Source organism: Mesocricetus auratus, unplaced genomic scaffold, assembly GCF_017639785.1.
Source record: "Mesocricetus auratus isolate SY011 unplaced genomic scaffold, BCM_Maur_2.0 Super-Scaffold_100004, whole genome shotgun sequence".
NCBI classification, from domain to species: domain Eukaryota; kingdom Metazoa; phylum Chordata; class Mammalia; order Rodentia; family Cricetidae; genus Mesocricetus; species Mesocricetus auratus.
Window position 1 is genome coordinate 17,781,235 of NW_024429189.1, and position 144,179 is coordinate 17,925,413.

Below are 144,179 nucleotides of genomic sequence, written 5' to 3' on the forward strand. Positions count from 1 at the left end.
TCCTCTTTCCCTTACCATTATAATAGAATACCCACAATGTATGAGAAAGCCTTGGTCATAAAGGAATAGGACTTCCAAGTTGCCCTGGTTTAGTCATATGAATAAATCCTAGCCAATGGAATAAATTAATTTACTAATTAGATAAGTGGATGATAAAGTAATTGTGGCAACTTTTAAAGAATGTATAATGGATATAGGCAAATCTTTGTAACACAGTCATAGCCTTCTAGAAGTCTAAAACTGTATAAAGTAAAAAAGTTTTAAAATAAATGAATTATATAAGTAAACATGTTGACTATAAGCCAATCTCTTATGAGTTAGGTGCAAGATGGTTTTGTTGGTTGCTTAATTGCTTTCCTATTGCTGTGATAAAATACCATGAACAAGACAACTTATAAAAGAAAGTACTTAATTTTGCTTATGATTTCAGGGGGTTACAGCCCATGATGGTGGAGCAAAGGAATACCTGAGAGCTTACATCTTGATCCACAACCAGAAGGCAGATAGTGACTTCATAGCCCAAACCCTGTGATATATCTCCTTCAACAAGGCCACACCTTGTAATCTTTCCCAAACATTTCTAACAATTTGGAATCAAGTATTCAAATATGTTACACATATTCAAATATGTCACCATTCTCATTCAGACTATATTCAACTTCCCAGCCTTCATTGGCTCTTTGTCATATCATAATGAAAAATGCATTTAGTGCAATTTCAAAAGTCCCTATAGTCCCTCACAGTCTCACCACAGTTTAAAAATCCAAAGTGTCTTCTGAGACTAATGGTAATTTCTTTACAGTAAATCTGAGTAAAACTAAACTAAAATAAAAAATAAATAAATCACATACTTCCAACATACAATGGCACAGAAAACGCTACCATTCTAAAAGGGAAGAATGTGAGCATAAATTCCCTCCCTCCCTCTCTCCCTCCCTCCATCCATCCCTCCCTCCCTCTTTCTCTGCCTCTAGGTTGGCAAATAAAGATATGAGCTCTCAGTTGTTCCTTAGTTCTGCTATGAAGGACTCTAACTCTCTGAAACTGTAGTCAAATTAAACTTTCTTTTATAAGTTGTCTTGGTCATGGTGTTTGATGATAACAATAGAAAAATAACTAAGACAGAAGTTAGGACCTCATATTGTGTTATGTTGTACTATTGCAGGCTGTTTTGTTTTGTGTTTTAAATATAGAAGATGTTGGGACTTTGGATAGGAAGAGCAGTTGAATGTTGTAAGCCCAGTTTAATGGGCCATTCAATTAAGACCTTATAAGACAGTAATGGCAAGAATAGCAGTGCCTGTGGTTCATCTCAAGATGTCACAGAGGGCAATACCACTGCAACTGAGCTAGAGACAATTCATGTGATATTTTGGCAAAGAATGTGATGGTTTTTTGCCCTTATTCTAAGAATTTTCCTGAGGACAAGTTGAAAAGTAATGAACTAATTACTTTGTCAGAGGAGATTTCAAGACAGTCTGTCTTACTTAGAGTTCATATTACTATGATAAAATGCCATGGATACAAGACACTTGAGAAGGATAGAGTTTATTTTGCTTGTACTGTTATATCATAGTCCATCATCAAAAGAAATAAGATCAGTAACTCAAGCAGGTCAGGAATATGGAAGCAGAAACTGCTACAGAGGCTATGGAGGTGTTCTACTTGGCTTGTTCATCCTGGCTTACTCAGTTTGCTCTCTTATAACACCAAGGACCACCAGCCTATGGCAATACTGCTGACAATGAGCTAGGCCCTCCAATATCAATTGTCAGTCAAGAAAATACATCAAAAGATTATGCATGGGCATATTTGGAGGGGGCATTTTCTTAACTGAGGTTTTCTCTTCCCTAGTGACTCTAACTTGTGACAAGGTGACATAAAACTAGCCACCACAGAGCATATTATTAACTCTATCATGCTGTTATTAGTAATCTCTTTAATGTACTTCTACAGTGAAAAAGAGCATGTAGGGAAAAAAAGAATACAAAGTATGCATTTTAAAAAGAAAAAGACCACCAAGACATTTAATTTTGGAGCCAAGGCTTGTGCTGAAAGAGATTAAAGAGAAGTTAGGTCTAAAACAAAATCAAGGGAGGGATGTCCTCAGGGCAAGACCCTACCCACCTAATATTCCAACTTGTAAAATGGGAAAGTACGAGTAAATTTTTGCTTCTAAAAAGCAAAATCAAAGAAAAGCTTCTGCAAATATGATTCCAGGGGACCATACTCCATCCCAAGTAGACAGTTGGACTACCAGTGCCATCTACATTGTTCTGGCTTTACACTTATCAGGGATGCATAAATAAAAGATATTTGGTAGGGGAATTACTCTATGGAGGCCCTGAGATGACCATCACATGGCACTGTGAAGGTCGTTTGGATTTTGGTGGTTACTCCAATATGTAGGAGATGACAGATCTATGAGACATTTTCCAAAGAGGGCTGCAGATAGGGAGCGGAACAAGCCCAAGAGAGAATAGTCAGTAATGCAGGACATGTGGCTATAGGAATTGGAGTTTTCTTTGTTGAGTTTTATTCTTGTGAGGGAGGGAGGGGGGAAAGAACACTGGGATGGAAAAGCCCACCCTCCAGTAACACACCTCCTCCAACAAAGTCACACATCCTAATCCTTCCCAAACAGTTCCACCAACTAGGGATCAAGTATTCAAATACATGAATTTCTGGGTCAATTCTCATTCAAAACACAAGATCTGGAATCATTAATTGTGGACTTGTTCACATGAGTTATGTAGACTAGCTGCTCTTGTAGCTTATATATTAGGAAACAGAATAAAACAAAATTACAAACTATTAAAAGTATACTGCTTAAAAAGCATTTATAATCTTTGATTCTAGAACCAGAATTCCCAGACTAGAATCTCAGCACTGTCTTCCTTGATCTACATAAATCAGGTCAATTACTTATTTTTTGTAGCTCAATTGCCTCCTCAAAAAAATCTATCACTTGATTTTATGGATATAAAACAAGTTGATGTCATCCTAGTAAATGGTAAGCATTAAATGAATATTATCTATTATTCTTAAAAATGTTTAAGAAGAAAAGACTATATATACATGGAGGCTGAGATACTTTTCACAATCCACTAAAGTGAAATGGGGGAAGGGAGTTTCCAACCAGGATTTACAGTGGAACAAAGTCTGTTGGAAAGTAGATGCAAATTTGGCAGCAGATGCTCACCAGAATAACTCAATCAGAAGTACTTGGGGCATGTTGAATGTAGTTACTGAAAGAATCTTGCTAAGCAATTTGCATTATCAACCAAGACAGTGGTTTGGGTCTCTTCTTACAGGAAAATGGTTTCCTTTGAGAAATACTATTTAGTCTTGCTTTTGGTCTGTTTGTTTCTGTTTTACCATTTGTTCTTAGGACTTCATATGTACGCTGTAATGTAAAGATTATTCAGATATGATTTATAGTAGCAGGCTGAGATCAGATCATCAAGATAACCTCATGAACTATGGTCTGCTTTATTAATATTTTATGAAAGGTGTAATTTGGGCCTCAATCATCAACAAATGGAATTCCTCACATATTTTTTCCTTTGCCTCCTTTCTGTAATATCACCCTACTCTTTAAAAGCCCACTGTAGTAAAATGAACTAAGTCAGTCTGGACCCCGATTTATCAGTTCCTTTCTAGTTAGCTGGTGACATCATCCATATCATCCATCTCTGAGCAAGTGACACTGGAAGAGATACCTAGATATATTGCTATGTATGTATAAGCCCCAGTCTTTTAAGTCATGCAATATGTATTATCATTTACAGATTAATGGATTAAAAACTAGTACACCACCTAATTTGAGGTGTTGCACTTGAATCTCAATAATCAGGATAAAGATTACTAGGAGCATGTAGTTTAATCTAGCTACATTGTGGGTTTAAGGTCTGTCTGGGCTACATATCAAGACCCCAGCTTCAAAAGTGAAAAAGGAAAGACAGAGACAGAGACAGACAGAGAGAGACAGAGAGAGATCAGAAAGATGAGAAAGCAAGAGGGGGAGAAAGAGAGAGAGGGGAGAGAGAGAAATCTTGGGTCATTCTGATCTCCATACTTAAATTTTAATATTTAGAAATTATGAAGCAATAAATAAGAAAATCTTTCAATGTCAAAACTTATATGTAGAGATAATATTAAAATGTATAATAAATAAGCCTCTGAGCTTCAGAAACTCCTCTTGGCTTATGGGTAGAATTCAATAACTATTGGGCCAGGAGCTATAGTGTTAGAGTGCTTGGAGCCATGATAGGAACTGGAGGTTGGTTTCTATGGTAAAGAAGTTCATAACTTGCATGGATTGTACATGTGAAGCCATAAAAATCATTGACTCCCTTTGTAACAATGCAGTCTCTTAATCAATCAGTTTTTGTCTAATAATCAATTTTACTCCTATAATCAATTAGTTACTGGTGAGTAATTAGTGCTTTTCATGCCAAAGACAAATTACCCCAATATGCCTAAGAGTAGAAACATCAATAAAATACAAGGAACTATATTCTACCTAAAATGGAACACCTATTTTGAAAGCCATAAACATTTTACTAAATCAAAGGCAAGCAATGTTTAACTATAAGGCATGGAAAGACCTTATATTAATGGACGTATTTTAATCTCAATCAGTATTGTATGCTATCTACACAAACATGGTAGAAGTCATAATATTCCAAAATGCTTAACTTCATCCTTTATCTTTTAGTAAATTTGTAATATGGGTTGACTAAGTGATATTCTAGAGATGCCAAAGCTGGCTTTTGTTTTTTCTGAGACAAGTATTAATATGTCAAGAGAACACAGAATGTATTATGTATTTCCCCTAAGTTACTTCTGGTAATTTAACAGTTGGGATATCATAGATGCACTATGTAGTCCTGGGGATCAGAAACAGAGGAAATCAAACATCACAATCCCGTGGGTTCAAACCATGCCTAATTTTCAACAACTGACCAACAGAGAACAGCAACACAAAAAGACAGACTTTCACTTTCAAATTGATAGCTGTCTGTATGTAATCACACAGCTTCTCAAACCTCACAAAAGGTGGTCCCTGGCTCTGACTTAATTAGAAATTCACATGGAATAATTTTCTCTGACAAAACCTATGCACACTAAGGTAGACAGGACCATCTCTATGCCAGAAAGAGTCAAGTTATTTTCATTGAAATAATAATCCAACCTTAGCTGATACAATGAAGACTTAGTCGTTGGTAATTAGGGCTTGAAAGATAGTAAGGGCCAGGTCAATATGTTCTGTAGAATTCCTAGAGAAATCCATCTGTAGAAACTAAGCAAAATTGTGGAACTAGGGAGGAAAGAACTTGCTTTACTATGTACAGTAATGATCATGAGTGTCTTAACAGTATGAGGCAACATCATAGATTAGCATGCCTGGCTAAGGTCAACTGAGAGAAATGGTAGAGTTCAATCTTCAGGGAAATGACTCCATAGTCAATCTCTAAGCAGAACAGGACACGGGACAGCAAGAAACTACAATTCTGAATGAAATCAATTAAGAATTTCCTTCAGTGAATGACAATGCCTCGAGCATCTTCGGGATTTGAGGCAAAAATCTATTGTTATCATAAGCAAAAGCTGAGTTTCATAACCTGGAAATTGAAAAGAGACTGTGGGTTTCTACACTAGGTTTTGCAGAAGAGTCTCATATCAAAATGTGTCATCCCATTATTAAAGATGAGTTGACATATGGAGAGGCTATTCCTGGCTGAATGAAAAACACCTCCTTTGGCTAAATGCCCAATAATATTTCTATTTCCTCACTTAAATGCATTAAGAAAAAAATCCTAGTTTAAGTTGATCCTGGTTAGCGTTACTCCAAGGTATTTTTTGTTGTTTGTGGCAACTGTAAACGGTGGTCCCAGTGTGGTGAACTCACTGAATCTCCCCTCGCTTGCTCTTGCTCCCTCTGCGAACACCACAACAAAGCTTCAACAAGTTGGTGGCTCTGATGTTCTAAAGCTATAATACCCCCTAAGCTGATCTGAATTCACTCTAAAAAACAGTTAGCTTCCATGAAGTGTTTGCCATATTTTCTTTTCTAGCAAGTCATTTATTTCATATCAAAAAGTATTCTGAACTCAATCCTTGTAACATTAATTAGGTAAGCGTTGTGAGTAGCCTCAGACATAGGATTTAAAGAACCTGCACAAAAATGCTTTACTGAAAGATGTGGTTCTACCCACAACTACTGCACAGTTGCCTAAATTACATATGTGGTTCATTCTGCCTGTTTAGCCTATGGTAAGATCTGTTGTGTGGTTGTATGGATGGCAATGTTTTGCTCAGCATCTTCCTGTCCATTCGGGGTACACAACATCCAAATGTCTCGCATTGGCAAATTATAGGAACCTGGGGGTAGGGGAGTGGAGGGAACAAATAAAAAGAGTAACATAATGTACATTATGGGTGAAGAAAAATACCAAAATAGCAATAGCCACAGTTCCATATCATTTAAAACTATTCCCTTCCTTCCCAACTCACAAAGTTAAACACATTTGCAAAGGTGCTTTCCCAGGACTGTCTTACTAGTTTTAAATAAATATGGTTAATAAATGATGAAATTGATATCTATGTATCATCAACTCAGTCTGAATCTTCACCTGATATTTGTCTCTTTCTAGAATTTAAAATTTTATCCCACATATATGTGTGCATGTGTGTATATATGCACTTATGCATTTACATGTTTTTAAATTTATTATTACATTTTCTCTGCATGGCAGTTTTGCACTGTATATAGATTCATCTATATTTATACTAGTTAATTTCCTCTTTAGTGAGATTCTATTTTAGGAAGTTAGGACAAATCATAACTACTTAGCATGAGTTGGATATTATTGATTATACACAAACCTCTCTGTACTAAATGTGAGCCTCTTGAAGATAGAGAGAATATGATCGGTTAAGTACTCTTTGGTTAGTCAGCGGAAATATAGCCATTGCCATTTTTATAAATAAATGTAAATTTTCTCCAGGGTGTCATGCCAATTTTTACACCCCATGGTGATATCTAGGTTCTCTCATTCTGGGACATTCTTGTGAGTACTTGGCAGGCAATGGTTTTATGGTCTCAAATTCACTCTGAAGGCCAGCATGTTATTGTGTAAGGACAGTCTTATGTCCCAAGATGAGCCTCCTGCCATTTGCAATCATACCAGAAGGAATGAGCAAGTGCCATCTTTTAGAGTAAGGGACAGCATACAAAGTGATGTTAAGAACACTTTATAAACATAATTAACATTATACAACTATTTAAAGTTGGTATGTAAAAAATAAGTGCAATATCATTCCTGAAAATATGTACCAATTCGTTTTACCCATTTACCAATTGACATCTTTGCATTTCCTTTGTTAATAATTGAGTTATCTGTGGCAAAGACCCTCCAGGATTGGATTCTTGGCTTAGCTTAGATTTGAGTATTCAAAGAACAATGCAAACCACTTCCCTATTCTTATATTCTTAGCCTAAAACTCCCATTAAAGAAGTCCCTGTTAGTGTGAGCAAGTCTGGCTCAAGCATCTTTCTAGCCAAGACCATTTTCAAAAATAAGTGTCTGCACCATGTTTAGAGAAACATATTGCCTTCTTAGAAGAATATCTGTATTCAAATATGATTGCTGTAAAAAGACTAAGTGCAAACCTAGTGTTACTCTCAGAGGCAACTGTTTGGAACTGACAAATAATTTCTGTTTAATAATGTCTCATTTCAATATGGCATGATTTGAACACACAAAACCAAATATTTTCTTTGTACCAGCCCTGTTTTAAAACATGAGTCAAGGATGGGAGCTTCTTTGTCTCTCAACCTTCCTCCGCAGTGTTCTGACTTTTAGATGTTGCTTAACCTTAAGATGCTTGGTGTTGGTTGCTAAAATAACACTAAAATTACTGACTTTCCTGGAAGAAAACTGCTGTAAATATGGCATTAAACCGCTTTAAAGCAAATTTTTGAAATTCTAAAGTCTCAGTTTACATAAGCCATTATAAGTTGATACTTTTTTAGCATAACATTTTTCATTTAAAGATGGCATTTCCATGAAAATAAGTATCTACTATCTTGAGGTCAAAATATATTAGAGTTCACAATTCTGGAACATGAACTTGTCAAAGCATCTTCCTTACTGGCTGAGACTAGAAGATTTTAGAGCCTGATTTTGCATTTTCTTGTCTTCCTATTACTTGCTTACATTATGTTCTTTGCACATGTCATATTCTTTAACTTTACTGTGATGGGATTAGATAAGCATTCAGTTACTCTTCACAGGTATTACTGGTGTTTTCTTAAACTGATAGCCTCATGTCTTTCACCTCAAAAGTCCTTTATGTCACTTCAGTCTTTGAGTGTTCTAAGAGGCTATCTTAAATGCCCTTCCCTGATAATGACATTGATGACTACCTTATATGCCATCCTAGAGCCTTCATCCAGTGGCTGATGGAAGCAGAGGCAGACACCCACAGCTAAGCATTGAACTGAACCCCTAGAACCCAGTTGCAGAGAGGGAGGAGTGATGAGCAAAGGGGTCAAGACCAGGCTGGTGAAACCCACACAAACAGCTGACCTGAACAAGGGGGAACTTCTGGATCCCAGATTGATGACTGAGAGGCCAGCATGGGACTGATCCAGACCCCCTGAATGTGGGTGTCATTGAAGAGGCCTGGATAATCTATGGGGCCTCAGGTAGTAGATCAGTATTTATCCCTGGTGTAGGAATGATTTTGGAAGCCCATTCCACATGGAGAGATGCTCTCTCAGGCTGGACACATCCGGGAGGGCCTAGGCCCTGCCCGGGATGATATGACAAACTTTGGAGATCCCCAATGGAGGCTCTCATGCTCCCTGGGGAGCAGATCGGGGATGGGGGGGGCTGGAGGGTTCTTGTGGGTGGGTAGGAGAGGAGGGGAGAGAGAGGGAGCTGGGATTGGCATGTGAAGCAAGCTTGTTTCTAAGTTAAATAAAAGAAGAAAAAGAAAAGAACTATATCCTGAAGATCCTGGAGGAAATCAGTTCCCAAGAAATGGAGGAGAGGAAGCACTTGCACAGTAAACACGGAAGCTGAGTAGAGTGAGTCAAGACAGAAAACCTGGGCCAGAAGTGGGAGGTAAGGACGCAGCTGCCAGACCCAAACCTACCACATTATGGCTGAAGAGAGAAAGAAGCAGACAGATTCTTATACTGGCACTAGACTCCTTTCTGCTCTATGGGTCACCTTTTTTTCTGGTGGATCCCCCTGTGTTTCCCTGTCCTTCCCATCTCTTCTATCACCTTTGTAAGATTCTCTTCTCCAAACATGAAATTAATTTCCCTTGTATTTTTGGTCAGTTGGAATTGAGAGAGTGCCATACTTCCGTCTTCTCCCATTTGGTTCCATTTTTCAATCTCCCTTTCCTCTTTGGGTCTTAAATGGATGTATTTATTTGAATATGGTAAGAAAAATAAATTGATTCCCCATTCTCTCACTCCCCCCATTTTGTCTCTCCAAACCCCACAGAGTCAAAGCTTAGGACTCTCCACAATCCCAGAACATTTGTATAGATCCTTTACATTTTGTGACACAGTGAGAGACACAGTAGTCAACTGCATATACAAATGTACTGTAAATTTTTTATCAATCTTTTTTTTTTTTTTGCTTAGGTGGAGGTTGGTTTTATTTTTAAATATAAAAGTCAATTCACTGGGGAAAATGACTTTTTCAAATTCTTTCAAAGGAAATTTATCTACTGCTACTGAAATCATTAGTGTCATATCATGGAAAGAAAAAGTATAAGTTCTTAAACTAATTGAAGGAGGACAAAGCTAAACTTTAGCCAACTTTGAAATAAAACTTAACAAATTTCTCACGGACATTCAACATGAGTTGTGGTAGAACCAGCATACATTGTAGTAGGTTTTCAATCTTCTTCCCCTAGCCTGGTCCATCTTTTACCATGTGGCTAGCACCCAGCAGACACAGCACACTGAGCACAAAAGCAATCTGTGTGATTTTGACTCATATTGTGTCACAAAATGTGACAGCATCTAAAAGAGTTACCTCAATAACTTAGTGGATTTTGGGTATAGGCTAGTCAAGGAGTGAAGATTAGAACATTCGCAGATATGTTTGCTTTTAAATCATTATATGCCCAATTATAGTCAAGATAGGTTTTTCAGAATTAAGATTACTTAAAAGAAATTTTGAATTTCATGTTTGTGCTTGGCAATGATGTAGAAATTGGCACAAACCTGTTCTGAATTATGTGGAAAATTGGGAGCATTGCTTCATAAATGCTGTTTGCTCATGATTTGAAAATCAGGTCTTGTATGCCAGATGATCAAGTGAGGCCAACCTGTACCTCATTAATTATCATGAACCAAAAGAGCAAAATGCCAAACAGATGGACTGTATGATATGGTAACACCAATCAACACAAAACAACACCATAATAATGAAAAGACTTTGTATCACATCAGCACCAGCAGAGCACACATTGTTTAGTTGTACATGTGGATGTTTGCTAAGTATATACACAATAAATTTTATTTAATATGTTTGGATTGTGTTTGGTTTGTTGGTTGGTTTGGGTAGTTGCTTTGAGAGATGCTTTTTTAATAAAAAATTCATATCACTGAAGATTATTTTTAAAAATTCTTTCCAAGGAAATTTTTTTATCTACCACTACTGAAATGCATATTACACTCTACAAAACTAGCATGTAGTGACTATAGATCAAGTGGTCCATTGAGTTTTGTCAGCCAACATTTTCTTTCACACTAAATTAATGCTGTCAATTTACATTTTATCCCATGTTTACTTATTCAAGGTTTTATAACAGTATGAAAATTTTAATGGATAAGAAAAATATCCAAGGTTTAATAAACTTAAGAAAATAGTTGATGAGCCCAGAATTATCCATTCAAAACAGTCTATTATAGCTTGTATTCATTTCTCTCCAGACTTAATCTTCAGCCCACTGCAACCTTCCTGCAAAAGCCTCTCCTCCTACTCTATCTCTATTCCCTGGGGGACTCTGTACGTTGTTGCAGACTAAGGATCCCCCTAGGATCCTTTTTATCATGCTGCTCAGTCTTCCTTCCTATGGCCTCTCCAATTCGTTGTGTCACACACTGACCCACTGATGGGGGATATTATTGTGAAATTGGTCTCTTATTGGTTGTTTAATAAAGCACTGTTGCCCAATAGGGAAGCAAGATAGGTGGGACTAGGAGTCGAGGAGGACTCTAGGAAAAAGAAACACAGGGAGTCACGATGTAGCTGCCATAGGGGTAAGAAGTCCGGACCCTTTCTCCGGTAAGAGAAATATTTAGATTAATAATTATGGAGTAAATACTTAAGTCAAAGATAGCCAGTAAGAAACCAAGCAAACTGCCAACAGCTTCATAAGTAATATAGTCTCCTGATGTGGCTCTGGAACCAGGATGGCGGGAAGGTTTTACCCAACAAACCACAAAAACACTCTCTACCAGAAACATCACAGCCACCACATTTGCCTATGATCCAAAGAGGACAACAGCAACCAAAGAAAGAAAAACACACCCAATGAAGAAAAGACCATATATCTATATAAGTAAATACATCATATACCATTACTCCAGATGCCTAGACCCCAGCACAAAACATGAACAGCCAAGAAAATATGCCTCCTTCGGAATCAAGTAACTGGACTATAAGTTCCAGGTCAGCCAGGGCTACACAGAGAAGTCCAGTGTCAAAAAAGAATAGTAAGAATAAGAGGAAGAGGAAGAAAAGGGAAAACCAGTCTGAAGAGGTTAACCACTTCCAAAAAGACACAAGGAATAATCACATAACAGGGAATAAATCAAATGGACAAGGCAGGCGTCTATAGATCATCCCAACAAAACACTAAAGAAAATGCTTTCTTCTCAGCAGCTCCTGGAACCTTCTTCAAAGTTTATCACATATTAAAACAAAAATCAAGTCTCAATAAATGTAATTAAATTAACACAATTTCCTGCATCCAAGAACACATCCAAAATATTATCCACCACAATCAAGTTGCCTTCATGTCAGAGATTCAGAGATGATTGAACATCTATAAATAAATAAATGTAAATCCACCATATGACATAGACTGAAAGACAAAAACTGCATGATAATTCCATTATGTACAGAAAATGCCTTTGACAAAATCCAATATACCTTCATCCTAAAAGTACTGGAGAGGTTTGCTATACAAGTCTCACATCACAACATGATAAATGCAATTTATAGCAAGTCCACAGCCAACATCAACCTAAATGGAGGGAGGTAAACTCAAAGCATTTCTACTAAAATCAGCAACAAGACAAGGGTATTCACACATACCCATTCGATACAGTATTTGAACTCTTAGCTAAAGCAAAAAGATAAATGAAGAAATCAAGAGGACACAGATGGAGAAGGAAGAAATTAAAGTATCTTTATTTGCAGATGATATGATTTTAAACATAGACCCCAAGAAACTGGATACAAACAACAGCAAAAAAAATCAGTAGCCTTCCTATATACAAGTAACAAACAAAATGAGAAAGAGTCAGGGGAAAAAACAATATCATTCACCATAGCCTCAAAAAAATCTTGTGATAACAATTAAAACAAGTGAAAGATTTGTATAATAAGAACATTAAAGAAAATAGCAAAAGATGATAAAAATCCCTCATGTTTATGGATCAGTAGAATTAATATTATGAAAATAGACATTCCACCAAAAGAAATCTAAAGATTTAACACAATTTCCATCAAAATCCCATCATAATTTGTCATGCAAATTGAAAAAAATTTCCTATAACACACACACACACACACACACACACACACACTCACCAAGGAGAAGGGGAAGTATGGCTAAAACTATCTTGACTATAAAAATAACTTGTGGAGGCATTAACCTCCAGATTTCAAGCAACATTACAGAGCCATAGAAATAAAATCAGCATGGCATTGGCATAAAAACAGGCATGTTGATTGATCAATAAAGTTGAATTAAAGACATAGACACAAGTCCCCACATGTATAGACAGCTAATTTTTGACAAAATAATAAACAATATACACTGGAGAAAAGACAGCATCTTCAACAACTGGTGCTAGGGAAACCAGATGGCTATATGTAGATGAATCCAAGTAGATTCATACCTTCACCCTACACAAAACTTAACCCCAAAAGGACCAAGGAGATCAATATAAGAAGAGGAACGGAAAATAACCTTGAACTCACTGGAATAGGAAAAGACTTTTTGAGCAGAATACCGGTAATAGCACAGGCCCTAAGATCAACAATAAGTGGGACTTCATGAAGCTGTTTATCTTAGCTTTAGTTTCTGTTAAACTGCAGAGTTTTGCAAAGTCCTCCTGCGACTGCTGAGCAAGGTGTCAGGACATAGTTTTCCCTTCATAACCCTCATGTTCGGAACACTCAGGGCTCTGTTTCTGTCTTGAATACCTGAATGTAGTCCTAGCCAGCTGCAATAAAGACTTTCTATTAACTATAAACAGTGTGAGTGCTTATCTCTGGTGGCTCCCTGTAACATCTGTTAATACATGTTCATTGCTGCTCTATTCATAATTGCCAAAAATTGGAAATAACATATACGCTCATCAACTTATGAATGAATAATGAAAATGTGGTACATTTATACAATGGTCTATTATTCAGCTATTAAGAAAAATGAGGGCCGGGTGTTGGTGGCACACGCCTTTAATCCCAGCACTCAGGAGGCAGAGGCAGGCGGATCTCTGTGAATTCGAGCCCGGGCTGGACCGACAGCCTCCAAAACAATACAGAGAAACCCTGTCTTGTAAAACCAAAAAAAAAAAAAAGGAAAATAAGAATGCAAAATCTCCAGGTGAGTGAAGCCAGAAAAAATAGTTCCAAGTGAGATACCCAGATCCTAAAAGACAAATATATGTTTTCTCTTGTGTGCATGTCAGCTTTTAAGTTTTTGATATGTGTGCTACAATCAGTATCAGCATGGATGTCAAGTACTTAGTAAGGGACCACAGGGAGACAAGATCTTCCAAAGAGATGTAAATAGAATATCATGTTATGGAGAGACAAAGAAAAAAACTAGAATCGGAAAATTAAATAGGAAGAGTGTTGGGAGAGAGGGTAAAGGGAGAATACAGAGAGGAGAGGGCCAACTAACACTAATAGCCATTTGAAAAACTATATGGAAACCTACTACTATAGAAGTTCCACATATGCATCTATATATATATATATATGAAAGGAATCTAAATGGTATCACCAAATAATAGGGGATGCAAGGCCCCAACTATATGTCGTATGCCACTAAGTAAAGTCTCCAGTGCCAGAAATGGGATACATCTTGTTGAGTTCTTGGCCAAAGGGGCCCCATGGGAACCCCCAAATATCACAAGTTATTGCCAAATTATTGGTTAGTCACTAAAGGTTGTTGATATGGCCCTAGTGCTAAAGATAACATTTACTTACACTATTAAACACAGAGAAGTCCAGTAGAGGCCTAACTAGAAGATTTACCCCTTATTGATTAGTGTTCACATTATTGGAAGGTATTATGCCAGCTATCAGTAGAGAAAGGTAATAATCAACACCATTCACCCACAAAACCTGTGCCCTACAACAGTGACCTAACTGTAAAATACACAGGGTAATCATGGCACAAATGTTATACAAGTAACCAATCATTTCCTGATTGGATTTAAGGCCACTCCATGAGATGTAACTGGTACCTGGTGCTGCTAATGTGGACAAGAACCAAAGACTAGATAGGTCATAGGCCTAGGGTTAAACCTACTACTGTGCTAAAAGAACATGACAATTAAATGATTCCTAATGACATACTGCTATAGCCATAAGCCAGAGCATCACTTAACATTCATCAAAGAAACTTCTTGGGGTAATTGAGAACTAACACAAAGACCCACAACTGGACAATGCACGGATAATGAGAAGCTTGGACACATTCAGTACTAATGGGATGTCTTCACTAAACATCTCCCCTCAAAGCTCAGGGTCCTATCTGAAAGAACAGGCAGAAACCTCATCATAACCAGTGGTGATGGATCACTCTGAGGAAACAGTGTCTCCTAGACACAAAGGGCCTGGTGCACAGATGAACTCTTAGAGCTTGTGGCAGCATGTACAAGAGCTGTGCATGGTCACGTCAGAGGGAGCACCAGTGCTGGGTCAAGTCAGAGGGAGCACCAGCGCTGAGTCAAGTCAGAGGGAGCACCAGCGCTGGGTCAAATCAGAGGGAGCCCAGCACTGGGTCAAGTCAGAGGGAGTACCAGCGCTGGGTCAAGGCAGAGGGAGCACCAGCGCTGGGTCAAGTCAGAGGGAGCCCAGTACTGTGTCAAGTCAGAGGGAGCACCAGCGCTGGGTCAAGTCAGAGGGAGCACCAGCGCTGGGTCAAGTCAGAGGGAGCCCAGCACTGGGTCAAGTCAGAGGGAGTACCAGCGCTGGGTCAAGGCAGAGGGAGTACCAGCGCTGGGTCAAGTCAGAGGGAGCCCAGTACTGTGTCAAGTCAGAGGGAGCACCAGCGCTGGGTCAAGTCAGAGGGAGCCCAGCACTGGGTCAAGTCAGAGGGAGCCCAGCACTGGGTCAAGTCAGAGGGAGCATCAGCACTGGGTCAAGTCAGAGGGAGCCCAGCACTGGGTCAAGTCAGAGGGAGCCCAGCACTGGGTCAAGTCAGAGGGAGCACCAGCGCTGGGTCAAGGCAGAGGGAGCACCAGCGCTGGGTCAAGTCAGAGGGAGCCTAGCACTGAGTCAAGTCAGAGGGAGCACCAGCGCTGGGTCAAGTCAGTTTTCTTCAGTAGAATGCCCATGGATATGTCAACCTCACTCCAAGGCAGGCCACATATCCAGGATAATTAGCTATCAAAAATGAACTCGGTGGTATTTCTGTGGGCTTTTGTTTCAGTTGCTTTATTTTACTTTTTTTTTCTTACTGGTCTTCTGCTTGATTGTTGTTGTTTGGTTGGTTATTTTGCTTGTGGTTTTGTGGACTTGTTTTTCTTTTTATTGTAGTTTTGTTTTTTTTTAAGAAAAAGACATATTTGGGGTGAGTAGGGAAACAGAGAGGATCTTGGAGGCTTGGAGAAGGAGGAAAACAAGATCAAAATACATTGTATAAAATATATTTTTCACCAACAACAAAAAAAGAAAAACTGCAGTCTACTGTAAATACTTATACTCATTACCACAAATTTAGATGTCATATAAATAAAATCAGCATACACAGGGAACAAATGTCGATTCTTTCTCTTCCCTAAGCATTTCTCATATTACTGAAGCTAAAGGAGAGTTCAAAAATATTCCTTCCTTATGAGGTCAGTGAATTCTAATCAGCCAGTTGTCTCTGCGAAGGCTTTCTCTTACACAAGTAGTAAATTCGGTAAGACAACTAAAAACAGCTTTCAGCCCATCATTTAGAGCTTAGGCAAAAGTCTGCCTTGGTAAAGAGTGCTTGAGAGACACAGAAGTCAACTTTTTTTAAGGGAAGAATCCTTTTAGATGTAAAATGAACATGGGTATTTTGGTCATCTCAGCTTTAAGATAGAGCGAACAACTGAAGATCCTGCTGCTAATAGTGGAGACAGCATCAGGCAGCTCAGGCATCCAGAAGGATCACTCTTTAGAGCAAATGACACTCACTATGACCACAGACTGAGACCTCATGCATCATTTACATGGAGCCCCCTCCACTCCTTTGACTTAGGCATGAAAGAAAAATGCTCCCACTGCCTGGCTGAACTTCAGATTAATAGGTCGCTCAGGTACAGAGCCAAGATTTGCAAACAGGCTGCTGTTGATGCTTCGTCCAGAACCATGGCTCCTGCAGGATGAATGGGGCCCCCCAGTGATAGAGCCAGGAGCATAGCTCAGGCAGCAACTTGTAATTCCAGCTCGGGGTTTGTATCCCCTCCATTTGTACCACAGCCAGCAAGCACTCTGGCTGGGCAACAGAGCCTCAGCCAGCCCTCCTCACCTGAACTGCCAAGTTGGGCAGTGGCTTGTTGTTCGCCATCCAAGCTCCCATGTGAAGGGGAGGGAGAAGACATGCCCATACTTCTTAATGGTGAGGAAGCGGGAAGAGGTAGGGGTTTTGTTGTTTCAAGCACAATCTTACTTAAGAAGGTCAGTTTAAAAGGAAAAGAGGAAAACACTCTGCAAGTGATGATCAAGTCAGCACGGAGGATGTCCTGACTGGGTTTTCACCATTTCTTCCTTCTGGGAAAGCAGTGAGGCTTTTGCAATAGAAGGCAACCGTAACAGTGGAAAGCAGGGCCACTCTGGGCTTCTACTCGGAGACCCAGCTGCCGCCCCTGACACTGCAGCACAAAGAACCTGGTTGAAAGGCAAAACGGTTTCAGGTTTTCCTGCTGTGGTCATTAGACATGTGAGCTGCTCGCAGAGGGTGTGTTGGGCCTGGGAAGCCAGGCACCTGTTGTCGGCAGAAACACAATACACTTATTGATTTGAAGAGGGCTGCACAGAGTAACCAGAGAGGACACAAAAAAAAAAAATCCCAAGTAATAAATGGACCCATTACCCAGTGACGTTGCAAGGGGCCCTCAAAAGGAAAGCCGTAGATCCAGCTTTACTTTATCTAGGGCAGCACAAAGCAGAAAGGGCTGTTTATGGACTTGGAGGAAAGCAGAGAGAGAAGGCAAGGAGGGAAGTGCTGGCTAATAGGAGCCGTGCCGTACTTGAGACCCTCCGAAAGAAACCTTCTGATTTATCGTCTCCTGAAGCTGCAGCAGCAGGGATTGAAGTGACTATAATAGCCCAGGAGAAATGTTGGTGCTATTAGATGGGTGATTGATGGAAACGCTGCCAAAACAGCTAGGAAATTTGTCAATGTGTTTTGAAGTTTGTAAATGATGACACTGGCAAAGTGTAAACAAACTCAGCTCAGCAGACACGTTGTGCAGGCCCCCAAACTGACACTCATTTGCCGAATTGTTCCAATTAAGACCATCAGCTGGAGTGAGGTGATCCCTTGTCTCAAGCCGGGGCAGATGGGGCTTGTGAAACATACAAGTTTCGTAACAGAAAGGCATCAATGTAACTTTTTTTTAAAACTACCCAATGGACTGAGTTACCCAGTTGTTGCAGGGCACTTAGCAGAAGAAAAGCATAAGGTCTAGAGACAGTTAAAAACTAAAGTCTCAGTCCATAGCACTGTGACCATTGTATGAGTCACAAGCCTTTTTTAAGGTCAAGGTTATGATTGCTGCCACTCTCATTAGCTTGATAACTGAGAATCTGATTTTTCTGTCAGACTCTCTTCCCAAAATATTTCTTTGAGAAAGTTTTGAGGTTCACAGATCATTTCTGGCTGTCACTGGGTGACGACCGGCTATTCATCGCACTGTAGTTATTTGCTGTGTTTCTTCTGCCTGCAGAGAATGTCTGGCGAAGTCATGTTCCAGGCAGTCTGCTCACATGAAGGTACAGAGATGACACCCAAAGAAGCCCTGCACTCTTCAGATTTACATTTACCAAACAGACACTGACATTACTTAAATGGAAGTGAACTATTAGCTATCTGGCTTAGTCAGGGCTATAATCATCACAATGAAACACCATGACCAAAAAGCAAGTTGGGAAGCAAAGGGTTTATTGAGCTTATACTCCCACATTGTAGTCCATCACCAAAGCAAGCCAGAATGGAAAGTCAAATAAGGAGCAAAAAGCTGATGCAGAGGCTGGGGTTGCAGGTGGGTGTCTGCTTACTAGCTTGGTCATGATGGCTTGCTCATCCTGCTTTCTTATAGAAGTCAGGACCATGAGGCCAACGGTGGCCTCACCCACAATGGGCTGGGCCATCCCTCGTCAATCACTACTTAAAGAAAATGCTGCACAGGCTGGCTCATAGGCCAATCTAATGGAAGCATCTTGTCAATGTAGGGTTCCTCCTGCTTTCAGATGACTACAATTTTTTGACAAGATGACACAGATCTAGCAAGCACACTACCTAATCACAGTTGTGATCAGAGCTGTGAGAAAAGGGAAGTGAATGGTGGTATGAGCTCCTACAATGGAGATATGGACACAGTTATGTGGGTAAAGGAAGAATTTCTTAAGGAAGGGATATTTCCGTAGTGCTCTAAAGCATAGGTGGGAGTCAGGATAGCAGTACAGGAGAAGGAAAGGAAGGTCTTCACAAATGAAATACCAAACTAGAAGTCCCAGAGGCATGGAAGAGCAGTGTCACCACTAAAATCCATAAAAAGGATAAGGTCATGAAGGACTGTGGGATTATGTTAGGGACTTAAGCCTATAATATAGATTTATAGAAAAAAGCCATTGGCAGGTTTCAGGAAGGGTAATTATATTCAGGTAACATTGTAGAAATGATGTTGTCTATACAAAACATGCCCAAAGGGATTAAAGCATGTGTATCTATCAGTAATAAGGACATTATTGCAATGTTTTCCTTTAGGGATCATGGTGGCTTAGAGCAAGAACATGACCACATTTAATGAAAATAAATCAACAGTTTGGAAGGCATTTGAGAAGCAAAAAAATCTGTCAGTCTCGCTAATTTGAGAGTATTTTAGACAATGAGAGGGTGATAGGTGTCCCTCCCTACTGTTAGCTGTTACCAGAGATATAGATGGAGGTAATTGTTGTAATATTTTGTTTGGACTTCAACAAATAGAACTTTCCTGAAATCAAAGAGGTAAAGGACCTAGCCACAAGAGAGAGACCTCTTACCTCTATTGAATCCTCAGACCAAAAGGCAGATCTTGTCCCTAAGAATCATCAGATGGAATGCTCTGAGCTCCTGTATCCTCCTGCCTTATAAACCTCTCTCTGCCCAGCCATACTGATCCTATCTTTAACTCCCAAGTACTGGGATTAAAGGTGTGAGACACCACTGCCTAGTTCTTTTTCTCTTTTAGACTGGATCTATATCGTATTGCCCAGGGTGGCTTTGAACTTACAGAGATGCCTCTACCTCTGTCTCTGCCTCTGCCTCTGCCTCTGCTTCTGCCTCTGCCTCTGCCTCTTCCTCGAGTGCTGAAATTAAAGGTGTATGCCACCACTGCCTGGCCTCTAGGGCTAACTTGTGCCTAGCTCTACACTCTGATCTCCAGGCAAGCTTTGTTAGATCACAAACAAAATAGCACCATGGGTAACATTATTTAAAATACAGGTATATGCATAAGTATGCTGCAAAAACAGGTCAAATAATAGGTTTATAATATCAGGTTGCTATTCACTAATAAACAACACAGTAAGTAAGTAAGCTTACCACACAAGTGGGAGGATCTGAGTTCATACCCAGGACTCACACAAAGCTATATTGTAGTAACTCATGTCTGTAACTCCAGCCCTGCTACAGCAAAATGGGAGGCAGAGACAAGAGAATCTTAGAAGTTTAGGGGCCAATACCCTGGTGTATATAGCACTGAACAACAAGAAACCTTGTCTCAAACCAGCTGCAAGGTGAAAACTGATATCTAAGGCTGTATTCTGACTTCCACACATGAACTGTGCATGCACACATGCACACACACACACACACTAAAATATAAAAAATAAACCAAAATAGGTAAATGTAGATTTTTTAGCCAAAACCTAGACAATGGGAAACACATATCACCAATGATTTTTATTTTATTTTATTCAAAATATCAGAATCATAAGGTAAAACAGAAAGGAAATATGATATCTATCTTGCAGAAACACAAAACAAGAATCCCATGGTGACTCTCATCACAATTTTGAAAAGGAATAAGATGGCATTGAGTTCTGGATATGAAGGAACCCTAGGGAGTGGAGCAGAGGTGAGGAGGTCCTTTGAGGAAGTGAAACCTGACTTCAGGGTGTTCCCAGGAGCAATTGTGCAGCCGGGACTGTGAACGCAGAAGAAACAAGCATGCCAAGGGAGGCCATCGCCCAGACCATCAGTCCCACTCCGCTGTTCAGCAAATGTTGAACCCTGCCTTAGCTTCGTTCTTGTTATGTTTTTATAAATATGAGTCTGCAAGAAGAAATAACCTGAAATAAGTTGTATGTTTTCTGACAAGTTAAGTCAAAATGTTTTCCTGTTTTCTTACAAGGAATTTCACAATGAGAATTTTTAATTTAGGAAAAATAATTTTTTTCACACAAATCTGAGAACAGTTTGCCTAAGTCTCCTTGGCCACTGCATCTAGCTCAAATTCTCTCCCCCAAGGCTACCTAATACCCCAGAGCACATTCCACAGCTAAGGTCCTGGTGGTCCCAGCCTACTCCTGGGCCTGAATCACACCATTCCCATTATGTAAGGGACACAACCAGGGAGACAAAGCTGCCAAGATATTTTTATTCTCACTTTGATGCCTGGGAGACAGAGCTGCTTTGCAAAGGGACAGCCAGACAGATTTCCTACAAGGCACTGACTGGTGCTGAAAGTAACTTCACTTCCTCTGTCAAAGACTCTTCCTGCAGAAACGAAAAAAGAAAATGTGTACCATTGAAACAAACTGAAAGCATGTCAGTGTGATTGGCAAGCTGACTCCTCCGAAGAAGAAATAATTATTGCCTGATAATGGCAGCTTATACCAGACATGCGAATTTGGGGGCCACCATTTGTGTTATTGCAGGCTGCCTGGCATCACAGGAAGTCTTTTGTGGCCTATGAGGCAGAACAGTGAAGCAGCTTCGGCCTCATCCTTTGATGGTGGCAGCCTCAGTGACAGTAGTGTAAAACACATCGTTGTCTGTTCTAACCACCAGACAAAGCAAGTTAGAAAGAATGCACCTGGTGGGCCTGTAGTCATGGTATTTACCAATTTTAACTCAATAATTTTCCTAAGCAGATTAATAATCATTACTAACACAATCTGTTTCAGCCAAAAAAAAATTACTTAGGATTTTATTTTCAACAAAACACAAAAAGAAAAGAAACTTCAAAATGAAAGAAAAAGACCTATCCCTTGCCTTCTAAATTCTGGAGGCCTTTACTTTATGATCTTCTTTATGATCTTCTTCTGAGTTTTGTCTTAGTCACTGATCTATCGCTATGAAGAGATACCATGACCACAGCAAGGCTTATAAAAAGAAAGCAAGCATTTAATGACTTGTGTCCTGGTTAGGTGTAGTGAGTATTCACCCTGTCCATAACCTCACTGCTGGATCCATTCACCTAGAGGAGACCAGAAGACCAGGGTGGCTATCTACCTTGTTATATATTCATGAGTGTCTTCTAACAAATTCTAAATATCCCTTTAGGATCTCTCATGGATTCGTCCACAGTTAGAGTTATCATTGCTGTGACGAAACACCATGACCAAAGCAACTTGGGAAGGGTTTTCTTTCACTCATAGTTCCAAATCACAGTTCATCATCAAAAGCAGTGAGGGTAGGAACTCACGCAAGCAGGAACCTGGAGGCAGAAGCTGATGCAGACAGCATGGAGGGGTTGCTGCTCACTGACTTGCCCAGCATGGCTTTCTCAGCCTGTTCTGTTATAGAACCCAGGACCACCAGTCCAGAAGTGACTCCACCCACAACAGGCTGGGCCCTCACCATGAATCACTAAGAAAATGACCCACACGCTTGCCTGCAGCCTGACCTGATGAAGACATTTTCTCAGCTGAGGCTCCCTCCTCTCTGGTGGCTCTACGTGTGTCAAGATCACATAAAACTAGTCATTACAACTGACCCCTAGTCCACTTGACACACTAACACATCACTTCTTAATCGAACCCTTCCTTTCTCATTTATCCCCAAGATGGCACGTTAACATTAATATCACAAGGTAAAATAGAAATGCCTTTAAAAGTCCCACAGTGTTTACAAATTCAATCGCTTTAAAAGCCCAGCCTCTTTAAAATATCCAATCTCTTTGAAACTCTAACATCTCTTTTAAAAGTTCAAAGTCTTCCAGCTGTTTGCTTCTGTAAATACCAAAATCAAAGTGAATATTTTCTTCTTAAGAGGGAAGAACCAGATCACTGTCACAGTCTGAACAAGGCAAAAACAACCTCTAGTGGTGTAAATAACTCAGTGTCCAATCTTCTGGGCTCCTCCAAGAGACTTGCCTTGCTTCTCCATCTCCACCTTCTGCAGCACAAAGTTTCTAAGCCAGCTCCACTCCACTGCTGTTCTCAGTGGTCATCCCATGGTACTGGCATCTCCAAAATTCTGGGGTCCTTACTGCAACGGGGCTGCACTTCTCTGTTATGGGCCTCCAGCTCTGCCCCACAGTGCCAAACCTCAGTTGCTCTCCAGGATGCCTTCATGCCTTCAAAACCAGTACCACCTGGGTGACTCTTACACTCCCAAGTTTGGCTGCCAGCATGAGGTACAACCTTTGCCACTTCTGTAACTAACACAGCTTCCGTGTGCTGACCCTGAGGAAATACTTCTCAGAAGCTTTCACCTCAATGATGCTGGCCTCTTCTTAATCACAGCTGATTCTTCAGCCCCAGCTGACCTGCATCCATTGTGCCTGTAAAGCAAAGGTTTTACTTTAGTGGTCCTGGTAAGCTTGTTAAATCACAGCCAGTTCACAGCTCCTGCTGAACAGATACCACAGATTCTTCACAGAAAGTTTCCAATGGAGTATTTGTTTCCCATTGAAACCTCCTAAGGAATGCTAAAGGAAGGTAATGTGTACCTCAGACAACAGATATCCTGATATGTTAGTATTGTGAGGGCATCTTCTTTGGACTCTTCTATTCATATACCGTTACTAGAGCCGTGTTCATTCATTTAGCTACTTATGTAAAAATACATTAATTGTTTACTGTGTTCTAGGCAAGGAGCAGATTGTTAACTTACTTCAAATAAGTATCTCTTAGTGTTTCCCAAAGGAGTGTTTTATGTGCTGCTTTCTGAGAGAAAAAAAGAGATCTATTCCAGGTAAGGATTGTCTTCCTGGAATATATAATCACATTAGCCTTGTACACAGACACTAATAATTTATCTCTTCACGTCCATTCTCTTTCATGTGTTTTAATTGAACTGATGTTAAACACAATGACAATAAGCCTATTTAAAACATTCAATTTCTCTGTTTTCCTAGCTGGTAATATTGTCATTTAACTTAAGTTTTGGAAATCTCATGAGAGGACACAGTTTCCTAAGTCAGTGCCTGGATAGAGGAGAAAAAAATAGAGCCTCTTTATTGTTATCACAGAGAAGGTCCATCAACTTGGGCAACCTACCTTGGGGTGAGTTATCACATGAAAGAAGTAAACTCCTCTACATGTTTGGGATACTGCGTCAGAAATCACTAATGCTTTTTATCAGAATCTATTTGTGATCTTCCTGACTTTACAACCAGATTATTTTTCCAGCCCTTTTTTTTTTTTGCAGTGAGATGTGGTCACAAAAACAACATGTAGAAAAGCAGTCAGCCCTGCTGGGGCTACCTAATTTTTCTTTGTGGATATCTCTATGCTCTTTCACTTCCACTAGCTGGAGATTGATATACAAAGCAAACATAGAAACCACACACTGAAGACAAAACTTCAATCAATTTAGGTATCTGATTGGCTTGCCTTGCATTTTTAGATAAAAACCCTTAATTTTCAATGGAAAATTAAGATAGATCTGAATGTTATTCTCAGTCCTACCAATAACCAACTCAAAGCAGGATATTCACCTAAAAAACCAAGTAAGCACTTGGCACTGAGTTGCTACTCGGGTGGCAGAGAACTAGAAGGACGAAGAGCACTGTTTTGTTGTAACAAAATGATTCATAAAACAGACTGGCTTCGGCAGTCTGGAAGGGAGACCAGGTGTCTAGTGCAACTAGCTCTAGGGGAAATAGTTGAAAAGAGAAAAGTTGATGTCTGTTGGCTGCTCAGCACTGCTGAGAGGGAGTAATTGTGAGGAAGATTGTAGAGCAGGCAGGAATGAACAAGTCTTAAAGAGAACTCCAGGATTAAAGGAAGCTCAAAATTTGAGGTTTCACAGCCTGAAAAAGCCAATACTTCCAAAACCACCCCATAAAACCTGAAATAAATAAAATGACAAGGAAATTTGAGTGGAAACAATCCACAAAAGGTCCATTAATTCTTTGCAATCAAGTGAATCAAGACATTGACCTTAAAACAGCCTTCACTGAGTTGGTAGACTTCAATGAGATGAGGAAACTTCAGACTATAGCAGATGTCAAACTGAGACTCGTACCTGAGAATGAAGATCACGGCTAATTCTTCAACAAGAGGCTACATGGCCTACAACAAAGGGCTTAGTGAATTTTCTAAGAAACTATACTCTCAGGAGGGAAAAAGTCTACAAACTTGTTTTAAAAAAAAAAACAAACAACCTATCCCCTACCAAAGGAGAAAAAAAATCAAAGATGACTATAAAGACGCCCTAGCACTCAAACTTAAACAGGCAGCAAACAAGTTGTTGGTGCTGTGTCATATCCAAGGAGGTCCCATTTCACATGAATGGAAAAATAAAGATGTCCAAGCCAAGGCTGAACACCTCAGGGGCTGATCAGGTGCTACAGGAAACAGTAAGAAAGAGCTCCTCCCACCCCAGAGTGAATTTAAAATATGGTCTTCAAAATGGATCACTAAGTACCTAGCCTTCTATATTTCACTTTTCTGAAGAAGTTTGTCTTGCTATTGGACTGTTTGTAAACCAGTAAGTAGTATCTAAAAGTGGGGGAGGGAATTTTTGTTGTTTCCTTTTCTTTCATTAGTTTAAACTATGAGGCCCTACAGGTACCCAGTGGAGGGAATTACTATTACTCAATGGAGTTATTGGAGGCAACTGATGTTGCTACTAATTTCTCACCAGAGGAAAGCTATGGTATCTGGATAGAGAAACAAAAACAAAAACAAAGAAAAATCACTCAAAATATTAGCTGATCATTAAACTCTTTTTCCCCAATTTTCTCCTTATATTAGATTGACAAATAAGAACTAAGACCAATGTTCAAGAAAGGGTGATCAGAGTTAGTTATAGGAACCTGGAACCAACTTGGAGTAAGTAGAAATTTGTTTCTTTCCTTTTTTTTTTTCCTGAGTGTTTCAGGTTCCTCTGTGTTGGCAGATATTCTACCTTACGTGAATTTTACCCCAGAGAAAGTGAACAAAAGTGACTGATGGCCACCATTTAAACTTGAACCACAGTAACCTCCAACACATCTTCCTCCCAACTCATAGTTAATCCCCGGAAACTACTTGTGGGAAGCATGCCTGTCAGCCTGGCTTGGTGATTGACATTTTCTACAGAAACTCAGCTCTCAAGCCTCGTAAGTATCTATAGTTTGGCACTGTATTCTTAGGATTGAAAGCAGCCAGTGCTAGTAGTTTCATGATGCTAACATGGAATCCAGCATTATTCTAACGTCAAGTAAGTGGGCAAATACTAGTTAGCATGCCTTTGATGGATGGGAGCTTCCACTCTGTGTAAATGCCTATGGGGAATATCTGCACAGCCTGCATGGAAATGCAGAAGAGAACTTGAAAGAGAACTCGACCTTTCACATGTTCTCTGTTCATACATACACCACGGACCTTTTCTGCTACCCTTGCTTTGTCTTTTTATCAGCTATGGGGATTTTTTTCTCTGTGCTTTTCCTATTCTATTGCAGAACTTGGAAAATGATTTCCAACGTCAGTCTGAAGCATATGTGGATGTCACTGCTACCCCTCAAGTCTGAAGGCAGGAGCAGGAGCAAAAGCAAGGAAAGATACCCCGGAAAAGGAGCTGCAGAAACACAGGGGATGGGAGGAGACACTGGAGAATCCTCAGAGAAATTAGAAAGAAACAGAGCTATTCAAAACCTGAAAAGAGGTGCAAGCTCAACCAGATGTGATGACCAGAAGAAGAAAGGATACAAAAGGAATTGTCCCTGAGGTAGTAGAGAAGGGTGCAGTGGTAATGGACTCTGCAGCTTAAAGCAGATCTCATAGGTGTGGAAGTTGTTTTGCTCCCAAGTTTTCCACATTTAACCCTCCAGGTACAGGTAGGGTTGGTGAGGGTGAAGGGCCACAAGTAGGTGGCTGCTGGCTTTAGGAGCTAACTCCAGATGGATTCAAACAGAACCTGGATTCACCATTGTCACTCTGATCACCAGTGACACCAAGAGGGTGGGTAAATAAATGAATAAATAAATAAATAATCTACAAGTAGACAGAACTTGAAACAATGGTGAGACTGAATCTTTCTATTGTCTTCCATTCTGTAGTTCAAAAAGTATGATGTATTTATGAAGAATTGCAGATTGTTATTATCCTAACACCATTTGTAGCTTTTTTTCTAAAAAATAAATATGACCAATTATGTTTTATGGACATTTATTTTCTTTTAATTTTGAGCAAAAAAAAAACCATTCTGGTTTAGAGGCTCTGTAGATTTTGAAATCTTGTAAAACAAAAGCTAACATTTAATACTTTTTGGTTTTTAAAAATATTTTTGAGGGCCAATTAAAATAGTACAGCTTTCTTTCAATTTTATTTGTTTTCATCCACTAAATATTTGTTGAAAACTCACATATGATCATCTGTACACCCGGTAAGGGAAGCTAAAACCAACTACAAGATGGCACACATTCTGAAAGGAGGGAGACTGACCACATCTTGTTGATAAGGACTAGAAAGGGATATCCTGGTTTCCAAAGAGTTGAAACTCTTCATTTCCACAGGACAAATAACAAAATAGCTATTTTCATACCTCAGCAAGGCAGCAATAATATAAATAATAATAGTTTTCAATACTTGCTGGGCTACAATTATCTGCCAGACAGACTCGTGAATGTATTATACAGATTATTTCATTTTATCTTAACAAAAACCCTCAGAGGGAAGCTGTAGAATGTTTGGCTTAAATGAACAGGAGGGCTGTATAAAGTTATTATGGGCCTCAGAAATATCTGGGAAGAGGGAACTTCCACTGAATAATGATTTCTATAATATTAGCCTATGACCCTTCCTATGAGGAATCGTTTTGGTTGATGATTGATGTGGAACGACCCAGCGCTCAGGCAGTACCATACCTAGGCAGATGGACCTGGGCTACTTAAGAAAGCTAACTGGAAAATGAAGGCGGGTAGGGGAAGAAGAGAGAAAGGGGAAAGTGACATAATTCTTTCTTGTTTAAGCTTGTTGGACAAGCCAGTGTGGGAGCCAATAAGCAGTGTTCCTCCATAGTTTCTTCTTGAGTTTCTGTCCTGACTTCCCTAAATAATGCACTGTGACCTGGAAATAAAACCTAAATACACTCTTTCCTTTCCTAAATGGCTTTTGGTGAGTATTTTATCACATGGAGAGAAAGTAAACTAGAACAAATATCCAGTACCATTAGAACTTAAAACTGGCTTTAAATCACATGAAATGAGACAAACTGGAAAATCTTTTCCAAAGCCATTTTGATAAATGTTTCATGTTTTTTGAACTCTTGGTGAATTGAGTTTAATTATAGCAACGACTTTAGAATTTCTCCTTTTATAAGAACTGAACTATTCCAACAGCATATTCACATTGTTCCCTCCCACCCCCCACCGTAAGCACTACCCCGCAGACACTCAGCTTTTATAATTGCTTGCATTGGGTCTGACGATTTTATTGTAGCCAGAATCAGATCCCAAGTTGCTGGAAAACAGACATAGAACCCCTGTTTCTATAGACTGACACAATATATAGAAAAATAAAGGCCACGAATGAGGTAACAACAGGATTCAAAACTAGGAAAAAAACATTTTTCAAAGAACAGGGATGACCCTTTTGTCTCCATGGAACTCAAAATGAGAGAAGGGACACAGAAAGTTGCAACAAATCACCCTAAGTATATCCAAGGTAGATACTGGTACCAGGGTAACTAAGTCACCAAGAATCAGAATACATGTTGGTGGGTTTATCTGTCTACAAATCCATTGTCCTGAGGTTCTACTTCAGGCCATCATGATTCATGCCAGAGGCAAGGGACTGCTCTAGGAGATGACTAAGATCCCATAAATCAGAAAACCTTCCAGCAAAATATCACCTATCTTTGTCACCTTGTCCTTCTCTAATCAGCTAAGGATGTTGAGCACTGAGTCACATTCAAAGCCAAAGACAGCACAGCAGAAAGCCACTGAACTCATAGTGGACTCACAGAGGCAGATTTACGAAGCAATTAAAAAGAGTTTGCAGAGAGGCTTTGTCTGCTTCCATGGGTCTGGTGTGTAGGTGTTTCTACATGCTTGGCTGTCTGTGGCTTCATCATATTCCTTAACAGGTCAAAATGCAAATCTGGTGGAGACTCTGACCTGCCACACCATCATCCTAGAAGTGGAGCCCAGTGACACCATCAAATGTGAAGGCCAAGACCCAGGATAAAGCAGGCTTCCCCTCGACCACCCACCCTCCCCAAGGCCCCCCCCCACTCCTCGACAGCCAGCTGCAACTCATCTTTGCAGACAAGCAGCTGGAAGATGGCCATACGCTCTCTGACATCCAGAATGAGTCAACCCTGCTCATGGTCCTCTGTATAAGGGATAACTATTAACTCTCCAGGCTGTGTTCCCAGTGAATAGTGATGGTATTACTACTGCATTATAGCTGCTACCCCAATATAAGTTTAGAAATCACGAGTTTTAGTATTAGCTGAACCTCTGTTTAAAAATGTTAATAAGGTTTTGTTACATGGGAAGTATTAAAAATATTACACTAGATCAACACTAAAACATGCCAAATTCGGTGGTTCCATGTATAGTTAATAAAAAGAGAGAAGCAGACATGTCTCAAGTCCCTTTATCTACCATTTTATATGCTTTCTGAGTTAATTCCATGACAGCCTCTCTAAAGACTGAGGAATCTATGGCTTAGGAGAGAGTGACACAATATCACATGGATACACAAAAGAAACACTAGGAATCATACCCACATTAATGCTCCATTTGAGATCCTCCAAACAGCAGATCTCACACTGGGCAGAGATGGGAGCTGTTCTGCCTCCTCCTTCATATTTGCTAGATGTGGCTATCTCCCAGAAAGGGGTAAAAGCTTTAGAGACATATTTTAATGAATAAATAATTGCAAAGTCTGCAGTTTCTCTTTTTCTCTATAAATGTTCTCTTCTAATTAATGAATAGCTACACTTATGCTTTATTATTGGTAATTCCACCAAGACCCCCAGAGTGTCACACAGTTGAGTTGGGTGGTAGGAAACAATATTAGCTCCAGGCATGGAGATGAAAGGATTTCAAGGCACTAAATCAGGAAACCAAATGGGCTCTCACAGCTCTATGTTGAAGAATTAGTTCAAATATTCGACAGACAAATCAAGTACTGGCATTAAAGCCAGGAGTTGAATACCACCTTTTGCTCATTTTCAAATCCACACTGTGAATTGTAAGCTCCTGATACCATGTCTAATAATGTCGTCATTTAAAGTTGTGAGAGACAGTGAAGGGTCAAACTACAATCTTTCTACCATATTCATATGGCATGCAGAGCTACAACCAACTTTAAATACATTCCAAATTATTTTCTTTCCCTGGATCTTTTGTGCTATGGCCGATGTCCACGTTTCCCAAACTCCATTCCCACAACCAAATTTACTGGGACTTCACAGATCCCTTGTCTCAACTCAGTGGTTTCTTAGGTACTTTTCAAGTGACCCCCTCTCTTAAATTTAAATGAAGAACGGGATTTTCTAATTGCAATTGCAAATGACAACTCAGCTCTACACCGAGTCAGAAATTGGATATTGCTATGATAAATGTGTAACTATTAAAAAAAACATAACATAAAACCATTGTATTTTTGAACCATTGGAGGTCGTATAGCACGCTGCCCGCTGGATGCATACAACACCTTAGCCAACACAGATAATAGTGTGTTCGCCTCATTGTTTCCTTGAACAGTTCTCTGCCATCAGGAGCACATAGGTGGATAGGGAAAGTATGTGTCTCTCCCTCATCTCCAGTGAGATCAGCGTGGGGGATCACTTTCCCCTTGAGTGAAAGCCTAGGCATGTCTTTCAGATGCTCACCAAGGTGAAAAAGAAAACAGTGCTTTGATAGCCTGAAGGAATTGTTCCCCTTTCCTTTCCTCTGATACCTGAGCTATCGCCGGTTGGTATCTGAGATGCTTTCTGTGAGACCTGCCTTAGCCACGGGGGAGAGAGAGTGCTAGGAAGAGAATGCAGAACCTCTACGCTGCTTCTCTGCGGCTGCCAATCAGGAAACAGCAGAAAAACTTCGGGCCAACCGTCCCCAGAGAGCGCCCCCCCCCACGACACCCCCCCCCCCCAGGAGCAATAGTTTCTCCTTCTCTAAGCTTCAATTTAGCTGGAGCTTATCCACTTCTAACTCCATCACATCTGTAGCTCGGTAACTGAGTTTCCTAAACAAAATTAAAGGAAGTGTCAAGGTGAAATTGAAAGTGAAACAGGCAGCAAAGGGCAAATCTCCAGGGCTCTTAATGGATTGGAAAACCAAATGGCAATTTCCAGTGAGGTCCCTTGCCTCAGGCTGGCTTAAACCATAGCAATCACATTGCAGCCTGCTATTTCAATAATTTTATCAATACATTAGGCCCTGCAAAAGTGTGTGTGCAAACGATCTTGTGCTTAGTTAGAAGAGGTGGTCATGTGTGTGGTGTTTAGGCTCCCAGCCATTTCTCTGACAACAGCGGTATGACGGTCACTCCTATTACAGATGAAAACACAGCAAGCCTTTTCTAAGCAGCCACCTCAGATAATCATGGAGGACAGACATTTCGCTCCCTTAGATGTACGGTTTCATGTGAATTTGGATGAAAGTGAAATGATAAGGAATGTATCAAAAGCTCCTCAAAGGGCTTTTCGATATGTGTGTACTCAGCGATGTAAGTACTGGATATTGTCTCCATTCATCCAGGAAGACAGGCAAGATGGTGGCACACCCATGTCAGACACACCTTGCTAAAATGTGGGCAGGGCCATAAAGAGAACTGAGGATTTCTGAGGAGAAAACCCCTCACCTTAGGCAAATTTGAGTAAACTGTTAGAAACAAGGCCCAGTTACCAGCTCTTTCATTTCTGAATGAACTCGGAGGTTAGAAAAAAATAGCATGATATTCCTCCTTAACACTAACCTCCTCCCTGCAGAAAGAAGGCAACCCTGGGAATGCTAAGCAGCCACTGGGCACCATGGGAATGCCCCTGCTTTGCAGCCATATTTGCTGCACTTAAGAAAGCTAATCCCTCCTACAAATCTGCCATGCTGCCTCCTGCTTTGCCTTGGTTCTCACAGATATGGAGCTCTAGGAAGATGATCTGAGGAACTCAGGTTTCAGCAAGCTATGCATATTGAGAATGAATCCCCCCTCCCCCACCCCCTCTTTTGAAAAATACTCTGGACTTAAATTGCAAACCTTGGAGCCAATGTGTCTGGCCCTAGCTGCTTCATCATTCATAACCTTGTTATGCAAATAAAACAAGTATAAATTAAAATTCTAATTGAACACTAATCCTGAAAAGTAGTATCCCAAAAGTCTACTTAAATGACACCAAATTCCTGAGCATCCCTGATTTGTCTTTGCTGTCAGTTTTTAAAGAATTTCACAAAAAAATAAGTAGATGAATAGACCTTCAGCTTGGTGCTCTATTGTCCGTGCATTTCATGCTGTGCATTCTTTGTTAAAACTTTCCCCCAAACAAATCTTGGCCCTTCAATGATAAAAGTAGAATCAAAGGGAAAGCAAGTGGAGATTTAAATGGATCTGTTGCATGTTTATTTATATTACCGCTGGAGGCCTGAACAATATCACCTTGGCTATTTTACAGAACATGCTGTCACCCCACCCCCCCCCACCCCACATAAAGTACTGCTATTCAACTGTCTTAATTTGACACAAAGCCTCCATGAAAGGTAAATATTTATGGCACACAAGCAGCACATCCCTAGGCCTGCTCAATATTATTCTCCCACAAAAACATCAGGAACCTTAAGAGACTTGCCAGCTCCTCTCTGAAGAAAACAGGAGTTTTTGAGGCTCTTCTGCTACTGCCTTACTGAGGGCAAATGACCACTCTGAGTTTCCCTGAGGCAAAGATGTGGTTATTGAGGTCTGGGAAATCTATGGGGCCTCTGGTAGTGGATCAGTATTTATCCCTAGTACAGGAATGGATTTTGGGAGCCCATTCCACATAGAGGGGAAACTTTCTCAGCCTAGGCACATTGGAGAGATCCTAAGCCCTGCTCCAAATGATATGACAGACTTTGAAGATTCCCCATGGAAGCCCTCACCCTCTCTGGGGAGCAGAAAGGGGCACGGGAGGAGTGGGAGGGAGAGGAAACTGGGATGTAAAGGAAGCTTGTTTCTAATTTAAATAAAAAAGAAAATGAAAAAAAGAAAAAATTCTGTGAAAGACTTTCTATTGCATTGACTACACAAGCATTCTTTTTTTGGGGGGCGGGGGTTCAAGCAGAGTTTCTCTGTGGCTTTGGAGGCTGTCCTCCAACTAGCTCTTGTAGACCAGGCTGGTCTCAAACTTACAAAGATCAGCCTGCCTCTGCCTCCTATGTGCTGGGATTAAAGGTGTGTGCCTGTGTGTGTGTGTGTGTGTGTGTGTGTGTGAGAGAGAGAGAGAGAGAGAGAGAGAGAGAGAGAGAGAGAGAGAGAGAGAGAGAGAGAGAGAGAGAGAGTGAGGAGAGAGGGAGGGATGGAGGGAGGGAGGGAGAGAGAGAGAGAGAGAGAGAGAGAGAGAGAGAGAGAGAGAGAGAGAGAGAGAGAGAGAGAGAGCAAAGTGAAAATGGGAAAGATAGGAAACTAACAGGTACAATTTGAGGGATATGGGAAAGTTCAAAATCATCTCTCTTGATGGCCTTTCAATGGTGAAACAAGACTCAGCCCCCTTGCTGAATTCTCCAGTCCTTCAGAAGTGTTTGTAGAAAAAACTAGTGAAAGGCCAGAAGATTCAGGGTCATTTCATACAGTAACAATGTCTATGACCTCAAATCTAATATATAGACAAAGATTTGTTCTATTTCCTGGCAGCATGTCTGTGGGGGAGTCAGAGAAATAGCAAGTGTAAAACACTTTGAAAATATTTTATATGTCAACTATAATCAAAGAAATATTCTGCTAAGGACACTACCATTACCTTTCCCAATCTGGCAGTGTGAAATTATTGTTATCCCACCCTGTGGATGTCATGGGTTCCATCATTATGCTAATTAATGGAAGTCCATTTTGAGGAATTCTTCAAGTTGAATAATTCTGCTGCTTCCTGTTTTAATACTCAGGTATAACACTCAATATACACCCCCCCCCCAGAGAGAGTGTTTAAACTCCCTCTGTCTCCTGTTTGCTTGAACCTCTGCTCTTCTTCCCATTGTCCTTTCAGGCATCTTTTAAAATAGCTTCATAGAACATGACTTTAAGATTCCAGAAGCCCAAGTATATAACCGTAACACTAAGTCCTAATACAAAGAAACCTGTGATCTACATTTATTCACAACAGTTGAGAACTGGAACCAGCTTATGAGTCCATCAGAGAGGAAAGAATAGAGAAAGTGGTATACATATACATCATGAAATTTTACTCAGTCATAAACAAAAACAAAATCACAACCTTCTCAGTAAAGGGTGAAACTGGAAATATTATAGCACTTGGCCAAATACTGTATATATTCTCTCATATCTGGATCCTAAATTCTAATTTTTAATGTGTGAATATTGTGTGTTGGGGATACACATCCTAAAACTAGAAAGAAGACCATCAGAGGAGAAATTGGGATTTTAAGGGAGAATGAAAAATGCATAGAGCATTAGAAGTATAGATGTTGGAAAATCTTCTCGCTAATCGGCATCATTATCAATGATGAAGTGAAGCAATAAGGATCAGGGTTTCAGACACTCAGATAATGATTGGCTCAAGCCAAATTTCAAAACATTCATCCAATATTCCTACAGAAAATGCATCAGGAGACTTTATGCATTCTGCCCAAACTAAAATAGAAAATGATGCAAACCACATGCATCTGTGTCAATTTTAAAAGCATAAATGTGTTATAGTATCATATTGTGTTCAGAAATGTCTTTTAGCAGAATATATTAGTAAAGATGGAAAATGCATATTTAAAACAATAGGATCAAATGTATTTTATTTAAAGTCTCGTGAAATCTGGAACTGAAATATGAAACGTTTCAGGCTTTGACCGACAGTAAGAATCTAAATATTGGACCTGAACTCTAGCATCACTGATGTCTCTCATTAGCTTGTGCCATTGATGAGAACAGAGTAAACATACCGGTCAGGCTCTGACCAGTGGTGAGGGTGGGCTCTGCTTCTTGTCCTTGTCAACCATTTACGTTGTGCACAGAAACCAAACCAGTTTTTCCTGGCCAGAAGCTAGGAACACTAAAACGACCTAGGGTCACTAATCTGTGTTCTGGTTTTAATCTTTATTCTCCTTTACACAGCACTGGCATCTCATAGAAGGCTATGCATGAACAAACACATCATTGGCCCTTTACGTGTGCCTGAAACACTGGGCTGGAGAGGCACGTGGACACCATGTGTAGAAGCTAACTGGACGCACCAGCTTACTCTTCGTGTCTCAACCCAGTAAAGACTTATGAGCTCCTACGTACTCTCAGTGACAACCCTTTTGGGGGACCCACTCTTGCTCTGCAGGAGCTCTGCTTGCCTAAAATAAAACTCCTTTCCAAAACTCTTCTGTATGTGAAATACCATTCTTCAAGTTCATAAGGCAACATACCTGGGAGTCATAGACCCATTAGGTGGGCGTTGGTGCCTACTGATTGTGTAGGACCTTACCCCTTTGAGCCATTCGTAGGTCTCTGTTATCCTAGAGGACATCCCAAACCCAGAACCCCCCTTGCTCCATTTCACTACAGCAGGTAGTGTGACTTTCCTCAGACTCATTTTCATGTCAGGCTTACCTTACAAGTTCATTGGAAATACAATACATTTCAAGATGTTTAACACCCTCCAGCCTCATGAAGCCCCTTCTCTCTGAGTATCCTAGAAGGAACAATCATGCCACCTGGATAAAAGGTCTGTCTGATTTAACAGGCAAAGCTGTCAGAACTTCAGGGACCTGGTTTCAAGAGGGAAGCAAAACATACCACAGTCAATGCCACATTTGCCCCTGCATTTTACTTGAGGTATTTGCCAGTCTGGGGAATAACAAACAGGAGGGCACCCATGTAAAGGGTTTTTCCCTGGAGGTTGCTAAAGTTTCAAAGGGCAGAAAAAAGAGAGTTTGGCATTCAAGACTTCCAGTCATCTGAGATTTCAAGGCCAAGATCTAAAACAAGTGAGCCCAGAAGTCAGTGTGCAGTTTATCTTAAAATAATCCCAGGGTCCTAAACTACTGATGCTTTATTAGAACAACAAGAAATCAAACACAAAGATATGCTGAGAGATTTGAGTTATGAGCAGAGGTTTCAGTTGTCTCATGCAGATATCTGGAAGGCGTCAGGTAAATACTACAGGAGTACCACTGTGACTCCAGACAGGTTCTGCCCAAGAAGAAATTCATGCCTTGGAAGCAATGGCAAGCCAAAATCAGGTTAGACCTGTGGAAGACAGAAACCCAGCACTGAGAAGAGCTATGTTTCAAATTTTAAACCCAATAAAAAAAAGTCTTTCAGGAAATAAACACTATTGTTTAGAATTTCTGTATTTTATATACAACATTTACTATTCAATGGAAAAGAGCATCAAAACAATTTTAAAAATGACAAAAATAATCAAGATCCCAACTCATTATGCAGTCCAGTATTGTTACTATGAAATTGAGGCTCTATGGCTCCCTTGATGCTGCTCCAGGTCTAAAGCTCGGATCTTTCTCTGACAAGGCTTCCGGGCTGGGATTCAGGTCAACAAATATTTTAAATGAGTTCAATAGTAAGAGCATAGCTCACAGAGATCATAAGAAGTGAAAAATACTGAAATGAATGCCAATCATAAAAAAATATATTTAGACTCCCAGGAGAGTGAAGGAGGAAAAAGACAAAGCAATAGTAAGAAATAACCCCGAATTCACCAGACTGACGTGATCCAGAAAGTCACAGATTCAAGTAGCTTAGAACCCAAGACACATCAAGCCACATCTATTCTTGTTATCATCCAAATATAGGGTAACCAAAGACAAAGTGAAATTCTTTAAAGCACCCAGAGCTGGGGGAAATGGAAACGATGCTTCAAAGAAGCAACAGTCACATGATAGAGCAAAGCAACCTCATCACAAACATGAACAAAAAATTTAAAAGCTGGAACAAATTTTAAAAATTAATAATAATCCTTGCCAATCTTGACATCTATGCCAAAAGTAAAGACAAGCAAAATGCCAACTGTAAAAGCATTCTCTAAATGGCAAAGCAGAGCAAGAGCATACAAGGGGAGGAAATCAACTGGATGTTGACTTTCAAGATCTTCATTTAAAAAGAAAATGTAGATGACTGGCATGAGCTCAGTGAGTTCCCCGCAATCATTGGTGTTGTAAATAATTACACACGAGAACTTTGCTCTGGACTAGGTTTCACATACTTACCTGGAGAAGAACAAGTGGCTATTTCATAAAGAGTATGTCAATGAATTATAACAAATCTGGCATGATTATTATGTAATTGTTTGAAAGAATCTTGTTTATCTCAACCTGTATTAAAGCTGATTTTCAGTTTGTGTTCCTCCCTCACACATTTATTTCACCCACAAGTAGAAACTATAGCGACTCTGTAAATGAGACAACCTGTAAGCATAACAAAAAATGTTTAAATTATTTCTGAACTCCTCTAAGACTGATAAATGTTTTAAGAATCATTAGAAACATGACCTATGAAGTGAATCTCTCAGTGCCTTTTGTTTAACTTGAGAACTTCCTAAAGACCTATGACATAACTATGTTGAATGACAGCCACTAATTATTCCTATGTATTATGGGAGGAAGAGACAGTAACTTAAACATCCTTGTGACTGAATTATACCATCTTATTTTGGAACCAGCACTGTCAAGTAATATGTCACCCATTTTTAAAGATAGAAGTTGAAAAGTAATAAATTTTCTAAGATTTTAAATCTCAGAACTGTTAGCCTAGAAAGTGACAAAGTAAACAGAATAATACAAAAATATCAGTGTCATTCCTGTTACTAATACACAACCCATACACTTGATACATTTACTAAATTGATATATATTTTAAGTACAGCAGATATTTTGAATGTAAGGATTCTTAGAAGATCATTCATATTTCCAGAGTAGAGTAGTCCATAGAACCTTCTGTAGTAACAGAGATTATCCTGTGCACATGGTTCAATATGATAGCTACTAACCATATGTGGCTGTAAATTACTCAAAATAAGGCTCATTTAAGCAAATGAATTTTTGTTCTTTATGTGCTTTAAAAAGAACATTGCTACATAGCCCTGGCCATGAAACCAAGCAGATCTCAAAATTGTCATGATCTTCCTGCCTCTGCATCTCAAGTGTTGGGATGATAATCATTCACCAACATACTCAGCCAATGTCTCAGAGCATACTTTAACTAATTTATTTTAACTTAAGTAGTAATATGTGGTGATACATTGTTTATGGTCTAATAAAGTCACTGAAGATCAGAATGCAAAGCTAGTCATGTCACTAGAAGCTGGGCAGTGGTGGCACACACCTTAAATCCCAGGACTCAGGAGACAGAAGCAGATGAATTTCTGTGAGTTCAAGGCCACCCAGGGCTACATGAGAGTGAATCAGTCTAAAAGATAAACAGAGCTCACACCTTTAATCTCAGCACTAGAGAAGTATAAAAGATAGGAGCAGGGCATTCAGTAGTCAGTCTTTGGGCAATTAGTCACCAGCCGTGGTGAGGACAGGATCCCTTCCAACCTTGGTAGAGGTAAGAGTTCTCTGGTGGCTAGCTGCTTTGCTTCTCTGATGACTTATCAAGAAGTACTGGAGTTGATTCTATGGTTCAAACTTTACTTGTATCCACAGGCAATTACCAAGGCCATGCACCTAATGGATTTTAGCAGAGAGATACAAAAAGACATTTAGAAATAGATCAAATACTTTCATCCATGAAACACTGTAAATTCTATTCTAAACCAATCCTTTTGAAATAAAATAATATCTCTGAGTTCAAATAGGCTTTATCATAAAGGTATTACTACTAATAATAAAAAGAAGTTTTGAAATGACCTCCTGTAATAAGCACTATAAAGAAACAAAGTGAAACTATTGATGAGGGGAAAATGTATAGACTTCACTGAAAATAATGTTTCCCAAACAACTGAGTTCAAGGCTCAACAGGGAACTAATCAGGAATGACTACAGAGAGGCGACCTTTGCCATGACACTCAGAGGGTGGGAGCACTCTAGAAAGATGTCCTAGGTACAGAAAGATGGATATTTACTTTCATGCTGAAATCAGCCGTGTTGGTTTTTTTTTCTCAATCTAGTAAAACATGAAACATTAGAGAACCTGTGCTCTATCTAGGTACAGCAGAGACTGGACTAAGACATATCATTTCTCTGTGTGTCAATTTATTTACATATGAAAAGATACTTCTAAAGTCACTTTTCACACTTGTCTCCTTAGTCCTTTACACACAGATACTTAAGACAGTCTCCATAAACCAAACTGCCAAGAAAATATAAGAAAGTAACTAATTATACCAGACATGAGCCTAACTTTTCTGAGTTTGGATATAAATGCCGATTCCCATACACTCCGTCTAAAATGTGAAAAACTCTTGAAATGTGTTTTGAAGGCAAACCTTTATGTAGTGTGTAATGTCAAATGTATGTGTGTGTGGAGAAGACTCCTAAGGCCCTTATACATGTACTCACAGCACCACAGCAGACTTGTCCTCAAGTGGCTTTGCTTGGGAATAGAATAAACTATAAATAATTAGGGACAAAGTCAGCTTCCATGGACCTGATCCTTTGGCATTTCCAGGAAACTTAATGCTGTCTAAAATGAAGCCAAAAAATTTTGGCTAGACCCTACAGAGTAAAAAATAAAAAGTCATGCAAATCCCTACTGTCTCAAACCCCACAATGACAACAACTAGCAGTTGTTTTATAATTGGCAAGATTTTCAGCATAGTGTGTTGGAAAGGACCTTTTGTTTGTCAAGATCTTGGTCTCTTCATAAGTAATTGGGAATTCTGCCAGACAACAGACTATAGTCGTTATTGCTAGACTTCAGATAGAAATGTAAAGATATATTTATTCAATAGTCAGTACCAAATAGCAACTACTACACAGAAATGGACAGTGCAATTAAACTTTTCTTTTCACGCTATCAATGATAACTTGTGATCAACTAAAGCCAACTTAGCCCAAATAAAGAAAGTACATGACAATTTCCTTAAGAAATCTATAGCTCAAAGGGTTTTGCAAACAGGACAAGGAATACCACAAAATTAACACCATGCAACAGACCTAATGTAAGAGGTTTATTATGGGATTTGGGAGGAAGGGGTATGAAATGGGTGCCTCTGAGCCAGCATGGAGACAGTGACAGGCTAGACTGCGATTGAGGGCTTTATATTGTGTACAGAGCATGAGCTTAGGGAAAATTTGGTAATGGAAAAATGTCTTATTGGCTGATAGTGATGGTGGGTGTTGGCACTCAGTCATTGAAGGCAGGCAGGAACCTGGTTCCTACACAAAGTAGGTGAAGGACTTTTGATGATTCTCAGTATGACCAACAGTAGCAAATTTGAAAATGTCAATAAAACCCAAGAGAAAGAATCCAAATAATGAAAGGTATTTTTGTATTATCCAGGGCTATAGTCAATTTTTCAATAATTAATTATAACACATTATTATCATTTGCACTCTTCTCTTTTTTTCTTTTCTTCCATTTTTGTTTGTTAGGTTTTTGTTTGTTTGTTTTGTTTTTCCCAGAGTCTTACTCTATAACTCTGGTTGTCCTGGAGGCTGGCCTTGAACCATGTAGAGCAGGCTGGCCTTGAACTCAGAGATCTACCTTGCTTCTTGAGAGATTAAAGGTGAGTGCCACTATGCCTGGTTTATCATTCCCACTCTTGGTTCAACAGTTTGCTTCTGTCAAAACCAAAAGGTGACGAATGCTCTCTTCCCATGGTGTCCTTAACAACTAACAGCTTATCTCTAGCAAGATTTCCTACTGGTTCACAACTCTTTGTTGTGTTTCTTCCACACTTACATTGCCTATTGGTTTATATTACAAATTCCTCCAGACTCCATGACAGACTGTTGGAAAACATTGCTGGCTAGTCAGAGGTCTCAGCCTCCACATGCCCGGGCAGCTTATCTCAATAGCTCAGCAACATGGAGCTCCCTCCCTCAAGCAAAGCTTCCTGCTCTCTACCTGGCCTTATCTGGAGAATATCCCTGGACCTGGAGGACTGACCTCATCTCTAAAACCAGATGCCTGACTCATCCTTAGCTTGACCTTTGGCACAGATCCCTGCTGAGACATCTTGTGCTAGGACTGTGAGATAGGACCCTACTACCACAAACTAAGCTTTGTGATAGGAGCAAGTGACTTAATGCAAATTAGGGTTTGTCCCCAGGCTCCCCAATCCTATATATTTCTCAAAATCTGTCTCCCAGAGGGCTATCTCCTATAGCATGCCAAAGTTTTTTGTCACCCCATCTGCCTCTTTCCCCTCCCAGCCAGGTGGCCAACAGGGCCAGGGGGAAAGAGGATGCAACAACAGTCCATCTATCACACACAGGATGTAATACATCTCTGTCTTGTGAATTCAGTTCCCTACATAATTCTCATAGACTGCAAATAAGTTTTTTACCTTCATCTTAAATATGCAGACTATGGTCATAAATGGAGTTTCCAGATAGACCAGCAAGTACTTCAAGAGGCTGGTGACTGGAGCATTATATATAATTCATATGTTTAATAACGTCCCCTGACAAAAATCTCAAAATGAAGTCTTCATGATAATGAGGTATGTTTGATCCTAAGTTAAATGTAGATATTACTGTGGCTAATAGTTACTAAAGATACCAAGAATGCGCGTTTACCAATTTCAAAAATGGGAAATTACACACATACCAGAGACCAAAAATTATCTGCCAATAATAGAATATCTGATTTTCAAAACAAAACATAGTAACTGCACTCATAATCACTTTTTACTTACTGAAAGCATTTTTATCTCTAACATGATGGCAGATAACTTCAATATATACTGCACACTGCTGTATATCCTCTTAACTTAGTAAATCCCTGGTCTTTCCCCACAGTTCCTTTGTCTACTAAGTTGGGTTTATGAAAAAATCTAAGATATATATTAAATCTTTAAGAACTAGTAAATCACACCACAGAGAAAAATTTTAAAATAAGTAATTTTAATAAGTAGTTTAAGTCACAGGAAGAATTTGACCAAGATAACCCCAGTCTAATGTATAAAACCTGCATTATTTGTCTTTCTCATATACTTAACTCTACTTCTGCCCCATATGAAAAAGCTTCATAGTGTCAAGCAAATTAATCTTGAAAAGCTCAGCCATTGTTGTGATCCATTTATGCATGTGTATGTACTAGAAATCTTGTACCTGGGGAAAGAAAACTAATTTAGATTTGTGTTGAACCCCACGAGAGAATGAGATTGTGTGTATGTGTGTGTGTGTGTGTGTGGTGTGTGTGTATGTATGTGTGTGTGTGCAAGCATGTGCCTGCACATATGTGGTGTATGTGTGTACATTGGCAAAGCTATTTCAAAACTCATTTGCTCAACATTATAAAATACAATATAATATTTCACTTTATTGTGACTCTGTTAATTAAGCAAAGAATGACAGAAGCTCCCCACTGGAGGCTGCAACAACCTAAGGAAGGTTGAGTGAAAATATGTAGTGATGATTGATACCAGTGCTCACTGTTATGGCTTCTCATCCCATGAAACTTCTACTTGAAAATTTCATTCATAACAAATTCAAAGACTAATGCCATTTAAATTTATGAGTCCTCATGAGATTATTATAATTGCCAAAATACAATGAAAGCAGTTCACAAAAGAAGTGGATTAATTCTACACATGCATTTCAATGTGGGAGTCCTAAATAAATGGGAACAGAGAGACTTCAGTGTACATTAAAACAATGTCATTAAACATACTATGGTGTTAATGAATTTATTGTGCTAGTACTATTCAAATAATACACTAAGAATTCAAGGATGGTCTACCTTTAACAAAACTATCAGAATTTACATTAAAAGAAAAACTATAGGTTAATCACAAAATTAATATATTAAAATTCTACAGTCACAACTAGTTTTTTTTTAAGCAACCATGATTCAAATGCATAAGCTTCCTTGAGGTAACAAATAAAGTTAGTGAAAGCATATGTGTTATCTGTTTCATTGAATTTCAGGAAAAAATATCTGTAGCTTTCTACATATAAGATGTATGATTACTTAGTAATGATAAACTATTCTTGAATGGGTTTATGTACTTTTTTGGCTAACAGTTGGTATGTATATACTTAAACAGTTCCATATTCCCCCAAATGTTTACACCAAGCTGTGATACAATAAACCAAATTGAATGCTGAAATAAGAAATAAAAAGCATTATTGATTTAAATAAAAGATAATTAAATTCCTGGGAGTAAGTCATAATTTAAATGTATTTTTGACCAGACAGATGACCAAGAGACCAGGAGCCTGCAGAGAGAGCTGGGCCACTTCTTCCCACACTCAGAGCAGAGGTCAGAGGTGAGCACCAGGTCCCATCTTAGATCCGATTTCCTCCTGCTCGCCCTCTCTCGGATCCCCTGGCTTGGGGATGACAGCCAGGTCGACACCCACCCCACTCCCCAACAAGGACGACCAAGCGACCAGGAGCCTGCACAGAGAGCTGGTCCACTTCCACCCAAACCCAGGGCAGAGGGCAGAGGTGAGCACTCCCACCCTCTCTTGGATCCCCCAGCTTGGGGACTGCAGCCAGGTCGACTTCCCCACTCCCCCCGACGGATGGACTACCAAGTGACCTGGAGCCTGCAGAGAGAGCTGGTACACTTCTGCCCACTCTTGGAGTAGAGGACAGAGGTGAGCACCGGGTCCCCAACTTAGACCTGATTTCCTCCCAGTCGCTGTCTCTCAGATCCCCTGGCTTGGGGACTGCAGCCAGGTCGACACGCCCTCCCCTTCACCCCCCCACACACACAGAGGACCAAGCAACCAGGAGCCTGAGAGAGAGCTGGTCCACTTCTGCCCACACTCAGGGCAGAGGACAGAGAGCAGAGGCCATCGAGTATTGGATTTGCTCGCACCCACCGAAAGGGAACACTGGTCGCCTACACACCAGGAGAGGAAGAAACTCTACACCCACTGGAAGAAGTGATGGGGAAAAGGCAAGATAAGAGCACACTCAGCAACAGAAAAACAAATATGACACCACCAGAGTCTAGAGATTCTACAGCAGTAAGAACTGAACACCACAATGTGGATGAAGCAGAAGAAAATGACCTTATAAACACCTTCATGAAAATGATAGAGGTCCTCAAAGAGGATGTGAGAAAATCCCTTAAAGAAATGGAAGAAAAAAAACGAACCAAAAATTCCAACAAATGGAAGAAAGGGAGGAAAACACAAAGCAAAAATTACAAGAAACAATTCAAACAATGCACAGATTGAAAGCTGACACGGAGATAATGAAAACAACACAGTCTGAAGGAATGCTGGAAATCAAAAAGCTGGGGAAACGGACAGGTACTACAGATGCAAGCATAACCAACAGAATACAAAAGATGGAAGAGAGAATCTCAGGTGTTGAAGACACACTAGGAGAAATAGATTCATCAATCAAAGAAAATCTGAAGTCCAACAAATCCCTAACACAAAATATCCAGGAAATATGGAACACCATGAAAAGACCAAACCTAAGAATAATAGGTATAGAAGAAGGTGAAGAATCCCAACTGAAAGGGACAGAAAACATATTCAACAAAATCATAGAAGAAAACTTTCCCAACCTAAAGAAAGACATACCAATGAAGGTACAAGAAGCTTACAGAACTCCAAATAGAGTGGATCACAAAAAAAGTCCCCTCACCACATAATAATCAAGACCCCAAGCATACAAAATAAAGAAAGAATACTTAGAGCAGCTAAGGAAAAATGTCAAATAACATATAAAGGAAAACCTATTAGAATTACACCTGACTTCTCCATGTAAACTCTGAAAGCCAGAAAGTCCTGGATTGATATTCTATCAAAACTAAGAGACCACAGATGCCAGCCCAGACTACTATACCCAGCAAAGCTTTCAATCACTATAGATGGAGAAAACATGATATTCCATGACAAAACCAGATTTAAACAATACGTATCCACTATCCTAGCCCTACAGAAAGTTCTGGAAGGAAAACTCCAGTCCAAAGAAGTTAACTACAACCAGAATAACATAGGAAATAGATAATCCCACTTTCCCAATACCCAAAAGAGAATAGGGGTGGAAATCCACATATAATTCCACCAAGAACAACCATTCCAAAACAAATGAGAATGAGCAATCAAAAGTCATTAATATCCCTCAAAATTAATGGTCTTTATTCGCCCATAAAAAGGCATAGACTGCCAGAATGGATTTGAAGACAGAACCCATCCTTCTGTAGCGTACAAGAAACACACCTCAGCCTAAGACAGACATTACCCTAGAGTTAAGGGTTGGGAAACGATTTTCCAGTCAAATGGACCCAAGAAACAATCAGGGGTTGCAATCCTAATATCTAAAAAACTAGACTTTAAATGGAAATCAATCGAAAGAGATGAAGGAGGTCATTACATATTCATCACAGGAAAAAAACCACCAAGATGAAGTCTCGATTCTGAACATCTATGCCCCAAATACAAAGGTATCCACATTCGTAAAAGAAACATTGTTCAACTCAAACCACACATACAACCTCACACACGTATAGTGGGAGACTTCAACACCCCACTCTCACCACTAGACAGGATCACTAGACAGAAACTTAACAAAGAAACAAAGGAACTAATAGAGGCTATGATCCAATTGGGTTTGAAGAGATATCTATAGAACATTCCACCCAAACACAAAAGAATATACCTTCTTCTCAGCGCCACATGGGACCTTCTCTAAATTGACCACATATTTGGCAACATAGCAAACCTCAACAGGTACAAAATGTTGGAATAACTCCATGTATCTTATCAGACCATGATGCTTTAAAATTAGGATTCTACAACAACACAAACTGCAGGAACCCTACAAACTCATGGAAATTGAATAATGCACTATTACACCATGACTGGGTCAAAGAAGAAACACAAAAAGAAATTAAAGACTTCCTAGAATTCAGTGAGAATGAAGACACAACATATCCAAAATTATGGGACACTTCATAGCACTAAGTGCCCACATGAAGAAATTGGAGAATAGTTACACTAGAGCACTAACAGCACAACTGAAAGCTCTAGAACACAAAGAAGCAAACTCACCCAGATGGAGTAGATGCCAGGAAATAATCAAATTGAGGGCTGAAATCAATAAAGCAGAAACTAGGAAAACAATACAAAGAATCAATGTAACAAAGAGTTGGTTCTTTGAGAAAATCAACAACATCGACAAACTTTATACAATCTCACCAAACGGCAGAATGTGAACATGCAAATTAACAAAATCAGAGATGAAAAGTGAGACATAACAATGGACATTGAGGAAATCCAGAAAATCATCAGGTCATACTTTGAAAACCTGTACTCCACAAAATTAAAAAATTTAAAGGAAATGGACAACTTCCTGGATGGATATCATCTGCCAAAATTAAATGAAGAACAGATAAGCAATTTAAATAGACCTATAACACATAAGGAAATAGAAGCAGTCATTAAGAGTCTCCAAACCAAAAAAAAAGCCCAGGGCCAGATGGGTTCAGTGCAGAATTTTACCAGATTTTCAAAGAACAGCTTATACCAATTCTCCTCAAAGTATTCCATGCAATAGAAGCAGAAGGGTGTTTGCCAAACTCTTTTTACAAGGCTTCAATAACATTGATACCCAAGCCACACAAAGACACAACTAAGAAAGAGAACTTCAGACCAACTTCCCTCATGAACATTGATGCAAAAATACTCAATAAAATACTGGCAAATCTGATCCAAGAACACATCAGAAAACTCATCCACTATGATCAAGTAGGCTTTATTCCAGGGATGCAGGGATGGTTCAACATACGAAAATGTATCAATATAATCCACCAAATAAACAAACTGCAAAGGAAAAACCACATGATCATTTCACTAGATGCTGAAAAAAGCCTTTGAGAAATCCACACCCCTTCATGGTAAAGGTCTTGGAGAGATCTGGAATAATAGGAATATACGTAAACATGATAAAACCTATATGCAGCAAACCAACAGCCAACATCAAACTAAATGGACAGAAACTCAGGAACAAGACAAGGCTGTTCCCTCTCCCCATACCTCTTCGATATTGTACTCAAAGTTCTAGCTAGAGCAATAAGACAACAAAAGGAGATCAAGGGGATACAAATTGGAAAGGAAGAGGTAAAACTTTCACTATTTGCAGATGATATGATAGTTTACATAAGTGACCAAAGAAATTTACCAGGGAACTCTTACAGATGATTAACACCTTCAGCAAAGTGCCAGGATACAAGATCAACTCAAGAAAATCAGTAGCCGTACTATATACAGAAGATAGGAGGACTTAGACAGAAATCAGAGAAACATCACCCTTTACAGTTGCTACACACAAGATAAAATACCTTGGGGTAATGCTAACCAAACAAGTTGAGGACCTGTATTGCAAGAACTTTGAGTCTTTAAAGAAAGAAATTAAGAAGCCCTCAGAAAATGGAAAGATCTTCCATGCTCTTGGATAGGTAGGATCAATGTAGTAAAAATGGCAATCCTGCCAAAAGCAGTCTACAAACTCAATGCAATCCCCATCAAAATCCCAGCACAAATTCTTCACAGACCTTGAAACAACAATTCTCAAATTTATATGGCAAAACAAAAGACCCAGGATAGCCAAGATAACCTTGCTCAACAAAGTAACATCTGGAGGCATCACCATTCCTGACTTCAAGCTCAATTATAGAGCTGTAGTCCTGAAAACAGCTTGGTATTGGCACAAAAATAGACAGGTAGACCACTGGAATCTGAGATTAATCCACAACCTAGCTGATTTTCGACAAAGAAGCTAAAATTATACAATGGAAAAAAGATAGCATCTTCAACAAATGGTGCTGGCATAACTGGATATTCACATGTAGAAGACTGCAGATAGATCTATGTCTATCACCATGCACAAAACTGAAGTCCAAACGGATCAAAGACCTCAACATAAATCCAGCCATACTAAACATGTTAGAAGAGAAAGTAGAAGGTACCCTTGAACGAATTGGTACAAGAGACAGCTTCCTAAACATAACATCAGTAGCACAAACACTGAAATTGACAATTAATAAATGGGACCTCCTGAAACTGAGATGCTTCTGTAAGGCAAAGGACACAGTCAGCAAGACAGAAAGACAACACACAGAATGGGAAAAGATCTTCACCAACCTCACATCTGACAGAGGGCTGATTTCCAAAATTTACAAATAACCCAAAAAGCTAGCCACCAAAACACCTAATAATCAAATTTAAAAGTGGGGTACAAAACTAAATAGAGAATTCTCAATAGAAGACTCTAAAATGGCTGGTAGACACTTAAGAAAATGCTCAACATCCTTAGCCATCAGGGAAATACAAATCAAAACATCTCTGAGCTACCATCTTATTCCTGTCAGAATGGCTAAAATCAAAATCACAAAAGACAGTTTATACTGGAGAGGATGTGAAGAAAGGAGAACACTCCTGCACAGCTGGTAGGAGTGTAAACTCATACAGCCACTTTGGAAATCAGTATGGTGGTTCCTCAGGAAAATGGGAATCGGTCTACAAGACCCAGCAATTCCACTCTTAGGTATATACCCAAAATATGCACAGTCATACAACAAGGACATCTGTTCAACTATATTCACAGGAGTATTATTTGTAATAGCTAGAAACTGGAAGCAACCTAGATGCCCCTCAACTGAAGAATGAATAAAGAAAATATTGTATGGTACATTTATGCAATGGAGTACTACTCAGTGGAAAAAGCAATGGAATATTGAAATTCACAGGCAAATGGATGGAACTGGAAGAAACCATCCTGAGTGAGTTAACCCAGTCACAAAAAGGCAAACATGCTATGCAATCACTCCTATATGGATTTTAGACATAGAGAAATGGATTAGTAATCTACAATACACATCGCCAGAAAAGTTAGAGAGACATACATAGTACTCCCTCCCAACTCCTCCCTCCCTCTGCCCCCAGAAGGGGAAGGGAAGAGATCTCCTGAGCTAATTGGGAGCATGGTGGAGGGGAGAGGGAGTTAGGAGAAACATAAGGGGAGAAGAGGAGGGGAGAGGAGGAGCAGGAAGATTGAGTCAGGGGAAGAATAGAGGAGAGCAAGAAAAAAGATACCATAACAGCATAACAGAGGAAGCCATTATAGGCTTAACGAGAAATCTGGCACTAGGGAAATGTCCAGTGATCTACAAGGATTACCCCAACTAACTATCTAAGCAATAGTGGAGAAGCTACCTTAAATGCCCATCTCTGATAAAGAGATTGATAACTGTCTTATATGACATCCTAGAGCCTTCCTCCAGTAGTTCATAGAAGCAGAAGCAGATAGCCACAGCTAAACACTGAGCTGAACTTCTGGAATCCAGTTGCAGAGAGGGAGGAGTGATGACCAAAGGGCTCAAGACCAGGCTGAAGAAACCCACAGAAACAGCTGACATGTACAAAGGGGAGCTAATGGACACCAGACTGATAGCTGGGAAACCAGCATAGGTCTGATCCAGACCTCCTGAACATGGTTGTCTGTTTTGAGGTCTGGGAAATCTATGGTGCCTCTGGTAGTGGATCAGTATTTATCCCTACTACATGAATGGATTTTGGGAGCCCACTCCACATATAGTGATACTCTCTCAGCCTAGACACACAGGGGAGGGTCTAGGCCCTGCTCCAAGTTATATGACAGACTTTGAAGATTCCCCTCAGAAGGCTTTACCCTCCCTAGAGAGCAGAAAGGGGATGGGATAGGGAGTAGGTGGAGGACAGGGGAGGAGGGGACAGAGAAGGAACTGGGATTGACATGTAAAATAAGATTTGTGGGAACACCAGACCTTGAGCAAAGACCCACTTCCCCTTCTGCCTGGGAGTAGGCAGCTGTAAGACAATGTTTACTAAAAACATGTTTACTAAAAACAATACAATGCCTGGGGGCATTAAGTTCCTGGAAAAGGCCTGCCCACAGAAACCACCCTGACCTCGACCTTGTCCAAAGACTAACCGCCTCTTCTGCCACGCCCAGATCAGTTTCTGGGGTCAGAGCAGAACCAGCCAGGGGAGAGGAGAGAGCAGAAGCTTCTCTGGTGGGAGCTTTTCTCAGGAAGTTTTCTTGAACCTTTTTGGGGCCTGCTTAAAGTTTTCTTTACACCGTTGAACAAGTCTCTGTGTTGTCAATCCCCGACACCCTCCGCACGTGTTCTTGGACACAGGCCGCGCAGCAGATGCAACAAAGATTGTTTCTAATTTAAATTTTAAAAGAAGAAAGAAAAAATGCTGCTCCAGTCACCCAAGTCTAAATTAGCAGCCTGATCATATCACCTTATTTATTTACCTATTATTTTTATTAGTTTTGTGACATTGCAGAGGATTATCATTCAGTTGTATTTCTACGACTTTTCTTGTTAGCATGTTTCTTGGATGAATACACATCTATTTATTTGGAAATACTTGAAATCATTAAAATTGGTCAACAAAACTTTTTGAAAAATGAACATAATATAATGAAAATCTTGATTCGTGGCATGAAGGAAGAGATGAACATCAAGGTTATAATGTAGAGATGCAGTCATAAGAATTATATTTAATATGTCTATGGAATAGAACATAGTTGGGTCATGAAAGATGAGCCTGGAGACAAATGTCACACCATAAAGCCCTCTGTGAGGTGGGTTGTCTTTGCATTTTTTTTGTAAAATGCAGCACTGTTTTGATACTAATGTACATTGACTGAACACTGAAGAATGCTCAAAAATATTGTAGGAGAAGATTACCTGGAATAATTGATGTAAAAAATTTCATGAGATTATATTATGACTTACTCTACATTCATGGAATATTTTGCTATTAATAATAATTGAAATTGATTTAAATACTCTAATGATTATGGCAGTAACTCAGCTTATTTTTCAGATTCCAAAATATACGGACAGAGCATTTTCTTTAGAATTTTCCCAATTGCGTGAAGTCCTTTAATTGTTTAAATATAGAAAATAATGAGTAATATGAATAATGAAGAAAAAATAATTTCCGACTTGGAAAAAGAGCATCTATACATCACATGTTGCAATGTGACATTAACAGTAAAGAACAGTATACCTGTGCAAGGTTTTGATTATTATCCAGATAAAGTTTTCTGTATCTACAAGTTGTTCAATAAAGACTGTACCCTGAATATCACCAACATGGAAGACTAAGAGTGTTAGTGTCAAGTTTTGCTGAAAGTGTAGTCACTTGTTTTAAATCTCTACTTTCCAGAATCTCACACCTTTATACCAATGCTCATCTCACATTAACTAAACAGTTCAAGGGAAACAAGGGAGAAAGAAAGGAGTTATATTAAAGAGAGGGATTTGTAAAAATAATGTAAATGATGAATATCTCAGTTGCCCCTTTTTGGAATCTATACAAATTTCTGGTTTCCATCATTTATTATTCCTTAAGGAGTCAGAATGTCTTCAGAATGGAGTATGTCATGTTAAGTATTGGTAGGTAGGATGACAGGTAGGTAGATAGGTGGATAGATAGAAGATAGAAAATTAAATATATGATAATGATGGTGAAAGATAAATGTGTGATGGTTAGAAAGAAGACAGTTAAGCACACATACGGACAATAGATAGATAGATAGATAGATAGATAGATAGATAGATAGATAGATAGATAGATAGACAGATAGATAGATAGATGACAGATATAGATATATGACCCAACTACGTAATCCTTTTATTGGAGGATTTCTGCATGAATTAGCAGAAAACATGCTATTTTCTTCTTCCTGACAAACTAATGTTAGGTACCATCTAGCACAATCTCTTGTGAAAAAAAATAACTATATTTTAAATTTTCATTTATATTTTATGTGTATACTGTTTTGATTGCATACATGTCATACCTATTGCTCACAAATATCAGAAGAGGGATCATATCTCCCAGACTTGGAATTATAGATGGTTGTGAGGCATCATGTGGGCGTTGGCAATAGAAAACAAGTTCTCTGAAAGAACAAGTACTCTTAACTGCTGAACCATCTCTCCAGTCCCTGAGATGAACAGGATTTTGTTCACCACACACAAACTTCTGCTGCAAATATTTTCAGTGGTGGTGAGTTTAAAGTTCACCTCATCTGTTTTTTATAATTTGAATGCAAATCTATATTCTATAACCCAAGCTGTTATCCAAAATTTCACTGAATAAGTATAATCTCTAGTAATAGACAGAAAAACTTGAGTCATTCAAATGTTTGAAATAGTAGCCCTCCACCAGCAGTATTCTCTTCCTGATGAAATGACCCCTCTTCTCTCATATTACAGTGTCTCAATGCCTACTTCTGTATCACTCCCTAACTGATGGTTATTCTAGATACTGTCACATATATCTGATACTGAAGGAGACTAAGACCTTTACATGTTCTGGATACGTTAGGAGCTAAAGATTGTGTCAGATTTCTTATTAGCCTTTCGACATTATAAGCCCATATTTAAGTTTGGCATCAAATAAAGTCCCTAAGATTGCTTTCCACATGACTATCATTAATCTCAAACTCATATACTAGAGGATTTCAAATTTTAAAAGGCCAATTAATTATGAGGATTCTTTCCAACTTGCTAGAAACCTTCAAGTCTGTCTTTATTAGCCAAAATGTCATCTACAGAATATAATTCTGTGTGTATATTTCATAATCATTTACACATGAAAATTGATCCTTCTTTAACTTGTTTTGAGTCACTTTTGAGAAACCAACCAAGAACTCAGTCATGGGATTGACTTCTAATAAGGGAATTTCAAGGTAATATTGATTCACCAATTAACACACTGTAGATATAGCTGCCTAACAAAATACAAAATAACTTAATGGCAAGATTATTCAGTCCAGATATTTTCGTGTCTTCCATTAAGAAACAGCAGATGATTATAAGATGTTTTACTGAAATTTAGTTGTCATAAATTTCATACAGTCCACTGAAGCAATATTCCATGATCAGTAGGGTGGGTAATCAGGTTAATTTGTCAGAATTGATTTCAGCACAATATGGTTTATTTACTGTCTTTAATACTAGTCTGGATTCAAGTATTAAATAAGAACTCTCAGAGGTCTCTGAAGCCATAGCTATTCATAAAAATACTCATATTCCTTTACTCATTATTTTAACATGCTCATTAATTCTATAAGTCAATGTTACTGGGCTAAAAGTTGTCCAGATAGCTGGTAAAACCTTATCTTTGAAGGGGTTTCTGGGAAAGAATAATATTAAATCAGTAGGTTATATATTGAAAATCTCATTTAAATTCTCTGCCAACCTGTCAGGCTATGATCTCTCTCTATATGCTTCCAGAAACTTCTCCGTCATTTTCCATAACTCTACCTTTTAAAAATGGATTGTTCCACGATGTTCTAAACATAATACCACATTCTTTGAAGTTTTATATTTCTCATTGCAACGCTGCATCCCCACATGTCTGTTCATTAAATCTCAGTGATACAAGGTAGTTTATGCTTACTGCTAAAATTAAATCTTCAAGTTTATTTTGTTTGTCACTGGCCAACTGAGACCAGAATTTTCAGCCATGATTATCTCCCTTATTGGAACATCTTCCATCATTGTTCTTCTACCTACAGACATCTGTTGTATTCCATAATAGCTTGAACATACAGCTCCTAATTATTCTAGGAATTTATCCCGACTCCCTACTGGTTTCAGTTTAATTGAGTAGATCACTGCCTTTTCTGATAATCAGCCTTCTCGATTTTTATAGTATGCACTTTATCTTTCCTCAATTATGGTCCCCAGAAATTCATTCTTCAGGAAAGAAATGTTTGAGATAGAATAAAAATCAATCAAAGTCATAAAAATCATAATACAAACTGGCTGAAATGTTTAAAATAACACCCAAGATTTATGTGACTGCAGCCTCCTATTTGCAGACTTCAGGAACAGGATGTGGAAACAGCTTGTGTCTTTGGTTATGTAATTTGCCCCCACAGAACTTAGAAGTTATTAGCAATTAGTAGACTTTTCTATGCCAACTTTTACAATCATATCTTAGACACTTCCTTAGAAGTTGTCTACCAGCTAATTATTTAGAACTTCCTATCAGGAAAACTTCTCCAAAGAGTGTCAATCCCTCCTGGACTTTGGGACAGAACTCATATTTCTGCTGGTACCTGAGAACATTCCTCAATATTTCAGAGATATTCAAGTCCAATTCACTAAGTCCAATTTCATATTCAAAACAGTATAAATGATTTAGGATAAGAGGTTAGTATACTATTTTATTTCAAATACACCCCCTCTACACACACACACACACAAACACATTTATGGTGAATTTAAACCCCCGATATCAATTCTCTCTTTCTTCTTTACTCACCTCATTTATTTTATATAAAATTTCATATATCTTAATAAGTAACAGAAATGCATTCTCCAAATGCCCACCTTCACCTTTGAAATGCATACATATTTGAGTTCCTGTAATTAATTTATTTCAGGAAGAAAATTTTAAGCCATTTGTTCTTAGTGATTACTTTCTTTATCAGTCCCATCATAATCACATAAGTGCTCCAAAACTCTGTGGCATGTGGTAAACACAAATTATTTCTGGTGAATCTTTAAGCTGACTTCACTGTTCTTCTTGCTCCATGAATATCATTTCCAGAGTCACAGGCAATGTGACACCAAATGGCTACCAAAAGAAACATACCTGGGTGAAGTCAATAGGAATAAACTATCTGGGGTGTGGACTATTGAAGACATGAGCTATAGAACTGAAAAACAAAATGAGGAGAAGTTTTTCCCCTTTTGAATATCATCACAAGCCAATAAATTTACTCAATGTCAATAACCAACTGATCTTCCTTGAATGAAATTAATAAAAAAAATTGTGTTGATAATGCTTCCTTGTTTTGTATTGCATTTGCACAAAAACGTGTTGATACAATTTTTCATTTTTTTCTTTTGCCCTAAAATCAACTCTCACTATTCAGGCTGGAAGACCTAGAATGGAGATCTGCCTGCCTCTGCTGTACAAGAGCTGGGTTCAAAGGTATACACAACCATGCCCAGCCTATTGGTCTGGTTTCTAAATAGTAAGTAGAATTCTTAAATTTCAATCACATCTTAATAGGTTCTAAATTTGCATATGATATTGCTTATTTTAATAAAATTTGTACTCCACATGGAAATTCATTTGTAAAACCCGCTTCAGTCACTCCCCACCCTAGCCCATACAGTGTCACTTAGGTATGTTGTTTGAGAATAATTGCATAATAATTGAGAATAGTTGGAGCTTTGTTTGTGTACACGTATTACCAGTCTGTGCTACTAAGGTGCTATGTTTAAACAGTACATGTGAAATTAACCCTGACAGACTGCAGGGATTACCATTCCAGATTTCAGGTTATATTACAAAAGTATAGTAATAAAAATAGTATGGTACTCATAAAAAACAGGCATGTAGATCAATGGAATAAAATAGAAGATCCAAACATAAGACAAAGAGACCAAAAATACACATGGGAGAAAAGTAGCATATTTAATAAATTATGCAGGGGAAACCAGTATCTACAACCCTGTATCAAAGCCAATTTGAATTGTATCAAAGGTCTGTTTGTGAACCCTGAAATGCTGAAAGTGCTAGAAGAAAACATAGGCAGCACTCTATAATACTTAGGTATAGGAAAGCACTAACTCCCCAAGGTTCTAACTGTCTAAGAATTAAGGCCAGCAATTGACAAATGGGAACCAATCAACTGAGTGAAGAGGAATACCACAAAGTATAAGAGAATGTTTACCAATTATAGGTCAGATAGAAGATTAATATCTAAAATATACAAAGAACTATTTAAAAAGACCTAAGATTTAAAAAAATCAGCTATGAATCTTAACAGAAAGTTCTCAAAGGCATAAATAAAAATGACTAATGTGATGAGCATTCTCAACAACTAAGGAAATGCAACCTAAAGCGCCCCTGTATTTTCCACATACTATCTGGAGGAGGTCAGAAGCATAGTGAAATTCAGTAATGCCTACTGATGAACTAATGGAAGAATAGAAACTTTATAGTATACTGAAGTTCATGTTATACCAAGAATTTAAAAATGGGCACCCTTACCAACTATTCTGGAGAGAGATTGATATTATCAAGGAAGATCAGCTGACTGGGGAAAATCATAATGAAATTTGTGGACTTGGATTCCATATTGGGTTAATTTTTTTATCTGCTTAATCTAACATCCTGTGCCAAATAAAATCATTATTCTAAGTTTCTTGAGGCGTAAAAGAGAAAACACAGAGGACACACATTCATTTCCTGAAAGCTACAATGGAGACGGCAGCACAGCCAATCAAAAGCTGCTTTCCCCACAAGCACTGCTGGACCTCGGGAATGCACATTTTCGTTCTCTAAGCCGCCTCATTTCCTCAAGTTCCTTATCTGCTACCTAAAGAATGAGTATTATCTTGAAGAATAAACGATCATTGAGGAAATGAAAGGATGCAATGCCTGCAATCAATCTTTTGCTGAATTTGTGTAAGCATTACATGTAAAAGCAGTAAAAATGCTGCAATGTTTTGCATGTTTAAGAACACATAAGTATGCCCAAGGATCCAAACCTGTATCAATCTGTACAAAGTTCATTAGCTCAGTTGATATTGGCTTCATTTGATCATTAGTATCTTCCCTTGTTATTATTCCTTAAAGCAGTGATTTTCATAGTGTAGCTAACATCAGCATCACCTAGAGGACCTGTTAAAATGCAGATTACTGGGACCCACTCCCAGAATTTCTGACTCAAGCTGGAGGTAGGGACAAAAAGGTTGTGTTTTTTTGATAATTACAAGTTTACACTGATGTTTCTGTACAAATAGTACACTGTGAGACTCTCTGTCTTATACTATCTTTATGCATATGCCCACCACTCATCAGTTCACATTCCTAACTTCAGCCTCTTCTAGGAATGTCTCATACAATTCTGCATAATTCATTGCCTGGAAACCCTCAATATTATAATCACTATTAGTAGAGTTGCATCTATCATAAATAAGTATGCAATTAAAGATAATTATTAAAACAATTCAGTTGGTTGTGTCACGTGAATGAATCGTAAAGTTTTTTCAAGACCATAAGTCATTTTACTAAATCATATGTAAGTGACATTTAATATAAAATTAATACAAATTCAATCCACTTCAATAAATAGAAATAATCATGCCCTTTATCTCAATGAAGTGATTTATAACAGCATTGTATCTGAGGTGATTTCACTTTGAGGGTAGGGGCAGAGAAGTTGCCAGGATGTCTAATGGTAGAATGTTGAGGCCAGAGATCCTCCAGGCAAGTACCAAAGACAAAAATGAAGGAGAATAGAAAACTGTAAATTGCCGGAATATTTTAGTTACTTTTCTATTGTGGTGACAAAACACCATGTCCAAGACAACTTATAAAAGGGGCTCACAGATACAGAGGGTTAGAGTCCATGACTATCATGGCAGGGAGCATGAAAGCAGGCAGGCGGGCATGATGCTAGGGCAGTAGATGGAGGTTTGCATCTTGATCCACAAGCATGAAGCAAAGAAAGCTAACGGAAACCGGGACGAGAGTTCCTACTCTACAGAACACCTCAATACACCTTTCTGTTGGTGACAAAGGTCAGCTTATATATATAGACAACATGGCATTGATGTGGATTTCCAGAATAGACCATGGAGGAGGGTGGGTACTATGAGTCAGCACAAAAAGTGGCTGCCACCAGATGTCCAAGGCACTCTGAAGTAATCTGTTATATAGCTATTTTTGGCAAAGTTCCACTTTTATGTGATTCTGTGTAAATATGGCCTTGGAGTCAGAGGCCTGCCTGACCCTTCACCTTTGCCAGACCACCAACACACCTGTTTGTGTGTAGGCCTATGTGCCTACAGCTGTGTTGCCTGTTTGCTTTTGCAATGCTGTGTGCAACATATGCCTGGGTGCCTGCCAGCAGCTGTCTACCTAGCAGTCTGTGTGGTGGGCTTTGAGCAGAGCACATAAAGTATGTCTTATCTACCTAACACTCCTCAAAATCCCTTCAACCTCCTGGATCCCCAGAGCTTTTCTCTTCTCCTGGCTTTGGGGCTTGGTCTTCACACTTTCTCAACAAGTTTGACATCTCTGTGACCTTGACCTACTTCTGATGTTGGTAACCCTGGGATGATTCAATTTTACTATTATTATTATTACTGAATTAACCCTTATCCAACTAATCCAGACTATCTCAGATACTCTCCTGCTGTGACACAGTTTATAGGTTAGGCCTTTTGTATCACAAAGAAACATTAGGACATAGTCTGCAAGTAAATACCTAACAGCCATCTTTCTAAAGGACAAAAAAAAATAACAACGTAGTACTGACTTGGAGTGTTTGTTAATTTCTGTGTCGTAAATGCTCCTACCAGGCCAATTTCAAACCACTGGCATGAAATCCCTGAGCAGAGCTGCATAGTGTACAGGAATCAGCTTTGACAAGGTTGACCTGGCATTTAGTGAAGCTCTCCAAGGTGACAAAGGGCACTCACTCCTCCCAGATCCATTCTACCACTCTCTTGTCTTCTGTCTTTCCTTCCTTTGATGGCAGCATCTCACAAATCCTTCTTCCTTTTCTTTTTATTGGCTAATTCTTGAGAATAATCAGTATCATTCAAAAACTCTATCAACTTTGCCTAGCCCTGATGTATGCCTCAAATTCTAAAGTTCTGTTCTCTGCTCAAAAAACCACACATAGCTAAGAGAGTACACAATTATTGTCACTGAATAAGTGTTGAAAATTAATTGAGGCCTCAGGAGAAATTTGCTGGAAATTAAAACATAACAAGACAAAACATTAGATTTGTCCTTAGAATGAGCCAATAGTTGTCATTTTCATGTCTTCTGCTTTTACAAAGATACTGAAAATTTTTCACTAAAACATGAAAGTCACTAAAACATGAAGAAATAGACACCAGTGCAAATTTATATCTGGAAACCTAAGGCTGCCGTTGAATTTTCCTTGTAAAATTTACATGGACATTCACTCTCTTTCATTACAGATGATGTCCAAATGCTCCAATGGATAGGATTATTTCCAGAGTGTTTATCAGGCAACACTGCATCTGTGATGGCTTGAATAGGTTATGGCCCCTGTAGACTCATGTGTTTGAATGCTTGGTCCATAGGGAAGGGCACTATTAGGAGGTATGGCCTTGTTGTAGGAAGTGTGTCAATGTGGGGCTGGACTTTGAGGGCTCATGTATACTCAAGCCAGGCATAGTGTGATATCGCTTCTCCTGTCTGTGGTTTGAGAAGTAGAACTCTCAGCTCCTTCTCTAGCACCAGGTCTGCCTTCATGCTGCCATTTTCCCTGCCATGATGGTAATGGACTGAACCTCTGAAACTGTAATCCAAGCCCAATTAAATGTTTTCCTTTATAAGAGTTGACATGGTCATGGTGTATCTTCACAGCAATAAAACCCTAAGACAACAACCTGCAAAGTCGTTCCTCCTAACCTATTCTAGCTCCCCTCAGCATTCTTTCCAATGCCTCTGTAATTGAGTCTATAATCCTCAGCCCCACATCATCCTCTCCCCAAGGCCCTCCTGCTCAGAAGGCACATCACATAACACAACACAAAAGCATCTCAGGCTAAGTGAGTTTCTACTCAAGAGTAGGCAGGGACCCTGGGAGCCACACCACAGAGAACATACTGTGGGCTGTGTTCTAATTCAAGGCCTCCTGTCAACTGCTTGAGAATTCATATCACAGTCAGTAACATCCAGGCAAGAACAGAGTGCTCAGATCTGCAGACTAGTAATAACGCTCTTTCTGGAAGGTGCATTTATAAGTTTTCTGCCTAGTTTCAGAGACAGAGAAACAAACTTATTATGGAGCTCATCTTATTCTTAGGCATGAATTGTATAATTCAACTCTCAGGAATCTACAGCAGAACAATTGCTTCATATTAGTGCAGCTTCATTTTATGCTCTGTGCTTTAGATGTTCGCCTCTCTGTTTGGGTGCTCTCAGTTCCTAATAAGAACACTCTGAAAAGAAGGCAGCATTGTGAAACAACCTTGGATTTAAACTTCTGGCTTGATAGTAAAACAAGGTGTAGTGTCATCTCTTTAAAAAGCCACTGAACTCTAAGGGAAGCCACATAAATTGCTCTGTTTCTAAACAACTTTTCTTTGTGTGATATATATGCTCCATTTTCTTTACTCAGCTTCTGTTATTGAATATTTGTTCATTTATTTCATTCAAATCAACCTATATACATGCTGCCCTAGTTTGAAAATAGTTAAAAGTAGATCACTTTGCAGGTGCTGCATGCTTTAAAAATATATGCAACAAAATACAAAGGCATTAAAAAGTAATTGCATAGAAATAGACTAATTCTATTGTAAAAGGCTTGGCATGTATTTAGAAAAGTAGTGTATCTTGGAAATACAGTTCACATGTTATTTATTTATTACAAATTAAGACAAGAAAATAACAAAATGAAGAAAACTGGAAACATATGAAAACTGAAAAAAAAAGTACTTTTCATTGGATCAATAAATGCAACCGTTGACCCAAATACTAGCAATAACATCACTGATAAAATCTTTAATGGTACAAATACTGTGGGCTCCTCTTTTGAGTGTTTTAGCTCATACTGAAACTGTAGTAAAACTTCTCTCAATGGTCCTATAAGGGTAACCCAGATAATCCAACTCCATCAGAGAATACTAGATATGAATAAAAGTAAAAATTCTGTGTTCCTGCTGGCATGCCAAAATCATATACTGTTAATATGAAAATCTATTCATCTTTGAACTAGGCACTGTGGGGGGAGAGGAAATTAATGTGGGAGAAGGGGGCAGTCATATACTACATGCCCTGATGACCAGACTTAAAGGTAATATGCAGGGTGCTTAAAATACAGCCTCTGGCTCCCGTCTATTTGGCTTTAAATTTTAGCTCCATCTCTCAATATCTTTGGACTTGTGGGAATTATTTAACTTATCTGAAGCTATTTCATTCTCTGTGGGGTGCGCATTTGTCACCTGCCTCTACATCACTGAATATTTAACCAATGTAATGTGCTAACAGAGTATCTGTGAAAATTGAACTTTCAGATATTAACTATTGTTATAACTGACCTATGGTCTTGAGGCACAGTGATGATACGTGAAACTGATTCCCAGACAGGACACATTGACAATGGCTCAATGTCTTCTGTAAACACAAACAAAAGCAAGAGGTGGTCCCCTAAGGAAAGCACATATCTTGGTGACTGGCTAAAAAGTTACCTGTGACTACTGGGCCACTATCAGCTATAGTCTGAGTGAACAGAAACCCTTGGGATCCCATCATAAAATACTATAAGGTATCTTAAGGGGTTAAAAAGGGAGGGTTGCTAAGATGAACATAACTAGGAACCATATCTCTAAAAAGTTGCAGCAGCTACTTTGAATGAATTGGTATGCTGAAAAGTACTAGTTTCCTCCTCATGTTGGATCCAGCCTCATATTCTGCCAGAACAACAAGGATATGTACAAGTTCATAATTGTCCTCTACTAACATGCAAGAGTAGACTACAATGTGACAGCTTCAATTTAGATAGTATTGTGGAACATAAATATATATGCACATACATATATACACATATATTCCATATATGATATATATAAATATATATGTATATATATATATATATATTCCACACATATATGTTGAAACCTTAACTGCCAGAATGATTATATTTGGGGTAGGGAATTGAGGCTTTACAAAACTATGATGAAGCTTTGACTGGGCCTCCTGGCTGGGATTTTTATATTCTCTCCAGAGTTTATAAACTCTAAATACTGGCCATAACCCAATCTTGAAATATCCCTAGTTGGACCAACGGTGCCTTATCCAGGTTCCTGGTTTCTGGACTTCAGTTTTCCATGTCCCAACTGGCACAGTAGACTTTTTCAAGAATGAGAGAAGAAAGTGGAAGTAGAATAACATTGACTACTACTACCACAAATGGGTATCTACCCCAACATGAGTGCCCACACTGTCTTGTGCACATTACTTGGCATTTCCACAGGTTTGGAAGTTAGAAAACCACCCATCAGAACTTTTCATGTGTCACTTCTCTGGCTTGCGTAGAACCCTTTAGAAATGTATGAAGTTCACATGTAAACAGGTAGTAGGTGATGACCTATGGGGACACATTATAGACCAGAAGAACACATAATATTAAAATCAAAACATTAACAATAAAAATTGCTAGCAAGCCATGAGAAATATGTCTATATCTCTAGGATGACAGACTAGTAGGGACCAAAATATGTAAAATAAGCAAGAAATCTGTCTAGAGAAAACAAAGTTCTAATGAAGACTGGAGATTTTGGAGGCTTGATTTCAGCATCCTTTCAATATAAATTGCCTCTTGGATTTTGCCCTAGTTCTTATATAAGCCATGCTGCCCTAGTAAGCCCAGGCTAATAATCAACTGCTCATACTAATTGTGAGAAATGAAATGGTTTATACAAGAAGAATATACATACTCAAAAAGGTCAGTTCTTTTACATGTAGAGAAGCAATTGTATATAATGAAAGGAGCATGGCTCTACAGAGCACAGAATTAGAGGCAGTAAGAGTTTCTACATTAAGTAGCCAGTTGCCTGAAGACTAAATAAGAAAAACAGTAAGGCTTGCCTGATATGGAGACAAAGAGGGACAGGCACCATGGCATAAGCCCTGCTCAATCCCATCCTTTATCTAATATTATGTGACCTCACCAGAAGCTTTCTTTTTCAGCTAACTTTGTTATTTGATTCTACCAGATTCAGCTTCCTGCAGAGGTTGTCCAAAACATGAGGAGAAATACCAGACCTATCAGCCAAGTCGTAATGTCTCCAAGGAAATGATGACATGTTGAGCATGAGGTAAGGCTAGCACCATCCTAAAAATGGATCAGATATGAGATAATAAATGCAAAGGGACTCTGGAAGAATGAAGCAGTATGCTTCTATGTGTTGCTACTATTAATGAGGGGGGCTGGGTTCAGACCACAGCATCTCCTGGCTGGACCCAAGGTCACACAATCAGACCTCAGACATAGCATAGACAGTTCCTGTCCTGACTGATGAGCCAAAGCCTTCATCATCCTTTCTCTGTGTAGATGCTGAATGTTACTCAGAAAGCTGTGTCATTCTTCTTTCAAAGTTTCTGAATGAGTTTTAAGTGATATGTCAGTTAGGGGTTCTATTGCTGTGATGAGACACTATGACAATGGCAACTCCTTTAAAGGAAAAACGTTTAATTGGGATGGCTTACAGTTCAGAGGTTCAGTCCATTGTCATCATGGTAGGTCATGGCTGCATGCAGACAGATGTGGTGCTGGAGAAGGAGCTGAGAGCACTGCATCTTGCAAGCAACAGGAAGTCAACTGACACAATGGGTAGTATCCTGAGCATAGGAAACCTCAAAGCCCACCCCCACAGTAACACACTCCAACAAAGTCACTCCTAATGTGCCACTCCCTATGAGCTTATGGAAGCCAATTACATTCACACTATCACAGGTAAGATCTTTCCTTTGCATCCCTGTAGAACACGCCTATGTGGGCAGTGAATCTCTAATATCCTTGACCTCAGTTATTTTTTTCTATCATGTCTTTAAACCATTTACGTTCATTGGACCAAGTATAAGGACACAGTTTTAAATTAGAGATCAACTCAAGACACCAAGCAAGCGAGAACCTAGTGAGTTTTCTAGACTTCTGTGAAATGATTTTAAACTGAACCACAGCAATGTCCCTAGACATAAAAGGCTTTGTCTAACTTCATCTTGTTCCTGGAAATCTTACCCTACAAATACTAGAACTTTGAAAGCTATTCTGTAATCTATCATTCCTTCACCCTTCCACCTGCTAAGCAAACACTCTTAAACCGCAGTTCTTAACTATGAACCCTACACTAAAGCCTCAAGACTGCAAAATCAAAACAAAGTGTTTTAGGCAATTAAAGCACCAAAAATAATCTTAATTATTCATCCTTATATTTGTCTTCATTTATACTCAAAGTACAAAAGCTACACTATAGAAACATTTATATATAAGACTACAGCCACAGGTTCTCATGGATGTCTATATTGATTAGCATTTAATACCACAGCTGAATCATAAAGATCTGTATTAACAGCACCATGGAACCTACCAGGTCTTTAAAGGCTACATTGTTCAACATCCACATCACAGATGTAGTATGTGAGATGCAGAGGAAAGAATCTCTTACTTTTGGCCACACAACAGGGCTATAACCTGACCTTTCTGATGTGCTTTCCCTTTCATTAAACAGAGAGGAAAGCTTGCCTGTCCATCTCCCCACCCCCCCAAAAGGAAAGCATCTTTCCTGATTCTGAGACATGATATCGTTGCTTTTCAGATATTCTAACTAGTGAAACTAGTGAAAATCATCAGTACCATTTTTTAAAAATTGGATGTCATAAAAATTTTAAGGTTTCCTTTTAGAGAAGATAGCGCAAGGTCACATGAGTTAAAATATGCATTTAATTATGAAAATTATTCATAATTAATATTAAATCACAGAATGCAATGAAGTAGCAAGGATTTAGGGAATAGCTTATTATCACCACCCTCTCCCACCCCCACCCCCCACCGCTCAGTCACAGCATGGCAAATAGCTATTCGGAAACAAAAATTCTCATAAATATATATATATATGCCATCCTGAGTACCCCTCCATTTCAATAACACTAATTGCCCTTTTTTTTCCTTGCTGCTCCTAGCCATATTTCTTGGAAAACAACAGCTGTGTTTATTCAAATAGCAGCATACTGATGACTTGATGATAGGGTAATCTGCTGGAATTCCAAGTGTGATGGTCCCAGAGACAACTTCTCAGCATACCAGAAAAGTATCCTTTGCATAGTACAAAGCTTTGGAAAGGAATCCCCACTTGGTTAGCATGGGACTGGGTGTTCCTTATTTCAGTCTCTTCCAGTGAGGACCAGAGTTTCTTGTTCTTGCCAAATCATCTTTCCATGCACCATTGTCAAAAAGTAAATCTGCAACATGAACATTTTCACTCCAATAGCTTCTAAGCCATGGATTAAACAGTGCCTTGAATTACAATGAAAACAGGCAAATGGTTTAGTTCAAAATCAAAACAGTAAACTCCACTTGTTATTTTCTCTGACTCAATGGGCACTGGAGGGGATAATAATAGAGTCAGAAGTAATTTACTAGAAAAACAAAATGAAACAAAACAAATGAAAAAACAAAAGCTTAAATACCCAAGGGAATGTAATTAATTAGCAAAGATTAAATTCCCACTGTAGCAAGGGTTAAATTCTCACATGACCTTAGTCATCTTCCCTGATGACGAGCAACATGTTACACACCAAGTGTAACAACTATAAACTATGCTTAGAAATAAACTCAGTTCCAAAATCCTGGTCAACATTTAAAGTAAGTTCTAGATTTCTCATCAGATGGTATTTATCAAGAACTGAATACTTTGCTGAGGTAGAATTACATCAATTTAAAGAACAGAGTTTGTATACTGATGATTATATTTAAAATGGCAATAACAAATGTACTCATAATGCAAAATATTTTAGGTGTTCTTTTATGTACCTTAATGTACATTAGCTCTTTCAGTGAAAGAGTTTTTTTTAATTTTCTTACAGATAGGAAATTGGAAGCACACAAATGTTACCTTTTGCCCAAGGCCACCTAGAAAATAAGGGACAGAGTGAGGCTTGGTCCAGGTCACTGTCCCTGTGACCCCTGTTCTTCCTCAGGACACTATGCAACTATATGCACTGGGGGGGGGGGGGGCACACTACACAATGTACATCAAGTACCGGAAAAAAAAAAACCATTACAGAGAACAATAACCACTTATGTTTAAACAGGTTTTACATAAGAGCTGTATATAAGAAGGGCCACGCTAATGGAGACTGGATTTGAGGGGTCTAAGCACAACATTTTGATGTACAGATACACCTGATGTATAAGAGATTCAAAATTAACTGAGGAAGCCGATCTCCAGCAAGGAGCTTGGAACTTTTTCAAAAACACTGTTCTTTGTGTTTCCTGGAGAAAAACACAGGAAATGGGCTTCTAAAAAAGTCTGTTCAGGTTGAGTTGGACTTTCAAAAGACTTCCTTGCCAAATGAGTTTATAAAAGGATTTATGGAAATTGTTCTTTTAGATACATTTGCATTTGGTTTGGTTTGGTTTGGTTTTTAATACAGTAGAATGCTACCAGGGTAGATTGACTTAGTGAATTCCAGAAAAAGACCGAACTTAGCCATGTGAGGGCATTTTGGTCTTTGGAACAAAGTGAGATGAGTGCTCAATTCAGCAGACCATGAAGCCACACTCTGTTTCTTCTCTTGCTCTAGAATATTCTAAATATCATTAAACAAATTCTGAAACTCTTTTGCATAGATTTTATGTGCTGCAGATTTAAAGTAGAAGAACCATCTACAAGAAGAATGGCAATTTCAGAGCAAAACAGCAGTTAGCTACCACGCAAGAAAGACAGTCTTCTAAATTTCTCAGGAAATTCCTGAGAAGTTAGTAAAATAATATCATTTTTCTTCTCTTTTCTCACACATGTTCATACACACAAAATAGGTAAACTACTCTGTGCTTGTATGTGTGTTTCTACATAAATCTGTACTTACTATATACTTATATGTGCATATAAATACATGACCATGAGAATTATGGTTTTTTTCTTTGTGTTTATGTGTTGATCAGTATCCCACAACTATAAAAAAATAACTCTAATAAATCACTTTGTAAAGAAAATAGGCTTATTGTGACTCACAGTTTTGGGAGTTTTCATCTATTATGAATTGACTCCATTTTTCCTGGAAACATAGTACGTCTCATTTGGAAACACCCAGAAGATGAAGTCTCTTTACCATATAGCTAACAAGAAATTAAAAGAGAAAAAGACTAACGTTCCACCACCCACTGCAAGAGAACACCTCTGTCTTAGGGTTTCTATTGCTGTGGAGAGATACCATGGACAAGGCAACTGTAATGAAGGATAAAGGGGTGGTTCACGGTTTCAGAGGTTTAGTCCATTATCTTCATGGAGGGATGTAAGCAGACATGCTGAAAAAGGAACTGAGAGTTCTACATCTTGATCTGCTGGCAATAGAAAGAGTCTGTGTTCACAATGAGCATAGTTTGAACATATGAGACCTCAAAATCCATTCCCACAGTGACATACTTCCTCAAACAAGGCTACACCTACCCCAACAAGATGACACCTTCTAATAGTGCCATTCCCTGTAAGCTTGTGGGACAATTACATTGAAACTACCACAACCTACAATTACCTAACCTTTCCAGTAGGCCACACTTCTTAGAGCTTTCTACCACCTTGCATTGGCACCAAAGTGGTGACCAAGTCTTTACATGTGGGCCTCTAGAATTTAATACACACTATAGAAATGTGTGTAAAATGATAATTACCAAAAGTATAAAAATCAAAGAGCAGCCTGGCACAGTAGAACAGGCTTTTAATCTAAACACTTGGGAGGCAGAGGCCAGTGAGTCTCTGTGAGTTCAAGTCCAGCCTGATCTATAAAGTGAGTTCCAGGGTAGCCAGGAATGTTACAGAGAGATGCCCTGTCTCAAAATATACAAACAAACAGAATCAAAAAACACAAATCAGACTCAAAATTGTATCAATTCCCATAGGAACTGAAGTAGTAATTAAGGAGAGAACTAAAGAAAACATTCCAAATCTGAAAAAAGTCATAAACCCATGTATTTCTTATATAGTTCACTATGTCCTAGGAAGTTTTCAACAAAAATATCAATCTAGAGAAATGCTTGAGACACAAAACATCTTATAAGCATTTAGAAGCATCTATGTGTGTTACATGTGACCACGACACTCAAAAGAACAAAAGAAAAGTTGCTTTAAGACTTCTGCTTTATATACTAGAGAGTGTAATGGAGAAGAATATTCCTCTTTGCTTCCTTCTTTATCATTTTTCAAAAGGATTTTTATTAACCATTCTAAAATTGTGAAAAAATCTGAGGATTAGCTCAGCCAGCATAGCGCCAGAGTGTGTTTGTGTGTATGTGGTAGTGGTGTAGGGATGGCTCTTATCTTTTTCTCCTTAATTTGGTTTCTTTGGTGAAATGACTTGGAAACCTGCAATTTCACATTGTCTTCTCTTGATCTACAAGATTCTGGTGGTATGATGACAACCCTTACTGTTCTTCCCATCTGGTATGACCTTTTGTTTTTCCTTCTTGCTAATTTTAGCTTTTGCAGAGCCCAATTTAAATATCTCTCATTATAAGGCCTATGTGCTTTTAGAAGTAAATTCTTTCTGGCTCTCTTATTTAATCTTTAAAAGGACAGGTAATTTTTTCCTTAAAGTCAGGTGTCTCACCATGTATTGAACTTTCCATAAACTAGACTGTCCTTAAACTCAACTTACCTGCCTCTGTCTCCTAAGTGTTTGGATTAAAGGCATGCACTATCACACAGCCTAAAAAAAAACAGTGACTAGATGCCACAAAGTAGGTCACACTGCCTTAACCATATGCATTCTTTTAGACCCAAGTACCCTTCCATACTCCTCAAGGGGAATATGAACCTTCTCTCCATTCAGACAACACATTAAAAATCAGTCAGCTAATTTCATTAGAAAACTCTTTTTCAAGCCCGACCCCCACCCACTGAAGCCCCAAAGACCTGGCAGCACCCTCCCCACACCCCCAATCATCACCCACTGCATCAGTGACCACCAGAGCCTTGGCTTTGCCTGTACCTTGAAGAGGTAACTGTCTGGGCTCCTGGCTGGATGGCCCTACTCTCTAGGCCCTGACCTCAGCTGGCACATCCCGAATTCCACCCCCACCCACTGAAGCCTCAGAGACCAGGCAGCAGCCTCCCCACACTCCCAACCATCCCTTACTGCATAAACAACCACAAGAGCCATGACCCCAACTTCACCTAAAGGAAGAAAGACCACCTAAGCCACAAGCCCCACTTGCACCAATTGGAGGAAAAGGGACCCCCTGAAGAACAGGCTTCACCTATGCCAACTGGAGGAAGAGATGGGTAGACATCAGTGTAAGAATATATACAACAACACAAAGAGGAATTCTGTACCACCGGAAACTAGTGACTACAACAGCAAGACCTGAACATCCCAACACAAATGAAGCTGAATAAAATGACCTTAAAAATAACTTTATGATGACGATAGAGGCCCTTACAGAGGAAAGGAAAAATAACCTTAAAGAAATAGAGGAAAAAACAAACAAAAAATGGAAGGAATCAATAAATCCCTTAAAGAAAGCCAAAAAAAAAAATCTAACAGATGAAGAAAAGAGTTCAAGACTTGAAAACTGAAATGGAGGATATAAAGAAAACACAAACTGAGGAAATTCTGGAGATGGAAAATCTAGGTAAATGATCAGGAACTACAAATGCAAGCATAACTAATAGAATACAAGAGATGGAAGAGAGAATCTCAGGCATTGAAGATACCATAGAGGAAATACATTCATTACTGAAACACAAAAGTTAAATCCAACAAATTCTTAACACAAAATATTCTGGAAATCTGGGACACCATGAAAAGACCAAACCTAAGAATAATAGTATAGAAGAAGGAAAAGAAGTCCAGCTCAAAGACACACAAAATATATTCAAATATATCATAGAAGGAAACTATCCCAACCTAAAGAAGCATATACCTATGAAAGTATAAGAAGCTTACAGAACACAAAATAGACTGGACCAAAAAACAAAAAAGTCCCCTTGCCACAAAATAATCAAAACAATAAACATACAGAATAAAGAAAGAATATTGAGAGCTGCAAAGGAAAAAGGCCAAGTAATATATAAAGGCAGACCTATCAGAATTACATCCAACTTCTCAATGAAAACAATGAAAGCCAGAAGGCCCTGAATAGACTGTTTGCAGACCCTAAGAGTCCACAAATGCTAACACAGACTAATATACCCAGCAAGGCTTTTAATCACCATAGACAAACAAGATATTACATAACAAAACCCTACAGAATGTACAAGAAGGAATATTCCAACCCAAGGAACCCATAAAAACAAAGACAATAGATAATCCCACACCAGCAAAACCCAAAGAAGGGAAACACACACAATACCACCATCAACAATAAAACCAAAAATAACAGGAACTAACAATCACTGGCCATTAATATCTCTTAATATCAGTGATCTCAACGCACACAAACTAACAAAATGGATATGAAAATAGAATCCATCCTTGTGCTGCATACAGGAAACACACCTCTACTTCAAAGACAGATAGCACTCAGTGTAATGGGTTGGGGAAAGATTTTCCATGAAATGGACCCAAGAAACAAGCTGATGTAGCAATTCTAATATCTAACAAATTAGATTTCAAACTAAAATCAATCAAAAGAGATGAAAAATATCATTTCATATTCATCACAGGAAAAGACCATCAAGATGAAGTCTCAATTCTGAATATCTATGCCCCAAATGTAAGGGCACCGACATTTGTAAAAGATACATTGCTAAAGTTTACATCACACATCAAACTTAAGACCCCACTCTCACCACTAGACAGGACTGCCAAACAGAAACTTAACAGACAAATAAAGGAATTAACAGATGCTATGACTCAAATGGACTTAACAGACATCTATAGAACATTGCACCCAAACACAAAAGAATATACCTTCTTCTCAGCACCTTAAGGAACCTTCTCAAAAATCAACCATATTTTCGGTAACAAAGCAAACATCAACTGATACAAAAGAAATGGAATAACTCCCTGTATCTTATCAGATCACTATGGCTTAAGGTTAGAATTCAATAACAACACTAATTGCAGAAATCTTCACAACTCATGGAAATTGAACAATGCTCAGCTGAATCACCACTGGGTCAAGGAAGAAATAAAGGGAGAAATCAAGACTTCCTAGAATTCAATGAAAAAGAATGAACAACACACCCAAACTTATGGGGCATACTGAAAGCAGCACTAAAAGGAAAGTTCATAGCACTAAGTGCCCACATAAAGAACATGGAGAAATTTCATACTAGCAACTTAAAAACACATCTGAAAGCTCTAGAACAAAAAGAAACAAACTCACCCAGGAGGAGTAGAAGATAGTAAATAATCAAATTTAAGGCTGAAATCAATCAATAAAATAAAAACAAAGTGAATAATACAAAGAATCAATAAAACAAAGAGTTAGTTCCTTGAGAAAATCAACAATATAGACAAGCCTTTATCCAAACTAGCCAAAGGCAGAGCAAGAATTTGGAAAATTAACAAAATCAGCAATGAAAAGGCAGACATAACAACAGACACAGAGGAAATCCAGAGAATCATGAGGTCACATTTCAAAACGCTGTACTCCACAAAATTAGAAAATTTAAAGGAAATGGACAATTTTTGGAAAAATACTACATTCCAAAATTAAATCAAGACCAGCTAAACAATTTAAATAGACCAAAACCCTTAAGTAAATGGATGTAGTCATCAAAGACTCCCCCCCCCAAAAAAAAAGCCCAGGGCCAGATGGTTTCAGAGCAGAATTACACCAGAATTTCAAAGAAGATCTAATACCAATAATACTCCTCAAATCATTCTACACAAAAGAAACAGAAGGAACATTGCCCAACTCTTTTTGCCAGGCTACAGTTACACTGATACTCAAACCACACAAAGATGCAACTAAGAATAGAATTACAGACCAATCTCTCCCTCATGAACATTGTTGTAAAAGTACTCAATAAAATACTGGCAAATTGAATCTAAGAACATATCAGAAAAAGCATCCACCATGATCAAGTAGGCTTCATCCCAGAAATGCAAGGTTGGTTCAACATATAAAAGTTCATCAATGTAATCCACCATACAAACAAACTGAAAGAAAAAGGAAAAAACATGATCATCTCACTAGATGCTGAAAAAAAATCTTCAACAAAATTCAACACCCCTTCATGACAAGGGTCTTGGAGAGATCATGGATACAAGGAGCATACCTAAACATAATAAAGGCAACATACAGCAAGCCAACACTCAACATCAAATTAAACAGAGAGAAAACTCAAATCAATTCCACTAAAATCAGAAACAAGACAAGGCTCTCTCCATATCTATTCAATATAGTAGTCCAAGTTCCAGCTAGAGCAATAAGACAACAAAAGGAGATCAAGGAGATACAAATTGGAAAGGAAGATGATATGATAGTATACATAAGTGACCCCAAAAATTCTACCAGGGAACTCCTATAGCTAACTGATAAACACCTTAGGTCAGGATACAAGAGTAACTAAAAAAAAATCAGTGGCCTTCCTGTATACAGATGATAAATGAGATGACAAAAAAGTCAGAGAAACATCACCCTTCACAATAACCAAAAGCAACATAAAATAACTTGGAGTAACTCTAACCAAACAAGTGAAAGACCTGTATGACAAGAACTTTTAAGTCTCTGAAGAAAGAAATTGAAGAAGATATCAGAAAATGGAACAATCTCTCAAGCTCTTGGATCGGTAGGATAAACACAGTAAAAACAGCAATCTTACCAAAAGCAATCTACAGATTCAGTGCAATCCCCATCAAAATTCCAACACAATTTTTCACAGAACTTGAAAGAATGATACTCAATATGTTTAAAAAAACAGGCCAGCCAAAGCATTCTTGTACAATAAAGGAACATCTGGAGGCATCACCATCCTTGACTTCAAGCTCTACTATAGAGCTCTAGATGAAATCAGCTTGGTATTGACAGAAAAACAGGCAGGCGAATCAACAGAATCAAATTGAAGACCTTAATCCATACACCTATGAATACATGATTTTTGACAAAGATGCTAAAATTAAACAATGGAAAAAAGAAAGCATTTATAACAAATGGTGCTGACATAACTAGATGTGGACATGTAGAGGAATGCAAATAGATTTACATCTATCCCCATGCACAAAACTCAAGTGCAAATTGATCAGAGATGTCAACATAAATCCAGCCACATAGAACCTTATAGAAAAAAAATGGAAAGTAGACCACTTCCTAAATATAGCACCAAGTACCACAGACACTGAAAGCAACAAATAAATGGGACCTCCTGCAGCTGAGAAGCTTCTGTATGACCAAAGACAAGTAAACAAAATGATAGTCTACAGAATGGGAAAAGATCTTTCCCAACTCTATATCTAACAGAGAGCTGATCTCTAAAATATACAAGAACTCAAGAACCTAGACACCAAAATACCAAATAATCCAATTTAAAAATGACGTACAGAGAATTCTCAACAGAAGAATCTCAATAGACCAAAAAACATTTAAGGAATTGCTCAATAGCCTTAGTCATCAGGCTAAGTCAAAACAACCCTGAGATACCATCTTATACCTATCAGAATGACTAAGTTCAAAAACTCTGATGACAGCTTATGTTGGAGAGGATGTGGAGTAAGGGGAACACTCGTCCATTGCCCGTGGGTATGCAAACTTGTACAGCTGCTTTAGATGTCAGTATGACTGTTTCTCATAAAATTGGTAATCAACCTACCTCAAGATCCAGCAATGCTGCTCTTGGGCATATACCTAAAGGATGCACATTCATACCACAAGGACATTTGCTCAACTGTGTTTATAGCAGCATCATTCATAATAGCCAGAACCTGGAAACAATCTAGATGTCCCTCCACTGAAGAATGTATAAAGAAAATGTGATATATTAATACAATGGAGTACTACTCTGCAGTAAAAGAAAAATGACATCTTGAAATTTGCAGGCAAATGGACAGAACTAAGAGGGAAAAAAGGCCTGAGTAAGGTAGTGAGGTAACTCAAACCCAGAAAGACAAGCATGGTATGTACTCACTCATAAGTGGATAATAGACATAAAGCAAAAGAAAACCAGCCTACCATCTACAACCCCAGAGAAACTGGGTAACAAGGAGGACATTAAGAGAGACATACATGGATCCCCCTGGGAAGAAGAAATACAAAAGTTCTTCTGAGATAACTGGGAGATGGTGTGGGTGGGAGGCGGTGGAAGGGAAGGGTGAAAGGAAGGAGGAGAGGGGAAAGAGAACATGAGGGAAGGGTATTATGGAGTTGAGGGAAGGATAGAGAGAGAGATCAAGGAAAGAGATAATTTGATAGAGGAAGCCATTATATGGTTATCGAGAAATCTGGCACTAGAGAAATGCCCAGAAATCCACAATGACCACAGCTAACACACTAAGCATTGCTGAAGAATGTGCCTAAATTGGCCTTCCTCTGTAATCAGATTGATAACTACCTTAATTGTCATCATAGAAGCTTCATCCAGTAACTGATAGAAGCAGATCCACAGCTAAGCACTGGGCCAAATTTCTGCAGTCCAGTTGAAGAAAGAATGGAAAGATAATATGAGCCAGGGGTCAAGACCATGATGGGGAGACCCACAGAAACAGCTGAACTAAGCAAGTGGGAACTCACTGACTCCAGAATGTCAGCTGAGGAAGCCGCATAGGACAAAACTAGGTCCTATGAATGTGGGTGACAGATATGTGGCATGGGCAGTTTATGAGGCCACCATCAATGGAACCAGTATTTATCCTTGCTGTATGAATTGGCTTTTTGTAGCCCATTCCCTATCAAGGAATACTTTATTTAGCCTAGATACAGAGGGGAGGGCCTTAGTCCTGCCCCATAGTTATGTGACACACTTTGTTGACTGTTGGGGAAGTCCTGTTATTTGTCAATAAAGTACTGTTGAGCCTATAGAAAACCTAGATAGGAGGGACTAGGAGTCGAAGAGGATTCTGGGAAAGAGAAAGACAAGAGAGTTCGAGATGTAACCGCCATTGGGGTGGGAAGCCTGGAAACCTCTCCGGTAAGAGACATACTTAGATTAACAATTATGGGGTAATTACTTAAGTCAGAGCTAGCCAGTTAGAAACAAGCAAGGCCAACAGCTTCATAATGAATATAGCCTCCTGTGTGTTTATTTGGACTGATGCGGCTCTAGAACCAGGCTGGAGCGGCAGAGCCCAGGCGACTGGCGGGGGATAAACCAAAGCGGCTAGCAAAAGAAAAAGCTTCACTTAACATAATGGTGATCAGGAGTGGGATCATGAATTTCCACGCAAAATAACAAAAGCTTTAAAGGAATTTTAGAAACAGAAGAATGGAGAGAAGCACAGATTTTTGGTAGCAGCATTTTTCTCAGGTGTGCTCTGTTTTGCTAGCGACAAGCCGAGATTCACGTGGCTCGCTTACCGGAGTCTTCCTGACTCGGCATAAAAAGAAAAAAAAAACCAGCAAGGTTGTTTTAAGAGACTCTGCTAACAATTAAAAGGTGTGTACGTACAGCTGGAAGTGGCAGCTTTTGCTGGAGGTCAGCATGGACTGAGGCGGTAAGCTGGAGTCACGCTTACGCCCGCCATCTTGACGGAAAAACCGGCAGTTTAAAACAGCCACGGTTTTACAGATAAGACACGTGGCCAGAAAAACATAAAGATTTACAGTAAAGTCAGACTTGGATAAAGAAAAATCTCTAAAGGTTTACAGTGTGTTTAAAAATATACGTGAGATTGAGAGAGAAAATGAAACGACAAAGTGGTATATAAATACAAAAGCCGGCGTTGTGGTGGCGCACGCCAGTAGGATTTACTCCAGAGGCAGAGGCAGGCAGATTTCCAAAGAGAAATCCTGTCTCAAAGAAAAATAAATAAAAGTAAAATAAATAAAGTAATAATAGATAAATAAAAAAGCCACGTAAAGATGGAAAATACACAGAGAGTCTGGATACTGTACGCTATTGTGTTTTTCAGTTTTTTGCTTGCTCAGGAAGGAACTGCTACTAAAGTACACTTGATTATAAATGCTGCTAAATTAATACAACTTATATCTTTTGAAAATACCTTGACTTCAAAATTTAAGCATAAGGATATGTTACTCGGAAAAGGAGTTTTTATTTATGTTTCTACAGAAAATGAAAAGCTGAGAATTCCTTCCACGTTTCTGTGGTTTCACGAACCAAGACCCCCGGAAGCAGGACCCCCGGACCAGGTGTTTCAACGACTGAGACAGCTAAGATGATACAGCCTTACAGACCCCGAAAATACGGACTTATACAGGTTTCTGAGTTTTGTCATGATCCCCATGGTAAAAACAGCGCCCCCTTCCAGCAGGAAGCAGTTTGGAATGAGCGACATCCCAATTCCCATCTTGTTTATAAATCTTTGTTTTCATTTAAATGGGATTGTTTATAATTGGCTAGTGATCACAGCCAATCTTTTTTAATGGTAAAAAGGGGAATTATGGTATGGGTATTGTTTTTCATTTATTGATACAAATTCAAGGTCAATTTTGTGATGTGTTTATATTTCTCCTCTTGATTAAGCATTGTGCTTATACTGATCTTCTAAAATGTAATGCATAATTGAATACAGATTATAGATAGTTACTTATAATAGAATTTATAGTTAGGTAAGTTAGGTTTTCTAGATATACAGAAATATATTTGAGACAGATAGACAGTCTTCAAACCTCTCAAAGACCTTCAGAACATGGCATTTAAAATGGTCTAGGGTTTTTTTTGACAATGAGAAATGTCTGCTCCTGGCAGCACCAATTATATCTGAGAGGAAGATGGGCATTGAAGAAACTTGATATGGAGTTTGCTTTCAACATGGCAAGATTAGCCATTTGGGCAAGAAACTGCTCTTGCCTAGACTGTTTGACTGCTGTTGTATCATCTGGACATGCAGGACCCACAGGAAAGTGACTACTGAACTCAGTCTTACAGGGTTCCTGCTTGATGAAGAGTCTACGAGACTTTCTGCAGGACAAAGAAAAATGACTGACAGACTGCCAATGCAGATGGACAGTTTGAAATTTCCTGCTTTGCTGAGAAGTGTTCCAGACACATTGTGGCCTATGGGCTGAAGATGGATGCCCCAACGTTACAGAGGAACTTCGGGTGACTGTCCAGGCAGTAAGATGTCTCTGTCAATCCTAGTGTTTATATATTATCCTTCTGTGGTCTTTGATGGAGTTGAAGACAGATAGTTATAATTATAGTTTTCCTTAGTTATGATAAAAGATAAGCTACATATAGGACTTTGTACTCACAAGGATGGGATGGATATTTTCTTTAAATCTTGCTAAAATATTGTAACTATGTTCTTATTTGATAACTGTTCTGTTATATACAATTTGACTATGTTAAAATTAAGACCTTTCTTTTGTTTAAACAGAAAAGAGGAGATGTTGGGGAAGTCCTGTTATTTGTCAATAAAGTACTGTTGAGCCTATAGAAAACCTAGATAGGAGGGACTAGGAGTCGAGGAGGATTCTGGGAAAGAGAAAGACAAGAGAGTTCGAGATGTAACCGCCATTGGGGTGGGAAGCCTGGAAACCTCACCGGTAAGAGACATACTTAGATTAACAATTATGGGGTAATTACTTAAGTCAGAGCTAGCCAGTTAGAAACAAGCAAGGCCAACAGCTTCATAATGAATATAGCCTCCTGTGTGTTTATTTGGGACTGATGCGGCTCTAGAACCAGGCTGGAGCGGCAGAGCCCAGGCGACTGGCGGGGGATAAACCAAAGCGGCTAGCAAAAGAAAAAGCTTCACTTAACAGTTGACTTCGCATGGGAAGCCACACCATCTCTGGGGAGTAGATAGGGTATGGGTTGGGGCAAAGGTAAGGGGAGGAGGAGGGAAGGGAGGGGAACTGCGATTGATAGGTAATATAAAAAAGATTGTTTTAAAAAAGAAAATTATTTCAACACTTTGTGGAGCAGGCAATTAATTCATGCTATAGATAGCTAACAGATATAGTAAGAATATATATATGTGGTAAAATAGAAAGTTCCACATTTCTCTAATAAATAACTTTTAACAACCCTGGAAATTATATATCAAACATATGTGATAAAACTCCACAAGTTAAAGAGCTGTGATAGACTGAACCAGACAATGTGACAGTGAGTTCCGTGTGCTTCACGCTACCTACATCTCAGAGTTATACCTAAAGCAACTGACAACTGCAAAGATATAATATGGGAAATGTTCCCAAAGTTTGCAACAGACTGAAGCCTACAGATCTAAGAATCCACCAAAGCCCAAACTGGATAAACATCAAGAAATCACAATAAGACTCATTCCAGTGAAACTTATGAAATCAAAGGCAAAGAGAAAAACAAAAAACAAACAAACAAACAAAAAACTGGTGAAACTAATGTAATAGATACAACAGCTGCCTGGGCAGGAAAATCTGTTTGAATGACAATGAATTTTTTATCAAAACCCTTGGGCCAAAGGAAAGTGTCACATTTTTCGAACTGTGAAAATGAAAAAGTAGAACTGCCAACTAGGAATGTTCTACCTAAAAAAAAATATCCTTCAGAAATAAAAAGGAGTACAGGGCATTTTCAAACAAAGAACAGTCAAGAGAATTGTCCAGCAGCCTATTCTGAAGTCATGAATTAGAAATTTCTCTAAACAGATCCGGATTCAAGAACACATCAGAAAAATCATCCACCATGATCAAGTAGGCTTCATCCCAGGAATGCAGGGATGGTTCAACATTAGAAAATCTATCAATGTAATCCACCATATTAACAATCTGCGAAAGAAAAACCACATGATCATCTCACTAGATGCTGAAAAAGCCTTTGACAAAATCCAGCACCCCTTCATGATAAAGGTCCTAGAGAGATCAGGGATAACAGGAACATACCTGAATATAATAAAAAGCAATATACAGTAAACCAACAGCTAACATCAAACTAAATGGAGAGAAACTCAAAGCAATTCCTCTAAAATCAGGAACAAGACAAGGCTGTCTACTCTCTCCATATCTCTTCAATATTGTACTTGAAGTTCTAGCTACAGCAATAAGACAACAAAAGGAGATAAAGGGGATACAAATAGGAAAAGAAGAAGTCAAACTTTCACTATTTGCAGATGATATGATAGTTTACATAAGTGACCCAAAAACTCCGCAGGTTACTCCTAGAGCTCATAAACACCTTCAGCAATGTGGCAGGATACAAGGTAAACTCAAAAAAAAATCAGTGGCCCTATTATATACAGATGATGAAGTGACTGAGAAAGAAATCAGAGAAACATCACCCTTTACAATAGCCAAAAACAGCATCAAATATCTGGGGATAATGTTAACCAAGGAAGTTAAAGACCTGTATATCAAGAACTTTGTGTCTTTAAAGAAAGAAATCAAAGAAGACACCAGAAAATGGAAAGATCTCCCATGTTCTTGGATTGGTAGGATCAACATAATAAAAATGGCAATCTTGCCAAAAGCAGTCTAAAGATTCAATGCAATTCCTATCAAAATTCCATCACAATTCTTCAAGGACCTGGAAAAAACATTAATCAACTTTATATGGAAAAACAAAAGGCCCAGGATAGCCAAAACATCCCTATACAATAAAGGAACTTCAGGAGGCATCACCATACCTGACTTCAAGCTCTATTATAGAGCTATAGTCCTGAAAACAGCTTGGTATTAGCACAAAAATAGGCAGGTAGACCAATGGAACCGAATCAAAAGCCCTAATTTTAACCCACACACCTATGAACACTTGATTTTTGACAAAGAAGCTAAAACTGTACAATGGAAAAAAAGAAAGCATCTTCAACAAATGGTGCCAGCATAACTGAGTACTGGTATGCAGAAGACTGCAGATAGATCCATGTTTATCGCCTTGTACAAAACTTAAGTCCAAATGGATCAAAGATCTCAACATAAATCCAGCCACACTGAAACGTTTAGAAGAGAAAGTGGGAGATACTCTTCAACGAGTTGGTACAGGAGACCACTTCCTAAACATAACACCAGTGGCACAGGCACTGAGATAGACAATTAACAAATGGGACCTTCTGAAACTAAAAAGCTTCTGTAAGGCAAAGGACACAGTCAAAACGACAAAAAGGCAGGCCACAGAATGGGAAAAGATATTCACTAACCCTACATCTGACAGAGGGCTAATCTCCAAAATTGACAAAGAACTCAAGAAACAAGTCTCCAAAACACCAAAGGATCCAATTAAAAGGTGGGGTCCAGAGCTAAATAGAGAATTCTCAGTAGAGGAGGCTAAAATGGCCAAGAGACACTTAAGAAAGTGCTCAACATCCTTAGCCATCAGGGAAATGCAAATCAAAACAACTCTGAGATACCATCTTACTCCTGTCAGAATGGCTAGAATCAAAAACACCGAAGACAATTTATGCTGGAGAGGATGTGGAGTGAGAGGAACACTCCTCCACTGCTGGTTGGGAATGCCGACTCTTACAGCCTCTTTGGAAATCAGTATGGAGATTCCTCAGGAAAATGGGAATTAATCTACCACTAGACCCAGCAATTCCACTCTTAGGCATATATCCAAATGAGGCAAGTTCATACAACAAGGGCATCTGTTCCACTATGTTCATAGCAGCATTATTTGTAATAGCCAGAACCTGGAAGCAACCTAGATGCCCCTCAACTGAAGAGTGGATAGAGAAAATGTGGTACATTTACACAATGGAGTATTACTCAGCAGAAAAAAACAATGGAATCTTGAAATTCGCAGGGAAATGGATAGCACTGGAAGAAACCATCCTGAGTGAGGTAACCCAGTCGCAAAAAGACAAACATGGTATGTACTCACTCATATATGGATTTTAGACATGGATCAGGATAGTGCCAGTCTGCACTTCCACTGATAGAGTCTGGGAAACAGGAAATAACCTAAAAGATATGCATATATGCATAGTACCCAAGAGAAGAGGATTGAGACAAGATCCTCTGAATGGATGGGGAACACGGCGAGGGGTGGGGGGGAGTGGGACCTGGGAAGAAGAGAGGGGGTAAAGAGGAAGAGAGTTGGTCATGGGGGAACAGGAAGTTGAAGGGGTGGGGGTAGAATAGGGGGAAGAGGGAATCATAGGATCGAATACAGATCAGGCACCAGAGTGACCTCGAGTGATCTAAAGGGATAACACCAATTGACAAGCTAAGCAATAGTGGAGAGACCACCTCGAATGCCCATTCCTGATAATGAACTTGATGTTTATAACCATCCGGGAGCCTTCATCCTGTGACTGATGGAAGTAGAGGCAAACACACAATTAATCACTGAAATGAACCCAAGGAACCCAGTGACAGAGAGAGAGGAGTGATGAGCAAATTGGCAAAGAATGAGCTGGCAAAACCAGCAGAGACAGCTGATCTGAACAGGGGAGAGCTCTTGGACCCCAGACCGACAGTGGGGAGGCCAGCATGGGACTGATCTGGACCCCCCAAATGTGAGTGTCAGCGAGAAGGCCTGGGCAACCTATGGGGCCCTGAGCTGTGGATCAGTGTCTATCCCTGGTATACAAACAGTCTTCATGTGCCTATAGCACAAAGAGGGATGCTCTCTCAGCCTGGACTCTTAGAGGAGTGCCTGGACCCTACCCAGAGTAAAATGACAGACTCTAGATATCCCCTATGTGGAAGGATTTGGCAATAGGGTGGGAGGGTGGGGGGGAAGGGGAGTACGGGAGGGCGAGGGAACTGGGATTGACATGTAAAACAAGCTATTTAAAATTAAAATAAAAATGATAAAAAAGAAAGGAAGACCCTTGAAACAATATAAAGATCATTCTATGCGAAAATATGGGTATGTGTCATATAACTTCCTTCTCTGTATTTTCTAAATGGTGTCTGATGGCTAAAGACACACAAAACTGTCTAGTATGACTGTAAACATTTACAAGGAAACATTTTCAACAAGTATTATAAACTATAGAGAGTAAAGTGACATAAATAGAGGTAAGATTTCTGTGTTTAACTTATCAGTAAAAAAATGACACCAATTATCAGTTACATAATCTAATAAAGTACTGCAGCAACTGCTAAAAAATATTCTATATTGTGCTATGGGATACATCTCAGTGGCAAAGTGCTTGCTTGTTTAGCATTCAATAAGTCAGGAAACCCCAACTTTAATCCCTAGCACACACACCCGCGTACACATACACACAAAGAATATAAGTAATTTAAAGTGGATTTCTAAAATAAGTTGATATAATCCACAGTGAGACAGGGAAAAGAAAGTAGAGAATGGAGAACAAATGAAAAAGGACCAATTTGCCAGACAGTGGTGTTTAATCCCAGCACTAGGGAGGGAGACAGAGGCAGGCAGATCTCTGTGAGTTTAAAGCTAGCCCGGTCTACAGAAGGAGTTCCAGGACAGCTAGGGCTGCTACACAGAGAAACACAGTTTTGAAAAAAAGAAAAAGAAAAACAGAAAGAGGATCAGTTTAAGCTCCAACGCCCCAACACAACAATAAGTACATTAAATATGAAAACAAAATGCACATGACCAGAAAAAATTAAGTAAACAAAAAAGGAAAATTTTGGCCGTGACTTAAAAATACAATGCAACTATATAAATATATGCAATATTCAATAAGACACTTCAAATATAAGATACAGAGACAGAATTGAAACTGAAAGGGTAGAAAAGATGTGCCACTCAATGCTGACCAAGAAGGAGGAGAAGGTTTTTTATTGGAATCATACAAAAGATCCTACAGAACATAGAAAATCACCAGGCCACTAAAAGGCATTATAGGTTATGTGATAAGAGTCTTGGCCCTGATGATACAGCAGTACTCTATCACATTAATTCTAAGATATTCTTTTTATATAATTTTATTTTTATTGAAAAACGTTTTTTTTCATACAACATAGTCTAACCATGGTTTGCCCTCCCCCAGCTACTCCCAGATCTTACCTACCACCCAAATCCACACCCTTATTTACCTCTTTAGAAGACAGGTAAGATATTCTTGAAATGACAAAGTTATGGAAACACAGAACAAATTCTTTGGCAGGAGCTAGGGAGGGAGTAGAGGGAATAATATAGTGGTTGTGGCTATAAAAGTTGTTGGTAGTGATGGAAATGATAGAGCATGCTGATTAGTTATCTTATCTCAAATGGTCAGCCCTGGAAACATATATACAAGAAACATTATACAACTGAGAAAGTTGTATTTAGGAATATAAATACATGTATATATATTACATATTTATTATATTATATCTACACTCATACATGTGCATGCAACAGGAAAAAGAGGCCATGAATTGAAAGAGAGAAAGGAAGCAAATATGGGAGGGTTTGGAGAAAAGAATGAGGCGATAGTAATGATATAAGTATATTATAATCTGAAAAATGAAAGAAACATTTTTTTAAAAACCTAGGTAATGAATGCCTATGATCAGGTGTATGCATATCTGTACTTATCTCAAAACAAAATGTGTCATTTAAGAATTTATAAAACTTTCCATAACAAAACCATAATAGTAACAACTAACAAAGCTCATTGAATAGGAACATTTATATCAGTCTCATTCATTAATATAAACATAAAAACCCTAGTTTAAAATACTGACAAATCTAATCAGAGAAACTTGGAGGTAACTAGTTCTTATCTTAGCAGAGGATACTTGCTGACTACAGAGTTTGGGATATTTATTAAATAAGATCATCCCATTAAAATAATAAATTTTTACCTTTGTAATAGCTTTCTGAATAGACATGAAACATCTCAAGAGTATAAGTGGCATTCACTGACTGAACACAGAAATAAATATTAAGGGTCATTAATTTATCTTCAACCTCATTCAGGTGGCTACATTTCTTTAAGAAAGAAAGGGGAGGAGGCTCTTCTCTCAGTGTAGTTAGGCAAAGAACCACCAAAAGAGTCATCTATACATACTGCAATAAGAGCAAAGGATAGAGACTTCAAGATATGCTGGTTATCGTAACAGATCTTTGTGTTACCCTTCATAATATAACTAGAAAGCAACACTTCTGAACTCCCATTGATATAGAATGTCCATTCTGAATCAAAAAGTAGAATCACATTTATGCTTTCTGAACTGAAGTCACACAAAATGTTATCTCGGTGGCTCCTGTACACAGAGTAACTGATTTCATTGTTGGTAGCTCACAATACACGTTTAAATAGGAAAGCCTTTGAGAAGTCCTTTAACTTTGTTTACCTCTGTCTTCACAAACTTATTTCTCAGCAGCAAATTCCTTAGTTAACAAAATATCCCATTCACCCATGTGTGTATTCTATCAAAAATGGAAAGAAACAGATTCAGAATATAAAACAAATACTCAGGTTTTGCTGTGTTCAGACTTGCTGAGTTCAGACTAAATTCTACATGTTTGCAAGTAACATTAGAATCTACATTTTAAGAAACAACACCGTTTGTAATCACACCAAAGATGAGATTTAGTCATAAATTTGCGTATATGATCTAAGTATATAAGAGTTGTGTGCTAGAAACAGAAAAACACTGACAAAGGAAATCAAAACTTAATTAGAAAACAAATAAACAGATACAGGGAGCTACCATAATGGATCAGCCATTGAGGGAAGGTGCTTATCTGGCGAGCCCGACAACTTGAGTTCAAGTCCCAGAACTCATGTGAAAGCGAAAGAACTGACTCCACAGAACAGTGCTCTTACCTCCACACTTGTCCACACGCATCATGTCCATACACACAAACGCACATGATTGACTTTAAAAAGAACTTTCAGAAGAAGTAAACTTTATAAAATGAACAATAGACTAAAATACACATATGGGTAGAGAAGCATTTGATTAATAACTGTACATACAATAAATGGAAAAGTAAATAATGCTTTCACATAGAACTGAATACCTGGAAACCCCATATTTTGCTAGATAAAGTGAGTATGAATATATATTATAATATATATTAGACCCAGGTATTATTAGACACACACAAGAAAAAGCACAACAAAATATTAATAGCAGTTACTTCTAGAAGCTGTGATCAAACAATTCTTCACTTTATTCTTCATACTTTTCAACAATAATAAACATCATTTTCAAAAGGCACATGAAACAGAACAGTTTCTTCCTTCTAAGAATTCTACTCTGTTCTTCAGGTAGCACATCATTATTAATAATAGTGCTTATTGAGCAGGAATAATGTCTCTAGGCATGATACATTTTGTATTCGTGCAAAAATAATTGTAACGCCTATTAGTCTTAATAAGAAAATGTGCTCAGGTTGGATCATTTTTTTTTACCAAATACCTAATGTTAGTATGTAAAGGAGAATCTGACATGAAGAAGAAAAAAAGACTATAATAGGCACCAAAATGTTAAACCATTAACGAGTTAAGGACAGGAGGATGGAGGTTGGAGGCTAGAAGCAAGGAGATTGGCCCAAAGATTCAGAATCCATCTAATTAAGACGTCCTAGAAGCCAGTCTACATGTAATGCAGTAGATTTTACCATCACCAACACACTGACACTCAGGCACACTGTCAGGCTCCACCATGCAACTGACTTCCACTTCCAAGTACTTTTCTACTCTTTGTTCCGTGAGTCCATTTAGACCTACAGCTGCCCAGTTTCCCCTCACAGGATCTCCTACTCCAAAAATGTCTCCAATAAAACACATGTCTAGGGGACATTTTCCCTACATTATTTCCAAGATCAGTAAATAACAGACGATAGCTTTGCTGGGAGTTAACTGTTTCATCTTCTTTGTTGTAGGTAACATTAGGGCATTCACCAGTGCTGAAAGCTGCTTTCTGGAGAGATCGTTTCTCCTTAAGTAACATTTCTCCCATAGCCTCAAGATTATTGATTTTTATTCCTCTTTTGTTTTCTTCAATTGTATCTTTCCATTTGAACTTTGCAACTCTAATATATGACATCATAAATTGCTTTGGGATATAAATTGTCTCTGAGCTCTGTGAACAAAACACTTATATCCCTTCCAAGAACCCGACAGCTCAACAGGACAAACCTAGGCCATTCCATTGTGTGCTGTTCCTTTTCACACAGATTCAAGTTTCAAATGGCTGTAATGGCCTTTTTTTGTTTGTTTGTTTTGTTTTTGTTTTTGTTTTTTTGACGTGACATTGTGCTCTCCTTTAGTGAATCCCTCAGTGCATGCACTTATATTTGAAACTTTTTTGTAAAGGTTTTCTCCCCTAAACATAAGGGGAACATTCATTATCAATTCATTGGTTGCCAGACTGATGTGTGTGGGGGGGAACACAGTCTTTCAGTCATATTGAGGTTCCTGTCTCAGCTCCACAGAATGTTTAATGACTCTGTGACATCATTTACCCTCTCAAGTCTCCATTTACTTTTATGCAATAAAAGTTTAAAAGTGCCTTTCTCATGGGGTATAATGAGGAACAAATGACATTAATTAACCATGCTCTGTAACTGTTAAAATTTTTCACAATTATTTTTATTCTACTTTGATATATTATCATTAAAAATTACTATCCCCATTGTGCCTGACAGAGTCCAAGAGAAACTCACATAAGTCTTATCGGCAGAGAGCACAACAACATGTCTTCATACGCAAGCTATAAAAGATACACTTGGCTTTATATTGCCCATTAAACTTTCTAAATCTTGGGTTGGAGGCAATCACTTTCTATTTCACAAAGGTCACTTATGATATAACCAGCATAAGCTTGGTTAAATATTTTCTTAATCCTCTTCAAATGACTTACACAATAGAACTAGCTAGAAATACAAACTGTTGGCTAAATATATGGATATGTACACTGTATATGTATATATTTATATGTAATATAAATATGGCATATTTTCCTTTTTTATTTAGATACCATAATTTTGCATATTAATCCCCATTCCCTCTCCCCCATCCTCCCATGCCCCCTGCCAACACCCCCAACCCACTTTCCACCCATACCCTAAGGGTGGTGAGGTCTTCTGTGTGGGATCATCAAAGTCTGTCATTTGTGGGAGGGCCTAGGCTCTCCTCCATGTATCTGGGATGACATAGTATCCCTCCATAGATAATGGGCTCCCAAAGTCCATTTTTGTGTGAGACTATCAATATGCACATGTAAATGCACAGACACAGAGGTATCTATGATGTTCTCTCTCTCTTTCTCTGTATGTGTGTGTATGTGTGTCTCTAAGCTACATGAATGTGTGAATACATGAATGAATTTATGTGTAGATGATAGACTGATGAATTAACCATTATCAAGTCTTCTTTCTTTCATTATTAACCAACAAAATATTTTATTTGCAGATATATATGGATATATATATCCACACATTGATACTCCATGCTTCAGTGAAATATTTGCTAATGTGACCAAATTTACCTTATACTTAATGTTGACTGGATACTAAATATAGGTAAGTAAAATCTAATGTGTATCTCAAAAGACAAGTACTTAGAGAAAAACTATGAAATTTACTGTGAAGGCATCAAATATAATGTGCACATTATCCTCATATATGCAATATATAAATACATAATACATATTACATATATTCCTGGTAGGACTCACTCTCTACTGAAGAAACAAACTGATAGTTTTTTGGATGATGAAGATCCAGTTCCTCTATCAAGCTTCTGCGTTGCCAATCTCAATGGACCATTATTTTATGAACACAGTGACTCCCCACTTTGAAGTTAAGAAATACAAGCAGGCTTCAAATGAGATGTGCTTTCAACATATTCACAAAAGTGATTGTTTTCAAATCTGTTAGGGAAAAAGAGGAGAGAAAATTGAGTGCCTTTTACAAAGTCACAGACATGCTACTGGGGAAAAAATCTATTTTGACCTTTACTCACATTCCATCTGCTCTAGTGACTAGAATGAGTTCACAGGTTCACAATGACTCAGGCTTCATTTACATTCTCAGGAAAATTTGTAATTGGCAACACTTGGCAGTCAAGGTGGAAACCCAAAATGAGTGACAGATTTGGTGAAGATGTCATGAGCTGGGAAAATGTGATGAAGATGCTATCCTGAGCTCATGCACTGAAAGAACCTCAGTGTCCTGAAGTGACCTCAGGACCAACTATATCTTCACAGATTAATTCCCCGATCAAGTGAAGACACGTTGCCAACTTAGAAACTTATCAACTAAAAAATACTAAAAGCAACCCTGGAACGGTGATAAGCCACAATACTCTATATTCTGAGTAGAGGTGTAGGCAAAAACTCCACCCTGAAGATGGGGTGGGGCTCCAGAGGGAGCTTCTCATTCCACATCCATCAACTTGGTCAAAAATGACCATCATCCCCTGTTGAAGAGTTGCACTGCTAGTCCTAGCTGTTATCATCCTCCATACTTGCATACCCACAATTCTACACACAAGCAACCAGGGAAATTCTTTTAAAGCATGAAAAGAAGCATGGTACTCCTCTAGCTACAGTTCATGGAAAGCCTTCTATAATCATCTGAGGTAAAATCCTAATTATATGTCAGGGCAAACAAAGCCCTACTTGATATGAACTTCTATTAGATTTTTATTCCCTTTTCCTACTTTTCAACAGTTTCCTCTGCCTCACCCAACATGACCTCCTTGTACTGCCTCAGACTCTACAAATGCCCACTTGTTTTAGCATTCTAGTACTTGCTAATCTCTCTGCACAAAATGTTCTTCTACCAACCTGCTAAAATAATACCTTCAGCTTGCTACAAGGGATCAATCTTCAGACTGTCTTCTTGTGAACCATATATATATATATATATATATATATATATATATATAGTCCCATATATATTATCCCAATATAATATATATATATTATCCCATTTCCTTTCCTTATAATAATCTCAACAATGTTATTGGCATCAGATGCATCTTTGTGTTGTTTGTTTATTTTCTTTCTTCTCTAACTAGAATGCAAGCTTTTTGAAAATATATTGTTTGTCATCATCATTACAGCATGTCTAAAACTCAACACAATGCCTAACACATAGAAAATGCCTAATACATGTTGTGAATGAATGAACATATCAATATAATTCCTGTTTTCAATGAACAATCAGCCAGTAGGGGTGATCCAGACATGCACGGCTAGCTATAATGCAAGCCAAAGGGATTTAACAAATTATAGGGTAGCACAATGAAGATAAAATTAAATCTAGTTAGGGTTAGAGAAGGGGCAGAGTTTTCTCACACATACTAACATTAGGACACACACCTGGGAGTTTGAATTAGGCTGAAACAGACAGATGAGATTTCAAAAAGAAGAGACACGGGCACCAGTCTGGATCCAGCACAAAAACCTGATTGCATAGAATTGCTCAGTGTGTTCCAGGAACAGCAAACAGTCCTGGGAGAATGCCATGCATGAGCTGAATACAGGGAGGAGGAAACAGAGCCTAGGGAAAAGGGATACAGATTTTAAGGGTTCTCAACTTCTAGAAGCGATGCTGTTTTATGTAGTCAAGAAATTATTTAAGAACTTGTTCAGATTCAGACTCCGGTCAGTGCTAGAGGTATAGAAATGGAATTTCCTGTACCCATGTCCAGGAAGTGTACATCAGAGCACAGCATATACAAATGAATAATCGATTTCAACTATCCACCCTAACTTGCCTAAGTTTTCTAAAACTTAGGGCTCACCATTTAATTATCTAGAATATTCCTTGACTCCTGTCCTTACCTATAAAATCTTTCTAGAAAACTCCCTTCTGCTACCTTAACTCTTCATTTTTGTATCCTATTATTGCTTTATAACAATTAGTATAAATTATTCAGATTAGGGTCAATAGCTGATCTGAAAGGGGAAAATCCTGAAAAAGGCAATTTTCTTCAGAGTAGGGTTTTTGTTGTTATTATTTTTGTTAAGTCTAATCAAGTTACATTAGAGCTGAAAAGAAAGACATCTCATACCTGATGAGTGGAAATCTCCTAATGTTAAGCCAATTGAAATGTGAGTAGAAGAAAAAGTCAAAAAGAAACAACTCACGCCTGATGATTTATTACAACATCATTAAAACATGTAAGGAATCTTTTCTAGATCTGTGCAGAAATTCTTAAAAGAGGAGTAGAGGGAGGAGAGTACAAAGCAGTAGTTCACATGTAATAAAATATAGTGTGGTACTCTTTAGACCAGGATTGATAAGCGTGCAGTTAGATCACAGCACAGGCTTGGATGGTGTGCATTGCATATGCTTATATATTCTCACCAGTTTAATAATAGCCAAATGGAAGAGAATTTGTAACATTCTCTGCTCCCAACCTTCTGCACATCCTCTTCAAGATGTCAAGATGTTAGTTCTGACAAGTTCAAGTCGTAATCATGATAATTAGTATTTGACACTCTGCAGCCTCTTTGCCAACAGTGCATGTTGTTCATTTGTCAACATATAGCTGCAGTATAGAAAATATTTATCACATGAACCACATTTTGAATCATTTAGGAACATTTTCATAAGCTAAACACACTGAAGGGTGCTTCCATTACTGCTTGTTGTTTCTTTCCCCCTCTAAGCTGTCTCTATTTAATTAAGATGTGATTGTCTAAGCTAAACTCATTTAACAGTCCTTTTGTTTATTGAGTTGAGTTCCTCCAAATTCTGCTCTGATATGTAGATGTAGCATTACAAAATTGACTCACTAACCTTAAAAGATTAACTGAGCACTGATATAATTCTCACACAGATAACTACTAGATTCTGCCAGGTATTCATTTCCTAATCACTGCAAGTGCATGAAAAGGATACATGATGGTTCTGTGTAAAGGTTAATTTCTCTTTTATACAAAACAATATGATCCCTGAGATACCACAAAACCATCAGTAAAGTCTTATGATATTTTTATCTAAACATTTATTTTCTCATGGGAGTTCAAAGCTAATGCACCTCTGTTCTTTAAAAAAAAAAGTAACCATTTACCTTAGAACAAATTAATAAAATTTCTTTTCCAGATCAACATAAGGCTCAACTTCAAGAACCTGTGGCACCTATGCTGGTCATCTAATTGAGAGAAAAAAATCACAAATGTTACATATAGTAATGAGGACTTCCATCATGTCAAGTTAAACACCAGCTATTTGTATTCACAAGTTTAATATTGGGCTATTTAAAATTCTTCCACCATGTTAAGCAGTTCAATGGTCTAATTACTGTGACAAGCCTGTATATCAGGACCTGCGAACCTCACTTAGTTTACTTCCTCTTGCCACCAAGGGAAAAAAATAACCAGTTCCTGACACTGCCCCTCTGTGTGGCTTTAATAGCTAATTCAGTATTTCTGACCATGGTTGACCTGTTCCCCTATTGAGAAGCTGCTAAATCACTGCTCAGAGATACCTGGTATTTCCCCCCAGAAGTCAGCTGAAGACTACACAGTATGTACACCCAGACCTGTAGTTCTGAACTTTAATGAAGCATTGTATAGAAAGCAAACCCACATAATCAGGGAAAGCGTATGAGCAATGAGATAACACACTTACAAAAATGACATCACAGCATATTCTTGATGGCAATTCCCCTAAAACTGATTTTCAAGATTTTTTTGCCCCAGAATTCTGATACATTATTACAGTCTTCAGGAATGACCATTTACAGATTAAAAATACTAAGAATATCAGAAGCTTGTGACAAACTTCAATTGAATTGAAAGGGATTAGGTCACAGAAAGATAAATGTATCTTTAAGCAATGTATATCTGATAAATTGCACCTATTCAAAAGTCCACTTCTGACTAAACAACCTTAGAATTAAGATACTTACAAAAGTATTGTAGTTACTTATCTGTGTCGGAAATGGGCTGAATTGCTTTTGCACTTCTGTCTCTTTGCCTATATAGTCCTTCCTTGTAAATAATGCAGAAAAGGAAGAAGAGGAGAAGGGCAAGGAGGAAGAGAAGGAGGAGGGAGGGCAGCAGGAGGAGGAGGATATCATTAATAATAACAATAACTTTTATAAGCATTATTTCTTTTGATCCTCACAAATAAACTAGTGATGCAAGGTTAATTGTTTTACCTTTCAGGAAAGCAAATCCATAGATCTGCTTGGTGGATGGTGTCCTTGACTCCTCTCACCTGCTCTGAGTCCCAGGCTGTTGGCAATGGGATAGAGTTGGATAAAATACATTGTGAAGACTGAAGGCACAGATGTCTGTAACTAGTGGTTCTCCACCTTCCTAATGTTGCAAACCTTTAATACAGTTCTTCATGCTGTGGTGACCCCAAAACAATAGAATTATTTTCATTGCTACTTCGTAACTATAATCTTGCTACTGCTGTGAATTGCAATGTAAATATTGCAAGATATCTGATATGGGACTCCTGTGAAAAGGTTGTTCAACCTCCAAAGGGATTATGGCCCACAGGTTGAGAACCACATTTCACAAACACAAGAAACTTTCTAAAGACTTCTTATAAATTCAAAAGAGTATGTATTTAGTCCTCCTCCTGTTAATTAGAGTAAAATCTACACATACAAAGAATCTGGTCTAACATGAAAAATAAAAGAGGAAAATGTGAAGAAACAATACAGTTCATCTTTCAGCAGATGGGGGATAAGAAAATGCATCTATAAACTGCATACGCAGCTGTACGAATTTAGAGAAGCTCCTCAGTGTCCTATTTTTTGCCCTTTTTTGCCAAACTGTTTTCCAAAGTCACGTTTCTGTTTAGTAATATTCAGGTATTATCATCCTTTTATCTCTGGCATTTATAAGCTATTGTTCTCTAGCTGTGATTATTAGAAGACAGCCATCTACTTAAAACTATTTAAACATATCTGCATTTTCCTCTAGACATCTCCAGTTATCAGCATCTGGTTTCCAGTCTTGTTACACTCATCTCATTATCTTCTTCCTGAATCCATGACTTACACAGCCTGTCTCTTGATAAATGGCACAACCATGCCTACACTCCCAAGCCACAAACCTGATTCCCTGATTACCTTCTTTCCTCTATCATCTGGTCCTTACTTGGTCCCATTGATTTTGTTTCTATGACATTACACTACACACACACACACACACACACACACACACACACACACACACACACTCACTCACTCACAGGCATACATACACGCATGCACACTTTCCTCTAGCTCCATTGCTCTTATTCCATTTGTTACAGGTAATGAGACCTGGAATTCTTGCAAGGACTCTTCAGAAGACCCCAGGGATAGGTCTCAGTTCTTAAGCATCATGCAATTAGTAGTTATTTCATGAGTTGCCCTGCAATCCCATCCAAGCCACATCATACTTCTTTCAGGCCTCCAAATCTCACAGTCTTATTGGTTCACTTTAACTCTTTTGAACATTCTGCATGATGTGCACTTCTCTACCCCACCCCTCTTCTTTTCTATCATCCATTCATGACTACATTCACAGATACCTAACTGCCCTTCTATGCCCAAGTTTCCCTTGCCTTGCCATGGTTATTGGCACTGGTATTACTTGGGATCATTTTGGTTACAATTTCCATTCCATGTTTTTCATGCTTTTTTCTGTAAAGCTTATTTTTATTATTTTATTGGCTACTATTGCAACTTTATTATGTACATTTAACAATAAAATCTAAAATTAATCCTTATCCTAGTCCTTTATTTAACAACATATGAATGCCAAGCACATTTAAATTTAACTCCATTTAAATTCTAGTGCCCATACCTGACCCCTAGATTATCACTGTCATAAAAGTAAATAAAATAAATAGCTTCAAATTAACTTTTAAGGGAAAAAAGAAGTATATGTAACCAGATTTTGTTTTGTTGCTGTTTGTAGCAAGTTAGACACTTTTACGCTATTATTTCACTGAAGCATCGGGTTGTCTCTTGTGGAGCATGGAGGGGAAACTTAGGAAATAATTTTTAAAAAGTCCTTAAGCCGAAGTAACATTAGTCTAAAGCAAAAAGAACAAAAGAATCAGACTAAGGAGATTATTAATGATTTCTGAAACATTCTATCACCATGCACAAAACTCAAGTCCAAATGAATCAAAGATCTCAACAAAAAAATCAACCACACCCAACCTCATAGAAAAGAAAGTGGAAGATACCCATGAATGCATAGGCACAGGAGACTACATCCTAAATAGAACATCACAGACTGAGAGCAACAAATAAAGGAAACCTCCTGAAATGGAAAAGCTTCTGTAAAGCAAAGGACATGGTCAACAAGAAAATGGCAGCCCACAGAATGGGAAAAGATCTTTACCAATTCTACATCTGAGAGAGAACTGATCTCCAAAATATACAAAGAATTCAAGAAAGTACACATCAAAAGACCAAATAATCCAGTAATAAAATGGGGTACAGATCTAAATAGAATTCTCAACAGAAGAATCTCAAATGGCCAAAAGACACTTAATGAAATGCCCAACATTGTTAATCATCAGGGAAATGCAAATCAAAACAACTCTGAGATACCCTGTCAGAATGTCTAAAATCAAAAACTCTGAGGACTTATGCTGTTGAGGATGTGGAGTAAGGGGAAACACTCCTCCATTGCTGGTGGGAGTGCAAACTTGTACAGTCACTGTGAAAATCAGTATGACAGTTTCTCAGAAAACTGGGAAGCAACCTATGTCAAGACCCAGCAATACCACTTTTGGGCATATATCCAAAGGATAAACACACGACAAGGACATGTGCTCAAGTATGTTCATAGCAGCATTATTCATAATAGCCAGAAATTGGAAATAACCTAGACAACCCTCAACTAAAGAATGGACAAGGAAAATGTGGTACATTTACACAATGGAGTACTATTCAGCAGTAAAATACAATGATATCTTGAAATTTTCAGGCAAATGGACAGAACTAGAAAAAGCTATCCTGAGTGAAAATTCAAACCCAGAAAGACAAATATAATACGTACTCACTCATAGGTGGATATTAGACATAAAGCAAAGAACATCCAGTCTACAGGTCACAACCCCAGAGAACCTAGGTAACGAAGAGAATCCTAAGAGAGACATACATGGATCAGTCTGGAAAAGGGAAAATGACAAGATCTCCTGAGTAAATTGGGAGCATGGGGGAAGAGGGGAACATAGGGGCAGAGGGGATGAGAAGAGGGGAGGAGGGAAGGGGAGAGGGGGGAAATGTATAGCTCAATAAAAAAGATAAATAAATAAATGAAGTTACTAGAAGGGACATTCACCCACACTGTGCCAGTGATGGACCCAAGCACAGAATACTGTCAGTATCAAAGAGGAAAAGATTTGTATTTAGGAAAAGGAATCACTCAACTTTTTGAATGATAACACTCTATGTGCAAGGATATGCAACCTTCAGAAAGGGGATGGAAAGCTCCTTCTGAAAACTCAGCATTCAGTTGTCTGCAGGAAGGATACATTATGTCCTCTCTGTTGAGTATTTCCAGTCCTATGAGATAATGATGTTATCTTATACTCATCGTATATTTACATGATCTTCTGAAAAGCACAGCATGTTCTATACTTACTTAACACTCTCAAGTTCTCCTTCAGAATACAAGTATCATAGCACATTTAAACTTCCCAAGGGAATGCTTCACATCTTTGACAATTTTTGTATGTGCCAGCCAAACTCTCCCCAAATTCTCTGGAACTTCTAATAAATAGCATTAAAATAAATACACATCTCTCCAATAAGAACTCAGGCAATGCAAAGTCAAAATAAGCAGATTACCCCATGGCTTCTGCATGTCATGCATCTATTAATACATCTTAGGATCATGTTTGCACTTTTAATAATAGCACCAGCCTGCTGACTCACATGCAGGCATGTTTCTACTTCCTTCTTACCTACATAATTATTCCCTTTCTTGTGTCAGATTGGTTTGTTTTTTATCTCTACTCACATCCTGTTTAGCTTGGCCACTTTTTTAGGATTTTCAAGGGTCCATTGAAGTTGTGCTCTGACTTCCATGCATCAATGTCACCACCAAAATGAACATTTTCTTATCTAACTTTCAAAAGTCAAAGAATACATAAGAGTTGGAGAACTTGTGATTATTTGCAATTACGTAGGAAGCTCTCTATTAGGTTTGGGGGATAAACAAGCTTGGTTTATCTCCTAATACATTATAGTCTTTCAGAGATCTGGATAAGAAGTTAGGAAACTACAGTCAGCAGCAGTTCAAATGGAGAACTATACCTTGAGCATAGAATCATGGGTTTAGATTTCATGACTACATGCTACTTGACCTCCAAAGAGACAGATACAGAAGAGGGAAAAGATAAAAGATCAGAATTTATACAAATATATAAATCAGACCTTTATTCCTTACAACAACGGTGCAAGGTTGTTAGAGATGAGGAAACTCAGCATTTACTGGGAAAGGCAAATTCATCTAAGGGTGCATATCTCTAGTTACTAAGTAACAGAATTAGATTCCAGTCAAGATCTATATGACTTCAAAGTCCATACATAAGACCTTGATCTGCAATATGTCCTCTGCTTCTGATTTGTTGACAGAAATAGCACATGGAAGCCGGGCGTTGGTGGCGCACGCCTTTAATCCCAGCACTCGGGAGGCAGAGGCAGGCGGATCTCTGTGAGTTTGAGGCCAGCCTGGTCTACAAAGTGAGTTCCAGGACAGCCTCCAAAGCCACAGAGAAACCCTGTCTCGAAAAAAAAAAAAAGAAATAGCACATGGAAAGAAATCTAAATTTTCAGAAGTGGAGATATGCCTACTTCCTCCTCATGTGGTATTGGATTAAGGCATGGCAACAAACTGACTACACGCGTAATCTTGACTATTTTGATAACTTTTTGACACCCTGAATTCAGAAGGACACATTCTGATGGCTTACTACTTACACAACCAGGTCTCAAATATGTAACAATCCTTTAAAATGAGTTCCATGTTTTTCAAATTTAGAGTTTTGTCTTTTAAAAAAAAATCCTTTCTATAATTATTATTGCAAAGCACTCAACACTTTAAGAAATACCTTGAGTGTCTATTTAGATACTTTGCTGATAATGTTTTTTGCCAAAAGAAGGTAACTAATATTTAATATGTATTCAGACAGGAAGAGGAAATAATCCAAGAAATCAGTGTAGTGCACAGAATTAATAGATGATATCTAAAATTGCATATTCAACTTCTGTCACTTTCATTCATCCGCAGACTTAATGTTTAACTAGTTCTTGTAGTCAGCCACTCTGAGAAAGTTCTCATAGTGAGAGAGCACCAACAGCATTGATGTTTCAATTGTACCTCTGAAAGTATATCAAAAATTTTCTCCGTCATTTCTCCAGTTTCTCTTACTGCCACAATTAATCAAGTCACCAGTAGTAAGCCATATTTGGTTCCTAGAACTGTGCTAGTAGATTATACCCCGGCAGAGTCCTAGTAACATCTCTTCCCAAACATACGTCAATATAGAATTAGAATTTCTGAAAGTGCAGCACTAAAGCTTGATTTATATATATCCTGTAAACCAACAATAAAAGCACCTGCATGTGTTCAATCAAAACGAGAATACCTATCTATGTTGGAGCTATTTTTAAAGTCCAAGCTGAAACAATGCAAATGCCCAGCTACCATATGGTGGATATATTGCTCTGTCTTCACACAATGGAGCACTTCACAGTGGTGGAAAGGAGTAAGTGCAACTGTGATGCAACAGCAGACATGGATCTCCTAAGCCTAGCAAGGAGGAAAAGAGCCAGATGCAAAACATTGCACAGCAGTGAGCCTATCCAGAGAAAACAAAGGGGGCAACATCAAATGTTTGTATTGGGAGTCAGACAGCTGTCATCCTTAAAGAGGAGTGGAAAGAGAGAATACAAAGGGGGCTTCTAAAATGTTTCTAATATTCTGTTTCTTAATCACAATATTGGTTGGAGGTATGCTGTTTTGAGAAAATTAATTGACTTCATTTTCTATATGTGTAATATACTTCAATAAGAGTTGTTAAAGCCCCAAAAGGCTTGAGATTTTAAATAGCTAATTTTGGGAGAGATTAAAATGGACTGTATAAAATGTCACATGTGGGCGAAAAAAGTTTTGAGCAAGGATCTACATTCCAATCAATATGGACTAAAATGTCTGTTCCAAGATCCATGTGGGCTTCAGAGCTCATGAGATTTCATGCCACCACACATAATGCCCTTAGTTTTTGTTGTAACTAAATCTCTCCAGGCCACTTCTGATCATTCTAAGAGGCTCTTGCGCCTCTGAAAGACATGTCCTGGACTGTGGCCTCCAACCAAGTCTCCTTCTTGCTAGTTTCCAAGCAGCACGTTACTGCTGAAGCATCTTAAGACAGTTACTCTTGCCTTCCTCTCAGATGCTCAGAGATATGATCTCTCTTTGACACCTTCAGTTTCCCTAACTTATATTCTTTTGTGTCAATTAAAAGTGGAGAACCTGAGCTGAGTGACATACTCTTTTCAATTCACCTACCTATCCACTCAGTCCAGACAGCAGGAAAAGAAGCTCACTTCTGTCTTCACCATCCTTCTCTTCTTGCTGCATCTACTGCACAAATGGTCAAATTACAGCTGCTTCATATTGCCAACCCTTTCCATATATTCCTTCGTTGTGGTAAAAGATCACTCAGAAGCCTTCAGCACAGTGTTTACTGAGAGTAACACACTGACAACTTTATATGTAACTTGCCCAGATTTGTCCATAGCAAGTAAGTGGTAGCCTCTAGGCCATCTAGCTCCGAAGCCCAATAATAAAAATAGTTTCAGCCAACTTAACTCTAACAAGAGAAAAGAGAATTAACATGTCATTTAACAAGTACCTGATAATCTCAAGAACAGGATGCTAAGTGCTCTCCCATAGAAGGTCCTGGTCAGTCCTAACACAGCGTTGTCATATGGATATTATTATTATCATCATCCTTTTGCAGATGCAAAAGTAGAGGGCCAGAGTTAACATTCTACCCTAAACCACACAGTATATGTAAAGCAGAACAAGATCTCAAAGCAACAGCCCATGTTTTTGTAGAGCCAATAAATAGTTTGAGCTTCACAGATCAAATGAGGTCTGTCACACACTTTTCTGACCCTTTGTTTCACCATTAGTTGACTGGATTTTATAATCCTTTAAAAATGCAAAATTTATTCCAAACTCCATAACTAGATCTGACCCAAAGATAGACGTTTACAGACTATTCAAAGGCCACTGAATTACAAGACTAGGGGAAAATACACGATAAAGCACAGGCTGAAGACTGGTTCTCAATTTAAATTTGAGTTTTATCAGTTAATATTTAATATTAATGAAGAGTTTGCAAAGAGACAACCAAAGCTGCAGATGTCTCACATGTATTTACTTACCTCAGTTGTTCTCTACTTCCCGAAGGCTGCAACCTTTTAAAACAGTTCCTCATGGCATGGTGACCACCACCCTCAAAAGTATTTTGGCTGCTACTTCATAACTGTAATTTTGCTACTGTTATGAACCCTAATGAAGATATCTGATATGCAGGATATCTGATATGTGAGCCCGGAGAAAGGGTTGCTTGACTCTCCCAAAAGGGTCATGACCAACAGGCTGAGAACTACTGATTTAGTCAATCTTCATAAGAACTGTGACAGATAGTTCTGTGTCCATTCTCCAGATAAGAAAACTGAGGCCCAGACTACCCACATAAGTATCTCAAATTTGCACACAGCAAGAAATTGATAGAGCTAGGACACTGAGCCATAAAACATACTGTGATCTTAAACATTATTCTAATAATTACTGAAATTAATAATAAGCTGCCTGATGAATGTGTACATCAAAGGAAATTCTGTTAATTGTTACAATAATCCACTTACTCTTTCAAAGTAATTCTTCCTGACAAGATGCTGATCCCACTCACCTGATGGTTTATCAGTGTGCAACATAAACCCTAGCGGGATGGCCATGTACCGGCAGAAGGAGACACTAGATATGATAACAATTATTCCCACTAAGGGAACTAAAGTTCTGAATTGAGAATCAAAATATAAACAAGTAGCCCGGCGGTGGTGGCACACACCTTTAATCCCAGCACTTGGGAGGCAGAGGCAGGCAGATCTCTGTGAGTTCGAGGCCAGCCTGGACTGACCGCCTCAAAGAAAAACAATACAGAGAAACCCTATCTCGTAAAAACATATATATATATATATATATATATATATATATATATATATGTAAAGAGCTGAGCGTGGGATGATTAGAGTAGGTGGTTGGTGTGGAGATCTACACTCAAAATCACAGGTACAAGAAAACTTGAGATCCTATGTCTGCCCTAGGGAAACAGAGGGCTGAGGGCTGGGCCTGAGTAAGAGTGAGTCTTAGGCTTGGAACTTCACCAGGTGAAAGGGAGGTTCATCTTCAAGGTAGTGGGGAGTCAGGTTCATGACAGGCTGCAGAGACAAAAAAAAATGAAAGCTCTGTTAGTCATATGAACCTTACACAAAATTCTTTAAAATTGTGCTGCATTGGTAGAGTGCTTTAGTTAACATGCATGAAATCCTGGGTTTGATCCCCAGCACCACATAAACAGGGCATGGTGGTAAGTCTAATAGTTAGTAGAGGCAAGGAGATCTAGAGTTAAAGATCACCCTTGACTACATGAGACTAGCCTCAAAATAAATTAACAAATAATACAATTCTTTAATTTCCAAAAGAGCAAAAGTGGTATTAATGTTCTTATGCAGTTAACCATGGGTAAGAAACATGAAAGTTTAAAAAGAAGACATTCTGAGAAATTCTGAGGAAGCCATACTTTTGCCCTGAAACGTTGTTTCTTCCTCTCTTCTTTGCAGTCTTCATAAGCTCAACTCTCCCTTGGTCTCACTCCCAGGATCTCCCCTTGTCCTTCCAGCCCACCTGTTTGTTTGTTTTACTCACTAGGCCGTAAGCTTCAGCAAATCTGTTTAGTTCATCACGGAATCTTCAGAGTGCTCAGCGTCACTTTAATGATTACCCTCTATGAAGAAATTTCTATAACCAGGGTGTTAAAATAACTAAGTATTATTTTTCCCGCCAGATTGGCCAAATTTTCCCTGAAGCTGAAAAAATATGTACTACCAGTTATCTGGCAGTCTTCGTAATAATACCAGGAAGATCACAAGACTTGGGATAAATAGAGTATCATCGTGTTATTTATACCCAAATATGCCGCAAGGTCTCCAGGACAGAAAAGGGACTATAAAAATAACAAAAAGGTTTTACTGGTAAACAAATAGTTAGAATTCTTATGCCTTTCACACAGCAAACACTATGCTTCTTTTTCCTACTGATGAAAAAACTTTACCAAAGCCATCGGACCTGTTTCTCCCCATCTATCTTTTAACTGCAGATCACAATAATTTACTAAGTCACCTACCTGGCTGGCATCACTGGAATTGCTCAGTGTCCACAGTGCCTGCCGCTACTCAAAGAGCAAGGGCATCTTTAGCATTTGAAATGCACAAAAAATAATCAATAGAGAAAAAGAACAAATTAATTCAACGTTATGTAATCTTATACCCTCAAAAGAACCTGATTAAATCGCCTTCCTTTGCAGCTGTTTCTAATCTGGGATAGTGCAGGTGTTTACAATCTTTTGTGAGTTGACCTCCAGTGACCCAAGGATAAAATTTTAATTGCTTATCAAATGTAATTTTATGGACAAGATAAAGATACTGTGAATGCATATAAACTCCTCTGAAATACAGAGTCTTTCAAAATGGGATTTTAGTTAGCTTGCTACTCTTTCTTTAGAGTTAATTGATTTTCTTGACATCTTTTTAGCCTGGCAAGCTGCCTGCCTAAGTACTTTATCTGACCTTCAGGCTGTTTGCCAGGTATCGATCCTGTACCTACAATGGCTGTGTCGCACCCGCTCCTCCAACTTTGATAAGAGCTAATGTACTATGCCGACAGACAGGAATTCAATGGTCACAACATTTTTCTCAGTCTCTTCTTCCATCTTCTTTTCTTCTTATACAATAATTTGGGTTCTCTCAAAATTTGATCTTCAACAAATCAGATAGACATTTGAACCTAATTTTTCTTCTAGAAACTTTTGGTATATTTCTTAAGTCAACTTTTATAGGCAACAATAAATAATGTTTACAAATATTTGACTCGATAGTGAAGTTAATAGTAGTATTACTTGATAGTTTTTTAAAACAAAAGTAAAGCTAAGACCTATAGAGATGCTTGGGAAATATTCGGGGAAAATACATCTTGTAGAGGGAAGAGATAAAGTTAGCAAAGACTATTGAAATCATGACTTTGATGTAATAGCCAAAGAAAATAATATTTTCTTGTCCTCCTGCAGTTTAACTTACAAATAGATGGCTTGCACACACAGATGGGGAGGGAGGGAAGAAGAGAGGGGGAGAGGAGAGAGGAAATGGAGAAAGAGAAAAGGGGAGAGAGAGAGAGAGAGAGAGAGAGGGAGAAAGTTAGTTCCCAACCCAAAGATAGTAGTTCATACTTTAATAAAGAATTCACATAATTCTTCTATATATAGTACTGCAAGCCATCTACAGGCTTATAGTCTATTTGGGAGCAGAAACATGCCAGGCCTCTGAAATTAGTGTGAGTAGAATTAGTGTTACCATGTTGAATTTTAGACTTGCGTTTGATTATTTCACAATAAACTTTAGGAGTTTTACTGAACCCAAATGGCTGTGAGCTAGCAAAGATGTTCTATGAAAGGAAACCCTATTCTCAAGCCTAAGATGGAGTCTTTGTATATGATGGAGGATCTAAAAGCAGAATCATCAAAACAAGTCCCTTGGAGAACACAGAGCCTTGTTCTGGTGTATGTGTTGTTCTGAGGTTAATTTGAGGTAAGACTGATAGATGCTCTAGTATAAAGCAGCTACCAATAATGTTTGCACTGTAACATCAAACTTTAAAAGCAAAAAACAGGAAACAGAAGAGACCAAAGACCTTACATTTAGAACAAAATGATACTAAGGGATGTCTTGTTTGTATTCTTTCTAAAGAAATGAAGAGACAGAGGGAGAGAGGGAGGGAGAGAGAGACAGAGAGAGACAGAGAAACAGAGAGACAGAGGAACAGAGAGAGAGTTCCAACCCAAAGGCAATGCACACTCAGCACATTCTCTTATGTATGGTGATAGAAGCCACCTACACATTCTCCATGACGAAGGACCTGGTTAGAGCCCTAGTAGATGGTGGTCTCTGGTTAGGAAGGGGCAAAGGATCCCTTAAGGCTTGCTAATGCAGAAGAGATATAGAAGGATCTACAGAGTTGGTTGTTGGAGGAAGACATATTGAGGGTATTTTAGGAGTAGTGTACATAAATCCATGGAAGCAAAGCTGAGGAAAAACGTGCTTGGGTTACTTTAATATCATACTCATTCTAATGAAGATCCATGAAGCTTTAGGATAATTCAGTCATGTAAAGTCAGTTAGGTTCAGACAGAGGGTACACAGTGTTGGACAATAAGAGGGAGAAGGGGAGCATCTAAGAAACGGAGCAATAATAATGAAAAAACTTAAGAGAGATGCACAGGGGAAAGTCCCAGTGTGGACAGCACAAACATGTGGACTAGGAAACTTCAGCAAATCCATGACTTCTTGGGACTTACATTTTAAATAGAGAAGGACTGAGTAAGATGTGATGACTGTTCCAGATAGTTTTATGACTTATCAGCTAAATCAGCACTGCTCTTATGATTACAATGGTGTTTGTCTCCAGCAACTGGAAGCAAAGAAACTTGAAAACAAAGGGGAGGAAATCAACTGAAATGTGGCATTTGGAAAATAACAAAAAATAAATAAATAAAAGAGGCTTTGGGGAATAAAGATTACAACATAGTAAAATTTCTGAAAATATACTTTTGCCAAGAGGACCAGGAAGGGTGGCCAATAGCCCAGGAATGTGTGTGTGGCAAAAGACCAAATGCTGTTGCAGCAAGCCATGTGGATCCTGGAGATGGACACATGCTTCATTTACCTTTTCCTCAAGGGTGGGAAGGATCAGGTGTGTGGTAATACTTGCGGGCTTGCAACCTTTGGAAACAAGAGAAAAACAAAGAAAGTAGTTCAGTCAATCTTGATAGACCTCTCCATAACTCTGTCAATCAATCGGCAAATCACGGTAAAGAGAAAGAAATAATGTGGGAGTTAAACAAAAATGAGGATATAGCTCAAAGTGTGATCTGTATGAAGCTCCCCTCTGGGATGAGTAGAAATCACATTACCTATTTTGTCCTTAGTTTTCAAGATGATTTAGTGGCTGTAACCCCATTTAGATGTCTTTGATACAGTCCTAATTTTACTGTTCTGAACCATCCTCACATTCCCAGAAGGTCTTCTGTTCATACCTTGTATATTTGCCTTCTTATAAACTGAAGAGGCAAAAATGGCAGAAAGCTGCTGGCAGTTCTGAAGCCCATTCAATCCCAGGAGGTTTATTTCCTCTGAGAAAAAAAGGTACCAGATGAGTTATCCCAGAAGCACTGTACAGCTCTGCTTATATATAGTTCTAACTTCTCACCAATGAGATGTCTCTTATCAAAGAGAGGTCAACCACACAGTAAGGGAGAAGGCATTACATGCAAATTCTCCACCTACATGAACTACAACTAACACTGGGAGTCAGGGAATTAAATGATACAAAAGAAAATATGAACCAGATAGTAAAACTTCTCAGATGGATGGCTCAGTCCACAGGAGACCAGTCTCGAGCAAAATCAGGAGAGGAGAGCTCTTCTCCTAGAGGACAAATGAAATGTGAAGAAAGCCAGAGATAAGAGTTGACAATCAATCATCCCTACCACCCTCCTTGAGCAGGTCCCACAACTTTCTACAACTCTGTGAACAGCAGTCATCCCTGGCTATTGCTAACCACTAGACACTATGTCCTGTCAGCCATACTTTGGTTCTCTGTGTTCTGCATGCCATTTATGCAGCCTGCGGGCCATTCTATACCCTAAACTCCTGCCAGGTGTCCTGTCAGGAAAAGATGGTTTATTCTAGGTCATGCTGGCGGCTGAGCCCAAGAGCCTGCTGCCTGTACTGTAGACCTTGCCAAGTTGAGCTGCATCTATTTTTTTTCTTCAATCATTCCTAGAAATATCAATTCTGGAAAACTGTTTTCCCACATAAGGTTTTGGCAGCCAGTCCTCAGCAGTTACCTCATTCTTTCCTCTGCTGCCATCTGAGAGAGTATGCAGGAAAAACAGTGCACCTGTAGGCAGACCGGCTGCACAGAGGGTGAAGGATTGGATACACTCTCCATCCTGACAGGCTCCTGGGGGAACAGTCTTCATGGAGTTAAAGACTGTTAGTACTGCCAGACACCTGAGACTTCACCTAGCACAAATCCACCACTACACAGCCCAGGGAAACTGGGCTGAAAGGAAGTGTCCTCTGCAGGTTATACTTAAACATATTTGCAAATGGATGAACCGAATGAACAGCTAATGAGCTAGAAGGGGGACAGGATAAGTGCATTTGTGGAGCACAAAGTAGCATCATAGCAAGAAGGGACCTTTGACACTGTGTGCCTCAACCTGTTCAAGTGGCAATAACAGGATGCCACAGACCAGAGTTGTAAACAATAGAAATGAATCTCCTTCTACAGTTTTGGAAACCGGGAAAAACAAGATCAAGACACCATCAGGTTCTGTGGCTGCTTTGAACCTGTCTCCTGGTTCATAGGTAGGTACTTCCTGGCTGTATCCTCAAAAGACAGAAGAAAAGGAAAATTTCTATGGGCTCTTTTTTATATAAAGGCACTAACCCCACTCATGAGAACCCCAACCTTCTTTATCAAGACCCCACTTTCTAATAGAATCACATTTAAGGCATAGGTTTCATCACATGAACTTGAGGTAGAAACAAGCAATTCTTTATGTAGTACTGAGTAGATGAATATTTCTCTTCTGTTCTTGGGGCAAATCATAGCCACTGGTCATCAGACTTTATTTTTGGACCAGGCAGCATCTTCTGAAAATAAACTGTTCACGACTCTTCTATATTATTGACAATGAATCATAAAGGGAGAGTTAGAGCAAGTTTTGGGAAGCATATGGTCATATTCTCATATTTTAGACACGAGAGACTAAGATTTGAAAAAAAAGTGAAACAGATTTCCCAGAATATCCAATCAGCATAGGATAGCCACAGAAAGGAAAAGTAATAGACAGTCCCTGAGTTAGCTGTCCTTGACCATTCTTTTTTCTACAGAAAATAATCTAAACCATGTGCACACACATACACCCATGTGTCCTTACCTACTGCAGGTATAGAGTTGCTAAATATACTACTTCAACAGCTGGGATTTTACAAGTTGACTTTTTACAAGGTGTTTGTGAGTTTCTTAAAATGTGTTACGTTCTTTTTTCCTCAGAGTTTTTTTTAATACAGAATTTAAACAGACATGGTCATGATAGTAAGTGCAGGATTTCTTTACACTGGGAAACTCAAACCCTGGACAGTAAATTCAATTTTTAATTAGGGTGAATCAAAATCATTTTGGAAAAAATATTCAGACAAGCTCATCAGAAGTGCCACTTTGAAGCCCAACTGATGATGCTTCCTTAGGCATCTACTGACACAGCTAATTAGGGGATTCTCCTCAAAGTCAATGAGATCTAACAGTGGAGTCAACCCAGGATGAACTTGGGAAGCTTCTGTGCACTTAAGTCCCTGAATGAGTGATTTAGCTCAGTGAATGAACTCACCCTGGTGATCACAATCCTTCTGAGAAAGCAAAGGAGTATCCTGGAGATGTTTGTCTTTTCATGCAAGTCCCATCACCTTCTTCTGTCCCCATAGCTCAACAACAGCACAACTATGCACTGAAGAGAAATATGCTATGAACTTACTTGAAATTTCTACCTAGTTGAGAAACTGAGTAGAAACCTTCTCTAAGGCATGACAATCTGAGAGAGGCAGGAAGGGATACAAAAGGCTAAATAATTATATACCTGGCATAATGGCATCAAGTAAGCTGGTGAAGCAATAAGCAATTATGAAGTTAATAGAATGGCAGTGTGGCACATTACAGTGAATTACAAGGCCCTTTCCCTCCTTAATGGGACCTCTTTCTACATTTGATTCTTGTGCATCATTATTTAGGGTAGTTTGATCATCTACTCTGATTATAATGAGGAAGGAAGGGAAAAATTGAATAATGTGGCACACAGAGAAAGACTCTGAATTCCTATGGTAGTGTGGTGGTTTGAAAGAAAATAACACCCAAAAGGAGTGGCACTTTTGGGGGTTCTGGCCTTATTGGAAGAAGTGTGTCACTGTGGGTGATAGGCTTTGAGGTCTCTTTTGCCTGAGCTTCCCTCAGTGTGACTGTCACTTGACTTACTGTTGCCTCCCAGATGCAGCACCCTCAGCTCCAGCACCACATCTGCCTGCATACCATCATGCTCTCCACCATGATGATAATGGACTGAACCTCTGAAACTGTAAGGGAGACACCCCAAATCAGTGCTTTCTTTATAAGAATTGCCGTGGTCATGTCTCTTCACAGCAATAAAATCCAAACTAAGACAGGTAGATACTTAGAAAGGAAAGACAAAGGAAACATCACATACAAAGTGAGATGAACTCCAAGAATTAAATTCCAAGTGAAAGTTAAGAATGTGGGGCCAGGATCTTATCATTAGATGGGTCCCAGGAATGTCATTTACAAACATAAGGGGAGTCAAATAGGACAATGCACAAGTTCAGAAGAACATAGCAACACCCCAGGGAACAGCTTTCCAATAAGGTATTATAGATGTCTGAACTAGAGATCTAGGCAAAGTGTATAAATAAGTCTAAAAAGAGATAAATGGGATTAGCAAGGGAATGTTATCTAGGGGTGTTATGTCACAAGGGTTAAAGGAATGCAAGAGATTGAGAGTTGGGTGGTACCAGGCACAAGAGGGGAGTCTGATCTTTTTCAGTCCAGATGTTCCAGGTGTTGGAGGAGGATCCAGCACAGCTTCCTCTTTACCTGCATTTGCTCCTCCATGTGGTTGATACATTGCCTCCTACTCCAAAATGGAAAGAAATAGTGTGGGGATCATATTTGGAGTAAATGTGCAAGAGTCCTGTTGTTTTGTAATCTGTGGCTACACCTGAGAACACGGTTCATCTTGAAGAGATGATATTGATAAGGGGCAAGAGTATAGGATTGCCATGAGCATAACCTAGAATACTTCTGAGAAAGAAATAAGAATGAAATAGCATCAAAATTCAACATTGGAACAGGATCTATTTTCTTTTTCAAAAAAAGAAGGAAATAACTACTTCTATAGTTCTTGGAGGAAGATTTAGCAATAACTGAGTAATAAATTCTTGAGCTAATATACCATGTCTGGAATTTCGATAGCTCAATCCCCATGAGCCTCAATTAATAAAGATTAGCCCGTGCTTGGCATGTATTGGGGATTCTTTTTCTTTTAATAACTAACTGTATCTCTGGATTATATAGTTTCTCAAAATGACTGTCCTAGAAGCAAGACAAAAAGCCACTGAAATAAACAAGGAGCACATGGGGATGGAAGGTTTTCATGCCGCTACCCATCACCCTTAAACCAAAACATGTCTCATGGATAAGTGTGCTTTCCCAGTGTTCAGTGGAGCAAAATTCCTGTGGCTACTTGGCCCCTGTTTTCACTCGCAGGCCCTGGGGGCAGCCTGTAAAAGGGAAAAAGCAGATACAGCTGACCAGGCTTCATTCCAGGCCAGCCTCACTTGTTCATTAATAGCTGATAATTATTGAGTTAAGTACAGTTATTGCCCCCATTTTTGTACATGAAAAAAAATTCAGTGTGAGTTTGGCAGCTTGGCCAAGACTACAGTAAGTGGTGAAGACTTTGTGATCTAATAACCATCATGTCTCTTAATCTTCATGGCACATGTTCTGCCCTCTCCTGGAGTTAGTCAGTGGCCAATTCAGCCTAAATAGGACTCAATTTCTCCACCAACAAACAAAAAGTATGCTAATAAACTTTATAAATCTGACAGGAAAGCCAGATGATATAATACATGTTTAGACTGCAGCAGGTAATCAATCATTTAATAAAGAGTAGCCATACTTGATAGGTAATTGCTTTTATTATGGCTAAGTTTTCACTGACATATCATTCCTTGAGTCATGATGCTACAGTTCTGTCGATAAGAAGAAAGATATTGGTGCCAGATTTTCATTTACAGGAAAAATCACAATTCCCATTTAATTCCTTTCCCTATTTTGAAAGCAAAGTCAGAGTTGAGTTCTTTAAAGATAACCAGCCAAGGTTTATCTTTGGTCAAGGACTATTTAGGAAAATGTTAAATGAATCCTGACTTCCACCTGATTACCTAACTTGTCAAACTATTAGCTTATATTTACCATGACACAGTGCATTACTTAAAGGTAGTATGGAGGTACCAGTACATATGAGCTGGCTAGATATTAGACCACATTTCCAGGGAACATTATTGTCTCTAGATCTAAAATGATTGCCAACCCCTGCAAATTACAGCTCTTCCTTTCCTTCTTCCTTGCTAAGAAATGAGAGTTTATTAGGAGGTCTCAACCCAGAAACTTCATAGAGAGAAGAAGAACTCTTCCTAGCCTTAGGTACTAAATCATGTTTTATTTGAGTGAATGATGGTATTCTATTTTCCCTTATCAGTTACTTGTTAACAACAAAACTGTGATGGGTCACTCCATAGGAAGCCTCAGGGAGGTCAGGGAGGAAGACTTATGGAAGTCTGTTACTCTCAAAAATAAACATTCCAGGAAGAACATATTTCTCACCTTCCCTTGTAACATTTGAACCAAAGGTTGATGGGGGATGTCCTTCTGTATGCTGTGAATATATTTTTCTCTTATTGGTTGATGAATAAAGGTGTTTCAGCCAATGGACAGGCAGGATGTAGCTAGGCAGGAAGTACAGGCAGGGTTTCCAGACTAGGAGAAGGCTGAGAAGAGGAACACAGAGACTGAGTTGCAAGAGAGATATAATGTAGCTGCTGAGGAAGGAAGAGGCTCAGGCATAACCAGTAAGCCAAAACTAAGTGGAGATACATAGACTAATAGAAATGGGTTAATAATAAAGAGGAAACTAGCCAATAAGAAGCCTGAGCCATTAGCCAAACAGTTTATAATTAATATAAGCCTCTGTGTGTTTATTTGGGACTAAATGACTGCAGGACAGAAACTTCCCATTTACAAGGTGTCTAATTAGAGTTGATAAGCCATAAGATGATAAATCTGCATATCAATAATCACAGGCAATAAATCAATACTTGCAAAGCTGAAGACAGTGCTGGATACCTGGGATCCCAGTCGTTGGAGGTGGTGGGAGAAAAAAGGACCAGAAGTCCAAGGTGATTCTTTGCTTTTGTGGAGTTTGGGGCAAGGCTGGACTACAAGAGACCTTGTGAAAAACAAAAGAAGGAAGGAGGGGGTGGGGAGAAGCCAAGGGGAAAAGAGAAATCAATAAGAGCAAAGGAATGTAGAGAACAGTTGTTAAGGAACCTCTGAAAGTAATGATTAACCTTACTGTACCTAACAAGAAGTCCTGTAGACTTGCCAGGAATCTCCTTCATTTATTTAGTCATTGCTTATGCCATTTGAAGTTCAGTGGTCTATTATTTATTCTTTTCATGAGGGGAGGTGCACATGTGTGTCATGACTCACATGAAGAGGTCAGAGGACAGTTTTCAGGAGTCAGCACTTTCCTTCCTCCATGAGTTCCAGGCATCAAACTCAGGTTGTTATGCTTGCTATATGTCTTCTAATGGCTGAGGCATCCAGCTGGCCCTGTATCTTCACTGATATCCAAACCAAGGAATCTAGTTCTTGGCCTAAGCTTAAGGAGAGACCAAGTTAACGGACAAAGCCCAGCATGCTGTTCCTGTGACTCCTACCACAAGTATATACTAAAGAGCCCCCAGGAAAGAAGAGTGATGCAAGAGTGAAGAAGGCCTTGGAGGAATCCGTCAGCTCCAAAGGTCTTTGAGATTCAGGTACTTCTTCATATGCTCATTCCACTCAACTTCCCTTGCTAACAGACCACATCTCAATATTACAGGGATCCCAAAAAAATTGCAACAGAACTTTAGGTTCAGTACCAGTGCTGGGAAAATTGCTCCAGAATGAACATACCTACCCCCAAATTGCATATTTTCTGAAACTTGCCATCACACTCTTTATATGTTACTATAAGATATGATGCTTATCTGATGGTCCTTAAGCTTTTGTAGAACTGGTGAGACAAAGAAAGCAGATCAATCCTGCTGCAATGGGTGTGGATGGGCTTCACATCAGCTGCCAAGTGTTTGTCTCCAGCCATGCTAAGCATCAGCCATGTTGCCTGAGTGGGTAGTGTCATGGAGAAAGACAAGACCATTTTAGAGCAACTACATGAAAATAATGGCAAAGAAAAGACTGACAGTAAGGGCCTATCAGGGGGGACTGGACAGTTGCTGTGAGCACCTGTTCCATCCATTGCTGAAATGCAGTGGGATTTATATCTGGAAACAAAATTCTCTAACAGCACAGTTTGTGAAAAACAAAACATACTGTGGAAGGACAGTATAAAAATCTCCCCTGAATTCGTCTTGAGTATTTTAAAATTGAGCTAAATATCTAAAAATGGAGATTTATTTGTGTGCTTATGTGTGTGTATTCACATACATATATAGACAGATAGATAGCTGTTGAAGAGACCAACAGATAATACACACTTCAAAATGGAAGGGTTAATCTTGAAATACTGTCCTGCGTAGACAGAGACAAGTTGCTCTCCAGGCGTGTGGCTCTGTGCTATACTATATCGAATAGACGTGCCCCACTCTGTCTCATCAATGACTATTGTCATCATGAATTATTCTTGTGCTGATTAGTCAGCTTCTTTCTTCAGGGGCTTGACTAAAGAACTCCCCCTGCAATTTCAATTGCTCTCCTTCCTTACCACTGCGGCTCATAACCTCTTTGTTTCTCTGGGTCTCCAATTTCATCCTTTCCCCCTCTCTCCTTAATCCATCATTCTCTGTGAGACACTGCTGGCTGAGCACTGCACAATGGGCCTTGTCTCACCCTATTTACCACGCCCATTAAATCTATTAGTCTCAGTACACCATCAGCTTTTAAAAGTGCCCCTTTCACAGGCCCCCTTCTTACCTGTTCTAATGACATTGTTCTCTCTCCCAGTGCCCTTTGAACACTCATGTCATTAAGCTCCAATTTCACTTTGCTTCTGATAATGACAAGATGGCTGCCCTCTCTAATCTTACTCTGGAGCCTAACAGAAGGACTTTCACAGCAGTGGCCACAAGAGATACCTATTGATTGTTCCCCTTGCCTCTCCTTTCCTCAAGGTCCCAGAGCTGCTGTTTGTGTGATTCCTTTTCCCATCATTGAGTGTCCAGTTCCCCAGAGAAAGACCCAGGTCATTTGGGCACAGCCTCAGCTAGCTCATGTAGACTGTTTTAGCGAGTCACTTCCATGGCCTAAGAGTTGGTGAATGACTTCCCCCTTTTCCCTTTTCCTCTTTTCTCCTACTAAACATTCTGTTCAGATGTTTAACTCCCATTTGTTCCATCAAATATTTACTTTCTGAGTGTGTTTTAGCTGTCAGTCTCTGTATTAGGTGTTAGGGAGAGATAAACGAGATTTAGTCCCTTCTCCAAGGGTAGTCCTACCTGGGTACTGAAGGGAAAGATTGCTGGCATGACTAACGGCTGTAGTTGAGACACAATGGCCTAAGCACTGCCCCGGCACAGGGAATCTAATCCCATCAACCCCTGTTTTGTTGCTGCACTAAAAGAAAGAAGTGTGTGAAGAGCCAAGACCAGACAGACTACGACAGTGCAAGGGTGAAACTTAGTTTAAAACCTGGATCAGCTACCATTTAGAAAACCCTAAAACAAACCTCCCACAAGGCAAGCTGGTTACCAACAGCAGCACTAATTGCCAGGGGCTTTCCTGAGGTTGAAACAGAATGGCATTTGGCGATTCTTAGCTACACACCTGACAGGCATGTTCATTGATAATGCATAGATTTTTCCCCATTTCTAAGAAATCTGTTTTTTAAAACCTAGTAACAGCCCATGAAACAGTTTCCCCTAGTAACATACAACTCATTTTTGTTTTTCTCTTTTGTTTTCCTAAGAGGGTGTTGGAGTTAACACATGTGCCAGAATAGCTTCGACTCCTCCTAGGTTAAGGTAACTCAATTAATTCATCAACAACATCTACCTCTGAGATGTGGTGATTTGATGTGTAGAAAACAGGAAGCTCTCTGGGAAATGCACTAGTGTCATGCACTAGAGCTGGATTTATTGCTATTGACAGTTGCTCTCTAGGGGGTCAGGATTTGAACCACTGGAATATTCCAGGTCAGGAAACTGCCACATTAATAGACTTTCTGTGGAGGTCTCCCTGAGTAGCAAAGGCTTGAACCTACCTCCTGCCATATTTCATTGTGACAGAGAGCCCTACTCTCAACCCGAGGAAAGGCACTCTCACAGAAAAATAAATGTCCTCCATATAGTGCCATCCTAATGACTATATAATATCAATTGCAGGACAGTGAAAAATGTTCATTGAGCCATGTACACCCCACCCTAGAATTTTTAATCATACATCACACAAGAAAAAATAGAATTTCTTTTGTTTTGCCTGCGTTCAAGATAATCTTATCAGGATTGTCAGAAAAGAATAATAGTATAGCCAAAAGAATATTCAATGCCCCTTCAGGCTCTTTTCAGAACTCAGGGTGTTGGCACATATTTTTAAAACCAAATTTAAAAAACTGCATAACTTAGCTCAGGTGCTAATTTAGCAGAAGCTGGGAGAAAGAATGAGTCAGGAAAATGTTTCCCCAGAATGTAACTTAGCCTTTCACCCCAACTTTCTGAGATCTTGTCAATGCACTGGATCTGGTGTTGATGTTAAAATCATCTGACAACTTGTAACTCAGCTATAAGCAGTTCAACATAAGCTACAAGTGTCTATTTTTACATATAAGCAACAATTTCCCCAGGGGCCTACCCTACCTTTCAGCGACTCCTCTGTCATCCTGAGAGCTATCCCCTCCTATGGATGCTAGTCTCTTGTTGGATGCCTTTAGAAAGTTGCCTTCCAGTTCCTAATTACCTCAAGCAGCTGCCTTCCACAGCTTCCAGGCTCAAACCTCTGTGGAGTATCCATTTTAATACTCAGCATTATCACCGACTGATGTGGAGAGAGCGATTGCGTCTGTGCCTGTCAGGAAAATAATAGTCTGGTATTCACTAGCCTCCCAGGAAACCAGGCTGCCAGGCCACCCGGAGTGGGGAAAGAAGCTCTAGCTGATAGACTATCAGGCATACAAAAGGGAAGTGGCTTTACCCTGTGTTCTGTTCTTGACATCAATTATATCATTTGCTCAAGTCCCATCATCAACCAATCTGTATATCTGAAGTATCTTATAAACTTAAAGTAATTATAGCAAATAGCATTGACACACAACTCAACACAATGTTAAACCCCACAGTAAAGCAAGGCAACACAAGAACAATGCCCAGCTCCAGATCAAAGCTTTCTTATTTTAGGAAATATCACCGTTATACATTCGCTCAAAAATGGTTTTTCGAATCACTGACTCTTTTGGCTGGTCTAGAATAATAAACCTATGGAGGACTATAAAGCTATACTTTGGTTTTCACAGCTAAATGTGCTGACAGGTGCTTAGCTTGCCCACATTCTGGAGAATGAAGAGGACCACCAGTGAAACACATCTGACTTCCACAAGGAACAAAAGGTTTGCTAAAAGCAAGACGCAAAAAAGGAAAACAAGAAAAGATAAGAGAGAAATTATTTAGATGAAAAGGGGAATATGGTCTTACGGGACTGACCTTTATCATAAAAGAAAAGTCAATGTCTAACTTTGCTGGTGATGGAGTTTTAGCAAAGTGCCATTCAATTCGAGACTTATTTTCAAAGGGCAATAATTGATTGTCACTGTCTCACTTCTGGCTCCCTCTTCAACTGTCTCATCCTTTCTTTTTATTGACAGTTTCCAAAAACAATAACCAGTTTCAGTATGAAAGTGTTGCAAAATTGAGATTTTTTAATGAAAATAAACGTAAAAATAGCTTTCTCTGATTTAAGTCATAAGTAATTATTTCTCACTTAAATTACCTGTAAGATCTTCCAACACTGAATTCCTCTCACACTGAGTTCATTTTCACCTGGTAATTTAGGAATAACTTCCTCTTTTTAGATTTTTTTCCAGGTCTTATTAAATACCCATTTCCATGGAAATACCCATATATCATAGAATTGATGGATTTGTTTCAGAAAGGTTGTCTAACCTTTGATTCCCCAGAGTATATCTCTTGCTTGAATTTTCAAGGGTGTGCTGACTTCTTTTATAGCGATGAGGTGGGAAAAGGCGAATGCATTGCTGCAAAATGTGAGTTGACGGCTAGAGCCTCTGTTCAAAGTAAGCCTGTCACATCAGTCTTCCTGAGATTCGGGGTTTGCATCATGAAATCAACTACATTTAGAACTGAGATCTGCTATTTTCCCTCTGGCCTTTCCCTATGATTCTTTACAAGGGTACCACAGTGTGTCCAGGGAAGAGAGAGAAGAGATGGGAGTCTGGGAAAACATTGAGAACATTCCATTATCTATTTCAATAATCATTTTCACCAAGACAGTGGAACAGTCCACACTAAAGTGATGTGTGCCCATTCATTTGTCTATACTTCTGGACAGAATCTTGCTACACTTATATTCTAGGCTTGCTCCAAATTCTAGATCTGTCTGCCTGAACCTCTCAAGTGCTGGGATTACATGTGTGTACAGGCTCTGTGTAGGGGAAATGTTAATATACAGAATGCTTGAACTGAGGAGCCCATCTTTGTTTTCATGGGGCCCTTGACCATAACAGAACTAACTCTCCTTTATAATAATGAATGGACTAACACATACCACTAAAATGCATGCTTTGGATGTTCATTTTATTTTCTTGCTATGAAATGCTCTAAGAACTATTCCAGTCCCCAGGCAGGTACAAGTAAGACAATACTAAGTGCCAGTCGTAGCAACATCTTCACTGGAAGGCCAAGGAGCACTGATGGTCTTATCTGATTCTCTTCCCAAGGCAGAGGACCATGCATAATTATGCAAAAGAAACAGAAAACCAAGAAAGACAGAAAGACAGACAGGTAGAGGAGAAAGCAAATTCTTTAGCTGTTTAAAGATTTAATAGATCCATCCATTTGTCTTCATTTTCTGATGCCATTGTTTTTAACAGCTGAGTAATGCTCCATTGTATAAATGTACATTTTCTTTATCCATTTTTTTTGGTTAAGCAGTATCTAGGTTGTTTCTAGGTTCTTGCTGTTACAAATAAAGCTGCTATGAATACAGTTGAGCAAATGTCCTTGTGGTATTATTGAGTATCCTTTGGGTATATGCACAAGATTGGTATGGCTGGGTCTTTCAGTAGACTGAGAAATTGCCATATTGATTACCAAAGTGGCTGTACTTTTGCACTTACACCAGCAGTAGAGGAGTGTTCCCCTTGCTCCACATCCTATCCAGTATAAGCTGTCATTAGTGATTTTGATCTTAACCATTCTGACTGGTGTAAGATGGGATCTCAGAGTCATTTTGACTTGCATTTCCTTGATGGCTAAGGATATTGAACATTTCTTTAAGTGTGTGTCAGCCATTTGAAATTCTCCTGTAGAGAATTCTCTGTTTATATGCATACCCTATTTTTAATTGGATTATTGGTGTTTTTATGTCTACTTTATTGAGTTCTTTATATATTTTTTACATCTGCTCTCTGTCAGATGTGGGGTTGCAGAAGATCTTTTGCTACTCTGTAGGCTACAGTTTTATCCTATTGATGATGCTCTTTGCCTTACAGAAGGCTTTCAGTTTCATGAGGTCCCATTTATTAATTCTTGATTTCAATACCTTTGCTACTGGTGCTATAGCCAGGAAGTTGTCTCCTGTGCCAATGCATTCAAAGCTACTTCCAACTTTCTCTTCTGTCAGGTTTAGTGTAACTGGATTTATGTTGAAGCCTTTAATTCACTTGGATTTGAGTTTTGTGCAGGGTGATAGATATTAAAAAAAATCATCCTTAGTGAGGTAACCCAGACCCAAAAAGACAAACATGGTATGTACTCATTAATAAATGAATATTAGCTCTAAAGTAAAGGATAATCAGGCTATAATCCACAGCTTCAGATAGACTAGATAACAAGGAGGGCCCAACGGGATGCATGGATTTTCCTGGGCAGGAGAAATAAAAGAGATCTCCTGGGTAGACTGAGTGCAGGTAGGGGTGGGAATATGAGAAATCAGGTAGAGGGTATTGGAAGAGCAGAATACTGAAAGAGGTGTCTTGATACAGTGGGCATTTTTGAGTCTGGTAGAAACTTGGTGTAAGGGAAACTCTCACAAATCTACAAGGATGACCCCAGCTGCTAAGACTCCTAGTAATAGTGGATAGCCTGAACTGACCATCTCCTGTAATCAGATTGGTGACTACCCCAATTGTCATCAGAGAGCCTTTATCCGTTAATTGATAGAAACATAGGCAGAGGCCCACAGCCAATCAGTGGGCCAACCTCACGGAATACTGTTGAAGAGGAGGAAGGATTGTATCAACCAGGTGTGTGTGGGGGGTGGGGAGGGGCTCAAGGTCAACACAAGGGAATCCACAGAAACAGCTAATCTGGGCTCATAGGAGCTTACAGAGTCTGGACTGACAGCTAGAGAACATGCCTAGGACTGATGTAGACCCTCTACATATGTGTGATAGTTGTGCAACTTGGTCTACTTGTGGGACTCCTAGCAGTGGAAACAATATCTGTCCCTAATGTTTTGGCTGCTCTTGGGTTACCTTGCCCAGCCTTAATACAAGGGGAGGAGCCTAGTCCTCCCTCAACTTGAAATTCCATAGTTTGTTGACACTCATGGGAGGCCTGCTCCTTTCTGAACTGAAACAGGAGGAGTGGATTGGAGGTATACAGGGCAGGTGGGGGCAGAGAATGGAAGGAGGGGAAACAAGGGTACAGATGCATAGTAAATGAACAAATTTAATAAAAAGTATGTAATAAGAACCTCCTTTTATGTTTATCCATTAAATTATCTTTTTACTTTTATGTTTTCATTGTTGTACACACATATTTCCTTTCTTGCTCACTGTGATGGGATAGTAGGTGGTTCCTGAGTTTCCATTTCTATTATTTTTTGACCATTTCATTTTGAGCATGTTCACTAATTTCAAGATTTGCCACCAAGTCCAAGGTGAAATGGCATTTCCTGGCCCCTTGTAAACAGCCTGAGACATGCATTTAATTTTGCCAATGGTATGCAAGCAAAGCTAATATCCATTGCTTTTGGACAATATACACTAGAAGGCAATTTTAAAGACTTCCTTATTCCTATAATTGTAATTAGAAAAATCACTAAACACAAGAGTTAATCAGCCTGGCTCCAAACAGAAAACCCAAAGTGGACACACCACAGTGAGCAAGACACAAGAATCTTGCTTGGGGACAGTAAGACTTAGAGGCTCTTATTGCAGCAAAATACAGTCCTAAACCCTTTTGATGCAAGTTCTTGCTGGCTATGGTTAACTTCAGGCTGCCAGATACTGTTTTGTACAGTTAATTTTTCAAAACAGAAAAATCTTTAACACCAAGTAAACAAATAAATGAGCCTTTCATAGACCCGTGAGAAGGACTCATGACAGACTTCTCCTGGGAGCATGGTTACTGGGAGCACAGTTCACCAGATATAGCATCATCTCAATAGACTTCTCTCCATATTCATCACACACTGGTTCAGTGTTGGTTAGAAACATAGAGAAATATTTTGTCCTCATTACAGACATTTTAAAGGATTGCTTGTTAGTGGATAATTTGAACATGTATATAGCAGCTGTATATTTGCCAGAAATAGATATCAGCACAACAGAATTATTATTGTCATGATTATTTTATCATCTTCAATATCCTGCAGCTGAGCAACTCATGATTTTTAGCAACAAATAAAATGTAGCCAGTTCATCACAAGTGAATAAACCTAATACTCTTATGAAGTTGAGTCTGTAGAATTACATTTATCTGGAAGTATTTTTACAACGATTTTTTTGAACTGAGGAATGGAACTAAATATACATGATGTCTGTATTTAAAAAAAATGTTTCCCAGTCTTTCCAGAACAAAGTTTCATCCAGCTGTTGGCATCATTGATGTAATAACATAATCACCAATTCCAACTGCACTCCATCCCTTGTGTTCTGGAAATATCCTGGCAAGGGTTTAATATGTTGTTTCTTAATCTGGCATAAATCCTTTCCTAAACTTGATGTTCAGCCCAATTGAAGAAAAGTCAAGAACAAAAATGTTTTCACTCTTCAATCTAGATGAGTGGACAACAGCGAACCTGGATCAGACATTGTTCGATTTCCACTTGTGAGGACAAGGACAGATCCACGCAAAGGACACATGGTGGTGTTCCCTCAGTTGACAATATAGAGCCATATAATAAGCACATGAATGCCATCCTCAGAATAGACAGCCTATTATCATCACATGTGAATGCCAGAATAAAGCACAAAATTCTATGAGAAATGAAAGTAATTTGCATTGTTTCTTAAACTCAGTTTTCCTTTATTTGTGAAAAAGGCTCAATGGACTTCTCTCTTCATCATTTCTATTTCTCAACTGTGGCTTTTATAAATTATTTGCCATTAAAAAAAGCAGCTGTATCCATAAGATTCTTCTTCATTTCATTATCATCATTACTTGAATCAAAATATCTTCAATAAAAACAGGCAGACACAGCAATGTTATTTATACAACTGTGTACCTTCTCAACAGAGCACTGCACATGGAGCTCCCAAATTAGTAAGACTCAGGAAGGTGGTTTAGCTTTGCTTTTTTCCCCCTTAAATAATGAATCTTCAATTCACTGGAAGACAAGTTATATGGATGAGAGAGACAGAGACAGAGACAGAGACAGAGAGAGACAGAGACCAAAGACTGGTTTTTTGAAACAAGACCATGGGCTTTAGCACTATCTGACCTGACAATTGCTGTATCGACCAGGCTGGCCTTAAATTTACAGTGATCCTCCTGCCTCAGTCTCCCTAGTGCTAGAATTACTAGAATTACAGGCATGCACAACCATACCCAACAGAAAGATATAAATATATTCTCATTTAAAGCTACTTAATTCACTTTTCTGGTTTGTTTATTTTTGGAGCAGTGGTTCTCTGTGTACCCAGTGCTGGCTTTGAACTAGTTATTTTCCTGCCTAAGATTCCAGATGTGTAGCACCATGTCTGGCTCTGTAGTGATTCACACATTTCCAATTGCTTTCAGCCTTCTAATGAAGCAATTTCACATGTGGTGCTATTTTGTTTTTGTGATGAATTTTATAAAGACAGCTAATAATTCCTAGTATAGTAGTACATATCATTATAGATAATTGATATCCTCTCTTTTAAGTGGGAGTCCCTTCTGTGCTTCAAGACTGGGTGTTCCATATCAATATAGATGAAAGAGATACGAAAAAGTTTAGGACTGGATGTGTAAAAGTTACTTTCTTCAAACTATATATGTCTATCCTTACTTAAGATTACAGAATACTCTGTGGTCTGGAGAAATTCCTTTCATGATTCCAAGATTCTATGCTTTACCAGATTGGGAAACTCCTTGAATGTGTTTGTTTTTGTTTTGTTTCATTTTCCTTTTATTAGAAATAACTATTTTTCTCACATAATATATCCTGATTATGGTTTCCCCTACTCTCCCATCTTGCTCTGCCTCCCTTTTGTCTCTCCTTAGAAAACAAACAGGCTTCTATGGGATGATAATAATAACATAAAATGAGATAAAACCAAAACTAATGCATCAAAAGAGGATAAAACAAACAAAGGAATAGGGCCCAAGAAAATGTATATGAAACAGTTAAAGCTGCAGAATCCCACTTGTTAGTACACTCAGGAATACCATAAAAACACTAAACTGGAAACCATTATAAATACAGAAGGACCTATAGAGCAGAAAGAAATAAAAACTGTATACACATATATATATTTAAAAATAAAAATTAAGGATAAGATAAATTAGAAAAAAAAGACCTGTGTGACAAGGAACCTCCAAAGACGCCATGGCATTCTTTTTCCGATGGCCATCTACAGCTGAGCATGCACCCTACCCTTAAGATGAGTTTATTTCCCCAGCAAGATTCCCGTAGAGAAAGGTAAATCTTCATTTGCAAGTGGTCATTTATTAGAGAGAGCTTTTGGGTTAGGGAATGGAGGCATGTGTCCACTTCTTTCAGCTCTAGGATCCCATATCACGCAAACCTGTGCAGGATCTATGTATGCTGCCTCAGTCTCTGTGAGTTCATATGTGCATGGATCCTGTTGATTTAGAGGACCTTGTTTTCTTATTTTCCTCCATCTCCTCTGGAGCTTATACTTTTTCAACCTCTTCTTCCACAGGATACCATGATCCCTGAGAAGAAGGATTTGGTGGAGACATCCCACTTAAGGCTGAGTGTCCCAAGCCCTCTCAGTCTCTACATAATGTCTAGCCATGGTTCTATGTATGTGCTGCACGAGGAAGCTTCTTTGATGTTGGCTGAGGAAGGCCGTCATCTATGAATGTGAGTATATAGTAGAATGTCATTCAGAGTAATTTTATTGCTCCTTTTTTTCTCTTCTTGTCTTTCTTTCATTTCTTTTTCAAATAGTAGTATTTGGGTATATGATAGGTCCCTGACCAGCTAGTCTCAGATTCTTGGTTACTGAAGCAGTATTGGTGTGGGTTCTGTCTGGTGGAGTGGACCTTAAGTCACATCAAGTATTGATTGGTTACTCCCACAAGCTTTGTGCCACCATTGCCATAACATATCTTGCAGGCAGGCAGGACACCATTGTAGATCAAAGGCTTTATGGCTGGGTTGGTGTTATGTTTTTCCTTTGGTAACATGAAGAGTACCTTCCCTTGCCAAAGACACATATGGGTGAATGTTTTATGTAGGCACCTCCTCGACTTCTCCATGTTCAGTAAAATGTGCAGGCGTTGTCTTCAGCAATAGGGCTTTGAGTGTGTTTGTGTTTGTAACATTTGAACATTGGATTATTTCCTTCTTTCTCCTAAAAATTATGGACAGTGAGAAAACTCAAATTAATTTAGAGATCCAATAGGCTGAAGTTACCGTTGGAGCTCTAACAGCAGGGCGAGCCTGGCTTCTTTGTCTACACAGACAAACATGCCTGCTTTGTCTTTCATCGAATTAAAAACATTTGCTTTGATACCTGGACCTGGTAAGTTGCCTATTTTCACCAAACACCTTTGTCTTGTGTATAACTGACTTTGCCATAGCCTGCCAGCATGAAACAGCGGCTGCTGAACCTTCTCAAACACAGAAGAGAAAGCGGTTCCATTCAAGAAAGAGATTAAAGCACCAGGCTTTGCAAACTAGGCTACAGCCCCAAACCACAAGATTTTCTTGATGCATATGATTGGGAAGGACTAATTAGAAGAGAGGATGTCATTTTATTTTCTAACCAGCCTTCTCTGATCTGAAGCCATGACGCCTCCTCACTTGTTACCTAGCAACCCTTCTTTGTATATGTAAGATTACTCTATTCGTGCATTGTTATTCAATTTATTTGCAATTTTAAGTGTCTGAAATTTCTGTAAGATTATCCCACCCTGGTGTGTTGGCCTTAGACTCTAAAATGCAAGGAGCAACATAGGAAGTGAAAAGCACAGCCCTTATGCAGCCATTGCCCCCTCTAGGATGATACTAATCAAAAACTGAGGATTCATAGTGCTTGGTCTCAGTGATTACACCAGAACCCTCCCCCTCTACAGCCTCTGGCAACTGCCCTCTGCCCAACCCAGAAACTGCTTTTTATCTTGATGGAAAGAATATATGCAGGACTGGTTTCTTTTAACTCAGTGGAAAAATGACTATCAATTTAAACATTAACTTGTGTCCAATCTAATCATGAAGTTAAAAACAGAACTCATGTCTGCACATAGCAGAATTTCTCAGAAAAGCCTCCAACTAAACTTCAAGATTTCACCTAAACCCTAGCAATATGTAAATAAGTAATCAGCTACATTTGGAAGCATACCTTTTAATCAGGTAGTTCAGATGCATAATCACCTCCAAATCAAACTGCCATTAGAGGCCATTAACTCCTGAAGGTAGGAAACTCAGTTGGCGGCCAGAATTCTATCAGAGACACGGTGCTGCCTCAGCTCTTCATTGTTGTACAACTTGGGCTGGCACCTAGTTTGCAGTTCTTCCCGGTTTAGAGAGTTTGTTTGATTGATTGATGATTGATTGATTGATTGGCTGAGAGGGGATGTTGCTGACATTGGTGATAGGGTGTTTTGTTGTTTCATAGTTTTGCTCTTCTATTTTCTCCTTACAAAGAGAACTGTGGTTTCCTCTCATTACTAGATAAGAATTAGGAAGCTTAACAAACAAGAAACGTTCGGCACTTAAGTTATTTTTAAAAAGATCTGCTGTCACTTGTTTCTTGTAATTTTGCCTGATCGGCCACTGGAGAATTGCTTATAACACTGAAACTCTAATACCTCCAGATGACCAAACCCCAGCACATACGGATGGGATGTACCGTAGCTGAAGCACAGTGTAATATGCACTCTAGTGATATAACTGGCTCAAAGCACTGTGTTATTCCCTCCTAATAGCCCTGGTTAAGGAGTACACATCCCCATTCATGACAATACCCAAATAGTTCCCAAATCTCTCTGCCATTCTTTTGGGAGTTTATCCAGAAAAGGAATTTAAAAGCATTTGTTGTCTACCTCCTACTGTGCTGATTGGGGTGGGGGGTGATAAGGGCAACAGGTGGGCCTAAGTCCTAGGATACTGAAACAGTGGCGTGTATGGCCTGCCAAATTTAGATAACTCAATTAAAACAACCTCCATTCCCCCACACCAAGTTAAAAAAATTTTAAAAAGAAATCTGGGAGCTGAGGAAGGAGAAGAGTGGGCAGAGGTGACAGCAACTGCGGATTTTCTTCCCTGGGTCATTAGCTCTGTTTATATTTCTATAGCATCACTATGTTACAAGCTAGCGTGGTTATTTTTGCCTCTACCTCATCACTCAGTGCAGAGGGCAGAGGTGAATGGCTATGAATTCGCACAGCTGCTAGCTGGAAGAAGGCATTTGGAAAATAGTTCAGTAACACCGGCCTTTATTTCCCTGAAAGAATTATTCTCCCCCTAAACCAAGCTTGTACCCAGCCTCCTGAAAAGCCTTCCCAGGTTTAAAGCAATTTCTAGTTCTTGTGCCAGCCGGAGGTATGCAAAGATTTCTCTCAGCAGGAAGTCACTCATAGACATCACATGAATATTTAAACAATGGGAAGCCAGCAAAAAGATTCGTTCACGCTGCAGGACGATAGTGACTTCTGAAATTATCACAATTATCATTCCATTATTGCAAAACAAATGACCTGATTTATTATGCTCAGCCTTGATCTCTTCCTGATATATTTCACAACCGGTTACTTAGCCATTCAACGCAAACAGCGTTTGCATCGACTGCTTCATTAGAGTTTTGATTATTATAAATCTCAGGAACTCAATCCACAACCTAGGCTAGAGTCAGCTCTCCCTCAGCACCTATCCGTGAAGAAGGCCATCAGAGAATTTTAGAGTGGGATATGATGAGGTAGTCTCTGGAATGCTGGGAAACTCATTAGCTCATCCCCTAGCTCTCCCTGCAGGGTGGACACTTCTCACAACCGACAGCAGAAAAGGGCCATCAGGCCTGAATCAGTAGGAGAAGATGCTTCCAGGAAAAAAAAAAAAGAAAGAAAGAAAGAAGAAAAACACCCCTCCAGATACAAATCCTACTCCCAACAATGATTTCAAGAGACACAAATTTCTTCCTGATTTTTTCTTTTTAATTTAAAAATAAAAAATAAAGACGGAAAGTCCTGGAGGAATTATAGCAGGTGAGTCATCACTAAAGTAAGAGACAATTCTAGAAGCCAGATTTTCCCATCATCCCTCCTTTTCATTCCTCATGTAAAGCATCCCATTAAAAGAACGAATTTGTTTACCCTCCTAGCAAAACTCAGCGGAGTTGTCACATCCCACCAGTGACACAGCAGGGCAAGAAAAGAATTCTGGGTCAAAAAGTAGAACAACAGGCTTGGCAAAGGAAGATCATGATAACATGCATGTTGTAATGCAACAACCTTTCCTCACTGAAACACTATTACAGTACAAAGCATTTGCAATGAACATGTGATATATTAATATCTGTGAACAAGCTTGTGTGTCAGCCAGGTTAGAGTATGAAAACTGAAACTAAATTCTGTGTGTTGTGAAACAGCTTAGCAAATGATATCAAGATTTACCCATCTAGCAACAATTTTAGTTAACCATTTCCTCATCTGGGTCTTACTATTGGGAAACCAGTACAGTGTCTTCAGCTATTCTCAGTATGAATCTAAAAATTGGCTGTATTGAAACCTGTAGATCAACTCACTTGGCATCTCTTGCCAATCCTATCTTGTACTCCAGTATGATATCTTAACTTCTATAACACTACCCCAGAGTGACGGAGAACAAGCCAAAAGGAAGGGAGGAGGAGAGAAAAGTGGGAGGGGGAGAATGGACATAGAATTATCAGGACTCAAAAAAGCAGCTGACTTTGCAGACCTTGTGATGTTTCTATTATAGTAAGCACTTTGATGACACAGAACATGAAACAAGAGGACAGACACAATCCCAGTCCTTAAGGAGATGCTAATATTGAAAACATAGAGATCAAGAAGAATGAAGAAAATGAAGTCGAAAGCCACCACTATGCACTGCTAAGTTAACACTCATTTCTTAGTTGCTTACTGGAGACCTTCACTGTCTTTCCACCCAGTGTACATGAAGAAAAGAGCTAAGAAGCCATTTCAACTTGTGCTTAGAGAATCAAAATCAGACCAAGACCCAAGAACCATTTAGAGAGATTAGAAACAGCAATTCTTAGCCCTCTTTCAAAAAGATGCCACAAAGAAATATAAAAGAACTATGCAGAGAATGAGAAAAATACAACCATCTGGTGTACTCTTATCTCAGTAGGGTAGAGGGTTGGACAGGATATTAAAGGAATAGATTTTCCTAAACACAGGCTAGAAGGATGGCCATCACAGGAACACAGCTAACTCTGTTTATAGCCAAAGCTAGACTGGCCTGCCCTGGAAATGAAAACACCATGCTTCTTTCTTTCTATCTTCTACAGGTACAAGTGGTCATTTGTCTCCCACAAATGATGCAGAGAAATACCATAATTAGCTGCAGTTGTCTCTTTCATTAAACCACATTGAATGAAATGACACTCAGAGAGAACATTTCTTCCTAGACAGAAAACAAACCCAACTCTTTTGCAATTAACAATATTAATTGGTAAAATGACTTCATGGTACAATTTTTCTAATTAGTAAATTTTCAGAGTCAACATTTTCTTCAATGTTTGATTTTCCTACCAATCATTAATGATTATTGGCCAGATTTGGGTGCATGCCTTTAATCCCAGAATTCAGGAGGCAGAAGCAAGTAGATGTCTCTGAGTATCATTCCAGTGTGGTCTACATACAGAGATCCAGTCCAGTCAGGTCTGACACATACTGAAACCCTGTCTCAATAAATAAATAAATGTTGGAATTGTTAGGAGTTTCTCGTCTAAATGAGGGTGTGCTAAGAGGACCATGAACAATGTGTAAGCACAAAACTTGGAAACTTTGAAGGAAAACACTTGGTTGCATTACAAAAATTATGAAAGATTGATCTAGTTTTTATCGTATAAATTCTTTGTACTTTAGTATAATCATCTATTGTCTAACTCAGACACATATCTTACCACAAAACAAGTTGTAATTGGCCTTTGGCACCACAAGTGGAATAAAGCAAGGAGAGATTTTGGCAGGCATCATTTAACATTCTCCTACTATCCTTTTGTAAGGCATTAGTTTTATATTCTTGTTTCTTTGGAACACAAAGGATTCCTTTTAATTAACAGTAAAGATATTTTCCTGTGCGCTGTGTCTCTTTCAGTCCATTTGCTAGTCATTAATGATGCTAAGGAGGTATTTCAGCCATTTTATATCTAAGTCACAACAAGAAACAAAAGAAATACTTCTTTGTTGCCATGAACCACATTTCAGTCTCCTAAGCTACAGTCTGAAAGTCACTAAATCTAACTATTAACACATTTCCTATTTTAAGTAATATTTTTACTTATTCTTGGAAAATATAAAAATGTATATAACATATTTTTGTTCATATCCACCTGCCTACCTCCAGCTCTCTGCTGGACCCTCAACATGTCTCTTTCCCACATTCTTCTACTTCTTTCAAATATTATATATAATTAATAACCTACTGAATCCAATTAGTACATCAGCCCATATGTGCATGGCTATGAGACTAATCCACTGGGGCATGAGCAATATAACAGCAGGTACACCTGAAAGAAAAAGTATTTTCCCTCTCTCAGCAATAATCTACTACTAATAGCTCTTCAACTTCAGGTACAGCCCAGTAGCCTCTTGCCCAGCCATTTGAAATTTTGATCAGCTTGATTTTTTGCAGGTCATGTGCAGGTTAACCACAGTTGCTTTGAGTTCATATGTTCAGTGGACATGTCATTTCCAGAATATAGCATTTCATAGGCCTCTTCCTCATCCGCTGGCTTTACATTCTTTCTGCCTCTTCCACGATGTTCCCTAAGCCTTTGATGGGAGGAGTATCAATGACCCTAAGGATAAACAATTAGATCACTTATTCACAGCACTATAACAAGTTATAAATCTTCATTAACAACTACCCATTGCAGAACATACATCCTCTGACCAAATTTGAGAGCAGTACAAGGCTGTGGCTATGGTAGAGAAAAGATATCAGTGCTCTCACCCAGTGCTGGAATCCACATCCTACTGATGCAGGTAGTCCTTCTGTGTATACGCTGATAAATAAACCACTGCTGGTCAATAGGGAAGCAAGATAGGTGGGACTAGGAGTCAAGGAGCATTCTGGGAAATTTAGTCAAGGGTGGAGAGTTGCCATGTGATCTTGGGGAAGAGAAGATGTGTCAGAATGCTGTCTGCAGAAAGATCAGTCCTTATAGAAATATATATTAGTAGTCATGGGTTAATACTTATGACAGAACTAGCCAATGAAAAGCCCTGGACATGAGCTGATAGCATTGTAACTAATAGAGTCTCTATGTGTTATTTGGAACTGACACGCTCTGGGACCAGGCTGGTGGGAAGAATGCTTGTTACATCCTACAATATTGATATGCCAGGCAATATTTTAAAGGATAGAGTGACAACATGACCATTTAGTAAAACATCAAGACCCCCTAAGGTCCACAGATAAGAATTTTTTCCCAGGTTTAAAGCATGAAATCCCTTCTTTGGATCAAGCCTCAAATCCACTCAAAAAGTGGTTGTTACCTCTATAATCAACATGCCACCATTGCCCAAGTAGGAGCATCTTGCCTAGCATGTCCATAAAGTCACTGATGTGTTTTTACCCCAGCACACTACACAGCAACCTCCAGCAATATGGAAGCTAGCCCTCAGGGTAGAGAGTTTCTTAGTTGGTTCAACATTCATTTCTCTATGTCCTGCAAAGTTTTGATATCTTTAGCAATATAGTCTTACTAATTAGTTATAGTGGTCAACCAAGATCAATGGAAATAGCCTCTTTCATTCTGTGTACTTTGGGTACTCTGGGTTCTCCTTGACCAGTATCTCATAGGGAATTATCTCATGCCTGGCACTAAAATGTTCATTTAATAACCCAAGACTTCTGGGAGCAGCATTGTTCACTCATGCAAAGTTTAAACTCCTTTTCTTTTTTTTAAACATTTATTTGCTTATTTTTGTACACAGTGTTCAGTCTGCATGTATTCCAGAAGAAGGCAGATGGTTTTGGGCCACCAAGTGGTTGCTGGCAATTGAACTCAGGACCTCTGGAAGAGCAGCCAGTGTTGAGCCATCTCTCCAGCCCTTCAAACTCCCTTATTATTATTATATTTTTAAATTATCTTATAAGCAAGTGGGTTTCCATAAGGCTTCTTCATACATTTTTAATTGACAAGGAGTTTGCTAAATCTAAATAACAGTAATTATGTAACCAATTATGTGAAAAAATATCAGACTTGTCAATATGTTGTATGGATTAATCATTATTTCTTGAGTGTCTACACCAATAATTCTGAACATCCAGGAAGATCTCTAAAATAAAAATAAGAGTCTGATCACACAAATCTTTGTGAATTAGAATTTGAAGAACTATTAAGTACTTAGGAAAAAAATCTGAAACTCTCATAAAGGGTTGTGATGCCCACTTGATCCTGAAAATCACAGATACACTCTGGCCTTAAGCAAGTATGTTTCAACAATATCAGAAGCAAACAGATTTACATCTTTCCAAAGTTCTAAAAAGTGACAGTGCTGTTATAACAAAAAATAGAATAACATCATTTCCAAAGGGAAAGGAAAACAGAAATGATAGCAGCAATAGTCAGATATCTGCAAACTGAATGTTCTGTCCATTTGCCATTGTTTCATCATACTTCTAAACAGGTCCTTCCATGCCCTTTGCAACCTTGGTCATTCACATGACTCAACAGAATACATACCCACCAGGCCTATCATCTATTTTATAGCAGTGCTTTGGGTAGACAATTTGTTCAAGAGTTTCACCTTGCAAATAGGTTAACTGGCAGAGAATAGGAGAACAGGAGAATATAAAACTGTCAAATAGAATCATATTAAATTGATGAGTTCCCAGAACAGAAAGCCCATAGCACAGTTCTCTATTTCCCAGTCATATTAAAGAAAATTTGAAAAATAAAAACCTAAAAACAAATCTGATTCCTCCAAGTATATAGCCATGAAATAATAGACAAGAAAAAGAATTATACAAAAATTCACATTTTCTGACATTACCAGTGTAGAAAAATACCAACTCTCTAGCTAATTTGACAACAGAGTACAAAATATCTGAGACAAAGTGATTCACTTGGTTATTTAAGAGCCATAAGAGTATATTTTCTTTTCACTTGGCACCAGGCTAATTTGGCCAGCATTTTATTTAATTAATGTTCAAAGAAACTATGAATTTTTTAGTATTGTTAACTATACTTTACAAATGATGAAAATAAAGCATCAAAAAGTGAAAAAGTTTACCAAAAAAACCCCTCTATCATTATTAAGCAGGGGAGCAGATTGGTCCCAGAATCGATGATGTTAACTACCAGGGTCTGCAGGCTCTTACCATAAAAGCTGTGTGGCACAGAAGGTTGTCAAGAGCCTACTTCATTCTCTCCTTCCACCAAGTTAGGACATTTTCTCACCTTCTTTTTCTTTCATCAAAGATCATGTATCTGGTATATCATCTTCTTAGACAACACATAAAATGTATGTTTCCAGACCAAGATGTCCCTCTATAGGACATGGCTTAGCCTAACAATAATACATGTTATTTAAGTGAGAAATATCCCTCACAAGCTCACACATTTGAACACTTGGTCCTCCATTGGTGGTGTTGTTTGGGAAGGTACTTTAAGAGGAAGTAGGTCACTGAGAACAAGTTTTGAGGTTTTATGGCCTGGCTCCATTTACTGCTAACACTCTCTTTGCTTTCTTTTGTACAAAACAAATGTGGTCAGCTGGTTTCCTGACTGCCAGGCTGCCCTCATGTTCCCAATGCCACTCCTCTTCCACAACATTGGACAATGCCCCTTCTGGAACTATAATCCGGTATAAGACGTTTCTCCCCAGAGTTGCTTTTTTTTCTGTCAGAGTGTTCTATCACAGCCACAGAAAAGTGACTAATATAGTGCAATTCTATTTAATCACAGGATAGAAATGCATAATTCAAGGCAGTATCTCATGGAAATTCTGCCCACTGATGTTCATGGTAACAACCTTCAGTATAGAATACTTGTTTCATTCCAAGCATCTAGTGCAATGTTTGTTTTAGAACTCAAAGCTACTGTAAATCTATTGAATTGTAAAGCTACAGAAAGACTGTCCTAAAACCATGGTACATAGGACCAGCTGCCTACTCAAAAATGTTGGTGGTCCACCAGGGCTGTTAGATCTGTTTTGGGCTCCAACTATTAAAAGTCCCCTAGAATGGGTCATATTGGTTAAGAATGTTCTTTTACTTCTAGGGAAAGGAAAGGAAGCCATGCATTGGTACACCCATATATGATACATGGGTGATTTACAATAGGTAGCCACTTTCCAGTCATTCATGTGTAATAATCTACCTTTCTCTCTGCGTGCCACAAAGGTCAGTTTTGATAAGGGGATAACCTACACAGGGGAAAGAGCTTCTTCATGAACTGTTTATTACCTAAGTATACCAAGCTGTAGGCCTGGAGCAACATGGAATTCTGGCTTGCAGGAAGGACCTAAGAGTTGAGAGTTAAAGCTTGTTGAAAGAAAACTGGCAACCAAACTGGGAAATGACTTTGTAGTTTCACAGATTTGTCTAGGGGTATTTCTACAAAAAAAAAATCTCTAGTTAGGCAGATTGTGTTTGCCAAGAAAGAACAGCATGATTTCCTGTTCCACATGTTCTTGCAACGTGACCTTATCAATTTTCTTGAAAGGTACTCCTTCCCCCCAATTCTGGACAAGCTTCAGACTGCAAGGCAAGTAACACCATGTTCTTCTTTTCTTTTCTTTTAAGGTTTAACTTAGTGTGTGTGTGTGTGTGTGTGTGTGTGTGTGTGTGTGTGTGTGACACAAGTGCCTGGGAAGGCCAAAATCATTTGATACCCTGGAGCTGGAGTTCCAGTCCAACATACATACTGGGAACCAAACCCAGGTCCTCTGAAAGAGCAACAAGCATTCTTAACCTCCAGGTTCTCTCTCCATCTGTAACACTGTGACTTCTAAGCCTAGGTCACACAGGAGATCAAACTGAAACTGCTCTTCCTGCATAGGCGAACTTAGCAACAGCCTATGAGGAATCAAGAAAGGCATGAGGACACAACATATGTAGGTTTTCCAGCCGCCAGCCCTCAGCTGAGATCCCAGTTGATAGCCTGTACCAATTATTATCATCTATATAAATGAAGCAGCCTTCAGGATGGCTCCATTTCCAGCTACACTGCCATCCTGTGTTCATAAGGCATCTCAAGAAAAATCCATCTAGATGAATGAATCTCATCAACCCTCAGAACCATGAAAGATAATGCATCATTTGTCTTATTATTATTGGTCATGTATCTGAGGATAATGGGTTACACAGCATCAGTAACTGAAACACCCAGGCTTGAACCAAACTCAGGAGTCATTTGCTGGAGAGGCAAGTTGAGGTTTCTGAATAAAGAGCTCCAGCAACACAGAGCCTGGGTGGGGTGGGTTGAATCACCGCCGCCAAGCAACTGCCTTCTCCACTCTGTAAATTCAGAATCTATCAGCCTCCCCTGAGAGCATGCTGAGCCTGCCCAGAGAAAAGCCACCTCATAGACGATTAGAATGTAAGTGGATAACGAGCCATTTGAATTATCTGCTCTAGTTCAAACACATGCTGCTGCCAATATGCTGTGGCAGCCAGCTAACATCTGAGCATCTTTAATTTAAATTGCATATACTTAACTTGAAATGGCATCTATACTCTGAAACTAAGAATTTACTGTACCATCACCAGATCATGGGAGAAATCATCTTTTCAGGAATTTCTTAAATGTGCCTTTTTACTGCACTCTGATGTGGTAGCAGTGTAACGCCTGATGGCTCCCAAGTCAAATGTCTGTGGGCATGAGATATAACTCTGATTCCAATCAGTTTGTTAATACATGCGCTGCTTCCTGTCTGCATATGTGAATGGAATGATTCTCAGCAACTTGGGTCTCATTCCCTTAAAAACACCACATTTGTATCTGTAGCCCTAAAAATAGACATGTTCCTGAAGCCAACATTTAACTTATCTGACTCTACAAAAGACAAACCTTTCAAGGATTAGGAAAAATTTAAAACTTCAAAGAAAGTCAAAAGAAAATAAGCTTGTAGTGAAAATTTGAAACAGCACTCAAAATAAAAATTAGACTTCAAATGTAATCTCAGGGTGAAAACCAAAAGAACAATATATCCTGGGTGTGGTAGTATGTTCCTGTAATACCAGGACTGAGGAGGCTGAGATCACTAGCCCAGGATAGCCTGTGCTACATAACAAGTTTGAGAGGAGAAACTTGTCTCAAATGAACAAAAGAAAAGGCAAACATGTTAAAAACATGTATTATCCATTCAGATTGCATTAACTAGTTAAAAACAGTGGAAAATAGTCACATAAAATAATCCAGTTCAGCCTTCATCCTGTTCCTCCTTCCTGTATTTGACCTAACAAAAATATAGCATTCCAAAAATCTAGCATTCCCTTTCCTCATCTCCAAAATACCCTTTCTCTTGGAATCTCACAGTTCAACCCCCTGTCTTTTCTTGTCTTCTGAGAAGCAAAGTCTAGAGCTCAGACTACCAGATTCCATGCTGAGCTAGCTCTCACTAGCTCATGACTTTGTGGACTAACTTGTCTACCTTATGACTTACAGAGACGATAATAACTACTGCACACAAAGACACAGTGGTGAGTCCAGTCACAACGTAAGTACTTGATAAAAATGAAGTAACATTTTTTTTGGTTTTATGAGACAGGGTTTCTCTGTATTGTTTTGTGGGCTTTCGGTCCAGCCTGGCTTCGAACTCACAGAGATCCGCCTGCCCCTGCCTCCCAAGTGCTGGGATTAAAGGCGTGTGCCACCATCGCCCGGCTAAAAATGAAGTAATATTTAACTCACCTTTTCTCAGTTTTTTTGAGACAACTCTCTCTGTATATCTACCTGAGCATGACCTATTAAACTCCTAATATCCCACCTTCAGTTTTCAAAGTGCTGAGCTAACACCTCCATACTCCACTAACAAATGCTTTACATTTCAGGAGTCTAATGCCTTATGTCACTTTTTTTTAAACCTTGTCCTTAGGTCCTAACTCCTGTTCTCTCTCTCTTTAACCTGCCTTATGGCCCTCAGCAGCATCAGTTTCTTCCAGCCTGTCAGGGACTCTTCAATCCTAACCTTTCTCAAGATTCTTATTTCTGTATTGTTATCATGTTGTTCCACTGGAACTAAGATACAACTGACTATGTGTCCAATCCTACATATCACATATTAGAACTTGAAAATATGTGGTTCATAAATGGGTCTTGCGATGTGCTATGAATCTGGAAGTTCTGATACAAAAAGACATTATAATTGTGAAGGTAAGGAAAATGAGGTCTGAGTGCTAGGTGGCTTTGGTCTACCCATCCTAATCCAGTCTATGCCTTTCTCCACTCAGTTTCCTACCACAGAAGTGTAGTGGGCTACACTAAAGGTTCACAGGTTTCCTGTCTTCTGGCTTGGTTTGGCTAATGGAAGTCATTGGAAGAACATAGGAGAAAAAGAAGGAAGAAGCCATTGGAATTCTTCCTTGGCTTCTCCATGATATCTGCCTCTGAGTGACAACTTCATTTCTCAACTAAGTATCATACCTTCTCTTACAGATATACTCTCCACACAATTCTAAACTCTGGGGTAACTAGTCCCAGGGCACTGCACTAACCTGCCTAGACCTCAAATCTAATTCCTTTGCTAAAACTTTCTCATATGATCCTAATTTCAGTAAGCCATCTGTCTTATGGTAGAACTCTGACTGAAATACCTGCCTTTTTAGTACATTTCCTTTCCTTTTAAAAATTGACTAAAGACATTAAAATAAGTATAATAAAACACAAGCTTGTTTCTAATTTAAATTAAAACAGGGAAAAAAAGAAAGAATACATAATCCTATCATACTATTTATTTGCAGTATGCCTTAGTTACTTTCCTACTGCCATAACAAAGGCAACTTACTGAAGAAAGCATTTAATGGGGCTTTACAGCTTCAGAGGGTGAGGTCATAATCATCATAGTGGGAAGCATGTCAGCAGATTAGCAGGCTCAGTGCTAGAACAGTAACTGAGACCATTCATCCTGATCCATGAGGCAGAGAGGGGGGGGGAGGGAGGGAAGGAGGGAGGGAGGGAGGGAGGCAGGGAGGCAGGGAGGCAGGGAGGCAGGGAGGGAGGGAGGGATAACTGAGAATGGTGTGTGCTTTTGAAACCTCAAAGCCCACCCCAGTAACATACCTCTATCAACAAAGCCATACCCCTAATCCTTCCTAAATATACTTCTACCAACTTAGGGTCAAGCATCCAAATATATAAGCTTATGGGGTGCATTCTTATTCAAACCACTCAATTCACAGTATTTCTGATGAATGCTTTGTAAATTGAGTTCTTAATTTGTCCAAATATTTTAAAAAATCAGAGTCAGATATAGAGGAAAATGCTGAGAGATCGGAGAGAAGAAGTGGCAAGCCAAAACCACCTTTACCTCAGCTTCCCAGTGGAAAAAACGAGTGAGTTCCTATTTCTTCCTGCTTATATCCTCTCTCTGCCCAGCCATCTCACTTCCTGTCTGTCTGTACATATCTCCAGACCTCTGTGGTTAGCTAGTGGCACACTCCATCCTCTGATCTTCGGACAGATTTTATTTTTACAAGCAAAATAATCACTACATGCTTAGTTCAGTTATAATTAAAAATAATTCATAGCATTTCATGTATTTTCATTTATTATTATAAAATAAAAATTTTCAATCTTGCTACATAATCTTTATAACATTAACTTGAGACACTTCATAATAATCTTTTGGAGTGCTGCTGCAATTTTCTTGATTTTCTCATATTAATGAACATTTGGTATACTCTATTCAAATGACCTTCTCATGCATACATTCATTCACACATACCATTACACATATGTTGATTCCCTTTCCACTTCTCAACTAGTTTTGTTAAAAGGCATTTTTCATAAACTCACACATGTTCTATAAAATAAAATTGTCATTTCTGCAATATAACTATTCACCTATAAGATCATAATCATTAGCATCTTGCAATAATTGTCAAGCCTCCCAGACCATGTTTTCCTAACAGATAATATTAATGATTATCAACCTTGACTGTATGTGAAGTTGCTGATATAGGTCTACAAAGCACACTTATAAAATCAGAAGTGAATGAGGATTCCCACATAGCTTTTTCAAATGCCATTAAAACCCAAATCAGGGAGCAAGCATTTGAGACCAAAAGATGAGCATTTAGATTATACAAGTCGACAGTACCTCAAAGCTATCACTATCTACCCTATACCACCTCTAGGTGGTCACGAGCAAGCTAATAATTATGCCAAACATTCAGCTTTCTGTAACACTTCTTTTTTTTCTTGGAATAACCATTTGAGGCCTCATAGTGAAACTATCCTCTGAAAGGAAAAAAGAAACAGAGGAAGGAGAAGGTGATCACCTCAAGCTACATTTCACAGGGTAAGATGTGGCTGTTGTAAATAGGGTTTAGACATACAAAATTAGACCAGCTACTTCACAAGGTATCGACTTCCGAACATACCTGGAAGCTGGATTCTGGAGGCCCCCATCAAGTGGGACTTGAAGCCCCTTCCTAAAGAACAGATACCTCGGTACAATATTTTCTCTCTTCCTTGGCTGTCGGAATGTCAGTAAAATAGAAGGAATACAGACAGTCTCCTCACAATAGAACCTGGAAATGGAGGCCCCCTAAACGAGCTATGGAGCAAGAGTCCATCCCATGATTCCTGGATCACAGATCAATACTTGTGACAAGGACCCAGCAAAGTGAGAAGGCAGAGAGTCTTTGGGGTCTTTTCTGGTTCTGCTTTCTCCATCTTCTCTGTCCCCTCATTCCTGTCTCTGGGTACCCGAGGTCTCTTACAGACACTAGCAGTATCCTGTCATTCCCAACTAGCCTGTTCATTTCCTAAAGTTAATGTTATCTTAAAAAATATCCTGTCTGTGATCAAAGGAGGATAATACATCGTGTCTCTGTTGGCAACTTAAGCAACAGTTCTTCCTCCAGGTTGGGGGATAATTGTGATCGTCCTGGAACACTTCCTTCTATGTTGCACTCTGCTCCCTGGCCTTTCACACACTGGCCTAATTCTAGCAGCCGGAGGGATGAGCAGTCCTCTGTTCAGATGATGTCCCTACTTAGTTTTCTGGATCTTACACAGTCACAGAACTTGAAACCATAGCCATAAAAAAAGCTGGTGTCATGAGGCAGATAATCCAAAAAGTCACAAAAGATTTTCTATCCCTATACAGGCAAACTAAGCTCCCAAATCATTTCTGACCATAAGTGTTCTTTGCCTGAAGCAACAGTAAGGTGGTCTTGCTGTTAATGTTGGGCACATTTTCTTAAATTGTTTTGCTTTGCTTTGAAACAAGATCTTGCTGTGTAGCTAATACTGATCAGAACTCAATAGTCTCCTGCCTTAGCTCCCGGAGTGCCGCGGTTTTAGGTGTGGGTCACCCCGCTTACCTTAGAATTTTGTTTATTATTATTATTATAGCTGAATGCACCCTGGTTAATATACGATGCAGGCAACACATGCAGTTTGGTGTGAGTCTCAGTGCTACCACAGAGGCAATCATCTCCTTTCTCTAAGCACTGCCAACTCAAACCCTGCCTCTCTCCTTCTTTTGGCCATATGCTGGCCATGCAGTGTGAGCTGTACCCATAGCCCTCTGGAGGAGCTTTTTAAAGATAGAAAGTTGTCATCACAGTGGTTCACATCAAAGTGCTATCCCTTTATCTTTCAAGCAAAGCAGAGGCTTGTTTCTCTAAGATCTGCAATCTCCATCCCTAAACAGAGTCTATGTGAGAATTCTATGGAAATGAGTGTATCTGTGACTACTATCATGACCATCAAAAGGCAAGTACTTCATCCATTAACGACTCAAAGTTCCAGAGAGGCCCAAATGCCCCACTCATTTTCATTAGTACGTCGAATATTTGCAGTATTTAAACAATTGTCTCTGTTGATGTTTCCACTCTGTTTTTTTGTGAATCACGTGTTTCCCAGGTTGAATCCAGAATTCCCTGTGTAGATAAAGATGACCTCATCTGAACCCCCTGCCTCCACCTAGTAAGTGCTGGGAATTTAAGTGTGTGTCACCATACTTGGCTTATTGTCACTGGGGATCAAAAGCAGAATTCTGTGTATGCTAAGCAAATGCTCTACTGAGCAAAAGCTGAACCGCATCCTCAGCCTAAGTTTTGTTTGTTGCTTCTTGTTATTTTGAGATATGGTCTCACACAACTGAGCTTGACCTGGGCCTCCAGACCTTCCTATGTCAGTCTCTATGTGCTGTGGTTACAGGAATGCACTGCCATTCCCAGCCCTGTTGAATTTTTAAGCTGCACAAGTAAAGAATTTCTTTGCCTCACTAGAATGGCTTGTGTAAAGATGGTGTTCTTACTAAGGGGTCAGCCTTGTACAAGTAGACCTTCAGCACATTGAGAAAGCTGTTCAAGCCTGCTATGGAATAATCCTTCTGTCCACTGTGTGAATATATGTCCCTGTGATTGGTTTAATAAACAAGCTGACAGGAGAATACCCAGACAGGATAAAGCTAGGTGGGAAAGCCAAACAGAACGATGGGACAAGGAAGGGAGGAGCCAGGGGACGCCAGTCAACCTCCAAGGAAGCTGGGCATGTAGGAAATGAAGTAACCGTCCAAATGGAGATAGAGAGAGAGGGGATGGGGGACAGGAGGGTGGGGGTAGGGAATGGGAAGAGAGGTGGGAAGGGAAACTGTGGTTGGTGTTTTAAGATAATTTTTTTAAATAATGAATAAAAAAAAAGTACCAAGCCATGAGCCACGTGGTGAAGCATAGATTAGAAATATAAGTTAATTTAAGGGTAAGAGTTAGCTAGGAACCAGCCTGAGCTATTGGTTGACCATTTGTAATTGATATTAAGCCTCTGAGTGTTTACTTGAGAGTGGCTGGAGGACAGGAAAGCTCAGTCTACACACGTCCTCTTTTAAAACAGAAATCTGTGCCTTTCTGAATGGAAATGTAGGATCTATTAGATGTTTGTTTTCTTGTAACACAACTGCCTGATTTCAGGTTCCCCTTAATTTTATGAAATGTGGACCACTTTATACCACTAATCACAGTGGTATATATGCATTTCTTACATCACCTTTTGGAAGATGAGATTTTTGAGAGTAAAAACTATCTTTTTTAACTTGCTTAACACCACTGACATTCATACAGAATGCTTTTGCTTTTTTTTTAATTGCATAGATATCACTTCTTCTCCTCCATTGAAGTTCATATATGCTATGACAGTACCCCTGAGGAGAGCCCACCCTCCAGAAAAGGGAGAAAGAATTTTCTAAATATTCACAATTCCTAAGTCTGATATTAAGATCAGATTTCACTCATTTAAAATACTTAAATACAGATACAACTGTTCAAGGGCTCAAGTTTTACAGCCCGGTTCCTAAAACAGTAGTTGAGAGTTGGTTTCAGATTTAGATTCCTTTGCTAATCTGCAATTTTGGAATTAGGACAGAGTTGTGTGACCTTTGTACACTAAGCCAGCTGTCTCCTCTCCTCATCTCCTCCTTAAACTCACCCTCCCTACCCCAACTCCACTAAGTACAGATTCCTATGCTTTGTTCAAGCAACTCAACTTCTCCTCCACCAGATATCTTCCTACTGACTTGCCCTCAACTACAAGACATTTCTTGACCATGGAATACTCTGAATCCAAGTCCCTGCTTCTCACAGAGGGACCAAAACATTTTTGCAGCTTTCACATAGCTCCAGCTATAACAGCACTGTGTCTCACCAGGGGAATTAATTCCTCTTGAAGCCCTGCCTCAAGCTCTTATGATTTCTCAATTTGCCAGTGTCTGAGTCTGAGTCTCCTAGGACCCTTAAGGACAAAGGATAAATATCTCTGTGTTGTAGTTGTTTTGTTTTCCATCAGTAAAAACTGGGGTCCCAGTCTTCTGCATTCTCTGTCACTCCTGAGAAGGGGCTGTCAACTTGGCAGCTACACATCATTTAGCCTCCTGAATATAAAGAAGAAAAATCCAGTATACACTATGAGCTGTTTTGCCACTAGCTTCTAAAGCTCACTCCTTGCTATTCATACAATTTGATGATGCCTTTATGGGTGTCCAACCATAGCCATGAGCAAGATGTAGACTTAATATGTATGTCTGAGCCCTACTGTGTGTGTGAACAAAACAAACACCTCTTAAAAGGTACCCAATAAAATTTTCTTCCATGCATGCCATAGTGAAATTGAAAAAAATATGTCAGTGAAATTACCATTGTTTAAATTTACTTTATTTGTTTGTTTGTTATTTACTTATTTATTTAGAAGGTGTAGGGAGGCATGTATGTCATAGCATGCACTTAGAATTCAGAGGACAACTCGCAAGAGTTGTTCTCTCCTACTACCATGTCTGTACTAAGAATTGAAATTGGGTCCTCGGACTTGTTGGCAAGCATTCTTATCTGCTGAGTAACTGAGAAGCCCAAAAAGTCTTTTGTAAAAAGCAGAACTAGCTAATACTGAGAATGTAGTATATATGAGTCAGGTTGAAAGAGGATAAAGAAAAGGATGGGAATGCTTCTGATCGTAAGTGATCACAAATTATTCCAGGAAATCCTGGATATCTAAGGAATAAATAAAATGAGGACAAATCTACAGCTGTGCCTTGCACTTCTAGTGCCAGCAGGTAGCAAGTCTCATGGCATCTCAGTGCCCAGTTCCCTTATCTTATCCCCTGATTTATTGGAAGTCCGCGGGAAAGCCAGTTACACCCAGCTTGCTCCCTATCTGAACGGCAGACCCCTATCTGAAAGCCAGTTGACACTGATGGGGGGCAATCCAAATGCCAGTGTCAATGGCTTCTGTGTTTGATAGAAACACGTTTTTATAAAACTTCAGACTTTCAAGTTCCCACAATGCATCTAGTATCTCAGACATGGATCTCCTCAAGAAGAGGAAAACTGCATGAACACACACACACACACACACACACACACACACACACACACACACACACACGGGAATGACAGGAATGGGGTGGGGAAGCAAGGGAAGAACAGTTTTGTAGCTCTCAGTGGACAAGGTAACTTGTATTTTATGATAGTCCTTGCAAGACTTTTGTTATTGTGTGCATTTTTTTCAGAATACATGGACAGTACTTGACGTCTATACAGGAAACTGCTAACTCTAGTTATCTGTGAGAGGAAAAATCCCTTGCTTGTCCCTCCTAATCCTTCTTCCATTTTGAACATCATAAACAAAATTAAATGAAGTTATGCATAAACAACCTGTCTATCCATCGCTGTAGATATTATCTCATGAATGACTCATTGTCTTTGCTTTAACCTAGAGCCTTTTGTATTTTGTACATTGAAGTGAGCAACAATTAGTAAGCCTTATGCCTTGCACTGTGAGAGTTACCGTTGAGTCTCCTATAATCTAACAAGTAGTACTGATATCTGGGGGATGGGAAAGAAGCTGCTCTGGTTGTGTTTAGTTTATGCTGGATCCTCCATCTGGGTAAAAGCTAGAGCTAATCAAACAAGACTAAGTCTAACTCCAAGCTGAATTGTGCTTTTCCCCCCCCATATTTAAACACGGGCTATGTGTCTTATTCAACACCTTAAAGAAATTAGATTGCTTTTCCTATAGCCTTACTATATATTTTATATATTTAACAGGAGAATCCATCATAAAAATAATGGTTAAATGCCAGCCCCAAGGAGAGAGCTAAGTTTTCAGATACAGCTTTCTGTACCCTTAGAACTGCATCTCAGTTGAAAAATCCTACCTATCTGGTGTGGGGACAAAACCAAACCAAGACTTCCACACATCGGTGCCTTTTTTTAGTCAGCAATTGAATGTGAAGTAATTGGTTCTGAACAATCCCCGGCCTTTTTCCAGTCACCCAAAGTAAACTCTTTTCAATGCTGCTTCTTTCCCCCACTTCTGCTTTGTGAAGCAAGGTATTAAATTCCAGGCATATCATAGTGATGAAGTCACAGAGACAGACACTTATAGGACTGTCTAGGGCGGCCACAGCTACCGCCCACTCTTGGCAGAATGCAGAGGTCAGGTGGGAAGTCTCAGATGCCCCTTCTCTGTTCCTTGGGTCTTCCCCTGTGCTTAAGTTATCAAGCATGCTCAGAAACTGCTGGGAATGGCAACCTTGACCCCACCCTCCCTCCTCTGTTCCATTTCCTGCGTGGCAGTGAGGCCAGTCCTTGCTAATCATTAACTGCCTCAGGCTGCAGTGAGTGGCTGCCGATTGTTCACACCTCAGACCTCAGAGGCAGTTTTGCCTCTAGGGTCTCCCTTCACCGCTGGGAATGAGGAAGGGAAGGGAAGAAGACTTTTTTTTTAATGATTTCCCCAGAAATTTCACATAGTAAATTAATCTGACCATTTCAGCTAGGATGACACACTGTCACTTTACATACATTCATATTTTGAGTTAAAGCTGTGAATTGTGAACAGAATGTAACCTGCTCAGGAGAGCATCCCCTTAGCCCCATGAGGACAGAATATGTACAATTGTTATGCAGTAAAGGTTCATGACTATGCTAGACAACGGATTCCTGAGGACCAAAGAGAAGTTAGGCAGAAACAGAAGGAAGAGAAGGCAGAACCCGAGTTACCCCGGAGCAAGTGAATAAAGGTTTAAAAATGCGGCACCGAGAGAAGAAAACGCAAACATGTTAGAGTGGGCTGACTTTTGCCTCAGTTCTGAACCATGTTGATAAATAAAATAAAGTGGCTAATTAGCATGGCTTGAGCTGTAGCAGCACACCGCCCTATGAGTCATTTTATGGTGTTTTTAACAAGCAAGGTCATTAATCCAAGATAGCACAAACCAAATAAATAATTTAGACAGCAGCCAACTGCACGTGTTTCAGGGTCCCATTGCCCGACCTTTGAAAGACACAGCCCCTTCACGTGACTGCCGGCCGGTGGGAGTGAAGTCAGAGCCCAGGCCAAGGTTAGTTAGGCAAGGAAGAAAGCTGTCAGCAAGACACGCTCCTCTGTCTGTCTCTTGTTCCCTGGACTTCAGCACAGGCAGCAGAAGCAGAAGGGAGGGAGGCCTTTGTGTGCTCTTCACTCAGAGCACTGGCTGACAGGGAAGAGGAGCGTTTTCACCCACGCAATCATACTGTAAAACTTTCCCGGTACGGGGCAGAGCAGAGTCTAGGTGTCTTGAGTTCTATTTGAAAACTTAGCTAAAGAGTAGGAGTTATAAATGGGCCACTTTGTCCCCCTGCATGGAAGCTAAGTCACACTCTGGGGTTAGGATTATATTCCAATTTAGAAGTCATTCATTAGAAAATATGGGCCTCAGTTTTCTCCTCTGTAAAACGGATGCAGTTATATAGGGTTGAATATCAGGGCCTGGAAAGTAAGCTCAGCAGGTTAAAGCACTTCCTGCCCTTTCAGAGGACCAAAGTTCAATTCCCAGCATCCACATGGCGGCTCACTATGATCTATGACTCCAGTCCAAGAGAATACAAAGCCCTCTTCTGACCTTCACAGATACCAGGCATGAACATGGAACACATATACATGAGCAGACAAAATACTCATACCCATAAAATCATAAATTTTACAAATCTTTAAAAAATAAATAGGGAAGATAAAAATGTTGTTGTCACATACTTAAATGGGTCTGGTTTGACATAGATTGTGTTCAATAAATCCTGGTTATTCTTATTAGCATCACCACAAAAACAGTTACTACCATGAGAATGTGTACGACAACTGTCAGGCTCATTTTTCTAAGAAGTGGTTAAAAAAAAGTGCCTAATGTTACAAACACCTGAATCAAGGGTGTTAGTTAAGACAAAGCAACTGTCAACAAAGACAGACTAAGCATGCAGTCCCAGAGTTGAACCAGGTCCAGACCCCAACACCTCACTTGAGCCTTGTTGAAAAATGGAGCTATCTGTAACGAATGTCACCAGTGCATCATCTAATAAGCCCAGCTTGTGGTAAAAGAACTGCTAAGTTACCAAAGCTGCAAAGATGTTTGCTATTCGGGGAAAATGATGGTCATGGAATCCCTATATTATTTCTTATAACTG

The 144,179-nt window shown here is 39.0% G+C and overlaps 1 long non-coding RNA gene and 1 other non-coding gene across 2 annotated transcripts; both read right to left on the bottom strand.

Moving 5' to 3' along the window:
* Positions 1-38,680: 38,680 nt before the first annotated feature.
* LOC121140169 lies at positions 38,681-89,534 on the bottom strand. The gene is made up of 3 exons (XR_005876974.1): positions 89,373-89,534; positions 87,723-87,917; positions 38,681-38,932 (listed from the first exon to the last, which is right to left on the bottom strand). It is a non-coding gene; the product is annotated as an uncharacterized LOC121140169 (long non-coding RNA).
* LOC121140609 lies at positions 68,851-68,975 on the bottom strand. Its single transcript, XR_005877533.1, has one exon. It is a non-coding gene; the product is annotated as a U6atac minor spliceosomal RNA (small nuclear RNA).
* Positions 89,535-144,179: the final 54,645 nt, after the last annotated feature.